We start from the raw sequence: 132,589 nt of genomic DNA, 5'->3' as shown, positions 1-132,589 counted from the left end.
TGTCATTTAATCTTTCTGGAGTTTTCTTCTCTGTAAAGTGAGAGAGCTCAACTGAAGGGTCAGATGGGCTGGTCCCTCCTGAGATGTGTTCTGTAAGCTGTCATGATTATTATAGCTGAATAAGCTATATCTAACTAACATAGTGTGCTGTATATTTCACTCACACTCATTAATGTGAAAAATGATTATATAAACCATTTGAATGCCAGAGAGGAAATCCTACTTGTTTAAGTATTTTGAATACATCTGTATTCCCAAAACACACAAGTAGGATTTCCTATATGCCATTTACATGGTTTTCCTGCCTTTACTCTGTACCCAGTGGTGGGTTCTACTTGGCTTGTGGAATTTAAAGAGGAACAAAACAACTTCTGTCCTAGCTGGTTTAGGAAGACAGGCCAGCAAAGAGGCAATGATGCTACATTGTGACAAGGGCTCCTAAAATTGAAAAGTGAGCTTAGATGACCATAAGAGAAACCAGTGGCAATGTGTATGCTGAGCCCTGGAAAGAGGGAAAGAAAGCAAATTCCGGGCAGAGGACACACCACGGCTCAGCAGAGAGCAGGATCAGCATCTGTTGGGGCAGAGACTGCTCAGGATGGCAGTGCATAGTGGGGAGCCCAAGCCCCCCGGGGGGGTGTGCCTATGGGGTATTCAGTGGATACCTCCAGTACCTGGCCATGTCTGTCTTCAGAGATGGGCTTTGACTTCACAAGGCCCCTGCAGTCTGTCCCGAGTCACTATGATGTCCCTTTGTCATATATACTACTTCTCATCTTGCGCTTTGCCTCTGAACCACTTGGACGGCATTGAGTGGTCTCAGCAGAACTCACTATTTGCTAAGAGGGACTCTGAAACTCTCCTGCTTTAGTCAGCTTTTTTGCTGCTGTGACTAGAAGACCTGACCCAAACAATTGTAGAGGAGGAAAAGTTTCTTCAAGGGCTCACAGTTTCAGAGGTCTCAAATCTATAGACAGCTGACTTTATTCCTCAGGGATCCAGGTGAGGCAGGACATCATGGCAGGAGAGTGTGACAGAGGGAAGCTGCTCACGTGGTGATCAGAAAGCAGAGAGGAAAGAGAGATCCATTCTCCAGATTAAAATATACACCCCTATAACCCTGCCACCAATGAACCACTTCCTCCAGCCACACCCCACCCGCCTCCAGTCACCATTCAGTTAATCCCATCAGGGATTGATCCACTCATTTTCCTCCAAACCTTCTTGCATTGTCTCACATTTGAGCTTTTGGGAAACATCACATCTAAACCATAACACCTCCAGAAATGAAAGGGTTAGGATGTGAGAACTGGGGTGGGAAATAAGAGATTTTAATTACCTCTCTCAGGCTAAAGTTGAATAGTTAAATTGTTTTCTGTTCCATTGCCCAATTCCAGGTTTTTCTTCTGGCATGAACCCAAGGTGACAACCATCGTGGTTTGCCTTGGGTGCCTGATTGTGCCTCAGGATACTCAGGCCCAGGGAACCCCTGAGGCCTGGTCACCCTACCCACTCCTGTCCTGTTTAAATCTGGAAAAGAGTGAACCCTCTTCCAGCTTCTCCTCCATATTGTGGAAGTAGATTTTTTTCCAGTTTCATTTTTCCTGTCTTCCAAACCATAAAGGTCTGTTGAGGACCTGTGACCATACTTTCTCTCTCTACTTCTATCACTCATTCTGGATGTTCTTCTGTGTCTTACAATTTTTCAAAAAAAAATTTTTTTTGGTACCTCAGAGGCACTCGACCACTGAGCCCCATCCCCAGCCCTATTTTGTATTTTGTTTAGAGACAGGGTCTCACTGAGTTTCTCAGTGCGTCACCATTACTGAGGCTGGTTTAAATTTGAAATCCTCCTGCCTCAGCCTCCCAGGCCGCTGGGATTACAGGCATGTGCCACTGTGCCCAGCCCTACAATGATCTTTTAACATAGTTTGACTCACAAACTCTTGGCATCTCACATAAATACAATCACCATTTCCTCTTTTATCTAATATCATATGTAAATTCACTGGAAGCTTATCTGCAGCTTGGCCACACAGTTCTGGTCACACACAGTTCTTTTGCTGTGAGATGTTCTCCTGCTTCACTGTGGGGGTTGTTGGTGGTGTTTTACAGACAGTGGAGCTGCGCCTGATTCTCAGGGAGAGCTTCAGTTCATAGTCCAGACCATATCCGCTCAAGCCAGAAATGCAAGCTACTCTAATGCTCACAGGGGTGTAAATGTCATGTGTAAACTGATGACTTTCACAGTTGTGCCTGCAGCCTGTACCTCTTCTCTGATCTCCAGACTCAAATCCAGCTGCCTGTTGAGATCTTCACTTTGATGTCCAAAAGGGAATGTTTTAAAAATACCCCAAATCAGCTGGATGCGGTGGTACATGCCCATAAACCCAGCTCCCAGGGAGGCTAAGACTGGAGGATCACAAGTTCAAGGCCAGTCTCAGCAATTTAGGGAGGCCGTCTCAAAAAAGACTGGGAATGAAGTTCAATCGCCCCCCCCCCTCAAAAAAAAGCCCCCAAATAAACCTTTGATATCTCTCCCCACACTGCCAGACTGCTTCTTCCCCTAGGATTTTCTACCTCTGTAAATGGCAAATGCATAATTCTAGTTTCTTAGGTCACAAATATCAGCCCTGTCAGAAAATCCTGCTGACTTGACCTTTAAAATACAGTCACAAGCCAGGCACAGTGGCTCAGGGCTGTTATCCCAGCAGTTTGGGAGACTGAGGCAGGAGGATTGCAGGGTTCAAAGTCAGTCTCAGCAATGGTGAGGCACTAAGCAACTCAGTGAGACCCTGTCTCTAAATAAAATACAAAATAGGGCTGGGATGTGGCTCAGTGGTCGGGTGCCACTCAATCCCCGGTACCCACCCCCCTAAAAAAATAAACAAAATTCAGTTGCACACTGCACAATGACACTGTGGTAAACAATGGATCACACAATGGTGGCATATACCATACAGGTTAGGTGTGTAGTAGACTGCACCTGCTATAGCTTGGGTAAGCACCCTCTGATGTTCACAAAATCACCCACAGTGCATTTTTCAGAATGTGACCCTGTTGTTTAGTGACGCACAACTGCACGTCCAGTCCGACTCCTCCCCTGGTTCACTGCTACCTCCTCTCAAAGTCATTTCTCTCCTGGATTAGCACCATGGCCACCTAACAGCTCCTCCTCTTGCTCATCTTTTCTCTTCTAGCTTATTCTCCATGTAGCAGCCAGAACAATCCTTCAGAAATATTCTTTCATTCAGGGGCTTTGATGCTATTTCCTTTGTCTGACATGCTTTTTCCCCAGTGGGTCATTTTTCAGGTGTCATCTTCTCGGAATGCCTCCACTCATCATCCTACATTGCATCCGCCACCACTTACACAGCCCTCTCTTGTCCTCTTCCTTGCTTTGTCTCCATGTCATTATCCCCATAAGACATGATACACTTATTAATTATATCTACCTCCTGCCATAGAATGCAAATGCCAAAGGAAGAGATCCGGGTCTGTATTTTTCCTTGCTGTATCATCAGTAACTATTTTCACAGTTCCTGACACATAGTAGGTGTTCAATATTTGTTGAATAAACGAAAGAATGAATATACTAAGACTCAGGTTGATAGAGTGACTGTACCATGTGGTAGTTGGAAAGTTGGGTTAGAACCAGACAAACTTCAGTTCAAATACTGTTCTTGTCACTTTCTAATTAGATAGCCCTGGAAAAGTGACATTATGTCTCCTCTGGAAAATGTGGATCATAATCCTTGCCCTGCAGGGTTGTGGTAAGGATTAGAGAAAATGCATTCAATCAGGTTGGATAATGGGCATTTAACAAGGAGGAGTTCACATGATTTTTGTAATCAAGGTAGGGACATAATTTCTGTTGAATCGGAGCCTAGGAAACCCCCCCCCCCCAACAGTGGCCCAGCATACTATCACCAGAGGACATTCTTGGTCTATCTCACATACTATCACAGGCATAATAACTTTTTTTTTTTTTTTTGGTACCAGGGATTGAACCTAGGGACGCTTAACTACTGAGCCACAAACCCAGCCCTTTTTATGTTTTATTTTGAGATGGAGTCTTGATAAGTTGCTTAGGGCCTTACTAAGTTTGAGGCTGGCCTCAAACTTTCAATCTTCCTGCCTCAGCCTCCTGAGTTGCTGGATTTAGAGCTGTGAGTCGCTAGATTTATAGACATGAGTCACTGCACCTGGCCCCAGAGTTCCAAATTCTAATCTTTAAAACACTGTTAGAAGTTAATATGCTCCAGGTGCAGAGGTGAATACCTTTAATTCCAGCAACTCAGGAGGTTGAGGTAGGAGGATTGCAAGTTTCCTGACATAATTATTTATAGCCTTGGGAACTGGCAAAGATCTAAGGAATTTAGTGAGAAGACCTAGTCTCAAAATAAAAAATAAAAAGAAGTGGGGATGTGCTTCCATAGTTAAGGGAACCTGGGTCCAATCTCAGTGTGAAAAACACAACAAGAACAACAACAAAAAAATAAAATAACTCAACAATTTTCCTGCCACTGGATATATCAGAGGATATCATGTCCCCTTTTATAGATCCTTTACAAATCTTCCCCATGAACTTAGATTCAGCACTTAAATTCCACAATGAAATTTGTTTTCAAATGATTTTTACAAGAACTCATTCTTTGTGTTTTGAACAGATTAAGCTCAGAGTTGGAGTCTCTAATGTGCACACACAGTAAACACATGCCTTAAGTAACTATTTTGTTTTAAACAGAGATCCCAGTGGTCACTGTCACAATCTCAGGGACCCTGCCAGCATCTTGTCCTATTACCTGCAGGCAATAACATCCTCATGGAAGTATGTAATGTCAGCGAAAATGCCACATCACGGGGGAAGAAAAGGTTATTTTCAAGCTAAGAAGTTATTCAAAATAAAAGGCAATTTTCCTGACATAATTATATTGAAAAGCACTCCCCTCTCCCTATTTTCAAAAATACATCATTTTCAGTGTTTGAAAAGTTCATGAAAATACAATTCCTTCATCTTTTCTGCTATTGATTCATGAAAGACAAAGCTCTCTGAGACATTTTGGAACTTCATCCATTTTTTTAATCCAAACCCAGGGAGGTTTTCAGGTACCAAGGGAATTATCTTCCCCTGACCCATGCAAGGTCGTGTCTTGGCCCAGTCACATCCAGATAGCAAACTCGTGTAAATTATCATTTACCCTTTTCTCTAACAAACATTGTTTAGGAACCATAATGACCGCCTCTGCATTGCTGTTTATCTGGTAATCATATTCAGAATTAAATAAGAAACAACTATTATTACCCTTCTAGCCTGAAGAATTTGTAAATGAACTATTTGCTACAAAGGTCATCCTTGGGTCCGATGGAAATCCCTACAGAAGTCCCACGGTTGTTCTGCCCAGGGCTTCTAACCCCAGCACCTTTGATATTTTTAGACAGGATAGTTCTTGGGGTGGGAGAGGCCTGTCCTGTTCACTGTAAAGTGTTTACAACAGCATCCCTGGCCTCTCCACCTCCCCAATAACAGCTGTGACAATCCAAAGCACCACCAGACATGCCAAATATTCTCTGGAAGCAAAATGACTCCTGGTTGACAACTACTGTCCTGGGTTTATACCTGAGGTCAGACAGTTCCCACCAGTGGATAGATGACTTCCTGGTCTTTGCACAGGGGTATTTATGTTGGTGTGCTGGTCCAGGAGGCCAGAAGTTTCCCTAGCCAATGAGGGAATGGAGTTCACACATAAACACCCTGGCTCCCTTACCCCTTGGTGCACTGAGGCTGCTGTGTGCCTATACTCTCTGCATCCCTAGGAGTAAGCCTGCCCCCCCACCCCCCCACCCCCCCCACCCCCGCCACCCACCACTCAGTTACCCATACTTGATGGGCTTTCCTTCTTTCCTGGTAAGTTCTGACCTCCCTCACCCATCTGTTTGGGAACTGCTCCAACCACAGACTACCTACTTGCACTCAAATTCCTATCAGCTGCACTGATTTAGGGGGAACCTAAATCAGACAGTGATCTGGCGAGTTTGGGAAAGTAGCCTTAGGAGTCAGGTCTGGGTTTGACTCTTGCTCTTCAATTCATCGAGGGTGGTCCTGGCAGTGAATTGTTTCTCTAAGACTTCGTTTTCTCATATTTAATATAATACAGCTATAACACTTACCATATTCTATGGATTAAATAAGATAATATAAAGAGTTCTTAGGGCTGGGATTGTAGCTCAGTGGCAGAGAGATTACCTAGCGTATGTAAGGCACTGGGTTCAATTCTTAGCACCGCATAAAAAACCAAATGAATAAATAAAAAATAAAATAATTTTAAAAAAAGAATTCTTGGTTATAAGTATTCAATAAATATATTCTTCTTCTTTTTTTTTTTTTTTTTTTTTTTTACTGGGGATTGGACCTAGGAACATTTTATCACCTAGCTGTATATCCTCAGTCCTTTGTTTTTTTTTTCATTTTGAGACAGGGTCTTGCTAAGTTGCTTAGGACCTCACTGAGTTGCTGAGGCTGGCCTTGAACTTGAGTCCTGCTTCAGCCTTTCAAACTGATGGTATTATAGGTGTGTGCCACCATGCTCAGCCTAAATATTAGCTTCTGCTCTAGGAATCATGAGATTTGTGTCGTGGCTTTATCAATTTCTGCTTTGAGGCAAGTAAACTGGATACATATGAGACAGAAAGATAATTCTGACACTTCTCCTTGCTAGTCCCCATGAACTTTCCACCTGATGTCACTTTTGCTGGCCTACACCACCCCTTGTAGGAATTCAGAGGCTTTCTTTGTCATTAAACTCTCACCTTGGGGTGTGTGTGTGTGTGTGTGTGTGTGTGTGTGTGTGTGTGTTTATCTTCTAGTGTTTCAATATTTCTGCCAAGAATTATATAGCTCAGCCCAAGGACGTTCAACCTAATAATTTATTCAATAAATATTCCTAAGCAGCATCTTCGTCATGGGAGTGATTGTTTTCTGTCAGGATATGATAATTAACAAGACACAGAGTTTCTGTCTTGAAGGTTAAAGTCTGGTGCTGCTCTCATCATTGGTTCTTAAGAATTAATTCAGAACCACAAAGTGGATAAGGGGTTTACCACTTAAGGATGTTGCAAACCTGCTTCCAGGATGGCTGGTAAAAGCCTGGAGAAAGAGAGGTTCCCTACAGAACAGACTGGCAAGGCCTGAATAAACCTGGGGAGTGAGCCTGCTGGGTGGACACATACATCACAGGAAGCCAGGAGGCCCAGCACAGCTTTAAGCTGCATAGAGACCCAACACTCAACAAAGCCATCAGGAAATCCCTGGTGAGAGGGGACGTATGTCATTAAGTTTAGTGGTAGCTTAGGGTCCATGGTAGGAAAGGTGGTCAGGTCACAGTTCTAGCGGAGGTTGGCAATGGGGTTGAGCATTTCCCAGTGCTCCTTCCCTTTCGCAGACGTGAGGTCTACACCCATGGGCTTTCCCTGACAATGCTACTTCCACCTCCTTTTACCTTTCGCAGGCATGACCCCCAAACTCGCTTTCATGGGTGCCTGTCACTCAGCATCTGCTTCCTGGAGAATACAGTGACGAGTTTCTGAACATGGTTTACATTCCAATCCTAAATTCTTTGCTCTACTGAAGAGCTGTTTTCCCTCTTTCCTGCAGGGCTTATAAAGGCTTTTCAAAGGTCACCAAGTAGCTGCAGCAGAGGGAAAACGCAACATTACACTCCAGGGAAGATGTCCAAAGTCAGACGACAAAGGATGCCAAAGCTAGCTGTCTTCATTCAGGGTGGGAAAAAGTGGCTTTGATCAACGTGTTTTCAGGGTCTTTGACTACTTCCTTTGAGATCTACAACCACCTTCCTGCACAAATATCTGATATCCGTAATCAACTGGAAGGCAGGAAAACAAGATGCAAGGTTTGCTGCCAAGGGAACAGAGCCCTGAGGAGTCTGAGATAGTTATACCCCACCATTGTTTTTTTCTTCTCTCCACTAGCCTTTCTTCGCTTGCTTTCTTCCTTCCTCCCTCTTTTCTTTCTTTTTTGCCAAGGTGAGTCTTGGGCATAGGCCAAACAGATCTGTCAGAATTGTTTATTTTAGTTGGATTTAAAATACTTTATCATGAATACTCTGCAGGAGACTCAATGGAGAAGCCTCCTCTACCCAAGGCAGCTTGAAGCAGAACTGTGGGATGAATTAGAGCACAAAACGGGATTGTTTCCTGCTGCTAGAGGCTTTCCCATCCCTCAGTCTGCAGTGATCTTCCTGAGAACTCCCCTGTCACTTTACCTGACTCTCTGACACCTTGCAGCTGGGTTGGCAGGTATCTGTGTGTCGGCCTCTTCTCCTTCAATAGAAGCTAAAAGAAGCTAAGTTATGTGAGGGCAGGATCTCTATCACTTATCTTTGTCAACTCCAAAGCACTCAGTGTGGTGGCTGCACAGTGTATGTTAAATGGTTGAGAGCCCAGGAGAGCGGTGCCAGCACATAGGAAGTGATCAGGGAGTCAAACAAAGCAAATTTAAGAGGGGAAACAGGATTGTGGGAGTTGATGAGCACACTGTGCAGCAGAAGTAAAGCTGAAAGCCAGTTCTCAGGGCTAATGAAGGAGCAATGGGCCAGTACGTGTGCATACCTTTTCAAGGAGCCTGGTGACATACGGAGGAGAGTGTAGCTTGATTGATGGAAGGATAAAGGCTTTTTTATTTGCTTGTGGTATGCGGGATTGAACCCAGGTTGCTTTCCCACTGAAACACATCCCCAGACCTTTTGATTCCTTATTTTGGGACAAGGTTCTTGCTTTTCCCAGCTTGATCTTGAACTTGCGATTCTCCTGCCCCAGCCTCCTGCATAGCTGGGATTACAGGTGTGCACCACCTCACCCAGCCAGCCTTTTTTGTTTTTTGAAGCAAAAGGGGTCTTGAATGAGACTATAGACTTGGAAGAACTCGGGAGAGCTGATGCCAGGTGGAAAGAAAATTATTGGTGTTTCTGTAAAAGCGGGCGGCTATGGAGTCAAGATTACAAGTGAGTCTGATCTTGGAAGGGAAGAAGAGGACTGCAATCACTTGGAAGTAGAAGGGAGACCGAAGCTGTCACATGGCCCCAATATTCTTGATAAAGTGGAAGCAAGATCCTCTCCTCACAATTCTAAGGGCAAGAACCTTGGGCTCATGCAGAGTAGCAAAACCATTGCAGTAAAACCTTCAGTCATTTATAGTTAAGCAGTGACTATTATTTTCCCTCTTACTGGTGATTGAACCCAGGGGTGCTTATCACTGAGCTATACCCCCAGACCCCCTCTTTTTTTGAGTAGTTGTAGATGGACAGAATGCCTTTGTTTATTTTTATGTGGTGCCAAGAAACGAATCCAGTGCTTCACATGTGCCAGGCAAGCGCTCTGCCACTGAGCTATAGCCTTGGTCCATCCCCAGCCTTTTTTGAGGCAGGATCTCATTAGGTTACTGAGGCTGACCTTGTTATCCTCCTGCCACAGCCTCCTGAGTTGCTGAGATTACAGGTATGTGGCATGATGCCTGGCACAGAGTGACTATTGAATTAAAGAGGACTTAATTTTGTAGAGAAATTGAATTATGACTTTGTATTATTGTATTCCCAAAAAGCTCATGTGTGAGACATGGAAGAAAGTTCAGAGATGAAATGATTAGGCCAAGAGGTTCAACCTAACCAGTGTTTTAATCTCCTGGTAGGGACTAACTTGGTTGTTAACTACAGGCAGGTGAAGCGTGCTGGGAGGTGGGTCCCTGGGGGTGTCTTTGGGATTTATATTTTGTCCTTGTTGAGCAGAGTTCTCTTTCTCTGCTTCCTGGTGCAGTGTCCTGAGCCACTTTCCTCTAGTATACTCTTTATAAATTCTGCCTTGTCTTGGGTCTAGAGAAATGGAGTCAGCCAACTAAACCTGAGACCATGAGTCCCCAAATAAACTTTTCTTCCTCTAATTGTTCTTGTCATGTATTTTGGTCACAGTAGGAAAAAGGTGACTAAAACAATTACCAGTTGTTAGTAGTCAGAAGCAAACAAAACAAATGGCGGTATTATCAGTTACTGACATGCTGAGGCGTGAGGTCTTAGGACCTCTTAAAGGCCCGGAAGAACAGAACAGCTCTGAAGGCTAAAAGTCCAGGAGTCGGCAGGGCTCTCTGCTCACCATGAAGGCCCGAGGGGAGCCCATCCTTGCCTCTTCTAGCTTCTGGTGTTTGCTGTCAGCCTGGGATCCCTTAGCTTGCAGATGCTCCACGCCAGACAGTTACCCATTTCCCAGTGTATTTTCACATTGATTTTCTTTTGTATTTCTGTCTCCACACAATTTCCCCTTTTAAATATCAAATAGGAATAGGGCTGACTCTACTGTTCTCATTTTGATTTGAGTACCTCAAGAAAACACCTATTTCCAACTAACATCGGCTTCTAAGATACTAGGGCTTTAACATATTTTCTTAGGGGACACAATTAGATCCCTATTGAGTAGAAGCAAGGATGTAGGTGGGATGGCTGACCACGGGGACTGGGCTGGGATGAGACAAGTAGGGTCTGAATTCTGGAGATCAAGGATTTGAGTGACAGGTAAAGGTTTATAGGTGGGAATAACAGGACAAGCTGGTTCAGCAGGAGTCATAGTATGAGACTGGAGAATGGGACTTCTGGGTCTAAGACTGTAAATCAGTGCTATGATGCCGAAGATCTGGTGGTGACTCTGGCAGGTCAGCTAGTGGGAAGGTAACAGGGTACTCAGTGCTGTTTCTCCATTTCATGGAAGAATACAGAGAGAATGTCAGAGAAAGCCTCAGAAGACAGTTGTACTTGGAAATCACAGTCATTAAGGAAGGTGGAAGAGTATCCACATCTTAGGAGATGGGGGCGTGAGGAGAGGGTAGATGAGTTGGAAGGGAAGGACTTCAAGAGGCCCTGGGAGAGAGAGTATGGAAGGACTCCTGAGGAGCAGGAGCATGTAAGAGCCTGCTGGGGGCAGAAGGGCCTCTCCTGGAGAAGACTGGAAGTGAAGTACAAATAGGGACAGAAGGGAAGGAAAAGTGAAGGCATAATTATGAGCCAAGTGTTAACCAGCTGCTTCACGCATAAAAATCACTCATGGAGCAAAAGTTAACTGTTGAGTATCTTGAATCTCCATCTTGAGATGAGGAATAGCTGAAAAACACTTGCCCTTGGCAAACCAATATTGTTGTGACCTTCTACTACGCAGAAGTCAGCACAGCTAGACTGTAGGGCCCGTGCTGGGTGACTACTGTACACATGGAGGATATGCTAGGAGGGGCAGCGGCAGTCCCACCTCAGGGGAGGGCTTAGTTTAATTTTTTTCTTCATGACATGGAGATGATGGTAACGCCTAGTAGGGTTGCTTGAGGTGTTGGCACATATTTAGTGACCGTGAATGAAGATTTTTTTAGAGATGTCACAGTTCTACATAGTAGGGCTGAGAATGTGTTGTTCAAAATCACATTAACAATACTGCTAAGACTTCTCCTCTCCCCAAAAGATAAATGTTCTGGAATTATTTCATTTTATTCTTTATTTTCATAGTTTCTTGATAAATGAGCACAATCCTCAAGAAAAATACACCATTGACCTTAAAGGCAACATTACGTAGCAAGCAAAAGCTGTCCCCTGACCCCTTCACAGAGGAGAAAACTTCAAAAAGGGATTTCCCATCTTCTGACAGTTTCACAATTCTGCATATCATCTGTGCACTTCAGGACCCAACCCATCTCTCATTTTCTCCAACTTCTTTAACCAAAAAATGTGTGTGTGTGTGTGTGTGTTGTGTGTGCATGCACACACAAAAGGCTCTTTCTACCTCCTTGAAAACGGAGCTAGACAATGCTTTGGAAAAATTACCCCAATGTGATGAAGCCATGCTGAGAAGGCTTCACAACTAGGGCTAGGTTTCTCCTCAAAGGCTTTTACATTCTCAAAATGTTACCATCAGTATCTAAAATTTAAATCCAGCGAGTCATGGTCCTGAGTACACTCCTGTCCTGAACTTTTCCCGGAGCAGAATCATATGGGCAAGACGGGGGAGAAGGAGGAGTGGAATAGTGAGCACCCATGGTCAGTTCACAGAGAGGGTAGTGAGGCCTGATGTGCCTGGGCAGAGGGCAGGGAGCCCTGGCTCTTTAGCCACAGTGCCCACCCCCAACTCCCTCACTATGTACTGCCAACCTTCCATACTCACAAAGGATCCCTGCACCATCAAGAGCCTCAAAAGTCCCTTTTAAGGTATTCAGCTGATGGCTTCAGCCCAACCATTTGCCACTTTCTGAGTTCTCAGCCCTTCTTGGTTTCTGGCTGGGCAGTCACAGTGTCTTGATACGTAGCACATCATGGTTTTTGGGCCACCTGAAACTTGATCTGAGAAGCCAGCTGGTGGAGGCTGGGGACCTGCTCTGTCGCTGGTGAGTGCTGAGGCAGCCTAGGGAGGTTCTTGTGCAGGGATAACCTGGGGCCTGTTAAGCTGCTTCCTTTGCGGCTTTCCGGGTATGGTGCTCCTGTTTCGCTCTCTCCCTCTGCTCCTGCTCCCTCTGAATCAACTGCATCATATCCCGATGCCACTGCTGCAGCTTCTGCTCATAGGTGGCAAGGTCCTCTGCCTCACAGGTGGGGAGCTCTTCCTTGACAAGCTGTGTGGTCAGAGTCAAAAGGCTTTTTGACTCTATTCGGCCCAGAGCCTGAAGCTTGGACTGTGAGGCCTGTTGGAAACAAGAGGGGTGGGGGTAGGTGGGAGAGGAAGAGAAGCCATTGAGTCACTTGTAAAGCCACACACTCTGCTTACAGGGAAGGGCCTTGGTTGGAAAGCTGTCTCTCTTTCATCCAGGCACTGCTAGCTTTCTGCCATTTTATTTTTTTAGCTCAGCAGTTTTGCTAAGATTCACCACATGTGATTTCTCCCCCTTGACTCCCACGAGGTAAAGCGGAACTCCACCTGCTGACTCCCTGTTGTTTCTTGTTATAAACCAGAAAGACAGCATGGATAGAACACATCTACATTTCCACTCTGACCTACTCCAAACCAAGCAGCAAACTCCAAGCACCAGGATTCTAGGATGCAAACAAAATGGCTGAGATAGCTGATAAACTAGAGCAAGTGCACCCATACATACAAGTCCGTTTTTGCCTTACTAGCGTTCCTTTTAACAGACTGAAATCATTTTGATGGCTTCTCACTAATGGCATACTAAACAGCCCCCATGAGGGCTTCCAAATGCTGTGCCCTCCTGCAGATCAGCCTCATATCCTTCCTGCCTGCTTATAGCTCCATCTGAAATGGCACTTGGTTTGATCAGTGCTGTGTTCCTGGAGAAGCACTGAAAACATTAGTTTACTTAAATGCTTCAAGATAAAGTTCATCAGACAGCACCACTTATGGCCCCAGCTGCAGCGTATACCACATATTCCCAAGTTCTGAAAACCAGTAAATGAAGTAAAGTGGTGCCTCAGAGCTAGTAGCTGACAAACATCTGTCTTTTGATTTGATTTTTGTAAAATACATCTGCAGAAGAGTAAAGGTTAAGAACTTTAAGTAGATAGAAGTTTCTACCCTCTAAGATGAAATATATACAAAACCAGAGTAAGAAGTTATAACAGGTGTGGTGGTAATCCCAGTGGCTCAGGAGGCTGAGGCAAGTTTGAGGCAAGCCTCTGCAATTCAGTGAGCCTCTAAGCAACTTAGTGAGACCCTGTTTCAAAATAAAAAATAAAAAGGGCTGGGGATGTGGCTCAGTGCTAAAAGTGTCCCTGGATTCAATCCCCAGTATCAATCGAGAGAGAGAGAGAGAGAGAGAGAGAGAGAGAAAGAGAGAGAGAGAGAAAACAGAAAGAGGTTATAATTTTTAATAGCATATCAACCTTGGTCAATGTGTATGCGGTGAATGAAAACTGGGGAGCCAAAGATGGGTATGTAAATTCTCAACCTAGTTCTCTGTATATCTTGGGAACATTAGTTAACCTTTCATTCTCAGTTTCAATTACAAAGAAGAAAAATTGTACAATGATCTTACTGAAGTATTGGGAGAAAGAATTGCTTAAAATACCATAGAATTCCCCTTCCAACACAAGAAAAGAGGTTTTCCATAGCTGATTTGATGTGATTATGAATATATTTAAATATAATAACCTAGCAAAGTTTACATCTATCTGCTACAAAATCACCAATAGGTCATCTGGCTTCAGATGGGCAGGTTATCTGTTCTGTGTATAGGTTTCCCATTCAGGCAGCACTTTTTCCTCTTTGCACTAAACGAATGAGAAACAAAGCAAGGAGTAGGCCAAGGGTTTTAACACTGAACATGGTTCTTTTTCTCCGATGCTGATCACAGAACAGTTACGGATGTACAGTTAAAAGCTACCAAAGACAGTTTGAGAGTTCGGGTTGTTTTGTAAAGAAACAGGGAAAACCTGTTTACCAGGCCACGTAGCATAGAAGAGCATTTCTAATGTTTTAGAGAACAGCATGAAGTTGCCAAAGCTGAGCAACAAAAGATGCCTACATCCTGCCACTTCTTGTTTAATGTGGCTTTGTGAGTTTCTGATCAGGCACACTCAGGGCAATATGGAGAAGTGACCCGATACTTTCCACCAGGGGCAGGAATCAGGATATTGTCAAGAGGAGATGAGCCATTATCCACCCACCAGGCACATATCAGGGGTGAGTGGGTAATGACATGCTGCCTTAGTGAACAAAACTATCACCGATTAGCTTAAGTACAAAAAAGAAGCATAAAAATTCCACTGGCTTCTTTTAAGACCACTTTCTGTGCAAAGCAATACAAATGCTATTTTTTAATGTCATTTTTTCATGCCTTTGTGTGTGACATTGATGCATGAAGATTACTTGTCCATCACCACAGCAGAGGAACATGCTTTATGCACAACAGAGAGAGACTCAATTTCTGCTCTGATTTACCTTAAATCGTTCCAGGTATCGGGGCAGCTTGGATTGTTCTGGTTCCTCTATGTCTAGCAGCTCCACCAGGTTTTCGGAGCCCTGGTTGTCGTCACTTTCTTGGGACTGTTTCTCAGAAGTTTCTTCAGCTGGGGAAGTCAGTGTGTGCAGCACTCCTTCTAGCACATTGAGCTGTGGAGCAGAGAGAGGGTCAGGGACTATAAGTGCATCATGTGGTCTTGGCAACAAACTGAAGAGAAGCTGAAGATGGTAGAAGAAAGGGAAAAGGGGATCTAAAAAGCTGCTAAGTTTTCTTTATGAAATTGTAGAAAATAGCAAGGGCTACAGCTCAGAGGTAGAGCACTTGCCTAGTATGCTTAGGATCTGGGTTTCACCCCCAGCACTGACAACAACAAAACAAAAGAAGGAATATAAATGATTGTATTTTTGCACATTAGAAACACCCTCTCGGATGGCATGGAAAACTCCGTACAAAGCAAATGGTACAAATAAGCAAGCTACAGATTATTTGTATAGGTGAATCAGCACCATGGCATTCAAGTCTGCTTTCAATTAGCAAGGTAGGAAACCGGGAATTATGCTTGATTGCCGTTAAAGTACCTCCCCTTCCCATGTCTTTCTTTGGAATCTGTTTAGAATTGGGACAAAGGGAAAGAAAGACCACCACAAACCACAGCCAACAAAAGGCCAGTGTGAATGCATGGTAAAGCTGCTGGGTATAGGCGAGGGCCTCTCTCAGAGAAAGACTTCGGCTCACAGAGTATCTATAAATTAGGGATCAGTCTGATCTACATAAGCTGCTGGCAAAGGCCAGAGATACATCCATGAAATTCATTTTAATGAGGTGATTTCTGTGACTTAAGTAGTAGGTTAATTAAAAAACAGAGTTTCTTTTTGTTTCGATCCCTCTCCCCTTTGCTTCCACTGTGGGGTTTAGTTCCCTTGACCCACAGAGGGCCTAGTCGTCAGAGATGGGATGGAAACAACAGCGAGGCGGGCATAAGCACCTACTTGCACACTGATTATTTTGTCCATATCACATTAGAACAAGACCCCCAAATGACTTCAAGTCCTTTTACTACTTGAAGCACAATGCCCAAGCTGGACATATAGCATATTCTTGCCAACATGTGAATCAGACTCCTTTTAAGTTAGAATATAAAGAATATAAATTTGATTCAGATAGGAAGGAATATTTCCCTGGCAAAGTTTTTATGTATAATTTTGTGTCTTCAAACACTAGTACTGACTATAGCAGGCTTAAAATGCATATTTAGAAATGTGTATCTTTTGTTATAAACACTGGTAAAGAACATATGATTTGCTACACATTAGTATAAGGTGACAGTAAAGGCACTAGACCTGTGTGTCTCATGACTGAAATGAAGTAGTGGGCCTTAGTGGACAGGGTAAGGACAAAATACCTGATACTTCACTCTGGTAATGAGGCCTCACTGGCTAGAAAGGCTGCTTGGAGAGAGTGGACACCATGGCTCCCTGTGGGGTGCAAGGCTTATCGTGCTTTCTAGAGTCTGAGCTAAGTCTAGTGACTTCATAGTGACAAGGGTGTTATGAGAGATGAGCTTTGGAGCTGGTGGGAGGACAGTGTTCAAGATTAGGCAATGCAAACAGCTTAGAACTTAAAAAAAAAAAAAAAATGTGACCCAGATCTCAGCAGTGCACACCTTGATCACACAATGGCTTAATGGAAGGAAAAGATCATGCCATCTCTGACACTCATTTCTTTTCTTCTTCTTTTTTTTTGTACTGGAGATTGAACCCAGGGCTCTATTTTCAGTCCTTTTCATTTTAAAACAGGGTCTTGGTAAGTTGCTGAGGTTGGCCTTGAACTTGCAATCTCCTGTCTCAGCCTCCTGAGTTGCTGGGATTATAGATGTGTGACCCAGATTCATTTCTTGAGGGCTCTTATAAGGGAAAAATGCCTCTGTAATTTCTCAGGACTACGTGAAGGTAAAGAAATGCTAGAAGTATTTAACACACGATCTTACCCTCTCTTACGCTCCCACTGAGATTTTTTTGGGGGGGTGGAGTTGAGGGAAGGTAGTAGGGTAGGCAATATTTTACTAAATTTAGCTTTAGTGTCAGGGAGGGGAATAGTTTTCCTCTGGGGCAATAAAAGCTATAAATCAACATTAATCTTATAATGTTTTTTGTTGGTAGCATTGAAAATATTTGTGTTTATTCTTTCCTTTTAACTGAATAAGTACACAAATATAAAAGTAGGGGTAGGGGAAAGACAAAACAAAAATCAAAGCTCAACTTATCATGAGTCACAAAGATGGCTGAATCTCAGTGAGTATGTTCTCAGGGCTGAAGAACATACCGCTTCTCGACACAGCTTTCTGTCTTCTGAGGAAGAGGCCACTTTCTCCATCACTTGAAGGGCTCTGTCAAGGTAGCCTGGTTTCCACATCAGAGGCATGTTGTAGTACACAGCTCGTAGCCCATGCTGCAATTCCACCTTCCCTGTGGCCAAGAAAGGACAAGGAAAAAGGCTCAGCATGTCTTCCCACTCTGAGACTGAAAACTTGGAGGTGCTAGTGAGTATTTGCCTTGCAGTTCTAGAAACACAGAAGGATCATTTCAAATCTGCACCGACAGCCTTACTTCATCCAGTGTCCCGGTGATATTTCAGATAGTTCTTTAGCAGAACTCACCTTCATAAATTTAATACAAAATTGTGTGAACCTGTTTTTCTTCTTTTTCTTTTGGGCTGGTGGAGTATGAGCTTGCATGAATTATTGGGCTGAGGGAAATCTTAATACTGAAATATCTGCCTCTGAGCAGGGCTACCCTTAAAACATAAGTCAACGGAAATGCTATTTTTATTTAAGACCAAAATCTTTATTAGAAAAAGAAATTTCCCCAACTTTCCTACAGTGACAACTTTGTCAACAGCTGACAACTTTCTCTTGCCAGGAAATGTGCGACATTTTTCAAAAAGTGCCAAAACACCCAATCGACTATCTATATGGAGGGGAAAAATCTAATTTTCCCCCTTACTTTAGGTGAGGGCCATCAATTCTGAAATCATAGAGTACTGGGGATCCTTTTGGATATTAGGACATAAAATTCCCCTTGGAACCTCACACCATCAAAACTGGGGCTGAAGATGTGGATGTGGACAACAGGGTCTTTAGCAGTGAGAGAGGCTGTCTGTACAGCGGAGCAGAAAACCTCTCTACACTAATGACCAGTCACCTTGAACTGCCAGGCCTTAAATCCACCTTCGTTTATCTTTCCCAGGAAGGAGGATTTGGGAAAGCTATAGTAGGATACAAATAGACAAAGCTTATCAGGTGACAGCTAATTTTAGATCTTTAAGGTGCTTGGGGCTAGAGGCAGCAACATTCTAGGCCACTGCTTCTTCCAGCAGGGTTGAGCAGGCTGCACTGCACACAATCAGTGAGAGCAAAGCGCTCTGATCTGATGGCTGCCAGTCACGATGCACCAGGGCATCTGCTCGTGAACAAAAGCAAAGTACATTTTCTTAGTTCTGCCAACTTCCTGAGAAATCCACACAGTGTAGTCATCCTGAATGCTAATCTGAACACAAAGGAAAACACAGGTAAATCAATACCAAAAGTAGGTGGCAAATAAGGGAAAAACTGTTTAAAAGAGTGGCCAACCCTTACTAATTTGATAGCCAGTCTGATAAATTATGAACTACCTCTTTCTCAGTTTATGTTAGAATCAGCATCCAAGAATGCCACACTATGTTTTGTTGGCAAAGATCAACTTCCAAAGCAGTCAAACTGGGGCTGGGGATGTGGCTCAGTGGCCCAGAGCTCGCCTAGCATCTCTGAGGCAGTGTGTTTGATCCTAAACACAACATAAAAATAAATAAATAAATAAAAAATAAAGTTATATAAAAAAAGTAGTCAAACTGCTATCAAGGGAAGGGGGTTTCCTGGAGGCCTAACTACTTAAGAGAGAACGGAAGGGTGATGAACTAACAAGCATTTAATAATCTCTATAAACCAGGACACATTTAAATTGAATGCTATTTGTCCAGATTCTATACAACCAGGACTGCTGAGGCCAATCCTCTCAACCTTCTGATTTTCAATGCAATCAGGGGTCCAAATGCCAGCTGCTATCTCACCACACTCTACAATCACACTGTACCAGTGGGCAGCTCTCTGCTTCTCCCAAAGGGCTAAGAGTTATACTTTCTGAGTTTCTCTTCCCTCATCTGAAAACAAAACCAAAGACAGTTTAACCCTAACTCTTAATTTCTTTCCTCCTGCACTTCATGGCTGAAGAGACAGGAAGAGTTCTTTTAATACGGGGGGGGGGGGGGGGGGGAGGGGGGAAGATTCGATTGGTTGGCTCTCCCTACAGGGTGCCAGAGCTTGTGCCCCTCAGTGGTAGAGGCCCTGGGTTTGATCCCAGTATTGCAAACAGAAAAGGAAAAAGAAAAATAGAATGAATAAGAACTTCCCTTTCTATTCCCCTCCCTCATGGTGATTAACCAAATATTACCTACAGCCTCCAGAACCAGTTCTGACCTTATGCCATACCTGAAGGCTATGGAGACCTTCTACTTTTATGTCTAAAAATGAAGGTTATGTTGGGCCCAGTGGTGCATACCTGTAATTCCAGTGGCTCAGGAGGCTGAAGCAGGAGGATCACAAGTTTGAGGCCAGCTTCAGCAACTTACTGGGGCCCTAATCAACTTAGTGAGACCCTGCCTTAACATAAAAAACAAAAAGGACTGGGAATGTAGCTCAGTGGTAAAGTACCTCTGGGTTCAATCCTTAGTACCAAAAAATAAAAATAAGTAAATAAATAAATAGATGAATTTTTAAAAATGAAGGTTATAGTAAGAATTCTACTAGTAAGTTCAAATCAAATTAAAATTTTACTATGAAATACAAGAATGTACCAAGTGTATCCATGAAGAATAATATACATAAGCTTACCAAGAAGTGCATAGCCATACAACTGGGAACTCAAACCCACTGAATTCTTTTGTTTTAGGCCTGGAAGTAATAGGGATGCACCAAAGTTCCTCTCTTCTTCCCACTGCAATAGAACATACCAGATCATGGTCCATGTAAGCACTGAACATTTTTTACAAAAATGTGACTTTTGATGAAATGGAGGAAAAACATGTTATCACATTAGATAAATATCACAAAATAAGAAAGTTATAAATATTATAACCCAATTTTGTAAATAAAAGCTATGTGTGTTTAAAGAAAACTACAGACCAGAAGTAACCTATACGTTGACAGATTTCTGAGCAGCAAAATTAATGAGTAACTTTGATTTTCTTCTTTGTATTCTTCATTATTCTCCAATTTTTTACAATGAATAAGAGTTCCTTTTACAACCAGAATAGCAAAACAAAACAAAAATAAAGAGTTCACTCTGGAGTTCACATTGCCTTGAGGCCATCAAGGAAGATTCCACAAGCTGTCACTCAAGGGGCTGTGGCATGATGAGCAAGCTTTTCACTTTTAAACAACTCAGCAATATGACTTCTCCTTCACAATGTTAAAATAAATAACACTCTTCAGTCGCCTTTAGATAGATTTGTGCCTCTTAAAAACAAATTAGGCAATCAGAAACACTTAGTTATTGTTTCTTTCAACCCAGGGTGCAAAATTATACTTCAATAAAACTGAAGCCTTTTGAGACATGGGGACATAAAGTGGGGGCAAAATCACAAGTGTTGCTATGCCTTTCAGACACTAATAATAGTAGTGATGGGGACTCCCTAGAAACACAGGCCAAGGAGAACCTTGGCAGCTCCTGAGACAACGGGAGATGTGACCTCAGTGCCATGAGCACACACTAGCTAGACCTGCAGCCTTCGCCCAGCTTTGAAACACACAGAGGTTCAGCTGCCCTGCGGGAGCATCTGAGCTCAGGGAGGAAGCAAAGAATGATCAAGGTCCACAGGCTGCAGCTACCACCAGGTATGAATGAGGCGGCTCAGGTGTTCACAGGTGCCCAAACTTCTGGACTGTAAACAGCCTTCATGCAACACAAATGCCAGTTCTTGAGGTTTCCTAAACCTTTGAAAACAGCAGAAACCTTGGGAGAAAAACACCACCATCCTCAGGTCCTTCAGCAGCAGAGAAGTAAAAGAGCTGATAATTAAGGATCAGGTCATTTTATTCCCCCAAACTATTCTAATTCAGGAAGTTTGATTATCCCCGCATGCCTGGCTTACTTGAACATCCCCCATCCCCAAGGGAAAAACAGGAGCTGCAGTATCAGTACAATAGGGTTGAAGCCAAAGGAGCACTGAAGCACATGACAGCTATCCTTGTTGGGCTAGGGATCAGGCAGGTGGGAACGGTGACTGGGACAGTGATATAGGTTGAGCATCCCTAATCTGAAAATCTGCAAAGCTCCAAAACTCAAAACATTTTGAGTGCCAACATGACACCACAGGTGGAAAATTCACCACCATGAAACTTTGTTTTATGCATAAAATTACTCAAAATATTGTATAAAATAGCCTTCAGGCTCTAAGTAAAGGTGTATATGAAATATAAATGAAGTCTGTGTTTACACTTGGGTCCCATCCCCAAAGTACCTTATTATGTATGTTCAAATATTCTAAATCTGAAAAAATGTGAAATTTTTCTAGGCTCAAGTATTTTGAATAAGGAATATCCAATCCATATGGTGGATTAATTCAGGTGCTATTTTACTAGCGGCCTCAAGGTTTTCCCATTTTATGCTTCTGTCTCTCCTATTAATACCAAGCAAATCCTCACTGCCCTCCTCCCACCCACTTCACAGTGAGACATCACAGAGGAGTTGCTTATACTTCTTGTCTCCTTTCCGTACCTCTAAATCACTTTCTAATCCATTTCAATTTGGATTCTTGCTCCATATCTGCATGAATACAAAGGTTATAATTTAATGTCTTTATGTCTCTAAATTCAATAATTTTTTTTTTTTCACTAGGAATTGAACTCAGTGTCTTCTTACCAACAGGCTACATCCCCAGTCCTTTTAATTTTATTTCAAGACAGGGTCTTGCTAAATTTTCCAGGCCTTGGATTCTTCTGTATCAACCTCCCAAGTCTATGGGATTACAGGTGTGCAACTGCAAGAATACTTCATATTTCAATGAAATATTTTTATTCCTCATCTTACTCTTCCCTCTCAGAAGCACTCTACATTGTAGATCACTCTCTTCCTATGGATTTTATGGTCTAATACATTCCTGATTTCTCCTCTTATTTTAATTTTTAATTTGCACATGGTATTATGGGGTAGAGCACAATAATCAGATAAATGCATACAACATTGATTTTCCTTCCTTTTGCGTGATAGATCATTTGAAAATATATGGATGTATAATTAATCATCAAAACTGTATCTACAGTTCACATCTTTCCATTAAGCCTCCAATTTCCCTCATGAAATCTCTTAACTGTTTCAAAAGCATCTCAAATTGCAAGATGTTCAGAGCCTCATAAAATCTGGTCTTGCCTGGTGCAGTGGTGCACGCCTGTAATTACAGTGGCGTGAGAGGCGGAGACAGGAGGATCGTAAGTTCAAAGCCAGCCCCAGCAAAAAAGTGGGGTGCTAAGCAACTCAGTGAGACCCTGTCTCTAAATAAATACAATATAAAATAGGGCTGGGATGTGGCTCAGTGGTTGAGTGTCCTTGAGTTCAATCCCTTGTATCCAAAGCCAAAAACAAACAAACAAAAACTTTTTCTAAAGTTCCCTTGGCAAACATGGTGTTCATTCTGTCCAGATGACTCAGAAACTGAAGAGAAAATAACTGACCTCTGCCTCCCCTTCCTCCACATCTAGCTCCTCTCCTGTTATTTACCTCCCAAATATGTCCAGTGGGCACTGACTCCATGGCCCTCTCATTGCTACATGACCATTGTCTGTTGTTCAGTCTGCATGGGAGTCTCTCAGCTGGCCTGACCATAGTCACCTTTGTCCTGCTCTTACTCACAGTATAGACAGAAGGATCTTTTCAAACACAAATTTGATTTGTTACTTCCTGTGCTCAAAATTTTTCAATGGCTCCTCACTATTTTTAGGATAAAAACAAAACGGCCCACCATTGGCCTCTGTCCTCCAACTTTATCTCACTGTATCCTCCCTCCATTCCTTCATCTTCCTTCAGCCGCTTTCTTCTCACCATGTTCTTCCTGCCACAGGTCCTTGGAACATGTTATTTCCTCTTTTTAGACTGTTCTTTCCCCTTTTTAGACTGTTCTTTCCCTCTTCAGTGTAAATTCCCACTTGTCCTTCACATGTTAACCCAAGAACTAACTCCTTAAGGAAACCCTTCCTAACCAATTTAAGTTTAAAATATAAAGAAAACTCCCTATATAAAGAAAACTCCCTACAAGATAGGCCTTTCATAGACTTCTTCATAGTGTTTATTATGGTCATATTTTTATATTTGCATGTTTGTTTTGTTTCATTTTGTTTTAAAATACTAGACTGGAAGCAGAAAATCTTTGCTCACCTTTGTATAACTGGTACTTGGTAATGTGTGGAAAGAATAGATGCTCAATATATATTTAATGAATTAATAATGAATGGGGTGCATGCCATATGCTGTGACACTCATCCTAATAAGATATAACATACCATAAATTCTTTAGAATAGGAGTTGGACTAGACCACCTTTTCAGTTCCCACCCCCAACAAGATGTTTTGATGTTACATCTTAACATTCGATGTTAAGAGCAGACAGTAGAGCCACAGTGCCTGGCTTCATACTGTGTGGCTGCATCACCTACCAGCTGGGTGGTTATTCTGTAACACCTCTATGGCCTAGTCTTCTTATCTGCATAGAGTGAAGATGAGAGGCACTAATACAGTTAAAACACCAAGCACACAGTCTGGTGTAAAATAAGTGCTACTTAAATACCAGTTATTGTTATTTCTATTGTTACTTAGGATAAGAACAAACAATGTCTAAACCCTAATTTAAGAGCAAAGACCAAAAGCTTGACATTCTGAACTTTCTAGAATACAACTGGCCTAGAACAACTTTAGAAAAATACTGACACAAATCAAGTGGCATTTAATTCCCTAGGTTATAGTCAAAGGTAGCTGCCCACCTGCTTCCTTGATAGTCCATGTCCAGCTCTTATCAATGACCCATTTCTGAATGTCTGAAGTCATTCTACATAGGTTAAGTTTCCTATTATTCACAAGGGGCTAGGGATGTAGTTAAGTGAAAGAGTGCTTGCCTGACATATAAGAGGCCCCAGGTTTGATCCCTAGCACTGCAAAAAGCAAAACAAAACAAAAAATAAAAACAAAAAAATTCTAAAACAAATTAAAAAACCAACCAAATCCTCCAAAACATTCAGTTCCATTTTGTTACAAACCAGTAACTAGAAGGTTCAGAAATAAACTCTTTTCTGATCGTGCAAGGTCACATCAGATACCTTTCCCTAGACTTCCTCTAAGTAAGCAACCACCACTTGCTCTTTCCTAAAGCTTTCAGTACCACTTTTTTAGTGCGGATTACTTACACTGAAGTCTGTCTTCTTTTCCAGACAGTGGTATAAAACATACAGGGAGAGAAGCTGGGTGGAAGGCACTTCAAAGGCTTCTTGCATCATGATCTCAAAAACCACAGATAAAGCATCTGGGTAAGAAGATAAAAGTGAAAATAAGTTGTAGTAACATCACCAAATCTCTTAACAATAAATACTTTTTTTAAAAGTGGAGAATAGAGCTGGGTGTGGGAGTGCATGCCTGTAATCCTAGCAACTGGGAAGGCTGAGGCAAGAAGGTTCTAAGTTGAAGGCCAGTGTTGGCAACATAGTGAGACTCTTAGCAAATCAGTGAGATCTTGTCTCAAAATTAAAATAATAAAAAAGGGCTGGGTATGTAGTGCCATGGCAAAGCACCCCTGGGAAAATAGGTCTTTCTCAAGCCTTTAACTTCTATTGTACTTACTGTACAATATGAAATCAGGTGCTACTGCATCAACATGTTCCAGGACACTGAATAAACCACTTCATTTCTCTTGGTAATGATAAAATGTTATTTGCCCTAAATGCTTTTAAGAGATCTGTTGACAATCTACCAAGATAGTACAAATGAAAATGCCTTGAAAATTGTGGGGCAGAATTAAGCACTGCGGCATACAGAAAGGAGATGCATCTATTTTCAAGGTCACCCCTGACAAGCAGGGCAGAGAAGCTGGGCTGCTAGCACCATTCTCTGCACTGGTACCTTTCCAGTGAGGCAGAAGTAGACAAATGCCAGAGGAAATCCCAAATCCCAAGTGTCATTTCAAAGACAATAGAAAACTGATCAGTATAAAAGGGGACAGTAAGATCCAGTTTTAAAAGACTTGAAAGAAGGAAAGGAAAATGCTCATTCATAAATTATAAGCCCCTGAGTATAACATACAACATATTTGTTTTCACATGCAAGCTGGTCATAGGAGAGCAGGCCTTGAGCAATTCTTATTTTCCCTTGATATTCTACAACAGATAGAAGCTAAGAAAACCAGTTTCAAGTAATTTCCATTCCTCAGTTATTTGTTGTTAAAATACAGAATGCTAATATTGGTTTAAAATATAACGTCTGCACACATCATAAGTATAGTAACTATTTTCAACTGAGTTAATCTGTTGCTTTTGTATATATTCATAATTATCAAAGTTAGCATGATTTGCAGCTGCTTCTGGCCAGCTGCACATTGTCAGGGTTCTAAAGGAGGCCATAGACATGAATATCTATATTCTTTTTGCAAATGGGGAAACTGAGATAGGCAGGCAAACCAGGAAGTCATCTAGTGTGAGCCTAGTAAAATAAGGACTTGGAAGAGATTTTCTTTTAAATAAACAAACTAATAATATTTTAGAACCCAAGGCCAAAAATCTGTTTAAAAAAAAAATCCAAGTTCTGCCAACTGTTCCTTACAGAATTCAAAATTACACATGCATATTAAATCAAATTTACTTTATCCTTTATTTATATTCTGCATTTCAAAAAGCTTAGGTAGTAAAATTAGATAAACCTGTATAATTAACATTTCCTCTGTAGTCATTTATGTATTTATATTTCCTATCCTAGATGAGTGAGGATCCCAGCTACTTGGAAAGCTGAGGCAGGAGAATAGCAAGTTCAAGGTTAGCCTAGGCAATTTAGCAAGCTCTGTCACAAAAACAAAATTAAAAAAGGTTTAGAAATGTAGCTCAGAGGTAGAATGCTCCTGGGTTCAATCTCCAGTACTGAAAAAATATATTTCCTATTCTAACAACCATTAAAAAAAGGGGACAATATTAAGCTTTTTTGCCTAAATGACAATATTTACATGAAAATTTTCTGACTAAAAGAGTGATGTAAAGAGATGTCATTAAGAAACTAAAAAGTGGAAAGTGCTTGCATTTATATATTTCCCTTTAGAAGCTGAAAGCCCTATAATAAATAACTGAATCTGGGTTTAGTTTCCTACCTTTGTAATTTTCTTTCTTTATGAAAGAATCCATCAGTAAATTGAATGTAAAGTTATCTGGAAAAATTCCGTATTGAACCTGTAATATAAATGAAAATAAAGGTGAAAAAAAGAAGAACACATCCCAATTTAATGCAGTCTGTAATAAATGCCTATGTATTATTCAGGATAAAATGTGTCACCATTAGCTTTAAACCCTATGACGATCATTTTACAGCATCTGCTGACAGTGAAACAGAAGCTGTGACTCATGAGGTTTGGTAATTAGAACTGTTGGTCAGGGTGAGAAAGTTGTGAGTGGGTGTCTGATGTAAGACAATTGATATGTGAGAAAGCTCAATTCTAACACCTTGCCATAGCTAAAAACAACATAAAAAGAAAAAATCAAATACCCCCCTAACTGGTTCAGTGATTTTTTTAAAGTATGAATAACAATGCAAAAAATAGATTCTCAAGAGAAATATACATTGTGCAGCATATTCTGGTTCTTGGCCTGGCTTTTAAAGACCCAAAAAAAAATGTTAGCAAATATTTGCTACTAACCAGCCTCCTGGGATATTGTACTTTTAAGCAGCTGAGTATTTGAGAATCAGATATACAGACACTTTAAGAATAAAATTCTAGGGATAAATGTGAACTCTTTGGCATCTACCTCAGAATTTTCTAGGAGTTCCTAAACCATACAGATTCCTAAGCCTCAGATCCACAGAATTTCTGGAACTAGGCATAGAAACCTGAAGCTTTAGTGAGCATCTTATATAATATTCATGCACACTCAAGTTTGACTACCACTAATCTAGATTGTAGTTGCACATTTATTTTACATTCTTACTTCAATAGGTTAACAATTCCCCCAACCCCCCTCTCCATTCTTCCCTACCAGAAACACCCGAGAAAGTTTTCCAACTACACTCACTGCCTTGGGAGGTACTGACCCCAGCCTTTTAAACCCTAACTGTGAAACACTGCGGAACTAACTTGCTGTCACTGGTGGGCTGCACAGGATGCCTCAGGTGTGCTAAATGGAGAAATGTTTAAAAGTCACTGTTTTAAAGGTTGTATCTCATGGGCAGGATCTGTATTTCTCAAAACACTCATCCAAATTAGCACTAATCCCTAGGCACAGAAAAAAACCAAACTATCTTAGGATGATAAATCATTAAAGCTGAAAAAGACCTTATAAATCAACTGATTTGTAATTCTCAACCCTCATTATAAATTAAAATCAGCTGGAAACTTAAAAAATAAAAATATTTATGAGGGATGAACAGGCAGAGCACAGTGGATTTTTTTTAGGGCAAATTATCCAGCATAATGCTATAATGGTGGATATATATCATTGAACACTTTGTTGATAACCAAAAATGCATACATTAAGAATAAACCTTAGTGACTTTGTGTGATAATGAGGTGTTTGTCAATGTAAGTTTGTCAATTCTAATAGATGTACTGCTCTGGGGCAGAATTTTTTTTTAATCTTTTTTTATCAAAGCCTGGGGCAGAATGTTAATTATGTGGGAAGCTAAGTATATATGGGGACAGGAGACATATGGAAAATTTCTGTACTTTCTGCTTAATTATCTGTAAACCTAAAATTGATCTAAACACTTATTTAAAAAACTAGAAACCATTAAAACAAACAAACAAACCCCACACCAATGCCCAGACCCCATTAAGAACAATTAAATTAAATTCTTGGGGGCAGAGATAAGAACCTATACTTTTTAAAGATTCGTGGATGACACTAATGGGAAGGCAGAATAGGAAACCACTGATTTAATACAACTCGCTCAAATTAGAGTTGAAAAAACAAAGACCTAGATCCTCATCTCAGGCTTGAGGTCAGTAGTCAGAGAATGCAAAGACACAGGATGAAATATCTAGGAGTACAGTCTTTAAAAATAGTATAAGATAAGTTTGAATACCTTTGAGATGACACACCAGCAAAACTGGTCATTTTCCCTTTATACTTTATCAAAAGGAGCTAGGCAAGAAATCCTAGGCTTAAGGGTAAAGAATGAAATGACCACCAGTACAGAGTTGTTCTGAGTGAACTATCTTTCAACCTTTACCTGTCCTTTCTTGAGTCATTATGCTTGGAAAAGTATCAGCTACAGAAAATTTATTTATAATTTGTTTTGTTGATTACACTCAGCCCCATTTTGAAAAAGCATCTGAGGGGAGATAATTTATAAAAGTTATTTCTGGTACTATTCCTTGCTGTACTATAACATGTACAAACTCCATATCCTCTTAACTCAGGAAATACTCCAGGAAACTACTCACCTTATTTACAAGGGTATACAAAGCTTTGTCTTCTGCACCATATTTTAGACACTGTCTAATCCAAGTGTGGATAGTCCAATCTCTTAGGTACCAGCAGTTGGGACTATGTCGAAATCTAAATAAAGCACAAGAAGAAAGAAAACTGATGTCACCTCTTAAATGTCAGTATCAAAATACATCTTTCATCAGCAGGTCTTCTCTTAGAAATTTACTCAGTGCACTCAATGTGACCAAAAGTTATAGGTCAAAAGATGATATAAATTTGAAGTTGAAACTCATTAATTATAAGTCTGAAGCAGGAAAGAGGAGGCAACATAATAAATAAGAATTTATAAAAAATTTCATTCCTGCCGGGCGCAATGGCGTACACCTGTAATTCGAGCAGCTCGGAAGGCTGAGGCAGGGGGATTGTGAGTTCAAAGCCAGCCTCAGCAAAATCGAGGCACTAATTAGACGCAGGGTCTCATTAAATACAAAATAGGGGTGGGGATGTGGCTTAGTGGGCAAGGCCCTGAGTTCAATACCTGGCATTAAAAAAAAAAATCCTTATTTAGTACCTCTGCTTCAACATTTTAATATGATATTTACAAGACATTATTTGGAGAACATACTCTATTAACCATGGCAGTATGTAAATACAAAGGAGATGTGAAGCTGATGCTCATATTTTTATAAGTTTTAAAGCAGATGAGCACAAAAAAAAGAAAAACAGAAATTTAGAGAAGAGGAGGAGGAAGAGGAAGAAGGAGAAGAAGGAGGAAAAGAAGGAGGAGAAGAAGGACAAGCCAATTTGAACTTTCATGTCCTTCATGATCCACAACCCACCATCTTCTTCACAACTCCATTCTAGCCCTTTGGTCTGTTTCTTCTTGCCTCCTCAGCTCCCTAGTGGTTCCACAAGTTCTAAACAGCTGAAGATGAGGTGTGCACCAGTCCAACAGTAAGATGGACTTACATGGAGCAATACCACAAAGGAATTGGGAATGCAGCCCTTGCCTCAGTGCACATACATTGCTAACACCTGGGTGGAAGCTGCTTCTTGCTCCTCAGGCTCTATGACAAAAAATCAAGCTGGAGTAGAGCAAGGAATGTGAGGAGGCTGTATCCAGGGCTTTGTACTCACTCTTTTTGTTAATCTGTTTTGATTAGGATGGATTTTCCTATCTCATATCATGTCTTAAGTTCCCACATGGGCTTTTAACCATCAGGAAGTAGGGTGATCTCTGGGTTCCACAAAAATTAAAATTCTTTTCGAGTACTGGGACTGAACCCAGGGGCACTCATACAGTGAACTTCTTTCTTAGCCTTTTTAAAATTCTGAGATAGAGTCTTACTACGTTGCCCACTTTGCCCTTGAGCTTGTGATCCTTTTGCCTCAGACTCCCAAGTAAGTAGGATTATGGTGTGTACCACCAGCCTGGCTCAAAATCTTTTTTAAAAAGAAGGAATGACCTAGCATTGAAGAGGCTCTAGGTTCAATTCTCAGTACAGACCAAAAAAAAAAAAAAAAAAAAAAAAAAAAAAAAAAAAAAAAAAAAAAAGAAAAGAAAAGAAAAAATAAACAAACTTGGAGTTAAAGTATTTTGTGCCATATTCAAGAGTTGAGGACACAGGCTAATACTAGCATTTTTAAGAGGCTGATTATTCAATCTGCCACACGCTCTTTCCTGCCATCTGCCACTGGGATAGTTTTGTTCTGAATAGGTGCCAAAGTAAAAGCTGAAAAAAGGAGAGGAAGTGAGAACTAGTATTTAATTTAGGCTATTTATTAGTTCTCTGGTAAGATGTTTGGCAAAATAAGATCTGAAGATGTTTTACAGAATTATGATCATGTAGCCCTCCCCAGTTTTTCTTATTTCTTTTTCTAATATCTTAGTTTTGGCTGGAAAATGTCTCTTTCATTATAATTTTTCTCTTTATAATTAGCTCTCTTAAAATCTGAGAGATAAAAATATGTCAAATTAAGTTCATGATTAAGAGTTCCCTGACCAGAGAAAAGCATTGTGTAGGTGCCCTAGATACAAGTTCTAATGAGATCTTCTGAATAGAAACCACAAAATACAACTTTCAGTATTTCATGTTTTCTCTTTCATTTTCAAATCAATAGCTGAACTGCTTGATTCCTTTTCCTTGTTACTCTTAAAATTTTGAAAGTGTAAGATGTACTGGCCAGTCGGGCTTGGTGGCACATGCTTTTAATTCCAGTGACTTGGGAGGCTGAGGCCAAGGCTTGAAAGTTTGAGGCTATCTGGGCAACTTAGTGAGACCTGTCTCAAAATAAAAAATAAAAGGGCTGAGTGGTAGACCACCCCTGGGTTCAATCCCTAGCACCACAAAAACAAACAAGTGCATTGGCCAATGTAGTTTCTTTCATTTATTCTTTAACATTTTTGTGGTTCTGAGGATTAAACCCTGGGCCGTGTGCATGCTAGGCAAATGTTCTACCACCTAGCTACATTAGAACCAACTTTTATATTTAAAGGAAAAATGTCAAGTGCAATATCAGGTGCATGGCCCCTATGATAGTGATACTCCCTTGGTAAACTCCCTTGGTAATTAGGGAATCAATTGACTTGCTCCATGTGACTTGGGCCTCACAATTCTTGGTCCATAGATTTTCAGTGAATAAAAAAACAGCTTCAATCAACATTAGTATTAAATGCTATTATGTACTGATGATTTTGCAAACATCTATAGTATGTATAAGGAATAGTAAATGCCCCATATGAGGCCTCATTACAAAAAGAATATACACATGCCAGGTGCAGTGGAACCCAGCTGTAATGCTAGCAACTCAGGAGGCCAAGGCAGAAGGATCAAGTTCAAGGTCACCCTCAGAAATTTAGTGAGACCCTCAGAAACTTAGCAAGACCCTGTCTTTAAAAAAATAAAAAGGGTTGCTGGTAAAGTTCAGTGGTACAGTGCCCTGGGGCTCAATCCTTGGTACCAAAACAAAACAAAACAAAAAAACCCATACACATGTATTTAACAATAATACAAGGTGGGGAGTAAAGTGCCAGAGACCAAGGGGACCACTAGATGCTAAAGGATTTTTGTTATAATGGTTTTTAGATTTAATCTATTTTTCATTTTAAAACAAACCAAAATTAAAAATGCCAATTTCCTCCTTTACCCAAGTACTTTAGAACTAATCCTCATTTTCAACCTAACCTTCTGCCTTAGGATGTCTCAGTGACCAACACTTTTTGTTGCTGAACTTTAACGCAGACCTATGACTATTCATGACTATATCCAACCAAAAACCTCTTATTCATGATCAGCAGGTTATTTTTAGACTTATAACAAAGATGACAGTGAGAACCTAGCTATAGACCTTTAAAGCTCAAATGAAAATTTATGTAAAGCCATTTGTTAACTTTCTAAGGCAAACTTCAACACATGGAAGAACAGAAAATAATTTTCTTCTCAAAAGTCTTTTCTTCTCACACTTTATTCTTAGAAGTCTAAAAAGAAAGATACTCATAATCATCTCTGTATAGTAGCCCTTGAAGAGGTTTATCAGGATAGTTCAGGCATGGCTACCTGTATGATCTCTGCTCTCTAAGACCTAACAACAATCCATATGACAGCAAATGTAGAGGACGTTTTCAAGCAACTGCCAACAGTATGTCAAATTAGGAAATGAGCGGGGCTGGGGATGCAGCGTAGTGGTTGAGCACTCGCCTAGCATGTGCCAGGTTTCATCCCCACTACCACAAAAACAAACTCACTTTAAATCAGGAATAAGAATCAACATACACGTATATGAAACATGCTGCCCAAAGTGCAATTCATGCATTTCCCAGTCAGGCAGCAAGTAAACTCTTCTCTAACCCCCAAGCAGTGTTAAAAAGAGAAATTAGGGAACTTATGTGAGTAGCTATATGGAACATAAACCAGAAAAACACTGGGCCAAGTAAGGGTTGAATTTTGGTTGGTGAGTGGGAAAAATTCCAGGGTCAATAACTTCATAAGCAGTTCACATGGATAAATGTGGGCCCTTTTCTAACTCTCAGTTCTGCAAGAGGCAGGTAGACTCTGGATGGGGACCTGGCCTGGATCAATCTCTGGACTGCTGGCTGAGCACTCTTACTTTCAGCCAGGAGAAAGGCAATGAGAGAAGAACACAACTAACACATTGAGTTTCCAATTTGCCTGCAAACAGACTAGCTTTTGTTCTTGCCTGCTCCGACCACCAGCCTGGCAGATTACAGACGGCCACTGTAGGAGTCCCCTCTGTGCCCCATGCCATCAGCTGTTGGCTCACCTCAACAAAAGCTTTATTATTGCCTAGGACAGCAGACTGCCAAGACAGGCAAACCGTGAGTGTGGAAAAGATAAACAAACGCAACCTAAATAACCCCAATGATGTGTTCATGAAGGCAAGAGCCACTCTGAGTTTCCAGCTTATAAAATGTGGGTAAACTTAGAACAATTCTAAAGACCTGTGTATTTCTTGGAGGAAGGAAGACAGATGGAAGAAGTGCACGCCCCAGCTCTAGCTCTGGTTCTTAAAAATTGGTATCCATGGGAGAAGAGATCTCTCCCCAGAGTGAAGTAGGGTTTCTAGGTGAAGCCAAAGCTTGCCTAGGAAGCCCAATCATGGCCAACCAATGCCAGGAACTGAGAAGCTTCATCTCTTCTCAAATCAGGTCATTTGTAGAGCTGTTCAGGGCATTGGCCTGCATTCTGTTTTTGACAACTGATGCCGCCAGAAAGGCAGAAGTGCAGAATCATTGCCTGCAAAATGGACATGGGAGTGGAAGCTTTGGATATTTTAACATTTTCTCAGAAGAGAAGGGAGGTCATTAGAGGTCAAGAATGAAAAGAGGGGATATAGCTTGGTGGTAGAGCACTTGCCTAGCATGTGTGAGGCCCTGGGATCACCACCACCACCACCACCACACACACACACACACACAACACTGTCTAAAGAGTGAAAAGAAAAAATACATTTATAGAAAGACCCTTACAGGGTGTGAATGTCACAGGGGATTTCTTATTTCAAATTCATCGTTTACTTTTTTTAAAGTAGGATATAGGGGCTGGGGATGTGGCTCAGTGGTAGAGCACTTGCTTAGCATGTGTGAGGCACTGGGTTCAATCCTTGACACGACATAAAATAAATAAAGGTATTGTGTTCACATATAACTAAAAATATATTTTTTTAAAAAAGTAGGTATAGCTATTCTACCATGGGGTTCAAATGAAGGTTTATTACTATTGAATGGCAAAAGTGGCAATGCTCATCTAGGATCACAAATAAAAATGCTCCAGGCTGAGCAGGCCTCATGTACAAATGCCAGACAGAGCCTGGAGCCCAGCAGCTTCACCACTTAGCTGCAACACTGCTTCTTCCACATGAGTGAGCAAGCTTTCCACACTGTTTATCTGATTATGACAGCCACCAAGCTTAGCCACACACATGCAGCTTTCCTTCTTCCCTAGTGAATTCTGTATCCTGTGGCAACAGGCTTTCCAGATGGGAACCTCAGCCACTGAGCTGGGTATATACGGGGAAAGGAGAGGGGGGTCAGGGTAGGAGGAAAGCAAGATTGCCAAGAAGAAAAGCAGCTGGCTCTAAAGCCTGTAGTGAGGACTGGGAACGCTATCAATGAAGCAAGTGTACAACTGTCAAAAGGGTTGAGTGCTTCTTTGAACCAAAGAGCGAGAGTCATGTGACTAAACCAGAATCTAATTCAATCATTGCTACCCACTTTCTCCTTCTAAAAAGATAATTAAAAAGATAATGACTTTCTTTCTTTTCATCCTGTCAGAAATTCTGGTTTCAGAATTGTTAGTTTCAAAAGTAATAATTATTAGTAAGCCCCAACTAACAATCAGTATTATTGACTAAAATCTTTTTGCTGCTTTAAATCCCAAATTTATTCTCTCCCTCCACCCACTCTCTGGGTACTGGTCATTGAACCTAAAAGTGCATTAATACTGAGTTACATCCCTAGTCCTTTTTATTTTGAGATAGGGTCTTATTAAGACGTTGAGGCTGGCCTTGAACTTGTGATCCTCCTGCCTCAGCTTCCTGAGTTGTTGGGATTATAGGTGCATCACCACACTTGGCTCCAGATTCTTAAAGAGGAATTTCAGTTAATTTCGATTTTCAACAAACATTTATTGAGCCTGCACTAAATAAATGCACCAAATGCCAGAACTACTCCCCCCATAATCCACCAAAGGTCAATCAGTCTGGCCTTGAATCTTTTCAATTAATTTACTATCTACCCCACAATTTAAAGAAATAACTGTCTTTCTTTAAAAATATAAGATACACCCACATATTAAAAATCCTTAAAATAAAACAAAAAAAATGATAATAGAAAAATTTTATATATATGCTTGTGCTTGGGGCTGAGGCAGGGCCTTGAACATCCTAAGCATACAACCTACTACTAAGTATACTCCAGTCACATATATTTGTAAGTGGTGAAAATGCAGTAAATGACCAAATTTCATCTTTATATTATAGAAATCTAATATTTTTCATTTTTAGGTCAGATTTACAGAAATACAATGGACATACAATGACATGCATACTTTTCAGTCTTGTAGTTCTACATGTTTTAGCAAATGCATCCAGCTGAATGGCCACCACTCTAATCAAGACATGAGAAGAGTTCCAGCATTCTAAAAATTCTGTTGGTAGGTTTACAATCTATATTCTGGCATTTTCCAAAAAAGAATTTGAAAAAAAATTAAAACCCGGTTTTCAAGTAGTTTTGAGTTCTATATACAGTCCCTAGACCTTCTGGTATCCCTGCTTGCCATTCTAAAAAGGGTGATAAGTAAGTGGATTTTAAGTAGAGAAGAACACAGGCATAATATCCTGCAAATGCGAAGTGCTAAATGAATGCAGCATAATAACACATTTTTTGAAATGAAGATGGATAAAAGAGGGACTTGTTAGATATCTGAATCTGAATTTGTCAGGCCCAGGGCTTAAAAATGAGGCCACTGGCATCTCACCTGGAAACACACTAGTGTACTATGACATAGTAGAAACTACTCCAGGAGAAATACACCTAGTCCCCATGTCCTCCCATAGTACAGAACTCAATCACAAATGGAACACACATGGTCAAATCATTCTCTCTTCTGTTTTGTCAGATCTACCTTTCTCAATCCAGGAGACATATACCTTATTCATGAAATGTGTACTTACCAAGTAGCCACCCTGTGGTAGGCACAGGGTTTTATATTCTATCCCTGGTGATCTATCAATTTCCTCTAACTCTAATCTAAAAAGACATCTCTCCTTTTCTGATACAGGAAAAAAAATTACCCATAGTTGGACCCTTAGTCGGTCTCAGTTGCTCTTTCTCACTTCCAAGGTATATGAAGGAGCCAGTCAGAATGAAGCTGGTTGCTTGTTGCCTGAGGCCTGGAACATGACTTTATTAGCCTTTAAAAGCCAAAGTATGTGGATAAACTGGGAAGAGTGTTTGTGGGGAGAATGGGAGAAGAAAGAAGTATTTACAGATTATTGAGGGGCCTTCCTTGTGATGGTACTAAAAGCAGAAATGGCTGTCTTTGTGGCCACCAACTGACAGTTAGTGAAAGTGCACCCAGAATCCCCTGCTGGGACTTCTTTGGTCACTCTGAAGATGCACACACACTGGCTCACGGTTAGGTTCTGGGCTAGGAACAGTCCCAGCAGGCTAAGGCTGGGCTAACAGGAGAGGGCCTTTGGCTAGGAACAGCAGGAAGTTGAGAAAAATTAGATCTTAGAACTAATCCTCTTTAGAAAAGCATATGAAGTTTTTGGATTGCCTGATTTAGGCAGAGATAGGGAAATATTTTTGGTTTTGAGTAGGAAATCTATGAGCCATGAATAAACTAATTTCAAAAAGATATAGATATTTCGTGATGTCTACAAAGGCTCAGGCTAAAAACTCAAAGAGTTTCTGTAAAATTATGAATCATGACTAAGACAGGAAAATAACATATATCCATTAATCATTAGTACATCTGACTAATTTTGAGGGAAGGGAAGTGAGAAAGGAAAACAAAGGAATAAAACAGAAATAAAATGCAGTATTTCTGAGGTATTCTAGGCTTAGTGAAGTTGTGAGGATTAGGTCTGCCACAAGAGAAATGAGCAGGAAAAGAGCCTGGCCCAGGAGATGCAGCACTCCCATATGAAGCAGAGAAGCAAGCCACTTTGAGAAGATTTATGTGTATTTGTGTGAGATTATGGATTTCTTTAGGGGTGTTTCTGAGGGAAGAGAGGCTCAGCACTAATCTGGATTTCTTAAGAATAAGATTTTTTTCTTTTAAATAAAAAGCATCTCAATGTTTTAAAGATTCTGATTCTTTTATATATTAAAAAGTCGAATCTCTAAGAATTTTTTGTTTATAGCAAAAGTAAGACTGGACATTGGACTTCCTTCCAGTTATACAACCCACAAGTTCAGAGCTAGTTTCTATTTCTGTAATGCTACTGACTCCCCTATTAAGCCTTTAAGCTCTTAAAAGGCAGGGGACATGTTTCCTATCATTTTGTGTCCTACATCTGTAAGTGCTTGATAATTTGGCAATGCTAAGATTTATAAATATCAATAATGTATATTGAAATTCATGAGTATTATTTATATTTGAAACAGTAATCCACTTCCAGTTTTGAAGTATCATCCTGACTATGATTCTAAAGAATAATGACCTTATATCCACTCATTTAAATACCAGCCAATAACAAGTTTCTATTAAACCAGCACAATGCAGCAATACAAATTAAGTGAATAACAACTTGAAGTCAAACAAGCTATCATTCATTTCATATCTGATTCTACTCTATTCCAGTAACCTCCATTCCCCCACCATGTGAATATCCTGCCACCTACTTCGGAAAGTAGATTATTATGGGGATAGCAGAGCCTGTAAGCTGGCATCTAAAATTTTAATATGCAATGATACAATCAAAAAAAGGTAAACTCAAAGTCCCTCAAGTACATTTAATTATTATTTTTGAGGTACTGGGGTGCTCTACCACTGTGCTATACCCCAGATCTTTTATTTTTTGAGACAAGGTCTCAAAAAGCAATGCCTCCACGTGATTTAGGACTATAAAAACTGTGAGTAAGAATAAACCCTTTTTCTTTATAAATTAATTACCTCAGGTATTTGTTATAGTAACAGAAAGTTGACTAACACCATGACCCAGTGACCTATGTTCTGCTCCCAGTCCCCATTTGCTTTCTTGTGTTGCCCAATGGTTAAAAAACAAACAAACAAACAAACAAAAACCAAAAACAAAAACAGAATGACTATATTTACTAGACAATTCCTCTAACTAACCAAACCCAAACTAGTATTTTAAAATGAAACTGACCAAATGTAAGCTTCAAGTTGTAAAAAGGCTAAGGGCGGTATTTAACAATCATAAGAAAGAATGGTTATAAATTTTGAATATGGGAGAGCTGTTTCTTTAGAAATAAGCCAATACAAAGGTCTGAGTTCATCTGTTCTGGCTGGTGAATTTTCCATAAAACACCATGCCTCAGCAAAACAAAAGCTCTTAGGTTGGCCCAGAAAAAGGGAATGAACAATTTGAAAAACATCTTTTATTGCCTGAGAAGATTAAAACAATGTCTAAAAGTGCCAGGAGAGTTGCCTCAATGTGACTACAGGCAGCTTTCCAAAGTCCCTCTGCTTTTCTAAGTATGAGTCATAGGGAAAGAAGAGAGAGCTCCTTGGCAAAAATACAGTCTTTCCCTCCCTTGTTCCAATCCTCCACCTTCACCCCTTTTATATTATAGGGGGGAGGGGGAAGAAAGAAAGAAAAAAAGAAAGAGACGAGGAGGAGGAAAAGGAGAAAAAAAGAAAAGGCTTTGGTGGGTAATGGTTAAACAGATTCCAGACAGGCTTAACTGAAGAAATTTGAACACCAGGGAGGCAAAATATCATTGCAGAAGTGTCTATTGTTTGCCATTGTGAGCCACAGACACAGGGAGGCATCTTCTGCATCCTAAAAAGGGCTGGGCTCATTGATCATATGTCAGATCATGGCTGCACTCTGTGGGAGGGGAAGAAGAAATAAGCTACGAAAATACCTCTGCTTCCCTTGCTTCCTAAACATCATTAGCTCACAATGCTGGACAATTACACCAAGCAGGAAGGGGTGGGGCTTGTCCCTTGCAAGTGCATGTTAAGTGGAATTTCAAGCATGGCAGCATGGAGGCCGTCTATCCTACAAGTCTGCTACAACCCATGCAGCCCCAGGAACAGGTACAAGTCTCTTCTCATTAATTTCAGACATAAATAAATAAATAAATAAGTAAAAAAAGTAGGGAAGCTTTTTTATTGTCTTTCTCTTTTTTAAAACATTGAATAACATCAAGGAAAAGCTGAATATTAAACTAGAGAAAGAATAGTTCTACCTGTGGACCTTATATGGAATGACTTCTTACAACAAAATGAAGCATCTGATGAGGGCAAAGCTGCTCTCCTCCACTTCCACTCATTTGTCAACCTACCAAATCAAGGCATCATTTATGCTGGGCACTAAGTGACAAAGATGAATAAATGTGTTCTTTGCCTGCTATGAAGCTGGATTTGCATTATTAAAAATCAAGCATTTTTTGGATCAGCTACAATCTTCAAAGATCGTTTTGCAAGAATCATAAGCAATTTTTAATTTATGCAACATTAAAAAAATCAGGTCAGTAGAAACATGAATCTAAATTCTTCTATCTATCTATCTATCTATCTATCTATCTATCTATCTATCTATCTATCTATCTATCTATCTATGTGTGGGGTGGCGCTATATTTAAAATAAAGCTGGACTCTCCTCCTTTCACTTTCCAGAGGAGGAAAGTTGATGTCTGCCATTTTCATGCAAGTTTTGAACCTGGGTTACTTTAAGGTACATGTGTTTTTGCTTTTGCATTCAAGGGCCTGACTGACGGAGCTGAGCCAAACCACATAACGTGTGCTTCTCCAGGGGCACGAGATCAGGGACAAAAGCAACAAAATGACTGTTGGCTCAGACATGAGGGAGGACTGACTCCACCTTTACAGTGGAAACTCAGAGGCACCACCACCACCAGGAGCTCTCTATTGAAGCAGAACCTGGCTCTGACTCACTTATTGACTTGGCTAAATAATTTATCCTAAGAAGTAGTTTTGTCATTCATAGTAACCCTAAATCACTGGGTTATTATGAAAATTAGGCAAACATTCTGACAACTTCTAATCCTTTTTGGAACTAAGGAGGGTAGAAATATTCACATATATTATTACAATAGTCTATTTGATTAAGTGCTCGATGGCATTATATCTGGATCTGGCATTATATCTGGATCGGTGTCCTTTCCAAGGCTAGGTGTATTAGTCAGCTTTCTCCTTACTACAATGAAATAGCTGAAGCAGGCTGCTTATGAAGTAAAGGGAGGTTCATTTTGGTTATAGCTCTGGAGGTTCAAGTCTAAGATGGGGTGACCTTATTGGTTTGGTGATGTCATAAAATTATGATGTGAACATGTGGTGAAGCAAACAGTTCACATATGGAACCAGGAAACAGAGAGAGGCAGAGCTAAACTGGATCCCATGATCTCTCTACCCAACTTTTTTCCTCCCCCCCCTTCCCTGTGCTAGTGGGGATTGAGCCCAGAGTCTTCCATATACTAAGCATGCACACTACCATGGGGCTATTACACCAGCAGCCCCAGAATGCCTTTTGAGGATGTTTCTCATGACCTAAGGACCTCTCACTATGCCCCACCTCTTAAAGGTGCCATGCTGGGGACCCACTGTTTTGGGTAATAAGAGAATTATTAAGGTACAAGAGTTGACATTAGATGGAACTTGTTCCTACATTATAACCTCAGGAAACTGACTATGGAGCCTGTTCTGTAAAATGAAAATAAAATGGTACCCACTTCTAGATTGATATGAGGATTAAGGAGATAAAGCATGTAAACTGCTGAGCACAATGCCTGGCACGTGGTGATTTCAGAAACACTGGACAGAGCAGCCGATGTAGTCACATGCATAGGGCCACGGAATTAAATGTGAGCTCTTAGGACTCTTCATCTATATGGTAGATGGCTTACTGAGTGCTGGGCACATATATACATCAAATGCCTGATTGCTATTAGGCACAAAGTAGGAAGAACAAAGTCAGAAAGAAGGTAAAGAGTCCCTTGTGCTCTCATTCTTCTGGAGACTGTCTCACAGGAGAAGCTGGAGGGCAAAGCCAAGGGGAGAACAAAAAGGCTTTTTACAATTACAAAGGCTCAAAACCAATCAGAGTAGGGCTGTGTTAGTCAGTCGATGACTGGTAGCAGGGTTCTGGATGTTATCTATGATAGAGAAAGGCTCGGAACAGAGAAGGATGTATGTGATCTAGTGAGGAATTAATTTACCCAATAGTGTTCTTCTGCCCTCAGACTAGCTTCCACAGCTCGGTAGGCAGTTATAATACAACAAAGCTTGTATCTGGAGCCATGTGGCAGCTCAGTGTACACCAGCCTCTGTTTAAAGTAGAAAACTAGGAATGTGAATGACAACAGAAGATAAATTGAACCACTCAAAAGAGAAGTGCCAAGCACTGCTCATGGCTCAGACCTGTGCTTCAGGAAGATCTCAGGAGGAACTAGGTACCCGTGTAGAACAGGTCTCCATCCAAAGCTGGGAAGTACAGGAAATGAGCAACAAAGGAAAGCCACTGCACAAGCCACTGCCTCAGCCTGGTATCTTTGCTCCCCCACAGGGGTCAAGAACTCTATTTCCATAGTTTAAGCACCCGTGGCAACCTGTAAAGAGTTTAGGGCTGAAAGCTCCTGTTTCTGCTCCCAACCCAGATGCAGCCATCAGCTCTTCCAGGCAATGTAGACAGAGCTGCTGACAGCAACCACATGACAACAAAAGGCCACTAAGTTAATGGAATATCTATGAAAAACAAACACCCAATAGGTTTTCTCATGTTGAAAAAGATTATGGATACAAACAACCACTAATAACTGTGCTTTAGGATGCTGTGTTACGAGGTTCAAAAATGAGAGACAGATTAGGCAGGCTGTTGCTATGGTGACCATAGAATCTGACTGTCTCTAGGGCTTTGTGCTATCCCATGCCACCATAAGACAGTCTAATTTATTAGCAATACTTGCACTCAATTTATTTCTGGAAATGAATGAATATTTATAAAATAAAAAATGTACGGAAGAATGGCTTCTTTTGCCCTGATCAGTTTGTCCAAAATATTAACTGTTACTGAGAATGATGATGGAGATGATGATAAATAACAATAACTCCAATGTACTGGGCACTTACTGTATCAGGCATTATCCTATGGCATTATATATACATTTTCCTTTTTACAGAGTAGGAAACTGAAATTGAAAGGATAAAAACCCAGCCTAAGAGCCCATAATGACTCCAACACAGGTGGCTTTTCCTTTGGTTTGAAATGGACTGCTGGTTGAACATCAGAAGTAGTGTGCTTGCATTTAGATAACCTGCTTTATTTTAAAAAAAAAAAAAAAAAAAAGAGTGTCACTCTGAACACTAGAATTGCACCTTATGCAGCAGAATGTTCATATGGGAGGAATGTAGAATAAAGACAAACATACTTAACTTTTCACCTCATGGCATTGCCAGGGTAGCCTAGTAGTGATACTTTGCTGGAGGACCACCCCCCAAACCCACTGGTCTTTTTTCTGGGCTGGTCACTTTCTCAGAAAGAACTCCTCCAATTCCTCACTGAGAGGCATACTTGTATCTCCAGGGCCACAGTCCTTCTGACTCAATTTCTACAGAAAGCAAACTTCCAAACTCAGTTCTAGCATTTGAGGACATTTACTACCTCTTAAAAGGCCTTCCATCAGTCCTTCTGCTCCAGCTCCACTGGCTGTCCATAAGAATCCTGCTATATTGATGAACTTTTCTGGGGTCCTAAGGTATATATAGACTGCTTTGTTTCTGGGCCTCCTCTCTTCCCAGTTTACATTGGTAACTTTCTTCTCCTGCTAAGTAAATCCTTAGCTTTTTGTCCACCTGTTTTCAAGCTTCCAACATTTTGCTACTATCTCCTTTCTCCTCTCTTTATTTTTTGGATATTTTTCCTTTTCTATCTTTTATTGTCATATTTATGTAGAGGTTTTGGTAGGGACTAGAGATAAGCACATTTCTTCAATCCACCATGTTTATTTAAGCAGGAGACTTCCACAAACTGTTTGATATGTCTATGAACTGGTCACCAGATTATATAATAATCTAAAAGTACTAATGACAAAGAATATAAAAATTCAAATATATTTCATCAGTAATAACCCTTTGTTAAAAATGGAAGGCAAAACTTCTTAAGATATTTAACTTATTGGATTTCAATTCCAATAGATTACAAAACAAAAGGCTAGATGAAATCTTTAACAACGCTTTCAACTCCAACATCTTTCAATGGAGGCCAAAAACAAATCCCTACAGTATGAATCCTTTGTTCAGTCTAAAATACTTTATGGACAACATGGCAAAAATTATGCAGGGCAAACTGAAGTTATTTTAAACCACAAAACACACATATATTAAAACACCCCCTCCCCCGCCCCAACCCTCAGTAGATGCATGGCATACTAAATGTTACCGAGAAATAAGATATATTTTCTAAACTGGGGGAAAAAGGATAACAATATATAACAACATGATTCAGGATCACTCTGAATAATGAAAGAGTTAAATCAAGCTTGGTAAATTCTCTTTTAAAAAGGTATGAAATTATGTAGTATTGTAACAACTTTTGAATTTAAAGGGTAAAACTTCAGCCATAGGATCTTTTCTGCTCTGATTTTTTTTTTTTAAACATAATGTTTTAAGGATGTGACTCTACTTTGTGTACAACCAGAGATAGGAAAAATTGTGCCCTATATGTGTAATATGAATTATAATGCATTCTATTGTCATATACAGCAAATCAAAATTTTAAAAAAGTTAAAAAAAGGGAACTTGACATATGTAAATTATACCAAAATTTAAAAATGTTAGAAATAGCGCATTTGTCACCTGACCCCAAAGTTATTCTATGCTGGATTAATCTGTGCTATAGTAACCAGTCAAGAACCACAGAAATAGAGCAATTGCCTCCTTATTATGTAAGTTTTCAACCTACAGGTCTCTGTGGCAGAAATAATACTGAGTTGTTAATGCAATTATAAATATTCAAGGCTTTTCAATGGTATTAATTCACTTCTGATATCAAATTATTAGACTTAATTCATAGTAAGGAATAACCCAAAAGGAGATCCTTTGCTGTGAAATAAGCAATTAATCTTAATGTTTCATAGCATAATTGTGCCTTCCAGTGGGAAAGAGGCACACATGATATGTCTAATGATGATAATAATTTACTTAACTTTGAAGAACATTTAATAGTTACAAAATATCTCACAAACGTTATCTCATCTGATTCTTCCAGTCATCTAGTGAGGTTAAATAAGTGATGAATTTTTATATTTCCTACCACATAAATGAAAAAATAGAGTTTCAGTAAGTTAGTATAGAGAGAGTCAAAAAATGAACCAAGATATTCTGACTCCAAATCTAATACTTCTCTCCATGTATCAGGCTCCAGTTAAACACAAAATACCTCAAAAATCTTCCCCAAATCTCTAGCTACAAAGCCAACTAAAATTGAAAGAAAGGTTAGGGAATTTAGCCCTATAGCGTCTTAAACAATTCTGTAAAATTAAAATTAGTATATAGCAGAGGTAGGATGTTCTGGAAGGAAAGCTCCTATTCAAATGAAAAGGAAGGTAGACATACATGAGTTCCTACAATGTGCCAGATACACTGTTTTATACCCACTCTCACAACAATCTCTAGGAGGAGGTGGTAATAACCCCTCATTATACATTTAGAGAAATCTGGATCAGGAGATGCTAACTAATTTGCCCCAAAGTCTCCTAGCTTAGCTGGAAACAGAATTCTAATCCCAAGCCTATTGAACTCTGAAGCCCCAAAGAAACATACTATAAGCCTGAACATCTATAAAGAACAAGTCAAAATTTCAGTTTTTCCCTAACTTTGAATCTGAACAGAAATACTTTTTTAAAAAGGCAAAAAAGAGTATAATATCCATTTAAAACTAAAAAAATAAAATAAAAGTAAAAAAATGGGAAGTCATCAATAAAATTTAAAAAAAATAAGTGAGTAGTACTTAGGAGCAAAATGTAATTTAATTTGAAATCTGAAATAAATACAAATTCAGATGCCATGAATAATTCTTGAAAGAGGTGAGTGATATAATAATCATCATTATAAAAACAAAAAAGGGAAAAGAAAAAACAAACAAAAACGTAGTGTTTTATAAGATGTTAAGAGCCCCAAAGCTTGGGGGTATAGTGACTGTAACATGAAATGAACACAACAGGAACACCTAACCTAATTTGAAGCCTAGCAGAGCACTGAGGCACTTCCGAAGCCAGTTTTTGAGGCTGGACTAGAGCACACGCAAGTGCCACAGCCTAGCTTCATGGTGCGGGCGTGCACATGTATGTATGTGTATGTATTTACAGAAGGGATGGAAGCCGGGAGGGACAAGAGGAAGAACCAAGAGGAAAAAAGGAAATAAAGTAACCACCCCCACTCATCCTCAGCATTGACATGAAGCCAATTCCCCTTTTGCCTTAAATGGAGGGGATGGTAATGGTCTAACAGAAAAAAGCAGAAAAATGTCAGGAGTTAGTGAATTTAGCATCACATGAGCACAGGCAACAAGGATCACTTTCTTGTTCCTGCAGTGATGCAGCACTTAATAGCGCTTGCTTACTCCAGGAAATACGATTAAATTTTTGCAAATGTCACATGGGATGTGACATTACACGAAAGCCATGTCATTAGGCACCTTTTATTTTGTACCCATTCAAGGCATAAAAAGATGCAAAGGATTGAGTTAAAAGTTCTACTTTAGTGAATTTAGGTCATTCAAAAATCAGGACTGCTGTTTGAAGTGTTTAACGCTTTTTTGCTGTCTGGTTACCATTCTTCTTTTCTTCAGACAAGTGTCTGCAGCCAAGAAATACGAATAACATTTTTATTCACCAAATTAAGGTAAAATTCAGGATTTAATAGCTCTATAAAGTAGAACTTACTTGCCACATCTAAAACGTAATTCATTTTTTGATATACATTCAACATACACAAACACCTCTTAAGTAAGAACAGAGTTAGACAAAGGGCTAAGATCCTAGCCACATGTGGTGCAGCAGGCTTACAGTGTGGGGTCCTAGAGCAGGAGGATCACTTGAGCCCAAGAGGTCGAGGCCAGCCTGGGCAACATAGTGGGCAACCTGGGCAACCTCCCCTTCCACCTCTTAAAAATGGGGGAGGAGCTAAGAGCATATTATTAAGTCAGTGTCAACACGCCCCTATGTAAATACTTCTCTATCACTGTTCCAGCCCCATGCCTCACACAATTCTTTTCTTTTCAGGCACTCAAATTGACAATACACAGATAATATATTCAATAATAAAATCAGTGTGCTGCCATTTTTAACTCTTACATCATTCTAGTCACTGTACTATCCACTCTCTAAATTTTTTTAAAATAAAGATTATTTCATTTACTTATCAAAATAACCTTAAAAAAACCCTTTATAAGGTGAGTACATTATCCCTATTTTATAGATGAGAAAACTGAACATCAAAAGGTTAAATAAGTTTTCCAAGGTCATACAATCAATATGAAATAAGAGAAGGATTTGAACCTAGGATCTGACTCTGGAACTCTAAACCATTAAACTATCCTGCCTCATACTGAAATTAGGTGATTTGGGGCAAATTTTTTTATCAACCTTCTACTAACAACTGGGGCTTCCTAGTGCCCTAATCAGGGTATCAACAGCAAATCAGGAGGGTTCTATTCCAATTAATATTACCCTTCAGGAAAAGGGGTGTTTGTCTAGAAATTTTGGACTTGTCATTTCAGAAGTTAAAAGATAAAATCAGTTGGTTTCAATCATACTGAATGAAAGCCATTATCTTCCTTCTCTCCTGATTCCAGAATGCAATATTATAAACAGATTTGGCTAGAATTTCCACTGACATTCACCAATGACAACCAAATGTCACCATTTTCTCTTACATCCCTTCAAATGAATATCTTAAAGATATCACAGATATGTTCATCTGGGCATCTGATAATTCCACAGATTATGAAACTGTTTTATCCCCTTCATGTTTTTATTAACTTATTTATTTATTTGAAGTACTGGGGATCAAACCTAGGCCACTGCACATGCTGGGAAAGCATTCTACCACTGAACTACATCCCCAGTCCTTCAAAAAAAAATTTTTTTTAAATTTTTTTAAAATTTTAAGACTGGGTCTCACTAATCGCCCAGACTAACCTTGAACTTGCAACCCTCCTGTCTCAGCCTCTGGAGTAGCGTGGATTATAGGTGTGCCCACTATGTTCAGCCTTTACGAGTTTATGCATAGACTCACAAATAAGAAACTGCTATCAAATGTAATAGTAAGTACCTTCTAATTAAGAAGAAAAGCTATGGCTATTCCAAATTTTTAAATTCTTACAGGTATTAGTAAAAGAATGAGTGAGGGGCTGGGGATGTGGCTCAAGCGGTAGCGTGCGGCCCGGGTTCGATCCTCAGCACCACATACAAACAAAGATGTTGTGTACGCCAAAAAAAAAAAAAAAAACTAAAAAATAAATATTGAAAAATTCTCTCTCTCTCTTAAAAAAACAAAAAGAATGAGTGAAATAAAATTTCAGGAGGGAGGCAGCTAGAAGAAAGGAACTGTGCTGACTCAGTGGCATGACATCCTATAATCAAACACTGTAGAGCTGGAAAGGGACTCTTCAAATTATCCATTCAACTTGTGCGCTTTCTTCATTTATAAACAAGTGAGCTTGGAATGATTATGCAAACTTAGCCAAGAGCTCTTTGACAATTTCATTGTGTAAATTATGTTAAGTGAGCCCTCGTTTTTTTTCATCCAGCTACCCAAAGTTGCTTAACACTGCAGTGGCTAGAGCTGCAGAAATAAATAGGTTAAGGCAGAGAGGAAGCACTTCAAAAGAAGACTCACTTAGATCAGGGAATTATTCTCTGTGATTTGATTTTAGGCATTTACCTAAATGGATTCTCAAAACAATGGGTTTGCTATTTTCTCAAAGCCTGAATGCTAAATCATGCTATGTTATCAGATCTTTAGAATAAGATGAATATCTAATGAGACTGGCCATCTAATGCATTTATCCACTAAATTTATGCATCATGGTGCTAAACATGATTCTTCACAAGACAACTAGCAACCACCTTCTTTGCTCAGGATTTAAGTCAGTCCCTCCTCAGATAATTACCTAGATAAGAACAAATATAAGAATAAGTACAATAGGTATGCAGTCCTATATTGTGTGGAAGGAGAATCAAAGGAGATATCCCGGGCACCTGAAACTTAGGCTTTGATTCCCCACTCCACATCCAATTGATTTGTGGGGCGAGGGGAGTATACTGGAGATCCAACCCAGAGCCTCATAAATTCTAAGAAAGTGCTCTACCACAAAGCTACATCCCCAGCTCTACACATCCAATTATTTTTCTTATAATCCTAGTGCTTTCGGTAGAATTTTCATACAACTATACATGCCAGCCCTATTACAAATAGCTTTGTGCCTTTGGGAAAATCTTTTATTCCTTCTCTGTTACAGTTTCCAGCTCTGTGAAATGAGGTTAAATTAGATGATCTTGAACAGCTGGAACAGACTAGAATGTGCACTAAAATACTGCCTGGGGAGGTCCACAAATGCTCAGATTATTTTTCCCCCCTCTACATTGAAGTGACTGCAGACATTTCTCCTTCTCATTTCTCCTTCTAGCTGGTAAATCTGCTGCCTCTCCTCTCACTGAGGGTTGCTAATGAGAAAATGATCATTATGCTTGCTACATTCACTCTGATCCTTTGACAGAGTTTAGTCTGGTAGTAATTCCATTGCTCCGATAGATTCATGTGCATGGGTTTTATGGAAAATCTGTTTCAGAAGATCAGAACTACATATTCTAGCTTGTAAATTATTTTGAAATGAAAATTATTTTTTATGACACTCCAAATTTTGTTGTTTTTTTCCCAGGTGGATTAGAGAATGGTGGTAAAGAGAACAGATTTTAGAGGTGGTTTTCTCAACTGAGATGGATTATGTGATTATTCAGAGTAGCAGAATTCACTGCTTATCTATGCCTGAACTTGGTCTACAAGAAGTCAAAGACTAGGAGAGTGACTGGGAGGTTAGACTCCCTGGCTCCAGAGCATTGCCTATAGAAGCTGTTAGGAAAGTCCACGCATCTAAGACAGTGGGCCTGCTGCTCCAACATGCACTAAACATCTAATTTGAAGCAGAAAGAAGCCTATTGTGCTGATTTTCATTTTTAGAGGCTATCAAGCAAAGGGAGGCAGCAAATTTTGTGCTTTGTATGAGCTGGACTGAACATGAACCCTCTTCATGATTTCAATGACCAAAGACCTTGGGAAAATGTAGGTCTATGATTTGAATGTTTTTCTTACCTCTAAAACTTAAATTTACATTCAATATCCAAAGCAAAAGTGTTGGAAAGTGGTGCCAATTGGGAGGTCAGGAGAGCAGAGCCCTCACAAATAGACTATACACTAAAAAGGCTTGCCGGTGGATTTGCTCTTGTGCTATGTGAGGAACAGCCCTCTGGAGGACACAGCATTCCAGGCACCACCCTGGAAGCAGAGACAGGGCCCTTACCAGACACTAAAACCTTAGGGGCCTTGGTCTTCTACTTCCCAGCATCTTGCCTGTGAGGAATAAATTTCGGAAATTTACAGATTACTTAGTCTCAGGGATTACAGGATAGCAGCACAATATAGACTTAAGACAGGTAATAAAATAGCTTAGCTGCAGATGACTCCCTGGCTCCAGAGCATTGCCTATCTGGACACCTCCATCTGGACCTCACGAGGGTCTTCACCACAGCCCAACTGAGTCTGTCATATCTACTCTATCTCCCTCCCTCATCAACATGACTCTTATTTCTGTATTCTTGATCCCCATTGGTCTAACTGCTTAAGATCATCCAATTCATAAAACTCCCATGTTCTGAATTCTACAACTAGACCTTCTGACTCCATTAGTCTCTGCTCTACACATTCTACAATATTAAATGCCTGGAAATTTAACCCAGGGGCACTTTACCACTGAGCTGCATACCCAGGTCTTTTTAAAAATTGTATTTTGCTATATGTTGGAGAAAAGACAGCCTTTTAAACAAATGATACTCAGAAAACTGGATATCCATATGGAGAAAAATGAAACTAGATATTGATCTCTTACCCTGCACAAAAGCCAAATCAAAGTGGCTCAAAGACCTAGGAATCATACCAGAAACTTTGCAACTGTTAGAAGAAAACATAGGGTTAATACATACCGACACAGGCACCAACTCCCTTAACAAGATGCTAAAAGTTCAAGAAATAAAACCAAGAATCAATAAGTGGGATAGCATCAAACTAAAAAGCTTTTGCACAGCAGAGGAAATGATAAAGAGCATGAAGAGAGCCTAAAAGAATGGAAGAAAATCTTTGCTAGCTACTCTTTGAACACGATTAGTATACAGAATATATAAAGAACTCAAAAAGCTCAACACTAAAAACAACCCAATTAATAAATGGACAAAAGAAGTAAACAGACATTTCTCAAAAGAAGAAACACAAATGATCAACTAATAACAACAACAACAACAAAAAAATGTTCAACATTCTAGCAATCAGAGAAATGCAAAATAAAACTAGAGATTTCATCTCTCTGTAGTCAGAATGGCAATTATCATAAATATAGATAATAATAAATGCTGGTGAAGATGACGGGGGAAAGGTACACTCATAATTGTTGATGGGACTGCAAATTAATAAAACTACATGGAAAAGCACTATGGAGAGTCCTCAAAAACCTGGAACCACCAAATGACTCAGCTATCTTGCTCCACAGAATTTACCCAAAAGAACTAAAATCAGCATACTACAGTGATACAGCAACATCAAGTGTAAGTAGTGCAACTCACAATAGCCAAGATATGGAACCAGTCCAGGTGTTTGTCAATAGATGAAGGGATTAAGAAAATGCAGTTTATATACACAATAGAGTTTTACTCAGCCGTAAAGAAGAATGAAATTATGGCATTTGGCAGTAAGTGAATGGAACTTAAGAATGAAGAGCATCATGCTAAGTGAAACAAACTAAATCCAGAAGGTCAAGGGTTGATTGTTTTCTCTTATATGCCAAATCTGGAACAAAGTAAAGGAAAAAAAATGGGATGATATCTGGGAGCATCAGATATCATAAAGATATAGGCAAGATCAGTGGAATAGAAAAAGATTGAATGGGAGGGAGGAGAGATGGGAAAGGGGAGAAAATACAGAATAAATTTGACAAAATTATGCTATGTGCATATATAAATATGTAACAGTAAATTTCATCTTTATGTATTATATATAAGGCACCAATTAAAAATAAATAAATCAGTAGAAGGTAGACCAGCAGAGTAGAGGAAGGGAGAGAGTAGGAACAAAGAGGAAAGGAGTGCAGGGTACCAGGGACAGAAATGAAATAAATTAAATTCCATGCAAGTATCATTATGTCAAAATGAACCCAACTATTATGTACAACTATAATTCACTAAAAAGTAAAAAATATTTTTCTTAAAATTTGATCTCATTAAGTTACTAAGTTGCTGAAGCTGGCTTGATCCTTCTGCCTCAACCTCCCGAGTTGCTGGGATTACAGGTGTGCACCACTGTGCCCAGTAAAAATTTTTTATCTTTTCTGACATAAATGTAGCAATTTTCCTGTAAATTTAACTATCATAGGAAAGTACAGTGAAGTAAACATCATTTGGATTCTCATCATCCGGTTGATATTACATTGCTCACTTAATCTCTTAAAGATGGACATTTAAGATATTTCTACTTCTTCACTAATATAAATGGAGCTACACAGTTAATTTTCTTAGGTATAAATTTTTCCTTAGGATAAATTTTTACAAAAAAAATTATCAATTTAAGTTCCTACCAGTGTTTTCCCAGAATGCTTGTTTCCTAAGAATAGGTGTTTTTAAAATTTTAATCTTTTGCTAATATGACAGGCTAAAGTATCTCATTATGTATTACTTGCATATTCATGTTTATTGCCTTTTCTGGTCTTTTTTTGGGTCTACTGCAATATTTATATTTCTATTATTGATAGTTAGAACTCACTGTTTATTAAGTTTAACAAACAACTAATGTTATAATCACTGCTTCTCATTTTATACATCATTTTACTTAGATTAAGGTATTCTGCTACATTTGACTTTTAATTTTTTTGTACAGACAAATCTGTTCTTATTAAAATGATTTTTGACATTCATGCCATGCTTAAAAAGCTCCATGCTTCAAGATTACAAAAACATTTCCCGATTGTATTTTCACATACTTAGGTGGTAACACTTTTTAAACCTAAATTTTTGGTCCACATGAAATTTATTCTGCTTTAAAGATACAAGACCACTTTAAATATTCTTTCCTATTATATATTTCTTAAATTACATTTTGTATCTTCCGGGCGTTTATCTTTGTTTATTCTTTTAGTTCTTTCTATCTACAGACTCATAATTTCAATCACATTACTTTTCAGCTACTGTGGTCTGAGTGAAACAAGACTACATTTACAACATAAATCAAGAAGAGAAAACAATATAATCAAAAGGAAGAAGACATCACTGGTTTCTTATCCTATAAACATTAAATCTATTTTTCTCTTTGTGCTTAGAATAGTATACTGATACAGAATATATACTAAGAAAGAAGATAAAATCAACACAAAATATGTATCAGGTACAAAAGAATCTAGTCAATGATGAGATGGTTAAATAGTCAAAATGTTCTGACAAGTAATTATGTGGTTCAAAATATATATGGAACGCTGGGCTGTGTTTCCAGGGCAACAAAATGCTAGGTTTCATATTACTTTCTGCAATAATTAACCAAGTCATTTATATTTGCCTTCCAAATATTTCTGAAAATCGTTTCATTGGTGTGAATAATAATGCTGATCAGAAACTGTTTTTTAAAAAAACAGCTACTTGGGCTGGGGATGTGGTTCAAGCAGTAGCACGCTTGCCTGGCATGCGTGGGGCGCTGGGTTCAATCATCAGCACCACATTAGTTTTTGTCCACCGAAAACTGAAAAATAAATATTAAAAAATTCTCTCTCTCTCTCTCTTTAAAAAAAAGAAAAAAAAACCCAGCTACTATAGATTTGTGGGGGGAAAATCCCTGAAAACTGAATTTGGATGCTGTATTGCACTTTTGTACTATAAGAGTACATTAAAAATAGGACATGAAAACTAAAATAAATATTTTTTAGCAGCACCAGCTCTGATAATCATACAATATTTCTGAGTATAGTGAGCTAATTACTGATGTAATGTTTGTACCATGAAGGAGAACAAGGATTAGTCATCATTGTCCATCAATTCTTTCTTCTCAACTGTTCATTATCCAACTTTGAGCCACTAGCTGAAGACAAGTACAAAACAGAACTTTCATTTGTAGGCCAACTATAGTTTGCTGATAGTGGTGGCTATATTGCTATATTAAGCAGGGTTCTGATGCTGAGTTATCACTGCTGAATGAGTCTGAGGATCAAAGAGTAATGTCTGTCAAGCATATAGAGATCAACTGTGAAAGTACAAATGCAAGTTATAATCTCCTCTTTGCTTAAACCCTTTCCAGACAGTAAAGTCTAGCACATATATTTACATACGCACTACACTTTCTAACCTGAGAGGTATGTCATAATGATTAAAATGGTCTTGAACCCCCAGCTATGTATTTCCTAGCTTGCTACGTGTGTTTTTAGGCAAATAACTTATTTTTTCCCTGATTCTTGGTTTTTCTACCTATAAAATCAGGAGAATAGAAAAGGCTGTGTGGCTACTCAATCAGTAACATATGTGTTCAGCACTAGATGACACTGCTGCTGTTGTTATGATCTCTGTTCAGTGAGGTTTTTTTTGTGTATGTGAAGTTTGTTATCTTGTTTACATCTCCTCCTTCTAGACTATGCCATCAACAAATAAACCCAGAAAAATCATTCCTAAGCTTAGTCATAACAGTTCAGCAAACAATAAATACTCAGTATTTTCTGTGTACCCTGAACGCTAGAGTTAGAAAAACATGAAGACACTACTTCTGGACCACTGCTGGACACCCTATTAGAGGATAACCAAGGGTTATATGAAACACTCACACTAGAATAAGCTGTGTTGAACCAGTCCTCCATAATGAATGGGAGTGACAGAAGCAAGGGAGGAGAGAGCTTCTTCTTGCAGATGGAAGGGAAAATTAACACTTTACAAGACTTTTCCCTAGAACAAAGTGGTGGGCCTTTACTCCTATTTTTGCTATCCTATAAGCACCGAATGGAATGTCTTTTTGGTTCAATTATTTTCATGACTGGTTAACTATATACCCAGAGGGGGTGATAAACCCAAGAAAGATATTTCAGGGATTGAAATATAGGCTCTGGTTTGTAATGCTTTGTTTAACAAAGCATCTCCCGATGATATATCTCCTTGGGTTTTCCTCTCAGTAACCAAGTCAACTTTAAAAAAAAAACACTGGGCCACACAATCTTTGGAGGGCAGGTACTTTTCAGTATTTGAGAATTTCAGTAATGTTCATAGCAGTAATATCAACTCATAATGGGTCAATGACTAATTATAACACCTAAAAGCCATAAAACTCTTGGAAGAAAAAAATGGGGAAAATCTCCACAACATGAGATTTAGCAATCGATTTGTAGCTATGACATCAAAAACATGAGGAAAAACAAAAACAGATAAATTGAAATTCATCAAAATTAAAAATGTTCATGTGCTAAAAGACATTATCAAAAAAGCACAGGACAACCTATAGGGTAAATGCAGGTTGAAAATATTCACATATTGTGGATCTGATAAGTGTCTAGTATGTAGAATTTATAAAGAATTCTTACAACAACAACAACAAAAAGATAAACAACACAATTGGAAAATGCCAACAGACTTTAATAGACACTTCTTAAAAGAAGATATAAAAATGGCCATCGAACACCTGAAAAGATTCTCAACATCGTTAGTCATCAGGGAAATGCAAATCAAAACTACAATAAAATACTACTTCACACCAACAAGGTAGGACAAGTGTTATTAAAAAGCAGAAATGTTAGTAAGGATATGGAAAAACTGGAACACTTATATATTGCTAGTGTAAAAGTAATATGGTTCAGTTGCTATGTAGAAAAAAATTTGGTAGTTCCTAAAACAGCTAAACATAGAATCACCATATAATTCAGCAATTCTATTCCTAGGTATATGCCCCCTAAAATTAAAAACAGGTTATCAAATACATGTACGCATATGTTTATAGCAGCACTGTTCACAAAAGCCAAAGGTAGAAACAAGCCAAGTGTTCACCAGCAGATACAAATTGTAATATATACACACAATGGAATATTATTCAGCCAAAAAAGGGAATAAAGTACTGATATATGCTATAATGTGGATAAACTTTGAAAACATTATGCTAAAAGAAGCCATACACAAAAAGTCACATATTGTCTGATATAATTTATTTGAAAATCCAGAATAGCTAAATCCATAGAAACAGAGAGAAGACTAAAGTTGCCAAGGGCTAGTAAAGAATAATTCCTGTACTTGACTTTGGCCAAAAGGCAGAAATGCAATTAGAAATGATTGCTTAAGGTACAAGCTTTCCTTTTAGGGTGATGAAAATATGTTCAAACCAGACAGAGGTAGTTACTGCACTGTGATACTCAATAACAATGGACTGTTCGTTTAAAAATGATCAATTTTACTAAAAAAAGAAAAGAAAAGAAAGAAAGAAAGAAAAAAAGAACAGCATTATAGGTTGACTTGTGTTCTCCCAAAAGATGTGCTGCAATTCTAACCTTCAGTACATGTGAAAGTGACTTTATCTGGAAATAAGTTTTTTTGAGGACATTAGGCTGAGGTCGTTAGGGGATGTCCATTCAAATACAACTGGTGTCCTTAGAAGAAAATAAAGGACACTTGGCACACAAAAACACATACACACAGAGAGAATGTCACATGACAGGGACAGGGAAGAGGTGATGAATCTCCAAGCCAAGAAATGCTGAGGATGGTTGGTGATGCTAGACGCTGACTGGAAGGCATGGAACAGATTCTGCCCTAGACTCTGGGAGCACGGCCACACTGACACCTTGACTTCAGACTTTTGGCCCAAACTCAGAGAATGAATTCCTGTTATTTTAAGCTCCCCAGTTTGTGGTACTTTGTTTTGGCAGCTGTGGAAAATTAATACACAATGGAAAAAACACAGTAGGCAGTAGGCTTAGAGCAAGAAGTAAGCGTGAGAGGCCCATGAAGCAACGAGAGCATGGGGAATGCTCGGACAGGAAATTCAGAGAACATCTATGGGAGGAACTGGAGAAAATCATTCAATTTTGCAAAAATGGCAACAAGATTTCATGAAAGAGGAGTAGCAGATATTCTTTTGTTTATTTAACAGATAATCATGGGATTTTCTTTTGACTATAGGTATTTGAAGGCCCTATGTAAATGATGAGGTTTTATCAGACAAGGTTTCCTCCAAGTGCTGATAATCTCAGTTTGATAATATCACAAAGCAAGATCACATGTGACCAATGTAACCTGAGTGATGCAAATTAAATGCTACCATGGTGCAAATCAGGGTTCTTGCTGGCTAGCATGATCTAAAATGGTGTCATGGAGTCTGGGCACTTAAGATTTGGCAGACTTTAAAAAGGAAAGGAATGAATCGCCATAGGCAGAGCACTGCTAGTTATAGAGGAAATATAATTAATATCTGTCGAGCAATACTGAATGATCCAGGAAAGATAATTCCATAAATGTAGGGTTTATGTTAGGGATTAGTGATATCTGGCTAGAAAAGTAGGTTGGAACCAAATTATATAAACAGTCTGGGCTATTCCTGAAATATGTGGCATCAAGAATAGGACTGTGCCTTGGGGGCTGGGAAGATTAGATAATCATTTTATTCCTCTTATAACTTCTAATCTAGAAAATGACAATGGATCTACAGATGACTGTTATAACATGAGTCACACAGCTTTATCACCTCAATAAAGAAAGTTTACTTTGACAGATGTCTCCCAGAGTTATAAAATAAGTGAAGGATGATGTTCACATCTCTGTTTTACAATTGGGAACTGCAAATTCAAGAAGCTATGAATTTAGCTTGTAAAATACAAGCAATATCTTGGGTTTTAATTGCAACAGGAATCTGGTTCTGTTAGGAAAATCAAGAAGATGACTTCAAGGAGATCTATGACACTAAAAAATTTAACTAAAGTAGGACTTTAAACCAATGATTAATGTACTAAAATGAAAGCAAGACTCTTGATTTGAATTTTGTTAATGATTTTTTTCTCTTCTTTGAAGGTGATATAAACAAAATCTGAATACAGATGTTAGAAACAGAAATAGAAAATAGGTTAGAGTTTGACCTAGGTAAGCTACCCCATAGGACAGAGAAGGGGAAGGTACGAGTATGTGGAGGTACAACATGTCTTGGTGGAGCAGATAAGAAATGAACCAAAGATGGCAGAGTATTAACAGTACAGAAAAGGGTGAGAAATCAAGAGAGTATGCATATCCAGCTATGAAGCAGTTTGTTTTGGTAAAAAAATAAAAAATTGGATCTAAAAAGTGAAATACCCACACTGCCCGCTCCTCCTAACACACCTTCCTTGCCTGACTGATTCTAAATATGGTAAGGAAGTAGTACCCGTGTCTGTTTGCAAGGATCACTAGAAGAGAGTACACATGACTGCCTACCTTCTAACCCCAGGAAAGAAGGTAATGTAGTGCTGTGTGCTCTTCCACATTCTAGTATCTGTTGTTGGCCCAGTTCCTAGCTACAGGCAGAAAAATGACGAGGAAAGTGTTTTTAAACTACAGGGGGAGCAACAGATGGAGCCAGAAATGTGTTAACGCTAGGTTCATGAATCTTTTCTCACCATAGAAAACGTGCTGAATCGTATGGCTAAAGGGTCCCCAAGCCTTCCCAAAGTGAGGCTCAGGGCTTCAGAGAAAGCTATCCAGAGAGCAGTGCCCTTTATATCTGGAGCTCTCTTTAATCTTTCCAGAGTACTTCTACATGTAAGAGGCGAGTGGCTCTAACACCATTTTCTATATTTAGTTTAAAGATGAGAAAGAAATCAGGGGGCTAAGTAACCTGACAAGATAAGACTATGCCTAAAATATGTATCTTTATTTCCTCTTTAAATAGATTCAAAGACTGTATCAACAAAGGAAGACAATGTGTACACAGTCAGGATTTTGAATATTAATTTGCTTATAAACTTAATCCCACCATTTATTCAATAGATGTAAAAAAAGCAAAATTAAAAAAAGCCTGCAGTCAAAATCAAATTGACTGTTGCCAAAGATGCAGATACCAAAACAGATTAAAAAACAATCTGTACTATCTTACCATAATAAGATATGAAGATCCTAAAAAATAAAATGTGCTCCAACATTGCTTTCCAAATAAATATCCAGAGAACGAAAATCTCTACAAAATACTTAGTTCCAAAGATCTGAAAGTAGAGCAGAAATGATCATTATCTGCAGAGAAAGGTAATACATAGAAATGGAAAAAAGAGAGAGGAAAAAAATTTTTAGAGACCAAAACTACTCTCATGCTGGACACGGTGGCACACGCTTGTAATCCCAGCGGCTCAGGAGGCTGGGACAGGAGAATCTTAAGTTCAAAGCCAGCCTCAGCAATAGCAAAGCACTAAGCAACTGAGTGAGACCCTATATGACCCTGTGGCTCAGTGGTTGAGTGCCCCTAGGTCCTATCACTGGTACCCCCGAGATCCCCCAAAAAACTACTCTCACCATGTGTGAGGCACTGGGTTCAATTCTCATAAAGAAACAAATAAATGAATATACACACACAAAATTATTCTCACCATGACTCCCAACTGCTACAAATGTGTGTCAAGACCAGCTTCAATAACTTCCCTACTTTGTTTCAAACCTATATTCTGTCCAGAGTTGAAAGCTAACTTTGCTTGTATGGTGGGGAAAGAGTATCCTTAAAAAAAAAAAAAAAAAAAAAAAAAAAAAAATCACAAAATAATATGGTTTGTGTATTATTATATTGTATTATAGTTAAGTGTTCTGATTTGAATCATTATATAGTTGTTAGGAAAGCAAATGTCTAAATAAAAGGTCAAACAATGAGTATTAACAACTAATACTCATTCAAGTTGAATGTTTATCAGTAACAAGGTCATCTTTCTGTGTCTGGAACCTGTCAAAAAGCAGCATGTGCCAGCCATCTGCTGCTCTCCATCATTTGTTGCAGGACTGGAGAACATTATATACAGGCTCATACTAGGAGACAAAATGGCCATCCAAGGGATTACTCCCCCTCTAGCTCCGAGCTGAAAAATCAAATAGTTGAGGAGATAGTTTAAGCTTTAGTCTTTTACTTTTTTCCTTCTAAAACAAACAAAAGAGTAAGGTTGGATAAAATGATACACTGGGATTCCTACCCTTCTCCCTGCCCACATTTCAAGGACAGGGAAAAGTTGGCAATCTGGGGCTTATGGGCTACTTTAGGTTCATGGTCTTTTTGAACAGCCCATGGGCTAAGTTTTACATTTTAAAGAGTTTTATAGAGAAAAGACTCCTAAGAGGCTTGAGAAAACTATCCTTAGAAAAGCCTACCTGCAAGGCTGGCTTTTGACTAGTGTCTAGAAATTTGGATTTCAGGAGGGTTTTCACTATTCTTTAAAACTAAGAGTGATTCATTGTACATAAACTGTGTGAGCAATGTGGTTTAGGCCCAACACTATCTCCTTCTGGGAGTCGGGAGAGAGAACTCCTAGAAGCTCTCGGTTGGTTTCCTTCATCTTTTGCTTTTGCTGATTCTGCTTTGTATCCTTATGCTTAGCCTTGAGTACAAGCACAGGCCATGACCTGTGAGTCCACTGAGCAAATTACTGAACCTGAGGATGATACTGGGGACTCTGGACGCAGACTAGGGGAAAAGATAGTAATAACTGCAACATAAACTGGGTGTGGCCTGCAAAGCCCAAATTATTGACTACCTGGCCCTTTATAGAAAAAGCTGGTCAACGCTGGCATAAATGAAAATGGATGGGCAAGGGTTTGTGGGAAGTTGTTGAGGCAGGCAATGAGTACATGAGTGGACATATTATTTTGTCTCCTATTTTTTAAAAAATGTTTCAAATTTTCTATAATTAAATATTTTAAGTAAAGATAAATCATAAAAATCATTTGAAACTGAATATCTGGTGATGATCATTCACCTGGAAGGTACCCTGTCCTTAACTGACTATCTCACAGTAGAACAGTTTTGGGGTAGTTTTCTATTCCAAGCATACTACCTGTTGTTCTTGCCAAGGGGACTCTAACCCAAGTCATTGGTCTCACCTCAGGACTTTTTCAAGGAAGTGAGAAAGAATTAGCCTCTAGTATGTTCAAGTAAAAAATTTTAAACAAATGTGAAAAGTGGTTTTGCCCCTTGTGGTAAGAAAAGAGATTAATCACTATAAAGCATTATAGGTAGGCATTCAGATACTATACAAAAAGGAACAGCCATGCAGCTGACCACTTGAATTCATTGTATTCTAAAAGCTGTCACACCTATTTCAGATCTTTCATTTTTTAAAAAGATTTAAAACATAGATACAGCAATGCCTCTTTCTCTGTCTCTCCATATATATATCTTGATTCTACTCTTACTCCAGCCCCCATCTTCATATCTAAATACTATCCTGAATTTGTGGTTTACCATTTTTGAGTAGGCTTTTATACTCTTCATATTCCACACATAACCATAAAACTGCAATATTTTGGCATATTTTTAAACTATATAAATGGTATTAAACATTTGAAAGATACCTCATCATGCTTTCTTTACTTACCCTGTTTCTGAGTTAATCATTCTTGTTCATGCTACATGGTATTCCACTGTACAAGACTATAGCAGTCTTTTTCTATTGAAGGAAGTTTAAGGTGTTCCAATTTTTTCACTATGATGAACCACACCACAATGAATATTTATATAATTTAATCCTTACTCATGCCCAAGTTGTTTTAAGGCAGAACCTTTTGGGAGAAGAATGCTGTAGAGGACCATGCCCATCCTCACTTTTAATTCACACTGCCAAATGACTCTTCAAGGTGGTTTTACAACTTAAAACTGCTACTAGTAGCAAGTCAGAATACCTGTTGCTTCTTTTTGCCACAATTATTGCTGTTAAATCTTTCATTTTTATATTTCATAATATAAAAATAGTTATCACTTTAATCTGTGACTTATCTGATTACTAATTAGAGTGAAGATCTTTTTGTATGTTTGTAGATATTTTGGGTTTTTAATATGTGAACTGCTATTTATGAACCCTATCCATTTTCTAATGGATTATCCTCTTAGAGATCTATAGATGTGTTCTGAATACTAATCTTTGCCAGGTATATGTGTTATAAATCTTTTCATTATCTTTCAATTTTGTTAATGGTATAGATTGTGGTATAGAACTTTTATATTTTAATGTATTAAAATTCATCAATCTTTGATTTATTTTGCATAATGTTCAAAAAAATCTTTCACTGCCACAACATCATACCACTATTACTATTCTCCTACATTTTCCTTCTAAAAGTTTAAGTTTTGCTTTTCCCACTTAGGATTTTTAATCTACTTTTAAAAGTGTACATGTTTTGAGGTAGGAATGAATACTTTTTTTTGGCATATAAATATAATCAATTGTCCAAGTAGCATTCATTAAGTAACCCATTCTTTCTACTTTGATGTATAAAACATCTCAAGCTTCTACATCTGAATAGATCTATTTCTGGAGTCTCTCCATTTCTGTTCCACTGATTTGTTTTTCTACATCTAAGTCAATATCTCATTTTTTATTCATAATAGCATTGTAGTAAGTCTTGCCATCTATCTGGTGGACCAATATATTTTTACTTAGTCTACTGAGTCTTAGTTATTCTTGGCCCTCTATTTTTTCATTTGAATTCTAGGACCATCTTCCCAGCCCCCCCCCAAAAAAAGTGTCAAAATTTTGGGTAAAACTGCATTGAAATTATAGGTGAAATCTGAAAGTTACTGTCAAATAGTTTTAAACAAATAAAATGGAAAGATACAGAAAAAGTCTGGCAGGAAACATACTAAGAGCCAATTTCTCTCTTATAAGATTAAAAAGCAAGTAATTATGTTTTTCATAAGAAGTCATTTTTAAAATGTGGAAAAATTTATATTTCTCCTTAGCGGGTAAGGCCATTGTAGCCCAGTTTTCCATATAGCAGTGGGCTCCACAAATAGACTCTTACTCAGTTTCTAAAACTGGGGGAAAAATACAATAAGTAGTCAGAAAGACTGACAACATTAAACATCATCAACCATTTTGAGCTGTTCTTGTGCACTTGATATATCAAAGCTAAAATCACAGGAAGTCCCTCAATTTCCATTTCAACTCTTAAAATGCTCCAAGACCTAAAAATTCACCTTTAAAAAAATCTAATCTGTACTTGGATTACCCACTCAATAAAATCTTATCAGAGATCAATTTTGGTGCAGGTTTTTCCTAATTGAGAATCACTTCAGGCTTTTCTTCCTTTTTCCAGACAGTAGGCAGACGACTCTCTGCTGCCCCCTTCTGGTGTGTGGCTGTTGTAAGCCTAGCAATATGGGCAGCCATTTGTGTGAGCTTTGCATGGATGTCTCTCAGGGTTAGGAAGCTTCCCCACAAACCTGTTGAACTACCAGTGTTCACAGGCATCTTTTCCCCCCAATTTCTGAGCCCTGATGACTCTTGAACCTTGATGCCCGTATAGTGGGAATGGTGAAGATGGTTGGGGATAAAAACCTAAATTCAGGGGTGGGGTCATGGCTCAGCTGTAGAACACTTGCCTACATTTGTGAGGCACTGGGTTCGATTCTCAGCACCACATAAAAAATAAACAAATAAAATAAAGGCATTGTGCCTATCTATAACTAATATAAACATTAAAAAAAACCTTAAATTCAAATTTAAATATATTTTCTTTAAACAGAAAAGTAAAGAAATGTCAAAATCTAGCACAGCCAGAATTAAAGCCAAAATTTACTGAGCACTAAACTTTTTTGTCCCAAGACTGTTCTAAAAAACTTTAAAAGATATCCTCTAAGTCTCCCAACTACCCTAAGGAACAAGTTTTTTTTTCTTTTTCTTTAAAAAAAAATTTTGTTTTTTTTAATTGTAGACGGACACAATGCCTTTTTTTACTTTTATGTGGTGCTGAGGATGGAACCCAGTGCCCTCCACATGCAAGGCAAGCACTCTACCACTGAGCTATAGCCCCAGCCCAGCCCCAGCAGGAACAGTTTAAATTTCCATTTTATGAGTGAGGGAACAAGGAGAGACGCTGTTAAGTAACTAAATCATACAGCCAATGGACAGCAGGTCGGATACTCAGATCCAGAGACTAATTCCAGAGTCCATGTTCTTATCTACTCTACTGCGTTCAAGTAAGGAAAGTGAAAAACTATCTTTTTGGTTATTGAGAAGACAAAACTGAGCAAACATCCCAAATAACTAAAATAAAATTTCAAAAAGGTCAAAGATTTCATTCAAATGCTGAAAATCAGGGTAAATTTATAGATACTGCAGACTTTGGACAGACCTTAAAACACAGGTAGTATTCCGCCAGCAAGAGACGGGAGTGAAGACCACTGGCCAAGAAAAGAAAGCACAGGGCACATTCAGAGAATAGCGGGCCATCTTGGCTGAGTCTGACAGCACAGTAAGAATGCCACCCAGAACTCTTATTACCTGAGATCAATGCAGTAAATAGAAAACTACAGTAACCTACATGGGTGAGATCCACAGAGTTCTCATTTTAACAAATAATTCTAGCATTCTGCCTATTAAGACTCTGCCAGGGCTTTTACCAATGATGACTACCTTCTGATCTGAGTTTCACCTTTTGGCAGCATCCACCCCTGAGCTGTGGAACAGTCAGTGCATAATAAATGTGCTTTTCGTGTGCTAAAATGGTCTGCAGTTGGAAGACCTGGTTTTAAGTCCCAGCCCTGCCTATTACTAGCTATAAAATGGTGCCACCATTTGTCTTAAGAAATCAGCATTGCTATTAAAAAGAACAGAATAGACCTCAAGATATAAAATCTGCCTGGTCAAAACAAATATAACTGGAAATCTATCATGAAAATAATGATAGCAGCCAAGATCGCTAAAGAGAATTCATATCAAACATGTCTAGCTCCTCAAATGTTTTCTTGCCCAGACACACAGCATCTGGAAACACTCAGGAATAGATTTGCCGTTGGCCTCAAAAATCATGATGCAATCAACTGAAACTTCCATTCCCACAAATCCCTCCTTGAAGCTTCTGTTTATCTACTCAGCTCGCCCTTAAACATTGCCCCAGCTCCTGCAGAGATCTCTTTAATATCTTCAAATCAAACTGCCTTACATGCAAAACACTATTGGAGTGTGGTTTATAGAATAAACAGAAGACTATATTTCAATCATGCCTTTCTATCTGCCCTATAGCTATAACTCCTGGTACTCTAATTATGACTTTATAATTATGAAAATCGATGATAATTTTTTTCACTGAGGGACTTTATGCTGTGGAACAGGAAGTAACTTTTTATATAAAATGTTAGTGTTTTTTTTAAAGGTTGAATCCTCAAAGGCTTCTGTAATTATTAGAACAGACTTCAGCCCTTTCCTTTAAATCCCATGTACATGCAAGCATCAAAATCACGTCCTTTGTGGGTCTTTTGGAGACACACAACAGGAAAATCTCAAGTACATACAGTATAAAAATTAGTTTCCTGGAAAATAAGTGTGAGAACCCAATTTTACATATCACAAAACTTACCAAAGATGTTTACAAATAAGATAGAAAGTGAAGGCTACTGCTAAAATTCAGAAAAGGTTAAGAAGTTTCCCTATTTTTTTCTATTGTCCAATTTTATATCTTTTAGTTTTTCTTTTGATATTCACAGTTAAAGAAGCTGAAACTTCAATCCCACTGTTTACATGAATAAAGTTCATGAGAAACTAAACAAACCAGAACCTCATGTGTTTCAATTTGAGGCTTCTGATGATAAAATCTGAGTTTTATTTCACTCAGTGGCACTGAGAAACAGAATTTTAGATAAGGAATGTGCCTTGGGAGGCATCTCAGATCATTCATCTAGGAAACTGATGTCCAGAGAGTCAGCTTAACCAGTTCCAAGTTATAAGACAAAAGTGGGTACTAACTTGGTCCTAAAATCCAGGTCACTTCTTTCCTACCATTCTAACTACAAAGCAGTCTTTTCAGTGCTTTTCTTCCTCCCAGGAAAATGCATTTTTATTGCTAGTTCTTTATGTTAAATTTAATTAATTCTATATCACTTTGTTATGAAGTACTAGAGACTTATCCAGTCTCTACCTTCTGGTTTATTACTAAGACTGCCTTAGTACAAGTCTGGGGCAGTGGCGCATTCCTATAATCCCAGAGATTCAGGCGGCTGAAACAGGAGGATTTCGGCTTCAAGGTCAGCCTCAGCAATTTAGCAAGGCCCTAAGCAACTTAGGAAGACCCTGTTTCTAAATAACTATAAAAAAGGCTGGGGATGTGGCTCAGTGGCTAAGCACCCCTGGGTTCAATCCCTAGTACAACAAAGAAAGAAATAAAACAACAAAACAACCAAAAACAAGCAAACAAACAAACAAAAAACTAGCATAAAAGAGACACCAGTCTAGCTGATGAGCCTTGAAGTTAGATCTTCATTTACAGCTGTTAGGACTCGTCACATGGCTTTAAGGAAATCTCTTAGTCTATCCAAGCCTCAATTTCACAGATTCTGAAAGCTGGCAGGACTTCAGAAGTCACTTAGTCTAAAATTGTCCAGCTGGTGCCAGCACACCAGGAAGACCTAATGGGTACGTTTTTGCAGTTGTTCTTTCTCCAAAGGTCTTTGGCCAGTTCCTCTCAAATAGTCCAATATGGTCAGTAGGCATAAAATATGTTTTATCAAATTTAGAAACAAGTATATGTACATTGAAAAGGCAAGTAAAACCCCAGCCTTTTGCTGCCTTCTAAATCTGTTTCCAATTCAATACTTCTAGCAATGTACTAGTTATTTTCCCATTAAATGAGGGTTAATTTTTCAGTTCAGTGTTGACCCTCCTTGTTTTCTATTTTTACACTCAATCTGTCATTAATCCTACTGATTGATTTTTCTCCCCTTCCATGTACAATACTAGTCTTTCTTCATCTCCACTGCCAACTACCACAAGACAGGTCTTTTATCACTATATGCATAGGCAATTAATTTCCTTCCACGTTTCTATCTTTCAGTAAAAAATTTTACTCTGCTATTAGTCTTCCTGGAATACCTTTATTATAACATTTACTTCTCAAGAATTTAGTGATGACTAATTATATCAACGATCTTTAAAGAGCATTTCTTGAATAAGTTATAGATACCAATAATATAAAATTCAAAGGGTACAAGAGAGAATTCAGGAAAAAGCCACCCAGGTCTCTTCCCCAAAAGAGATCGATGTTACAAGTTTTATGTGAATGTGTGTATTACTCCAAAACATTCTATGTACACACACACACACACACACACACACACACACACACACACACACACCCCCATCAAAGCACACATATTACACATACAAACAAACCTACAGTGGTTATATAACACACAAAATCCTTCGCTGTTGCTTTTCACTTAATACATTTTACAACTTATTCCATATGAAATACAAATACAAATTCTTCATTCTTTTCAATCACTCAGTTTTATACCATATAGCTATAGAACAATTAATTTAACGTTAACAGGCCTCTATTGATCAACATACAGTTTTACTTTTCAAAACAGGTATTATTTCACATATATGAATGTATATCAGTAGGTTAGATATCTGGAAGTAGAATTATTCAGTCAAAGGGCATAAGTATTTGCAACTTTAAAAATGTTGCCTAAGTCCTCTCTACACATACAATAGCAGTTGATATATCTCCTAGCCACAAGTGATGATGACAGATTTGAAACTCTCCCTGCTCTCTTCCAGCATTCTATTCCTCCCACAATTTGTCTACCTTATTTCTCATTACACCCTAAAAGGCCTTACTCCTCCTAATTAAGACAGTCCCCACAAGGCCAGTTCTCATCTCCTCTTCTAACTTCACCTATCCTGCTTGCTTCATTTTGATCACCTGCTCCTATTTCCTCTGTGCATCACTCTTCAAGGCCATCTCAAGTTCTACCTCTTTCATGTCTGCTTGCTGAGAACACTGATCCCTCTTCTGGCCTGTCCAAAGCACGTTTTCTTCTAAATATAAATCCTGTTACATAAATACAGTCAATTTACCTACTTAGTATATCCTGGACTTAAGTTGATTTTGAATTGTCCCACATTTGTAGTTATCCCCACTTTCGATTGCAATGTAATCTTTCGATTACAATGAGTATAACATACACTTTCTTTGAATATAACACCATTTAGTGAATGAAAAAAATAATCTTAAACGTTCCATTGGCTTTGGAACTTCCATTATAAACAGAACCAAGTATCACTTCTCTTCTAGACATGGTATCTCTCCTTGTATACGTCTATATCAAATCCTATCAGAGAGCAGCTTAAATTTGCTTTCCACAGAAAAAGAATGCCTAGTGATTCTCAAAATCAATCTCTCCTTTCATATTCCCTATAATCTTCCTTTTTGTCCATTCTTAATTCAAAACATATATAAGACATTTGATACATATTTCTTGAATTGATATAGTTTCTGCCATCTCTACATTTAACAATGCATGTGTGTATATATATAAGTATGCATGTGTACATATGTACACATACACTTGTATACAAAAGGAATGGAAAGGACCTAAATTATCCAAAACAACTTGAAAAAGAGCCAAGCTGGAGGACTGCTTGATTTTAAGAAATTTAAAAATTATGGCCATTAAGACATGTTGTATTTGCATCAAGACAAAGAACAGAATAGACATCAACGGAACAAAAGAGTCCAGAAACAGACTCTGTCATATATGAACAAGTGATTACCAACAAGGTACAAAGGCAATTTAAAAAGTCTTAATAAATGGCCTTGACACAATTAGGCATCCTTATGCCAAAAAATTAATTTTGATCCTTACCTCAAACCATACACAAAAAAATAACTCATAATGGATCATAGATTTTACTATACAATGTAAAACTACAAAACTTCTAAAAAAATACAGAAGAAAAATATCTGTGGTGTTGGTTTGTGAAAAGTTCTTAGATAATACCAAATGCACAATCCATAAAATGAAAAAATGATGAGTTGGACTTCCACCAAAAATAAAAACCACTCTTTGAAAAACACTGCTCAGTGAATGAAAACACGAGACCATGAGAAAAAGAACTCCCAAAACTCAATAACAAGAAACAAGCATCTTAATCTAAAAAATGGGCAAAAGATTTGAATACTCTGCCAAAGGAGATAGCATTAGTCATTAGACAAATACAAATTAAAACCAAAATGAGATACAAATAAATACACACTGATATGGCTAAATATATTGGCAAAAATGTTGAGAAATTGGAACTGCTTCTGGGATTGAAAATTGAAACCATTTTGGAAAACAATTCAGTAGATTCTTTAAAAGTTAAACATATCTACCACATACTCCAACCATTCCACTCCTACATATTTATCCCACAGAAACAAAAGCATACATCTATACAAAGATGTAAACAAGGGTGTTCTCAGCAGCACGGACTACTACGGACTGTTAATACAGAAGACTCCAGAGGTACCTAGGGGTCACACCAGAAAAATAAAAAAGGAGTAATCACTCTGGAAAAATCAGTGGGTATGTCTGAACCAGAGCTAGGAAAACCACTTGAAGGTTCACCCCTACACCCCTCCTATAAGCAGACTCCAGACTGAAATAAATGACAAGTACAGGGTCTGAAGTAGTAGAGGCAGAGGGTTCTCATTTTTCTACCAACTCCCCTGGGTTTTTGGCAATGCATGAGCTATGCCCCTGACAATCTGCTGTTGTCTAATCAGAGCCATTAACAATAACTTTCTATCTCCCAGGCTGTGGTAAGGATCAGCAAACAAGAACTAACCAAAGCACTTATAAAAAAGGGTTGTTTTCCTTCCTTTAGGCTTCTACTCTTTTCTTAAACAAAATGCTTAAGCAAAATGAGACTGGATATATTCTAATAGAAAATTTTAATGTTGTCTTTTAATACTGTAAAGCACAATCTCTGTGCCCTCAAAGGAAAATTAGTACTGTACAAACTTGTACGCGTTCCTTCTTCTCTCTTACAGGCAGAAATAGATTCTTACAGCACAGGCCTGGGGTGGTACCCTTGCCTTCCAAGGAACCAAGGGTATTTTTGCTTATTGAAAAATGAAGCTATTTTGATCCTTCCTTTGCAGGCTGGCTGCCAACCCAGGACCTGGAGACACGCAGGCTGCCATCTGCCTCACCCCAGCTGTTCCTGACCTGCCATCCGTCTCCAACCAGGGACGCCTGGTATCTGCCAGGTCAGCTAAGCAACTGATGAAAGATGCTTGAGGCCAAAGTACAGTGTGGATGAATGTGTTGGCAGCACACAGCCTGCCACGCAACTGAGACTTCTTCTCATTACTGGGTGGCATGCCACTCTCCGTGACAACATAGGGAACTGCACTCTGAGAAAAGCACAGCTTCCCCTGGAGCGCTGCAACAATCTTTTCTTATTGTATGACAAGTAAATCAACAATCTCCACATCTTTGCTGAAAAACAAAAGGCTACTTCAAAGAGTATTAAGTTCTCAATAAAGAGAGAATGTTATATTCATCGGAAATTTCTATCACTTATCTTTCAGGAATGACTATTATGTTGCAGATTAAATGATCAAATCTGATTACTGATGCTCTAATAGTAACAGGAAAAAGTTTAATTTCATGCCTCCGTAAACTACCATTGTCCCAAAATGATTCAAAAGCCTAAATAAACCTTTAAAAAGGCAATTTGCAAACATTCTCAGTGAAGAGGATAGCAAATGTAAAGGAGGAATTTTTATGGCTTGAGTTTGCATTCCATTAGTGTGGTAATCAAATCCTAAATTAGGAATTGTTACAGTTTGTTATAACCATAAAAATAATGGCTTTTACTGATGGCACAATATTCCCAATGACATGCAGTTTTACCTTCTGAAAATGGAGGCCAGAGCCTGCCTCCCACTCACTTGTCACTATGTAGACAACTACAGGGATGGAGCTGAGCTCAGAACTACAAACTAGTGGTCCATAAAAGATGTTCTCCACAAAATGGTAAAAGAAGTTCCCATTATATGAAATTCTACATATAAGCTCACTGTAAAATAACATTGACCCCTACATAGATAGGCACCCAAAGGAGGAAAAGCTAAGACTATGGTTCTCGAGGAACAAACAATAATACCACACAGACTACAAGAAATACAAGGGATTTCTTTTATCCTGTAATTCTGATTTCTTCTTGCTCCACACTTTATGTTAAGGTCTCTCTGGAATCCCTTCTGCCTCGGTTTTCTTTAAAGAAATTATAGCTCCACCTAGATTCCTTCATGATAAAACCTTGCACTAGGAAAACACTGCAATGTTTTCACAGAATTGCCCCACTAATTGTACATGGTCCCCTTCTTTGCTCAGGGCAGGCAGTGGCTGACTGACATTCACAGCCTCTACAGATGGCATATGCAATCTATATGTCTCAGATATGTGCAATCCAAGATTGCACATATGTAATACGTGAAACAAATGTAATAAGCGATATTAAAAAAATGATTTTTATTGGTGAGAAAGGTTTGTCTTGGTAAATAAAGATGCTGATCTAATTCTTAAGAATGCTATAAATTACAGTAAAGCAAAGGTAGGAAGCCCTATTTTCTTTCAGATGCCAATGAGAAGGCAAGTGGGTAGAAAATAAAAATCCTTCACCTAGAAAGAAAATGTTTTACTTGACTGTTTTTAAAATCAACATAAGACATTTTTAAACAAATCTCTTATTAAATAAAACAAATGCAATCAACTTCTTATATCCCACCAATCAGATGACCAGTCAGTTCTGTCAGTGACCTGTCGTCTTAGCTTTCTCATGACCCAGAACCTTCTCTACTGCTGCTTTTGCTGCTGGGAAGCAGCCTGGTTTCTTACATCATCCCCACACTGCAATAAAGCAGACCCGTTTTTGCCCCTGCCTAGCCCAGCCCTGATCTCCTGAAGACAGTGTCTCTTGGGCCTTCTTCTCCCACCCCACACCTTCCTCCCACTCCTTTGGGGAAGCTCAGGTGACTGGCTGTATCTAAATTTTCATTTGGAAGATAGATCTTCTCAGTCACATGCTTGTCTTCCTCTATAAGGTCCAGATGAAAATATACAAAAAAATCTTTGTATGAAAAGAAAACAAAGACCTACAATACCTTAAAAGGCCTGGGGAAAGAAGTAGGAATAGGCAAAGGAATCTGTTTTCAAATAGGAGCTCCCAGTAAGATCCTTGACATTTTTGTGTGTCTAAAACCCTCTGGCAATCTGGGAAGCCTAAGGATCCATTCTCAGAATTGGCTTCTCACAACTGAACCCAATTATATCGAGGTACAATCATCAAGATATTGAGAAATTCTCAAGATAAGGTAACATATGTGCTGCTTCATTAATGCATGAAACACTAGCCAGCAGCAGGTTTAATTACTAACATAATTTTGAAGCTGCGATGAGCATGGTTTAAGATATATGCAACAAATATAATAAGCGAAATGAAAAAAAAACGATTTTTATTGGTGAGAAAGGTACAGATGCTGCCAATAGTACAGTGATCTGTTATATATATTCTTAACTGAAGGGAATGCTAAATATTACCAAGAGGTTTGTGAAAACGAATATACAATTTTATTCTTATCCAAGTATGCAGACCTCTCTAAATTTTCTCGTTAGATCCCAAAACATAAAACAGCTGGAGGCACAGTTTCTCTGGCAGAAGCAAAGGGCATGCGGCAGCATGGCCTGGCTGAACCTCCCTCCAGGCCTCATTTAACCTGCTAAGAATACCTAGGCAAGAGTAGCTCCTTGCCTTCCTCCAACCTCCCAGCCTAAACCATCCATATTGTATAAGTATCTGGCTCAAGCGCTTTCTATTTTGTCTTATTTATTTTGTTCAATTTTATTGTCTTATTTTAATTAACATTTCTGTATTTGTTACAACCCAATCTAAACCATTCTTAGCCTGCCTTGTTTTCTTGGCGTTCATATTTTACTTCACTTCACTTGAACCTTTTCAGTGTTTGGATCTTGGTTTCTTTTCCTTTTTGATGTGTAGTATATTAGCAACTGTTTTTTTCCTTGTTTGGTCAACTTAGGTAGTTTCCTGCATTAATTGCCTCAATTATCTTTAATTCACGTTACTGTTGGTTTAGAGCTTCATCTCCCTTCCCTTGGTGTTGTCATTTTCTGTTCACAAATAGCAGGATATTGGCTGATCATAGGGTTGCTGGCCCCTAGAGAATAGGGCACACCCCACTAGAGTGTCTGGATGTTTGTTTTCTCTCTTGCTGTTTCCAAAGTAGCCTTTCTATCCCTCCTTTAAAATCCCTGGTGCTCTTTAATGTTCAAATCCCTAAACTTTCAAAATTGTGTACTTCTGGAGACTCAAACATGCAAATTCTTTCTGGGATAGGTGGCATGTACCAGCAGCACCATGAACTACTGCAACTTTGAACTGCTCACTTGCTGTTATGATTTCGATCTAGAAATGTCCACTTCAAAGTTCATGTTTTGAAAGTACAATCCCCACTGCAAAAGGCTCAGAAGTGAGGCTTTTAGGCAATAATGAGAACTGTAACCTATTTAGTGGTTAATTCATTTGACGGATTAAAATTTGGAATACTGGGTGGTTAACTATAGGCAGGTGGATTGTAGTTAGTTGAAGGAGGCCATAGGGGGCATGCCCTAAGGGATTCTATCATGTCCCTGACCTCCCCCTCCCGCGCCCCCCAGCTCTGCTTCCTGGCTACCATGATCTAAGCAGCTTTCCTCCACCATCCCCTTCTGCCATGATGTTCTGTCTCACCTTGGCCCCAGAGCAATGGAGTCAGTTAACCATGGATTGAGACCTCTGAAACTGTGAGCCAAAATAAACTTTCCCTCCTCTAAGTTGTTCTTATCAGGTATTTTGGTTGCAGCAACAAAAAGCTGGCTAATGCACTCATGCACCTGATATAACTCCAGAAGTTCAATCAGCTCTCCACTGATCAGTCAAGATTTTCAACTTCTTTGGGTCTAATACTCTCCATAATACTTGGGGAGATTTGACCATTAGAAGATGAGAAGATGTGGCAGTTATACTCTGTGAGAAGAGCCCGTGTCTACAGGCTGCTGTAGAGAAGCTGAGCCAATGCAAATGTCCTGCTACATTTACTGTAAATGATGGTACTGCCTGGAAAATGAGAAATTCTAAAGGTAGGCCAGCAAGAAGCCCTGAGTTGTCTAGGATCAGAAGTTGCTCTCTATTTCCTTACTCTAGACCCATGGTTTTAAGTTTACCTGAGATGTCTAAAGTTATACTATATAGGCCTGTTAGGCATCACAAACACTGGAGACCTAATTGGTGAAAGTACTACAGAACAATTGGTCCCTGGTGTCTTCAGAATCAACACCCCTGACTTTAACGAGAGAAGAAAGTTATGTAATTTATAATTTTTAATTTTTCTGAGACATAAGTATGTTGTATACATTCTCTAAGGCTGGGAAGCAGGAGTAAGGTACTTAGTGAGTAAACCTAGCCAACCTCCATTACACACAACTTTGTAGAGTTTTACCTATTCTCATACAAACACAACAGTACACATGAAGCCATGAAAACATTTACTTCTTTAAAAAAGGGAGTAGGAAAAACAGAGTGTATTTTCTTGGTAATGAAAGGGAAGGGAACAGAACTTTTTTTTTTTAAAAAAAGTAATGTCACAGCTAGAATGTTATTTCTGATTAAGCAACAGATGGGATGTTATATCAAATAATGGCTCAGATTTATGATAGATAAGAGTCCACTATATGAACTATATGGAAACAAGAAATAGTGATTTTATAAATCTTTCAGTAATATTATGAGTCACACAAAGCTGGACATCATGTGAAGAGTTAATCCTGAAAAGTCTTGGGGATATACTGTAGTATATGAAGATGGGTAGGGTCTAACTTATTCATCACCATATGCTCAGAAACTTGAACAGAGCTGGGTACAAAATAAGTGCTCAATAAATATACGATAAATGCTGAATTATTGAAATCAATTACATGTTACAGAAGTACCTGTAAATTTGAAAAATATTTCTTCCAAGACTATGGCACTATGTCTCATAGGACAGAATTCTAATAATTCTATTAAGAAACTAAAACCATTTTCTGCATTGTGTGGCAAACAAAGCAAAAGAATGAGAACTGCACAAATGGCAGTCCAAATATTCCCTTCATCATGGATAAAAGTAACTACAATACAGCACTACAGTCCCAAAGAGCCACTAAAGGAGGCAGGGCTCACTCACATCAAGGGATCCATATATATATATATATAAAATATTTATTTATTTATTTATTTTTGGAGGTGGGGGGGGGGCCCAGTATTGCTTAAACACTGAGCCACATCCTCTACCCATTCTTTTAATCTTATTTTGAGGCAAGGTCTCACTAAATTGCTTAGGATCATGGTAAGTTGCTGAGGCTGGGTTTGAAGTTGAAATCCTCCTGCCTCAATCTCCTGAGCTGCTGGTATTTCACCTCTATGCACTGGGCCTGGCTTCATGTATGTATGTTTACCTTAATGAAGGATACGAGAGCACTTGCAACTATGATGTTAGGACTTAAAATTTAAACTTAGGATATAGCTAAAGGTAATCTTAGATTTAAAATAAATGTTTCTTAATTTGTGGAATCTAGGACACTTGATTTAAACATAAAATATCAACTCATAAATAAAAAAGAAGGGGCTGGGATTGTGGCTCAGTGGTAGAGCACTCACCTAACACGTGCAAGGCCCTGGGTTCACTCCTCAGCACCACATAAAAATAAATAAATAAAATAAAGGTATTGTGTCCAACTACAATTCAAATTTAAATATTTTTTAGAAAAAGAAGTCTCATGATTATTTAGCAAAACTGAAAAAAGAAAATTGAATAAATTTTCACTAAAACAGTAAACTTTAAAAAATATACCTAGATACAAATAACAAAATTCTTTTAATCAAAACAAAACAAAACAAAAGGGAGCTGGGCACAGGGGTGAACACCTGTAATCCCAGCAGCTCAGAAGGATCACAAGTTCAAAACCAGCCTCAGCCAAAGTGAGGGGCTAAGCAACTCAGCAAGACCCTGTCTCCAAATAAAATACAAAATAGGGCTGGGGATGTAGCTCAGTGGCTGAGTTCAATCCCCAGTACAAAAAAAACCCCAAAACCAAAAAACCAGGGGGAAAAAAAGAAAACTAATCAAAAGCTTACTGGAAATATTTTAAATTTCAATCTGAGTCTATTTTTGGAATCTAAGAATTGAAACAAATAATAAATTAGATTTTAAAATAGGAATCACAATAAAAATCTAGTTGTAAGGTATCATTTTGACAGGTGGGAGCAATGTAGGAAATATCTAAGCATATACAGTTAATTAAAAACAGGTGACCAATAGCTATACAGAGTATATATTAATCTGTTAAAAAAAAAAAAGGAGAGATGATATATACAGGTTGAATATTTCTAATTCGAAAACCTGAAATCTGAAAATAGTTTTGGAGCACTTTAGATTTGGATATTCAAATTAGAGATTGCTCAGCCAGTAGAGTCTATGCATATATTTTGAAATCTGAAAAACTCAAAATTTGAAATACTTTTAGTCCACGAGCATTTCAGATAAGAAACAGTCAACCTGTTCATATAAATAAAAAATTTCACCAAGGAGATTGGCCAAAAACCAAGTGTGAAAATACTATTCTGTTGGCCAAGGTATAAATATAGACACCTCTCATACATTGCTGGTAGGACTGTAAACTGGTAAAACCTCAGTGAAATGCAATTTGGTAATAGCTACTGAAATTATAAATGAATTTGCTCATGAGAATTATGTGCAATATTATATGTGTGTGAGGTTATTAATTTCAGCACTACAAAAGAGAATAATCTCTTTTTTTATATGAAACTAGTTTAAATAATATATGTGATCCTAGTGACTAGGGAGTTAAGGCAGAAGGACTACAAGTTTGAGGCTAGCATCAATAACTTAGTGAGATCCTCAGCAACTTAGTGAGACTGCCTCAAAACATAAAATAAAAAGGGCTAGGAATGTAGCTCAGTGATAAAATGCCCCTGGATTCAATTTCATATATATATATATATATTTTTTTTTTTTTAAATATGACTATAATACAGATGCAAATAAAAAAAGAAAAAGAGAGAAAACTTTCTATTTACTGATAAGGTCTCTAAAACATATACCTAAATATCAAGAGGTCAAATATTATATATGAAACATATCATCTTTTTTTGTTAAAAGGGGGTATAGGGATTAGGAGTAGTTCAGTGGCAGAGGGCATGAGAACACACAGCGAAATGAAATGGAAAACTTACTTGTAAAGGTAATATTCTGCATGATCTATCTCTTCTCGAGATGAAATGTTGTCCACAAACTAAAAGAGAAAAAGAAATCCTTGGCTGAATACAAATTATGACATATATTCGTATTTCACACTGACCTTAAAAAGGACAGGACATCTGTTTTACTGAAACAATGCTCATTTGGCAGGGCTCCATCCTTGAAATCCTTTTATGTCAATATAGACAATATATATTAGCTTCTAATTTTCTATGTATAGAACAACCTTGGTGAGAAAAACTGATTGAAAGCTGGGGTTGTAGCTCAGTGGTAAAGTGCTTGACTAGCCCGTGTGAGGCACTGGGTTCAATCTTCTGCACCACATAAAAATAAATAAAATAAAAGTATCATGTCCATCTACAATTAAAAATATTGTTTAAAATTCGTTAAAAATTTAAAAAAATAACTGATTGAAAGTCAAAGCTGAACTTGTTCAGAACAAGGAGAGAGCTTGTTCCACTATCACCATAAGTAGTCATCACCTTTTATCTTCAAATCCTGATCTTATCTCTATGTCCTAAGTTCCCAATAAAGGGAACATTTGGCTAAAAGAATGAAGACACTAATGGCTGAAAGCAATATTGCCCAGAACATAAAAATCTTAGAGAACTTATTTTCTAAACATTCTTCTTACTCTGATTCAAATTCTGCTATAGGGTAGTCAACTTATGATTCCTCTAACAAAGTCTTTCTTCAAACCATAAAATGTTTGAGTATGCTCCTTAACTATAATACAAATAAACAAATAGAAAAAAATTATTGCAAGGATGGATTCCATTTTAGAAAATCAGAGGCATGTTGTGAATATAATTAAAACTTCATGAAGAGGAGGAGTAAAAGTGGGGAGACTTTCTAAAAATAAATGAGACTTGTGGATATGATTTAGAAATCCATTAAGGTACAGATGAAAAGTGGTACAAACACAGGCCCTGAGCCTGAAAATCAGCTCTCTGGTAGCTTTCTGTGTGGCATAAACAGATGGCACAGCCCCTCTGGGGCTTAGTTGCTCCATCTGTAGAAATAGGATAAAAGCTCTGGCCCTAAAGAGTATGAAGCTCCAATGAGAAAATGTATGTGAAATTCTCTAAATCTTAAAGTGTTATCTAAACTAATACCAGGTATAACAGTCCACAAAAGTTTTAAACATCACATCAGGAATGAACCAATAATCTTTCAGTTCTCCTCTAAAATGTCAATTATAAGTCCAAAAATTTTAAATTATGACAAGCTGAATTGAAAGCTTTCACAAGATCTCATTTTTGCATCATAGGATCCCTCCAAGGAAGATCCTACTATCCTCATACTGGAAACAATATTGAGAGGAACCCCATTGCCCAATATTACAAAGTGAATGTGTGATCTAGATAAGACCAGATGTATTTGAGAAAAGCAACAAAGAAAAACTTTGATATCACAGGTAGCTGGGTTTGAATCCCAACTTTTCACTATAAGCTATGTGAACTTGAAAAGGTTATTAAACCACTCTATCTTAAGTAAACATAATGCTGCAAGAATTAACAAAAAAATGTATTTTAAGAAACTAATACAAAACTTCCTTTTAAGGACCCCTAGAGTTCAGGAAATAAAGCCAAGAGTTAATAAATGAGATGGTATCAAAAAATTTTAAAAGCTTCTGCCCAGCAAAGGATACAAATAAAGAAATACAAATGGCTAATGTATGAAGAAATGTTCAACATCATTATCAATTAGGGAAATGCAAACCAAAACTACACTGAGATTTTCATCTTATTCCAGTGAGAATGGTAGCCATCAAGAATACAAATAGCAGGGAGCAGTGGAACACAACTGTAATCCAGTGACTCAGAAGGCTGAGGCAGGAGGACTTTGAGTTCAAAGCCAGCCTCAGTAACTCAGCAAGACCCTGTCTCAAAATTAAAAAAAAAAAAAAAAATAAAGGACTGGAGACTAAGTTCAGTGGTGAAGCGCCCCTGAGATCAATCCCTCATACCAAAGAACAAACAACAAACAATGATGCATGCTGAAGAGAATGTGGAGAAAAGGAACACATTCACACTGTTGGTGGAATTATAAATTAGCAACTATGGAGATTCCTCAAAGGACCAGGAATGGATCCTCAGAAAACTTAGGATGGAACCATCATTTGAACCAGTTATGCCACTTCTTATCATATACCCAAAGGACTTAAAATCAGCAAACTGCAGTGACGCAGCACATCAATTTTATAGCTACTCAATTCATAATAGCTAAGCTATGGGACCAATCTACAGATAAATGAATAAAGAAAATGTGGTGTATATACACAATGAAATATTACTCAGCCAGTGAGAAGAATAAAATCCTGGCATTTGCTGGTAAATGGATGAAACTGGAGACTGTCATGCTAAAGGAAGAATATATCTCTCCGATATATGAGGTGGGGGGAGGGAAGAATAGAAGTTCACTGGATTAAACAAAGGGGAATTAATGAAGGGAAGGGAGTGGGATGGAAATAAGAAAGGCAATAGAATGAATCAGACATAACTTTCCTATGTTCAGATATGAATACATGACCAGTGTAACTCCACATCATGCCCAAACACAAGAATGGGATCCTAATTAGAATAAGTTATACTCCATGTATGTAAAATATATCAAAATACATCCTATTGTCATGTATGTCTAAGAACAAAAAAAAAAAAAAAAAAAAAGAAAGAAAAAAAACCAGAATGAAACCACCACATGACCCAGCTATACCACTTTTTGGTACTTATCCTGAAGAATTAAGGTCATTATATTACAGTGATACCTATATACCCATGTTTATAGCAGCACAATTTACAATAGCCAAGCTATGAAATCAGCCTAGGTGTCCATCAATGCATGAATGGATAAAGAAAATGTGGCATATATACACAATGGATTTTTATTCAATCATAAATAAAAATGAAATTATGTCATGTGCAGGAAAATGGATGGAACTTAAAAACATTATATTGAGCAAAATAAGCCAAACTCAGAAGGTCAAGGTCATATGTTTTCTCTCACAGGTGGAAGTTAGAGAGGAGAAAGGAAAATAAAGATACGGATGGGGAGAATATCATGAAAATTGAAGGGAGATGAGTAGAGTAGAGGAAAAGGGCGAGGGGGAGGGAAGAAGGGAGGGAAAGGGAAATAGGCCAAATTATATCGTTATCCTTGTGTATGTATAAATATGTAATAACAAATTTCACCATCACATACAACTATAATGCACCAATTAAAAATGTGGAGGAAAAAAAAGAAACTAATAAATAACTGGCATAGAAGGTGCTCAGTAATGGTCACTATTAATTTCAATTACTATTTCTGATTCCTAGCCAGTAATATTCTATTATCCACTGCCTTGCAGCAGTTTAACATTGGTACTGGGGACTGAATACAGGGGCACTTAACCACTGAGCCATACCCCTAGTCTTTTTAATTTATATTTTATATTTTTTATATTTATTTATAGTTTGTATTTTATTTACAGACAGAGTCTTGCTGAGTTGCCCAAGGCCTCACTAAGGCTGAGTCTGGCTTTAAACTTACAATCCTTTTGCCTCAGCCTTTCAAGCCACTGAAATTACAGGTGTGCACCACTGCACCTGGCTAGTATTTATTCTTCTAAAGACTTTCTCAGCTACCAGAAATACTTCTAATACCAACAAGTGCATAGTATTATTTTGAAAAGCATATTGACTTAAAAAAATCATGGTATCAGACAGCTGAAAATTGTACCTTGAGAAAATTAAAATAAATAAGATACAAAATAGTGATTACTAACACTGGCAACTAGAAAATTTGTTACCTTTTATTTCAGCCCCAAACAAAATTGCTATTATACCATAAAATATCTATTAAGTCTATAAAAACACACCACACTACTGAAAAAGTGTGAAACTATGAGGCATATTCTTTCTTCACACAGCCTTATCTACCATAAAGAATATTTCTTACATTCTTCCTTCTTTTTTCTTTAGGGGGGAAAAAGAGTTTAAATGTTCTTACCCGTGAGATTGTTAAAGAACTAACAGGCAACTTTCTCTCATATGTTTGGTCCATTAAAGATGCGAGATCAGCTGTGAAGACAAAGATGGAAAAAGAACATTGTTAAACACACACGTTTCTTAAGAAAAATCTAACAAATAAGACTTCTGCCAGATGGCTGCCAACATTGTGAAGTTAGTATTAAAACAGATGCTTCTTCTTGCTCTTTTTTAGAAATGATTTTTATACAAATTAAAGAGGATAAATGCATATTAGTAATTTAAAATGTTTATTTCATTTCAGTAAGGATATAAAAAATTCTTAGCACATATTTAACCTTTAAAAAATGGATCAATAAAATATTTTTGGACATAGACACAAGGGTTATTTTAAACACACTCCAGGAAAAGAAATTAGATGGGAGGACAAGCAGGGAAGGAAATCTTTGTTGCTTACCCATATATTCCTTTTGTTTATTATTAGTTATTCCAAAAAATTAAAAATTAAGATTTATCAAGTGCCCTTTATGCATTTCCTGAACAAATCAGGAAGCTCCTTGACTATGCTTAGTGATTTTGGCTTGAACTATTCCTATTTTGGTTCTTTTTAGCAGAACATTCATAGGAATACTGGGTATTTCTGAGATTACACTTTTATATCATTCTAACAATATCTGAAATGCTAAGCATTTCCCTTTCTCCTACCACTCTCACTTTCAGCTCATGATTTTATCTAATTTCACCAAGAAAATAAGCAATCATAAGAGAACTTCCATTTCCTAGTGTCAAATCTGCCAGGCTACTCACATTTGTGCCCATATACTTTGCCTTCTATTGTTACAAAGCATGGATGGCATTAAAAACAACAGAAGACCCTCCCTTCTCATTAACTTCCACAGCTCCTTCTCCTTATCTCTGCTCCCCTTAACAGCAAGACTCCTTCAAGGAGACATTTTTGATCCAACTGTCACTACTTCCTTATTTCCCACTCTTCAACTCGCTCTAATCAGATTTGGGGTTCTACCCCTCCACCAACACAAATGACCACCTCCACCTTATTCAATTCAGTGGCTAATTCTCCATTCTCATCTTACTTTACCTATTTATCCCTATCAACAGTTGACCATTCTATCCTTCAAGAAATTTTTTTCCCTTTCCCTCTTTGGGTTCCTCTGCAGGCTCTCCTCCTCTTCCTGTGATCTAAATGTTGGAGTGTCTCAAGCCAAAGTAGCACAGCACACTTGCCTTCACCATTTATGCTCAGCTGCTAGGTGATCTCATTTTCTCCCTGACTTTTCTCCTTATTTACAGACTGTAGGCTCCACACACATACCTACCCTGACTTTTGACTAGAATTCCAACTGAATAAGTGAGTATCTCCATCTTGGTATCTAATAGGTCTTCCAAACATTACATGCCCTCTTAATTCTTCAACCTTCCACTCTAAACCTGCTTTTCCCATCTCAGTAAATGGGGTGGGAAAACACAGGCTGGCCTACTCAGGTCAAAAAGTGAGGATCATCCTTGACCCCATTTTTCACAACCTACAACTCATTGTCAGCAATTCCTACAAGTTCCAACCTGTATCTCATTTACTACCATGCTAAGCCACTAATATCTGTCACTTACTGATCTTGTCTTAATAATCACCTCACCCTTACAATCTAATCTTTACCTGGTAGGCTGTGAGGCTTTTATTTATTTATTTAAAATGTATTTAGTTGTCGATGAACCTTCATTTAATTTATTTATTTCTATGTGGTGCTAAAAATGGAATCCAGTGCCTTACACATGCCAGGCAATCACTCTACCACTACGCCACAACCCTAGCCCTGAGCAAGGCTTTTGAAAGACAAACCAGATTCTGTCATTGTCTTTTCCCAACCAGCCAATAACTTTTTATTATACTTAGAATAAAATTCAAAATATTTTCTAGGAACCATAAATACCTACATAATTTGGCCTATTATTTTGTTTTGCGTCTTAAACTAAAAAGTAAAATCCACAAAGGCAAGATTGAATTCACTGATATATTCTCAATCCTCAAAACAGTTCCATGAAAGGCACTTAGTAAACCCTTGAAGAAAAAATAAAAAGAACACGAGGAGAGAAAAATAAGTCACTAGATTTCTAACACATTTTTACTCCCTGCTGGGTAAAATTACCATCAAGTAATAAGGAGACATTCAGAGTTAATCAATAAACAGGTATTTGTTATTGATCTCTTTCTGTGCATTTAGCCATTTTCTCTTCTTTCCCTGGGGTAGGGATCATAATGACTAAGTAGTGATGAAAGGAAAAATAATTATTTTGTGGGTGGTACTGGGGATTGAATGCAAGACTTTGGTCATGTGAGGCAAGTACTCTGCCACTGAGCTACATGCACAGACCATTTTTTTTTTTTTAAGAGAGTGAGAGAAAGAACTTTTTTAATATTTATTTTTTAGTTTTCGGTGGACACAACATCTTTGTTTGTATGTGGTGCTGAGGATCGAACCCGGGCCGCATGCATGCCAGGCGAGCGCGCTACCGCTTGAGCCACATCCCCAGCTCCAAAAGATTTGCTTTATTTATTTTTATTTTTTTAAAGAGAGAGAGAGAGAGAGAGAGAGAGAGAGAGAGAGAGAGAGAGAATTTTAATATTTTTAGTTTTCAGCGGACACAACATCTTTGTTTGTATGGCACAGACCTTTTTAATATGTTATTTTGAGACCGGGTCTCGTGAAGTTGCTCAGACTTTAAAACTGCAATCCTCTGTCTCACTCTCTGGAGTTGCTGGATTATAGGCAAGCACCTCTGCATTCAGTCTGAAAACAATTTTGTAAAATCCCTAAAACCCAGTATGATGTAAAACTAAATAGATGTTCTTATGACTATCTTAAAGGACTTGAAGCCAGGTGATTAAAGAAAATATAAAAATAACAAATAAATCCTTAAAAACCCTTCACACCAAGGCAAATTAATATTGTTAAATCTACTTGCTCATGGACTAGATGTCAAACAGCTCTCTCATGATGCCAGATCTTTATGATCACTTTGTAGTCAATGCTCTTGTGCTGCTGCGATGACAGGCAACATAAGGAATCACCTCTGTTTACTTGTTGAATTAAAAAAGCAGGATCAGGAGCCACTGGCTTAATTAAAATGGCCCACAGGCCTCTTTCACACAGTGCCCTGTGCCTAATAAACACTGGATCAAGGCGACTTCATCGATGACCTCTTAGTGCTGTAACTGAAGATTCCACCTAAGGCCTTCACACCCAGGCAGCTTCAGACAAGTGCAATTGGACAGGCCCTCAAAAAAGGCAACAGCTGCAGAGCTGGCATCTGATGAATAACATTAGCATACTGCAAGTCAGAGAAAGGTCTGATGCTAAATATACTATGTGAACAATCACCTCACATTATAGTGTTGGTGTGATGAATGAGGCAGAAAACCGCATAGAGTGGGGAGGGCCAGGAAAGCGGGGACAGCTGCAGCTTGCAGAGGGCCACCGCCACAGGCTTCTGGACCGTGGGCTTCCACAGTCAAAATCACACTTCATGTTTCAGCGAGGGGCCAGCAGATGCGCAGGTTCTGTTCGAGGGGGTGTGCCAAAGAGGATGGTTTTTTGCTTGTTATTCAGCTCCTCAGGAATACACACTGCAGCTAATGGTTTTGGACAACAAAGACTACATGGGAAAATGAATCTGAAATTTAAATTCTGCATTTAACAAACCTCAAAACTGTCCATACAATGTGGAAATGTTGAACTGTAGGCAAGTATAAGTTGTCTCTCTAGTTGAAGACATCAATATCACTGATGATCTGAGGGTGTAGAAGATTTTATTGAGGACTCTGTACTATTACAAGTGTAATGGCACACAAGGAGGATATAAACTGCATGAGGGGCTTTAAACCTTCAGGTTGCTGGGCCTCACACCCAAAGGAAGATTCTAATTCTATAGGTTTGAGGTAAAACAGGGCCATCCAATTTTTTAATGAATAGCCCCCTAAAACTGTGATGCAGCCAGTCAAGCACTAGTTTCTTTTGTCTTGGATGCTGTTCCTAAGCTAAGGAATTCAACTTCTGAAATAAGATGGACTATACATTATTTTAAAATTTCCTCCCGCCATAAAACAAAACAAATAAAATATTAAAAAATGTTTTTTAAAGATACATGACTGAAATTTCAATAAGGTACATGTAATTATTTTGCCAGAAGTCAAAGATAATAGGGAACACAAACTTGGAGGGCCTGAGGGATTAATAATGGTGGCAGTTCTCCTGAGAACATCTGTGGATAATGACACAGAGCTTTCGTTTTAATGACTTAGGGGGAATAAAATCAAGAATTCTGTAAAACGAGAAGCTCCTGAGGTAAAGCCATGACCAAGTAGGGCTACACCTGTGTGAAAAGATAAACTAGAAAACAATGTATCCTACAAAGCAAACAGTAAGGATTACTGTCCCCTAAGGATTCTAAATTACCAAGGCAGCCCTCGCGCATCTTTGGGGATATAATTCATGCTTTTTATGTAATCCAAATTATAACAAGCTTAGTGTTTTGTTTAAAGAGCTGATTTTACTATATAAAATTCTATTCTAAACATGGACAAAAAGCATTATCAGTAGTTACCTAAGGATATAGGCATAGGGCTCAAAGAGGAAGGAGGAAAGAATTACAAAGCAGTAGGAAGAGAACTGGAAGGGAGACAGATATGCCCATTAGCTGGATTGTGGTGATTATTTCTGGGTCCTGTATACCCATACAGATGTCAAAACGTATTAAATTTTAAACTGTAAATATGTATGGTTCATTTTATGTAAATAATACATCAACATGTTCTAAAAACGAACTGAAGAATAAATTAAAGAGCAGGTTAGGCATGGGTGAGGTGACAATTAGTGAACTGAAAAGTAGATCAGGAATAAAATAGAGCTGAGCGCAGTGGCACACACCTACAGACCCAGTGACTTGGGCAGCTGAGTCAGGAAGATCTCAGCTTTGAGGCCAGCCTCAGTTACTCAATGAGACCCTCTAAAAACAAACAAAAAGAGCTGGGAATGTAGTACAGTCGTAAAGCACTCGTGGGTTCAATCATTGGTACCTAAATAAATAAATGAATATTATATAAAAATGAGACCTATCAAAGGAATTATAAGATATAGAAAATAGAATAAGAAGGTCTAAAATACATCTAATTAAATTTCCAAAAGAAGTAAATTTAAGGAAATGGGGAGAGATAATATATGATGATGGCTGAGAATTTTTTAAAAACTGATAAAATATGCACATTTTTAGACTCACTTCAAGTCAAATAACTAAAATTAAACCCAAACCATGGTATGTTATTGTAAGACTAAAAAATGAAGATATCTCAAAAAAGTGGCCAGATGAAAAAGAACATAACTTACAAAGGAAGAACAAAAAACAAAACAAAAACCCCAACAAACCAACAGGTGTTTTTTCAATAAGAACACTGGAAGACAGAAAATAAAGGAAAGTAAGCAAAATGCTGGGAATAAGCTCTCAACTTAGACTTCTACATTTGGCAAAACTCCCTCTCAAGAAAAAGGGCAAAAAAAGACATTTATTGACAAACAAAAACTGAGAATTTATTAGCAAGGAACACACACTAAGCATTTAGATGTTTTAGGAAAAGAAAGAATGGTGAGCAAATACAGTTGGCTAAATCTGGGGGGAAACTGTTTCAATAAAATGGTTGTGTGTGTATTTTAAAGGACAGAACTTTAATGTTGGAAAACTGCACATGGTTGGGTATGTGTGCATGTGTATGTGTAACTTGACTTAAAGTATTTTAAAGGATAATAAAGTCGATGAATATTAGAATTAAATTTCAATATGCACGTTAGAAGATATGGGCAACAATTTCAAAAGAGTAGAAATTAAGGGTGTAATTTCCATGTCAGTAGAAGGGAAAAAATGTAAAAAACAAGAACACTGCTAATCAATCCAGAGATTAGAGACATGAAACTAATTAGGAAAATAAATTCAAATGTATCAATAATCATGAAATAACAGTAAGTAGACTAAACCTTCTAGTTAAAAAATAGTAATTATCAGATTGGTTAAAATAAAAACACAAAATCTAGCTACATAAACCACATGAACACAGAAAAGCTGACAATAAATGTATGAGAAATTGACTAGATAAACACAGCCCAAAGAAAACTAGGGAAACTATAATAATTCCAGACCCAACAGTCTTACAAGCAAAAAGCAGTATTTTTTTTTTAACAGATTAGATGGGTTATCAGATAATGATTTTGTGAGAAGATAATTTTAACCAGGCGAGGACCATAGTACCATAGTTTCCTAGCTCATAAAATTCTCAGTAAGGAAATGACAATCTACTTATTGATCATAAAATCTGTAGCAGACACACCCTGGAAAAGAAGTCTATTCTAAAAGAGGGTGGTCTCAAGGTTAAAGTTGCTGTGAAGAAGGTCACCAAAGAAAAGATGGATGGATCCTGGATTGGAGGCTGGTAGCTGGAGTGGGAAATAGTTTCAATTCTTCACTTTTTGAAAATAAGTGTATATTATTGTTATTCATTCAAGTAATACTAAGCTCTTTCTGGGCTTTGGGCAATAAGTGAACCTTATCTAATTTATATAATAAACAGATTCAGGTTGTTACTGTTCTTTTTAGAAGAAATGACCTTGGAAAACTATAGCTGAAACTGAGTTTTTAATTCTACATTTCAAAGAAAAACAAGGACAGATAACATCATGCATAGAAGTAACAGAAGGAAGTATGGAAAACCAACCTAGGAACCAGCTTGGATACGGATTTTTAGATTTCCTTTTGTTTGTTTCTCTGTCACTAGAATCTTTAAAACAAGTCCAATAAAGAACAAGAATGAAAACAAGCTATGTACACATATATGCTAAGAAAATAGGAAGGATAACATATACAAGGCAGGCTCATCTCTACAACTGTCAGCAGATGGTAAATATGAGACTTAGTAATGAATAGATGCCACAGAGATACAAATACAGAGCTGAGAAAAATGAGAAAGGCAGACTTCAGAAAATCCCCATTCGGGCTCAAAAGCAGGATTTGAAAAATTACAAGTCAAAGGCCTCCATAAATGAAGTGACACAGCAAAAGTAAACCTCACAAATTAATGGTATAATACATTTTGGATTAAAAAAGAGAGTTCTCAAAAAACAAAAATAGGAACACAGAAAAATAGTAACCAAAACCAAAAAGTGTTCCTTATTCTGTGATTACTTATAAATTGAAAAATCAGAAATAGAATATTTAATTCATGGTCTAGGGTTGTGGCTCAGTGGCAGAACATTTTCCTCTCACATATGAGGCACTGGGTTCGATCCTCAGCACCATATAAAAATAAATAAATAAAATAAAGATACTATGTCCATCTACAGGTAAATATATATATACACACACACATATATATATATATATATTTTTTTTTTACAATTATTTAATCCATAAGGCTCATGAATCCAATTCAGCTCCAGTCACCTGGGCCCTTGCCCCCTGGCAGGCTGCCTCCAGAAAACTTCCTCTTAAGGAAACCAGGGAGCTTCCCCACCTGTCCTTCAACCTGCATCCCACCTAGTTCTCAAATAGTTTTCTCTGGAGTCCTAGTCACTGGGGGCCCTATTCTGTAATTCACCAGCTGTTCACTGGTTAAGGTTGACAACTTCACCTGGTACTTTGCCCATCAGATCTACAAGTTAGTAGAGGAATTTGAGAGATGATGCTTTAATTTAGTGTTTATTTTAGCCTAAGGGAAACCCAGTACAAAAAATAGTAAAAAGCTGAAATCATCTGACTGAAGTAGGAAAGCCCAAGAACTCCTAGGGCTTTATAGAACACAAATGAAGAACTGAGGACCTATCGATAAAAATATTAACTGTACCTTAACTGTTTAAATCTGAGTTCATAATGACATTAAAAGAAATACCCTCACTAATCATCTTTGAAGGATATTTTGAAAATTGCCTCTTGTATACAAACTGTTGCAGGATAACTAAAATGATAAGGAGAATTGATGAATGAAGCAAAGATAAGAATTATAACAGCAAATTTATAGCTGTTTATGAAAATAATAGAGCCAACCAATGAGCATGCATAGTTTTTAACATGTAAAGGAACAGCCCTATGCCATGTACTTCCTGACAAAAGAAAATATCTCCTACGACACAGTCATGCCAAAAGAAAAAAGTAAAAACAATCAAACAAAAATCTTCAATCAAATCAAGCCTTTTTCTCCAAGGGCCATTACACAGGACACATGGAAGTTAGGAGGAGCATGTTAAACATCACCAGAGATGAAATCAGCAAATCTATAATGTGGAAACCTCTAATGAAGATCTGTTTTCTTCAACAAATAAATTATGGGGTGGGGCCTATAAATGTAAATGGAAAAGTTTAAGACATTTGGGGAAATGTAAACACTGAGGGACTTTTAAATTATTTTTTTAAATGACTAGTTTTTAGATATATGAATGGTATTGTGGTTATCTTTAAAAATCCTTATCTTTTAGAGGTATATATCAAAACACATAGAGTGAATAATTAAGATTTGTTAAAAAGTAATTGGATAAGGAGGTGAATTACCAATGAAAGGGCATGAGCAGGTAATCGTTGAAGCTGGTGATAGTACATGGGGGTTTCAACTACTCTCTCTATGCTTCTATAAAGTTTTAAAAGAGGTAAGAGAAGGGGACATATCTACTAACCACAATGTATGGACCTTATTTGGATCCTGATTTAATCAAACCGCTAAAAAATACATACCCAGAAGAATATCAGGGAAATGGAAAACTGGATATTTGATAATATTTAAACAACCACTAATTTAGGTGTGATAATAGTAGTAAAAAGTGTCCTTAACTTTTAGAAACAGGTATCAGTATATTTATGGCACAATTATTATTATTTTTTTGCCTGGGATTTGCCTCAAAATAATCCAAAGTATCAGGATGGGGAAACCCAAGTAGAGAGAAAAATAAAAGATTATGAGCTGATAATTGTTGAAGCCAAGTGATGGATAAAGGGGGTTCCTGACCATCATTCTCTCTACTTTCATGTTTCTATTTCCCTTTATAAAACATTAAAAAAAAAAAAAAGTAAACTATGATGTCGTAAGTCAGGACAATGGTTACCTTTGAAAAGCAGGGGCTATAAGGGCCCCTGGAGGGGTAAGAACCTTCTATTTTTTACACAGGTTTGCTCACTTTGTGAGAATCTATATGTTACGATTTGTGTACATTTAAGTATGCATATAGAACACTGTAATAAAGAAGCATTTTTTAAAAACCAAATTCCACATTAATGCAAAAGTAAGACTCTACTGTAGAATCTCAGGTAGTATAGCAATCACCGCAAAAGAAAAATTTTTGGAAGGACAGCAGAGGTAAAATCACCCAGTGGAGGGAACCACGCCCTGGCACCCGCTCTGCCCTCAGGGACACATGCTTCCCAATAGGAACTGCAGGAACTAATGCCTCATATCGGCCCTCCTCACTCCTCCAATCAGCGAGCCCGCCTAGAGCACCTCACGGCCCTTCGGCTTACGGCGACCAATCACCGCGCTCCACATGCCGCGCATGGCCCTGCGCTTTCGCGCACGTTTCTCATCTAGCGTGCACCGGAAGTCCAACGCTGGGCTCTCAATGAGCAATGCAGGTTTCCCGTAAGGCGCCACACTGCCATCTACTGACCAATTTGCAGGGATGCACCCCCAGGCACAACACCGGCAGTGCTCACAGCCCCCATCCAGACACGGAAATAAAAAGTTGGGAGAAGCATGTACTAATGGCACGTATAAGTGAAAAGCGTGTCTGTTTTAACAGAGGTAATAACAATTACATTGTTATACAGTGATAAAAAAAAAATACTGTCTCCAAAGGTCTCTTTTTTTTTTTTTTCCAAGCAGCTTGAGTTCCAAAACTGCTTCACACATTTTATCTAGGGGTAAAGCGAGGGAACTAAGGGGTCTCATTCATTCCACGTACTTCTGGAGCATCTTCTATGTGCCAGGCACTCAAGCAGGAATTACCATCATCCCAAATTTAGAGGTTCAGACATGGAGGGTGAGAGCTGAAAGCTGCAGAAGTGGGCTACAAAGCCAGAGCGATGTCTGCCTCATAAGTAAGTGCAAACTCTTCACATCACACTAGGTAAGGAAGGGACAAAGCACTGTTAAGAGTGGGAAAAATAGGCTCTGACTGGATAGGAATTTAGGGTGTAAAGGGGGGTATTCTAGGCAGACCAACAACTACCACAGTGGCAAGAAGTATTCAGTATATGGTAGCTTGTACCTCTTTTCCAAGAATACTAGTTTTAACAGAGAGGAGACAAAGTTACCTCCATGTGATATTTATGCACCTCCATGTGATATTTATGCATTGCAGATTATGCTCATTCTTTGGTAAACAGCTTCTATTTACTAAGGTATCTGCAATAAAGTCCCCTGGATTTGTATCCAAATAACAGAACAAACAAGATGTCAAAATATAGTGGCCTTGTCTCCTAATCTTTCCTTTAAACCTGGGAAAATGTTTGAAAAAAAAAAAAGGCTGGGGATGTGGCTCAGTGGTTAAGTGGTTCAATTCTTGGTACCAAAAAAACAAAACAAAAAAAAAAACTTTCCTGGTATTTTTCATTCCCTCATATATACTCATAGCACTTTCCTTATAATTCATATGACACATCAGAACAATCTTTGCTATATAATTATGTAAAGCTATATTGGTGTTGTCACTAGAATAGTATAGGCCCTTTAGGGCACTTCAGTATAAGTGGGGGTATTTTTTTTTTTTTTTTTACTGTCACAATGATTGGAAGGAATTGCTGGCAATTTCTGGACAGAAGACAGGGAAAGCAGGTGACTTGCTGTGACTGTGCCACACATCAGAACATTGTCTCTGGTAGGAACCAGGACTCAGTATAGAAGAGATACAAATTTAGACTAGAGCAAGGCAAGGAAAAATCATACAGAGATGAAATGGTACTGGCACAAGCTCTGTTTCTAAAAATATATATATATGTATGTGTATCTGCACAGATACATGTATGTATGTAGATACAGAATACATGTATGTATATAAATACATGCATGTATATAGATACAGATGTGCACACAGGCAGGTTTATGTGTGTATGCATCCATATTTTCCAATCCCTGTCCACTACTTTGGATGAGAAGTAAAAAATTACATTAAATCCTGGTTTCTAATGCCGTTCCTCACCAAAAGGAACCAGAGTTCCTCAAACAAAAGGTTGAGTCCAGGCCTAGGGCAGGAAAGGTACAAGATGAACCTGGAACATCTTGTTAAATGAGAAAGAAATTTTGAGAGATAAAAAGAGAATACAGAAGTCAGCTTGAGAGGACTTAAACTTTTATTGGCCAATTCTGGGACAACTGGACCACCAAAATAATTAAGGATGGCAATAATCATTTTTTTAAAATCCCACTAATTAATGAGAAAGAAATGGGACAGAAGGAAGGAAGGAAAGAATATTGCTTATAGTAGAATACCAAGTGCTAACAAGTAAGTATGAAGGAACTGATGGATTTGGAAAATCATCACTTTGCAACCATTGTAGTATAGACTGATCCAGGGCAGAAGCATAAACGGATGCCAAATGTAAGGGGAAACTTGATAAGCAGCAGGATGTTTGCTCCTCACTGATAGTTAACTTTACAGTGGAAAAAAATCAGACACTTCACTAAGTGATTAAAGTTAACATAGCCTAGTAAAGGCATTAGGATATCTGGTGTGTCCAGATGTGATGCTCTGATAGAGATACATCACTAAGAGTATTCTGGATGAAGAAACATAACTGGAATCTAATGAGTAAAGCACAGAGAAACCCCAAAAGAGAATATGTTATTTAAAGAAGAAATGAGAATTTTACAAAAATGACAATGTCATCAGAAACAAAGAAAGGATATGAAACCATTTCAGCTTAAAGACTAAAAAAATTTGACAATGTAATGCAATGTAAACCTATAATGGATCCTATGATAATATGGAAAAATATGATAAAGAACATTTTGAGGTCAATTAACAAAATAGTGATATAAAAAGGTTAAATTATTATATTAATATTAAAATTACTGAAGTTGATAACAGTGCTATGGTATATAACAACATCCTTATGTCAGATGATGTATGCTAAAGTATTCAGGCTAAAGGGCTGTAATGTATGAAACAAACTCTCAAATTATTTTAAAAATGTGTGTTATATGTCTACAGAGTGAGAAAGCAAAAGCAAATGGATCAAAGTGGTAACAGGTGAAGGTGGTAAAAGGTAGAGAGGAGCTCTTTGCAATTATTTTTAAGTTCGAAATTTTTCCAAATAAAAGATTAAAAAATTTTGCCCCACATACCATGATGTCTGTGGTAAGGCAGGTAGTCATAACTACTGAAAAAAAAATCTGTTTATAATTAACAGAACCAATTTCATTTTACATAGAAGCACAAAATGCTTTTTTTTCATTATTGAAAATAAGTTATATTTTCTATAAATGCAACTTCAACATAAATTGTATGAAGACAGACCTTTGAAGTTACTCATTTTGTAAATAAAATTATGTCATTATGATAATGCCACCCTGGTATTTGAATTCTCCAGCATACCACATTTGTACCCATCTGTTTCTGTCTATCATTGTTCACAGTGACTCTACATTTAAGTGCAGGTATGTAGCTACTTCATTGTCTTTTTAGTGTAGTTTTGCCTAGGCATTTATTTATATTTTGAAATACACATCATTTGTTGCAAGTTACTTCCCTTTTATTTCTTCTTTGGATCATAGTAATGATATAGATTTTAAGAATATTATTAATAGGTAGATTATATTATTTTTTAACTTAACTTCAAGATAATAAAAGAGGAGTATTAAAAGTGCTTGTTATGCTGGGCTTGGTGGTGCACGCCTGTAAACCCAGCAGCCTGGGAGGCTGAGGCAGGAGAATGGTGAGTTTAAAGACAGCCTCAGCAAAAGAGAGATTCTAAGCAACTCAGTGAGACCCTGTCTCTAAATAAAATACAAAATAGGGCTAGGGATGTGGCTCAGTGGTCAAGTACCCCTGAGTTCAAGCCCCAGTACTCCCCCAGAGAAAAAGTACTTGTTATAAAAAAGGCTATGCTGGGTCTCTTACAGCCAGAACCGGACTGTAAGTTCCTTGAGGAGAGGTTAGGATTACTTATCCTCAGATCTTTCTAGTTCTGCTTTGGCTAACCCATCCCCATACACCCATTCCAGGGCTCACATCTAACTCTGCTTGTGCAATCACATCATCAAGGAATAAAATTATTTTGGAACACCCAATAAGGTCATCAATACTGACACCTGTGTCCCCCACACTTAATGGGAAAAATCCATAAACAAAAGAAGACTTTATTCTTATCTGACATAACTCCCCCCAAATAGTGGAAGAAGTCTGAGAGAAAATATTAGATCAGCACTGGAACTGATTAAAAAATTACATCAGTCTTATAAAATTATGATCCATCTATTGATTTTGCCAATGTCTTGATGATGTTATATGTACCAAAGGACAAGCAGAACCAAAAGGCTCAAGTGTGAACATTTTTAAAATGTGCACACAGTCAGTGATTTCTTTTAGGCTTTGGCATTTTATACAAGAAAGGTTGCTTTCTGTACAATATTTCACAGGAAACAAGGGAAGTATAATTAGGAACTTATTTTCTGAGAAGATGTTGGTCAATGATCTTCCCTAAATGATTCCAACTTTGTTTTCAAACCTGTTACCTGGTAACAAAAAGAGTCAAAAACAGCTCTGAAGACCATAAGAAGAGTTAAGAAAAATGAAGAGACTGAAAATAAAAAGGGAAGAAATGTGAAATTCTATAAAATAGAGACAGGCTGCATAAAAACTGCATGATAAAAATGAACAAGTTAGAAAGAAAATAATCATTTTATCACTTCAGGAGACTAATCATCAGGCAAACATGAAATATTAGAAATGTACAGGTCTTTTAGGACTTAAAATATGCATCATAAAGCATCATTTCATATACACATCAAATGAGTAAATGAAGGTAGACATGTGGAGTGACTGCAGATGACACGCAGAACAGCCACAAGCTAGGTACTTACCGAGGTGACAATGTTCTTTTTGTCTTGCTTCCCATTTGTGGCTGTCCACATATGCTGCAGAAAGCAGACATCTTTTTCCTGAGGAAATAAAGGCAATGATCTCAACAGGTATGGTTTCTCAATGATTTCATCTAATATAGCCATACTATGAAACACTATCTTTGCCATATCTTCAAACACTAGGTCATATATTTTAATATTAACTTTAAAAAAAAACAACTACTGCAGTTTACAAAATGCATTCATCTTCTAACAAGTAAAGATGCAGAAAAATTGAAATCATCTACAATAATCTTATGGATCAAAATGTTGACAGGGCAAGGAAAACTTCTTATCATTAAAAATTATGGCCCAGGTGAGCCCTAGAACTCCTTTTGAATTCAAAACACTGCTGAACTGTGTTTAATTCCTAAATTATTAGTCTTGAAAATATTTCCGACTTGGATTAGCAAATTTACCCAAATTTTGCATAAGTGACCCAGCACCCTCGTGATAAATAAGAGAAACTCAAAAAGCCAAATTTAAGGAAACACACAAGATGGCATAGTTGTATTTCCAGTACCTGGCACAATGCCTGGCATTGCTCAATAAACATGAGCTTAAGGAATGAATGAGAAAGAATGAATGGTGGTTTCATCAAAATTAAAAACTTTTGTGTTTCAACGGACAGTTTCAAGAAAGTGAAAGAAAAATCCAAAGAATGGGAAAAAATATTTACAAATCATTTATCTGACAAGGGACTTATACCCAGAATATATAATAGCTCTTACAACTCAAAACAAAACAAGACAAAGTCAACTGAAAGATTGGCAAAGGATTTAAATAGACATGCTCAAAAATAAAACAACCCCATAAAATGTATACAGAGTCATCCCTGGATGTCTTTGGAGGATTAATTCCAAGATCCCCTGTGGATATAAAAATTCTTCAATGCTCAAATCTTTGGGACAAAATGGCTAAGAATTTGCATATAACCTAGGTATACTCCTGCCCCATATACGTTAAATCAGCTCTAAATTACTTATTATACTTAATTCAATGTAAATGCTATATAAATAGTTGTTTTACTATATTATTTCAGGAATAATGACAAGAAAAAAAGAACAATTACATGTTTAGTGCAGATGAAAATTCTAAAACATATTTTCAATTTGCAGTTGGTTGAATCCACAGATGCAGAACCTGTGAGTCTGGAGGGCTGAATGTGTGTGCACAAATAAATATGCACATATAAATAGCTAATAAACACATGGAAAGATGCTTAACATCATTTGCCAGTAGGGAAATACCAACCCAAACCACCTGGAGATGCCATTTCACATGGAGAATGATGACTATAATCAAACAGCAGACAATGATGGCTTTTTGATACTCATGAAGATGCAGAGAAACTAGAACCTCATATATTGCCAGTGAGAATGTAAAGTAGAGGAGCTGCTTTGGAAAACAGTTTGGCAGTTCCTCAAACTGTTAACATGGAGTTACCATATGACCTATCACTTCCACTCCCAGGTAGATATAACGAAGAAAAATGAACACTTGGGTCTACACAAAATTTGTACATATAAGCAGTACATGAATAATGGACAACAAATGGGAAACAGCCGAAATATCCATCAGTTAATAAATGAACATAAAAATGTGGTATATCTTTACAATGGAATATTTGGCAATTAGAAATGAACGACCTCCAAAACATTATGCTAAGTAAAAAAGATGTCAGCCTCAAAAAACCACATATGATAATTCAATTTTTATGAAATCCCCAAATGGACAAAACTATAGAGATAGAAAATAGATTATTGGTTGTAGAAGGCTGGGAGTGGAGACTGGGAAATCATGGGAGGAAAATGAAAAATGGCTGATAATGAACTTGGGATTTCTTTCTGAGATGATAAAAATTGTCCTAAAATTGATTGTAATGGCTGCACAACTGTGTGCATATATTAAAAACCATTGAATTTTATAGTTCAAATGGATGAATTGTATATCATATGTATTATATCTTAATAACCTATTTTTAAAAAGGAAAAACAAAATAGAACGAATGGCTGATGATTACCTGTAGGTCATAGCAGACAATAAGCCAAACGTTAACTAGATGGGATGGGCCAATTAAACATAATAATAGATATTCTCTATCCATCCTCCAACTAAAATAACCAGATCCATCCATGTGTACACAATCCAATACTTCTCTTATCTAAAGCAAAGATCAGATCTTTATTAGAATATCTAAATTTGAGTCCTAAAACTTAAACAATGATATATACAGTAAGAAAAAGTTTCTTAAGACTGTTTCAAAAGGGGCACAAAGACATTCTAAAAAAAATAACAACTATTTAAGTGATCACATTTCAAATGGATTTTATGAAAGTATTAGATATTTATAACTTTGAGTCACGTCTCATAAACAATATTATAAATTATTAGTTATATTCCTAAATTTAGGAATCATCCCAAGAAGGATGATTAAAAGCTGTTTGCATTATGTTAGGTGTAGAGTTGTACACCAATTAAGGAGAAAGGAGATCTGAGTTCTAGTTTGAGTTTTACCAGCTATTAGAAAATTTCAGATTCTATCATTGCAAATCAAGCAAGACTAGGTGATACCTAAGGTCACTATATGCTCTAACAGTCATGACACAGAACCAAAAGCATCATTTCAGATATTCATTTATTACTTATAACAGCATTTTTATGTAAACTGAATGCCAATTTCTAAAACCAGTAAGGGCTCTCTCAATTCTGTGGGGAACAATGGCAGCCCTTCTCTATGTGAACATGAACTGAGGGAGCTGTTAAGCTACTTACTCAAGATACCAGTAGTTTACCCTTTACTTTTATTATTATTATCTCTTATTTGTTCTCTACATCTTCATTCTAGCATAAGAAACCACCCTTCTATGGAAGGCTCCTTTTCTGGAGACAGAAAAGACAATTATTTAGACCACTGCTCAAGTGTTTTCTGTATTGGGAAATACAAAGCTGGAGAGGTAATGGAAAGAAGACTTGAGAACTGCCAGAACACCCTCTGTGTGCAATTGTTCAAGAGAAATGAACAAACTAGAACAAAAATGAATTAGGACTAATAACTTTACAAAAGATAAACCCAGGCTCCCCCCAAGGTATGTGTGTATGTTTATATGTTTTTGTATGTTTGTGTGTGTGTGTGTGTGTGTGTGTGTGTGTGTGTGTGAGAGAGAGAGAGAGAGAGAGAGAGAGAGAGAGAGAGAGAGAGAGAGAGACTAAGGATTAAGCCCGGGACACTGTACCACTAAGCTACATTCCCTGCACACACACCCTCCCCCAACTTTTTTTTTTTTTTTTTTGAGACAGGATCTCACTAAATTGTAGAGGCTGATTTCAAACATTTCAAAAATAAATGAATACAAGGATAAAGAACTTAATTTTGGCAAATAGACAATTTCTATAGTTGCTCTATACAAACCAATGACAAACATGGGAATAAGTTACCAAGTATGGTTGGCAGAATAGCCCTCAAAGATGTCCATGCCCCATTACTAGAACCTATAAATATGTTACATGGTAGAGGGGAATTAAGATTGCTAATCAGATAGGAGAGTGTCCTAGATTATACAGATAGGCTCAATGTAATCACAAGAGTCTGTTGGTAAATGTGATATGTGAAGGATGGTTAAGTGAGGACCTTACAATGATTGGCCATTGCTCACGTTGAAAATGTAGAAAGAGGATTGTAACCCAAGGAATGTGAGTGGTCTTGTTCAATATAACTTTCTCAATGATGAAAAGGTCTCTAGAATATGGAAAAAGCAAAGAAAAAGATTCTCCCCTAAAGACTCCAAAAGGGAACATATCCAGTCCAATCTCCTAATTTTAGTATGATAAGACCCCAGGTCAGACAGTTGACCCAAAGAATACTAAGATAAATCTGTGCTATTTTAAGCCACCAAATTTGTGTTAATTTGCTACAGAAGCAATAGAACACGTTTTCTGTTAAGATTTTAAAAGCAAGATTTTCATCTTTCTGAAATACTTTGTAAATGACAGCATTTGTAATTCTTTCCATTTCTGTGCATGAATTGAAGGTCTATATATTAATGTTACAACCAAAGCATTTCTACAAAATCAGGGAAAGAACATTGATCAGAGTGGACAACAGCCAAGTGGACTATCTAGATCAGATTCTCAAATCTTAGTATGCATATCAATTTTTGTTAAAATGCAGGTTCAGAGCAGGAACAGATTCCACATTTCTAAATAAGTTCCTAGGTAATGATGATGAAGGTATTCCTCAGATCACAGTTGAATTAGCAAAGGGACAGATACCAGCCTTATAGTTCTAGGTTTGTAAACCTATTCGATCCTACTCTGAATATACCATCTAAAAGTATATACAAAGTTTTCTTAAACCTGCTTACCTTCAGATAATATTGCTTGGACAATAATAGTCTCACCACTACTAAAAGAAATGTTTTCTCCATTTAATTCTGAAACACTTTCAAGGACCAAAATGTCAAAGTTTGATGAAAACTGACTGGCTCCAAAAATAATCAAATGTCTCCAAACATTTCTCCCTATTTAGTGGGAAGTAGTGTGATTATGGGAACAGATGAGCCTTAGAGTCAAAGGTAACTCTAAATCCTTGCCTTGTTAATAATAAATGCTATGAAAAACTGGGCAAAGTACATGTTATCTCTGAGCCTCTTTCCCTCTTTCTATGCAGGGTGGGAAAACAATGCCTCTCTCAGTAGTTTGAGTGCATTATTAATGTTTTAATGTCAACTATGTAATGATGCCCAGTAGGTTTCTTTCCTCTAGGCTCTTGATAAATGTCATTTTCTTTTTGGGTTTCATGTCAGTTAAATTTCTTTTCATTCTCTTGATCATTTTAGTTGTACTCCTCCATATGATTGTAAGAAAAACAGATAGAAGTGTCAGTGTTGCAAATCTGTGTCATGAATTTGTTCAAAATATTTTTCCTCTCTTCTTCTGTAATGGAGCAAATGCTTCAATTTTGCCATAAATCTAGCTCCTTATCAGAATTTCCAAATTCCAAGTGGTCTGTGTTGAACTACTCTATTATATCACCTCCCTTATAGCTTTCAGTTCTTGACTTCGAGACTACTTTCATCTATGTCCAACCCAGTGCTTGTTCAATATAACTTTCTCAATGATGAAAAGGTTCAATTCTAAGTTATCCAAAATAGTAGCCAAGAGCCACATCCGTTCTCTGAGCACTTAAAATAACAAGTAGTGTCACGCAGGATACAACTGAAATTTTCATTCTATTTATGTTTATTTCAAATTTAAATAGCGACCCATGCTAATAACTACCATGTTGGAATAGCACAAGTATAACTTGCCAGAAGCTCAACAGTTTACACTAAATCCAAAATGCCATCTGGAAAGTCTCTCAATTCACCCTAATTTCCATTTCTTTGTTAGAATGGCTAATACTTATGCATACCAATTTTGCCAAATGTATGGCATTAAATTGTGTTGATATTTAATGGTTGTTCCTTAAGAGTGAGCCAGAGTGCGCTAAAATGTTTCCTCTTTTTTAATAGGGGCTAAGGGAATTGGTTGAAAAGAAGATAAAAGCCTCTGGAAACACTAAGTATGATTATTGCATTTTAATCAAGTAATCATGCACATCTATCAAGATTATTTGGTTGAAATCATTGTAAACTTGACTTCTGTAAATCCTTAAAAACTTTCCCCCAGTTTTCCTCATCAGATTCAAAGTATTTTACAAATAATTGTTAGCATTTGTTATCTGCACCTAGAAAACTATAGCAAAGAAAGGTTCAAGAATTGTGTCCAAGGGTCATTAGGTTAAAGTGAGATAAATACTGCAAAAATCTTATGCAAAGTGAAGACCAGGGGTCTGGAAAGGCGAGATGGTAAGGAAAACATTTACCTGATGCCTCTCCTGGGAAACCTCAGTGGGAGAAAACTGTCTTGAACCTGCTTACTCTCAGATAATATTGCTTGGGCAATAATAGTCTCTAAAATAACTATCCACTACAAAAAAGAAATGTTTTCTCCATTTAATTTTGAAACACTTTCAAGGACCAAAATTTCAAAACCGATCAGGGGGGTGGACGTATTACACCTTTTCACGGTGGGCAAAAAGACGACCACCCTAACACACAAATCTGACAATCATACGCAAAATCTCTCATGCCATAACGTTCCTCTGCTTCTCACACCTTTGACCTGGCAGATACTACTATTTTAAGGAAGGAGATGGGTCAGAGACTACCTCTCCTTTCTGCGCTAACACACACCCCGAATGGCTTCTCTAGCAACCAGCTCCCCAAAGCATTTGCCCTCTTCTGGAAAGCTTGTCGCTTCTTTCATTCAAGGAATGGAATAATCAGGGGCCTAATGAAGAAGCCCCACCAGGGCAGCAGTCACCAACCTGCAGGGGAGAGGTGAGGCAGAGGAACTTTCCGAGCCAGAAGCAGCCAGCGCCGCACCATGGGGGCCGCCATCTTGGAGCGTACCATGAGGAGGGCCGGCCGGGGGCTGTAGGCAGGGAAGGGGCGGGACACAGTCCTCCCTGTGGGCTCAGAGATTGGATGAATCCCGTTCTGAGCTTTCTGGCGATCCGTCCCCCGCCCCCAGCTCTCACAGGTGGTGCGGCCCGGGACAATATGGCTGCATTTCGGTCCTTGGAACGAGCTCTGCAGCAAACGACACGGACTTCTTTTTATCCCGGGGTGGAAGCCGCAGGCTCCAACTGCTGCCGGTGCCCACTCGGAGGTATCCGCGGCATCAGGCCTTGGAAGGAGGGGAGGGGATGGAAAGGAAGGGAGTGTTAAGCCTTGGCAGGCTTCTCGTTGGAGAATCGCTCATCGGTCTGGGAGCGCGCCCTTGCCCTCCAGTCGCACGTGGGTATGACAGTGACCCCTGAGGGTCGTGAAAGCCCCCAGTGCGTGGAAACGGAAGGAGGACTGCAGGGGGCGACTTGCTCTCCCGGGACACTCCTCACCCTTTGGGCAGGGTTTAGGAGGGAAGATCTTAGTTTGGACTCTGAGCTCTGCTGCTACAAATAAAAAGACCTTGAAAGGGTTTCCTCGTTCTCAAGACTATCCTTACCACCTTACCAATGATTAAACCTGAGAATGCTAGTGAGTGATGATAAATATACTTAGCACTTTTTCTAATGCATTTTACATGTAATAACTCCTTTCCTCCAAACACCCAATGGGAGAGGTTTACCTCCTCAGAGTGGGAGAAAACCTCTGTTTACAGAGGAGGGAACACTACAATGTTAAAGTCATTTGCCCAAGGTCACAGGGAACTGGTAGAGGCAAGATTTGAACTAGGTTAACAGTGGAGACCTCCCAATCATGCCATGGACTGCCTTTTCATAAATATTAGCAGTACACAGAATTCTTTTATTGGGTACTTTGCCATTCTTCATCCATTTTATATCATGCACAGCCGAGAATTCCAAAGTATGGATATTTCTCAGATTATTAAGCTGTTATGATGATTTATCTTGAGGATAGAGTCCAGATCTGAAAGGCCATAATCCTTTTATTTCACAAAGGACAAAACTAGAAGTTTCAGTGGTTGTATAATAGCTTTTTCCACTCTACTATATGCTCCCAGATAAACAAAACACAATATGCTTGTTTTACATTTAAATGACAGCTTAAAAAAAAATGTCTGTTACCCTTAAACCACATGGCAAACAACTATTTTGTCCTTCAAATCTCAGCTTCCTGTCAACCAGTCCTCATACACAGTTAATAACTAGCTCCTTTCACACACAAAATTTATTTTACTGAGTACTGTCGTTTGCTGGTTGTTTCGAGATATTTTTCCCTACCAAGTTTATGTCGTATTATAATAGATAACAATAAGATCAGATCATTAGATCAGACTCTACTTATGTTATTTGCTAAGTGTAAAGCAGTAAAAATGATGTAACTTTTTTCCCCCTAATTTTTTAGCTAAAAGATATCTACTTACAGATAATATCATGAAATTAAAAGAATTTCAACATAAGAAGTTGGCTATTGCATATAATCTTCCTGACACCAAAGGTAAATAGAATTTATTTTGTTAATTCTTTTATCTGTCATTTCAGTTTCCTCTTTGTCTCTATTCATTCTTTGCTTTGGTGACCTTCAATCTCATAGAAAAAGTTGATAACATTTCTTCTTAGCTTCCTAGACTACCCTTAGATTCACCTTTCATTTCACACTCTACTACTACAAAGTCTACGGCTTTCCTCTTATCTCTTGTCCCAGAATCCAAGAAGAGATGCAAATAGAAAGGCGCCACATGCATATACACACATATATATAAGAACTCCAGATGACCGGCTGTCAAACTTTTATGTAGCTTTCAGTGAAAAATATATTTAATCACATAGACATGTGAATGAAATAAAACAGTGCTATTTGATACTGGGAATTGAAATCAGGGATGCTTAAGCACTGAGCCACATCCCCAACCCTTTTTACTTTTTATTTTGAGACGGGGTCTCACTAAGTTGCTTAGGGCCTTGCCAGTTTGCTGAGGCTGGCCTTGAACTTGTGATCCTCCTGCCTCAGCCTTCCAGGTTACTGGGTTTACAGGTATGCACCATTCATTGAGTCTAGCTCATTTTGATATTTTTTAAGTCAGTAGGATCAAGGGTTTTTTAAAGAACAGGAGGAATTTGTATAAAACCTGGAGTTTTAAAAGTCCAGTGTGTTTGGGGGCAGTGTAGAGGGAAAAAATTTGTAGCATATTGATAATTGTTGAGGTTGGATGATGGTAATTTTTCTCTACTTTTGGGTGAGCTTAAAATTTTTTTATTAAAAAGCTAAAAACATGCTGGGCGTGGTGGCACATGCCTGTAATCCCAGCAGTTTGGGAGGATGAAGCAGGACAATTCTGAGTTCAAAGCCAGCCTCAGCAATAGTGAGGCACTAAGCAACTCAGTGAGACCTGTTTCTAAATAAAATAAAAAGAAAGGGCTGGGAATGTGACTCAGTGGTTAAGCACTGAGTTCAATTGCTGGTAACAAAAGCTAAAAACACAAGAATACCACTATCTTAGGTTTATTTCCTTTCAACATTTGAGAAATTTTGTTCTTCCCTCCAACAGAGAGTTTATCCTGGTACTTCAAACTCCTTTATGAATATTTCCAAGACATTCCTCTTTTGTAATAACTCTAATTTGTCTCTATTGACTTTTCCAGCTATAATCCCAGCTCTCCTTCTCACTGGGAAATGATTGTGAGCACCCAAGTAACACTTCTTGCTTTCATTCCTTCCCAGCTGTTCCTTTAGAAATCAGTCATCCCCCACTGCTTCACTAGTGATACTGCTATGTAACACCACCCAATTTTGTATGTAATACAAAAATAAGACTTAAAAAGTGCGATATAATGTGTTTATCTCCAGTTCATTATACTGAATAATCTAGACTTCTTTTTGCCCCAGGTATTTTTGACCTATTGAGGTTTATAGTCAGGGCCCCATATCATTATCTAGTTGTTGTTTCCAATTGTTATAGACTTATAAAACTGACAGTGGTTCACATGTCCTGAAAGATAATCTAATTAGTGCCAACATACTCCATTGTCAAATTGGCATTTTTAAACTCCTGTCAGCAGTTCTTCCATTTTGAGAACCCACAACTGCACTATGTTGTATACCATATCATATGCCTCCTTACCCGACGGCTTCTATCCCTGCCATAATGGACCTGACCCTCTCTGGTGTCCAGTGTAGCTTCTTATTCATCTGGTCACTGCTCTTCTTCCCATAATGCTTTTACCCCCAATTCTGTGCTGTTACTCTTGCTGATTCCCGTACCCAGAATGACCCCCTGCTTTGTTTCTCCAGCTCTACTCAGTCCCTACTGGTATCTGTCCAATTCCACCAAATCTGGTCTGTCCTGCCACACTGAGTCATTATAGCTCTCGTGATAGGACTCTTCTGTCCTATTGTGTTTATAGTCCTTCACATGTCCCTCTTCCATCATTGTTTTCAGATAGCTTTGTATAAATATATTTTGCCTTCCTGAATAGGCTTTAAGCTCTTTGAGTGCAGGAACCATTCTCAAAGGATGACTCTGAATATAAATATATGATAAGCCATTAAATGCTGATTGATTTGTTTTTAATATACAACATACATCTTTTGACATTGTGGATTCTTAAGATTTGTTAAGAGGGATTAGGAGGTTCAACATGTAAAACTATCCTTTTGAGATGTTTCATATTGGAAATTGCTTAGAAATATTTAATAGACTAAATCCTCTTAGATCTAACAGGAGGCAGAGTGAAAATGAGGTCAGTAATATTACTACTTACTAGCAGCTATTATATGGTGTTAAGTGTTTTCAGACATACCATGTAGCCCATGAGATCTCACTTTATACACAAATAATATAGTCTCTGTACAAAGGTCTCCTCCAGAGCATGCAAATGGCAGAGCCCAGGTTCTGGGCTCTAAAACCTTTAACCACTGTATGGCTCTACAAATAGATTAGAAGATCCTTTGCATTATGTCAAACCAAGTGTGTCTTCTTATAAATCAACTTCTAGTTTTTGTATTTTAATATATATTGTGCCACTTCCAGCAGCATTCCTTCAAAGCTCTGGGCCTTGGAACAAATTGTAGATATTTCTTGGCAGCTTCCAATGTGAGAACAGCCCTGGAAAGCAGATGCTTGCTTGGTTCCTGCCTTGCATCCCACCGCACATTTAGTGATAATGTAGTCCCTTCCTAATGCCAAGAAGCAGTGCTTCCTTTTGGTGTTTGTTCCTATAGTTGAGTAGACACAAAGATAGGGAACAAAGCTAGACTGTGATGACCTTGAAGTGCTTCTGTCACTAAATGCTCACTAGTGGAATTTTTAAAAAAGTTATATAGTACTGTGGCATGCTTTCTAAGAACTGAGTAAAGAGAAACCAAGAGGAATGAAAGAAAAGTGAAAATGAGCCAGATAAAAGAAACATGAAGTCAACATCATGGATAAACCCATGTTCAGATCACATTTTCATTTTCCTGTTTGGTGCCCTGCTAATTGATGATTTGGGTATCTGATTATGTTTTCTTCTTGTAAGCTTCCTGTAGATTAGGTTATTTGGGTAAGACTCTGGGACAGTTGTTCTCAAAAGTTGGCATACCTGAGGATCTCCCAGGGAATCAAAAATGCCTTTCTGTGTACTCCCACTCGTAGAAGTTCTGTTGTAGAAAGTTTTGAGTGGGGCGTGGGCCAGTAACCCTATGTCACAGGTTTGCTTTAGGGACACATGACACTTGGTGCTCTAGAGGAATCAGTGAGGGGAGCTGTATGCCCAGCAACCCCTTTCAGTGCCCCTTTGCAGTGAGCTTCCCCTTTTCCCTGAGGTCAACCCCCTTACAGTCTTAGCCTGAGTGATGGCCACATCCTGTGCTTTCTTCCAGAAACCTATTTTAGAAACTTGGAAGAGAAATTGACCCAGAACAAACTCATCTTGAAGGACGAGTTGAGAACTTTGCTTCATTTGTGTCAGACCCGGGATGATGTGGAGCTGGCTAAAAATGTCATGTACAGGTGAGGCATTTCTTTAGAATTCCTTCAGCCTTTCTTTCTTCTTATTCTGTTCCTTTCCCAGAGCAACTTCACCCACCTCTACATTGATTTCAACTATCACCTCTACATTGATTCTTTCCAAATCTTGTCCAAATGCCTTGCCTTAAACCCCAGACACTGTCATTTATTCATTGAATGAACACTTACTGGGTTTGTACTACATGCCAGGGGCTGAGACAGGCTACAGTAATTCATGGACAAAGAAATCATCAATCTAATCACTGATTCCACTTCCCTACCCTCTTAACGTACACAAACTTATTTCTCTTCCTGTGTCTTCTATCTAATTGACCTGTCATACAGGACAAATATTTTGGAGCATTTTTCCCTTAGTCTGATTTCCCTCATTTCCCGGATGGAATAAGAAATCCCAGTTCTTGCTCACTCTGTAGTACTGATATCAGTGCAGGCTTCAGTGTTTCTTTCTTCGATCAGTTCAGTGGACTCCTAGCTGTTCTGCTTCCTCCTTAGACCTGTTTGACTTTTCTGATTTATTAGTAGAGCTTCCCATATTAGAAGGTGCTGGAGGGTTCAAGAAGGCTTCACTTGAATTTCTGCTACCTCCATGTGGCCACATGTGCTCTCCTGAAATGCCTCACCAATCTTTAATCTAATTTGAGTGGCACTGGCTCACAAAGTCAAAGTGAGGGGAAATGGATCCCCCCTCTGGATGGATGGAGCAGCATGCACATACAGGGAGGGAAGAAACTGATGACCACCATCTATTAATCTAAGAAGCTACTGGGAGTATTTTTATACAGATTTTTTTTCTATACAAAGAGTTATGTTTTGGTAAGTTTTATTTTATATAGATATAATTATTATTATATATGTAATGATATTTTATTTTCTAAATAATGTTATAGCATAATTTTCCTTTATTAACATATATTCAGAAAGCATCTTTTATATATATATATATATATATATATATATATATATATATATATATATATATATGTATATGTATATTTTTTGGTGGTGGTACTAGGGATTGAACCCAGGGGTGCTTTGCCATTGAGTACATTCTCAGCTGCTGCCACCACCTATACTTTTTTGTGAAGACTGGATCTTTCTTGCTAGGATGCTGAGGTTGGCTTTGAACTTGGAATCCTCCTGCCTCACCCTCCCAAGTTGCTGGGATTGTGGTTGTGTGCCATATTGCCCAGCACCCAGGAAACCTTATACCTTTTGATGACAATATAATACTCCATTACAAATTAACTACCTTAAATAACTATGTCCCCTCTATATATTGAACATATAAATTGTTTCTAGTTTTTCACTAGTATACATAAAGCCCTGATGAGCAATTCTGCATAAAACTAATTCTTTGTTTCTTTTTTGGGGTGAGGGAGATCAGAGAGTGTATTAGGCAGCTTTCCATCACTATAATAAAACACTAGAGACAGGTTACTTATGAAAAAAGTGTTTTATTTAGCTCATGGCACTGGCATTACCTCATTTCTCTTGATGGTGCCATGTAGTTGATGGCAGCATTGGGAGAATATGAGAACCATGTGATCACATCTGCATGTGGGAAGTCAGAGAATAGGTGGAGCCACTTTTGGCTTTTTGTAACAACTATCTCTCAAGAACTACCAACAGGTCAAGACCCACCTTAATTCCTTGCAGCATTCTCAGTTGACTTAAGGACCTTCCATTAGGCCCCCACCTCTAAAATAATACATATACCTCATTGTTGTCGCCCTGAGAGCAAGCTTCCACCACACAGACCCCTGGGGAACAAACCAAATCCAAACCACAGCAGACAGTAGGGACTTGTTAAAGTTTGTCAATATAAAATGTCATAATGTTTTTACGAAAAGATTAGGCTGATTTACAGTTGCATACTCAAATTTCATGGTGTTTAATGATTGGAGACCTTCTGGCAATTTCCCATCTCACTCCTCCTTTTACTACCTAAAGCCAACAGATGTTCGTAAGAGTAGCAAAATGGGTTAAAAATTCTAAACACTCTTTCCACTCTTATTTTCATCATAAACATTCAATATATGACTCTCAATTCTTTATTGATGCAAATAGTTCTACCCAGTTGGCCTTTCCCTCTGTAGATAGCTGGACAAGTGGGAAGATGGGAAAGGGGGTCATGAGCTGAAACATAAATAAATATTATGTTTTTTATCTTTTAATAAAGCCACAAATGGGGAGTAACTTAATCCCCTTATAGTCTTGACCAAATGCTGAAATTTGGTTTGTGGAGGGATTTTACATCCTCTTACTTGAAAATTTCTTGTCAAGTGGCAGTTCATTATCTCAGTGACTTTCTAGCACTTTTATTGTCTTGAATTTCATTTTGAATGTAAATGTCAACTCAGGAAAACATTTGTTTTTGCTTTCTGTTGTTTTTAATCTGGCACAAGTTTCATATGAGACTGTACTGAAGTACAGATTTTAGAGGTGTTTCTCAGCATGCAGTGTGTTGTATAAAAGCTAACATACTAAGGACTTCCTGTGTCCTATAAGCAAGTCTTATCTCATTTAATCTTCACAGAATATTTTGAGTTGAGTTCTCTTCTCTCCATTTTATAGATGAGGAAACTGAGGCACTGAAGGGTTTTGTTAATTTGCTCATGGTTACATAATTTGTAAGTAGAAGAGCTGGAATTTGAATCAGCATTTTGGAATTGGAGTCTAAATTCCTTAACCACTACTTGCTCTTGTTTTTTCATAATTTAATTCAAAAGAGTTATAATGAAGCAGTGAATAATTTATAACTTCTGAAGTTGGATTATAAAGTGTATCTTCAAAAGTACATAGTCCCTGGGCAGTACATAAGTTTAGAATAGACCAGCCATAATGTCTCTCTTACTTGCCTCAGTTATTTCAGCATAGGGTAAAAAATATTCTCTTTTGTAAAGTCAGAGCTTTCCTCCATATTTTAAAATCATTCACATCATGAAAATCATTGACATGTTCACCAGATTATCCTCACAGTGTCTACAGCAGGAAGGGTGGGTTATTGTAAGTAACTTGTACTATTGATTCACAGTTTCAGTGAGCTTATAAAAGCAGAGATCGCCATAAATTGTGAAATGTGTCAGTTGTCTGCTGTCCTGTATGGGCATGAAGCCAGCTTGGAGGAGCCCAGACCATCAACCCTGCTCCTTACCTTTCTTTTCTTGTAGGTGGGGCCAGTTCTGAGGAGACAGATCCCTGCTGTTTCCTAATTTAGCCTTATTCTCAGATCAGTTCCATTGATGCTTAATTTAGAGAATGATCGCAGTGTACATTTTCTCCTCTTGCTTTTATTGCACAGTGTTTGTTGGCCTCCAGTAGAGTCTGTTTAAAATGCCTGACATATTTCTGCACTCCAGGATTCTCTGATTTTGTTCAAATCTCCACTTTTCTCTTTCCAGATTGGAGTATCTCATTCCTTATTGTGTCCTTAGCACCTAGCAGAGTGCATACCATGCTGTTATCTGTCCTTTTTACTGTGTCCCACCTTTTGACTTATTGAATCATTTTGATTACCAGGTACCATACAGAGAACAGAAATGTCACTTTGGGGGAATATAAGTTTGGACCTGTTTTCATGAGGCTGTGTTATGAGTTGGATCTTGAGGAGTCTGCAGTGGAGCTCATCAAAGACCAGGTTATTTTTTCCTGATTAATTTGCCTGCCAATATGATTTCCTCAAGGGGTATATTTTGTCATTATCAGAAAAGACATCTTTTCAATACACATTATTCCTGGGTTAGATTTTCAGACAAAGGCCACTACACTGAATGAATAATTCAGTTCTTTGCATTTTAAAAGTTTCCTTGGGGTTGGTTTATACCAAGTAGGATAAGTCTCTATGCCTTTGCAGCAGTATCTGCCACATTTTGAGAATATGCTGACTTCTTTTTTTCAGAAACTTCCAGGGGAGGATGGCTTAAGACAAGGTGCCATTATATGATCCCTTTCTTATTTTTTACCTGTGCTCTGTTTTTCTTTCTTTTTTTTTTTTGAAAGAGAGAGAGAGAGAGAATTTTTTAATATTTATTTTTTTTTAGTTCTCGGCGGACACAACATCTTTGTTGGTATGTGGTGCTGAGGATCGAACCCGGGGCCGCACGCATGCCAGGCGAGCGCGCTACCGCTTTAGCCACATCCACAGCCCTCTGTTTTTATTTCTGATGGAAGACTACATTTATAAAGTTCTTGTCCACTTGGGTTTTTTTTTTTTTTTTTGGTACTGAGAATTGAACCCAGAGATCCCTTTACCACTGAGCCACGTCCCCAACCGTTTTTTATTTTGAGGCAAAGTCTCTCTAAGTTGCTTTGGGCCTCACTGAGTTGCTGAGGCTGGTCTTGAACTTGGCGATCCTCCTGCCTGAGCCTCCCTAGTTGCTGGGATTATAGGTGTGGTCCTCTGGGCCCTATTCTTGTCCCATTTCAAAATGTTTTCACATATTATGATATTCTTTTCCTAAAAATAAAAATAATAGTTATTTTTTGCAATTATTTATTTAATATTTGCTGCATCCTCAACATTGTACTTTTGCACTTTACACATTTCATTTCATTGTTTTCCACAGTAAATCTGATAAGGTGATGAGGAGACTGAAGCTTGGAGACATTATAAATTCATCCTTGGTCAGAAATATTTGTTGAATTTGGGGGCTGGGACTGGCCACTGTGTACATTTTAGTATATTTAGTAACCTCTATAACAAATTACTTTGTCCTTTTGCCTCTTTCTTTTTTTCATATAAAGTGTTCTGTATGTGGTAGAACTCTTAACCCTAGGCTTGTCCTGCCTTAAGGACACCTGTATGTTGGACAGATGATCATAAAATACGAGTAAGCAGACAAAAGGTAGATTCAGAACAGTACAATAGTTTGATCTTATTTTTTTTTCTTAAAAGAAGAAAAAATATATATACATATATGTATATTTTACTATGTGGCTGTTGAAACTCAGGAAACTATACTGTATATTTTTGATATTAGAATTTTTAAAAATTCTCACTTCATATTTTATATAATTTTGTATTGTTTGACTTTTTAAATAAGCATGTTTTATTGTTGTAATTACTGGAAGACAAATGTTTCATTATAATTAAGTTGTGAATATGATGGTGAAAAAGAAAAAGGTTTTTTTTAAACTCATTTATGAAAAATTCCTGTGTAAGTAGGTTTTTTGGAGTAGAACGAACAGAATTAAGAATAAGTGAGGGCTGCGGTTGTGGCTCCATGGTCGAGTGCTTGCCTAGCATGTGTGAAGCACTGGGATCGATTCTCAGCACCACATATAAATAAATAAAGGTCCATCAACAACTAATAAAATATTAAAAAAAAAAAGAAGAAGTGTGTAAGACCTAATTTTCCACTGTGCTGTCTTCTCAGAGGTCGTCCCTCTCTGGTTTTTACGCCTCTCCTATCTCTTTTATCCTGCATCATTGTTCTTCAGAGCCTTTATTGATGCCTGAAATTATAGTTTTCTAATTCTTTTGTATTCACTTGTTCATTTTCTCCTTCACCAGAATTGAGCTTTAGTAAATTATAAACCCAAGTAGAGTTTAGGACAGGGTATGCATATTATTTAGCATTTGTCTTTTCTCAGCATCTAGAACAGGGTAGGTTCTCAAAAAAGAACAAACTTAAGCAATGCATTTAATGACATAATGTGAATATCACCTGTCACATTATCATGGCATTCATTTGGGGAAAATGTCAGGGAGGTATTGGTTCAAGGATAATGCACAGTTTCAGTCAGAAGGAATAGATCTATATTGTATAACATGATTACAATAGTTAATAACAGTATATTATAGTCTTACAGATTGCAAAGAGAATAGATTTTAAGTGTTCTCACCACAGAAAATTTTAAGTATGTGAAGCAAGGCACATGTTATTTAGCTTGACTTGGCCGTTCCACAATGTATACATATTTCAAAGCCACATGTCCACAGGAATATATGCAAAAATATATGCAATTTTAGTCAATTACAATAAACAGATACAAGATGAAAAAGTGTTGAGAAATAAATGTTGAGAACCACTAGTTTAGTGAATTGTTTTCGAAAAGTTATCCATTTGTGAACTGAGGACAATGACTGTGTGAGACTCTTCTGTCTTACTTCCCATGTATATTCATAGCTGTTGTATTGTATTAATAGTTGGTACCTAGGTTCCAAGGCCACCCTACTGGGGTTAACTGGTTTGTTTCTTCAGAGCCACATTTCATACAGATGTTCTTCACTGTATTTATGAAGCCCAGAGAGCTCTTGCCTCTTGTTCAGTGTGCATATTCCCAAAGGCAACACAGTGGGCAGCAGCTTAACTTCTTTCAAAAAATAAATATTTGGTATTTCAGATTATTAGAGATCTCAGGAGGCCAGATGCAGCAAGAATAAGACTTGGATAGAGAAGATACAGTATAAATGCCTCTTTAATAGTTTTAACTTTTTATCAAACTGTATTGTTTTTCTTCATTAGCATTTACATGGTTTCTTCTCAGACTCCACATCATTCAATATTTTGATGGATATGTTATTTATCAAAGGCAAATATAAAAGTAAGTACTACCACCTGTTGCTGAAATATTCTGTTGTCTTTGGTAATGTAGCAATGGGGGGGGGGGAATGGCCCATGCAAAAACGACCCTTATGAGGGGCTAAATTATGGAGACCTCATTATTTAAGTTTGAAAACATTACATTGCATGTTATTCCTTGAATGAAACATTTCAGATTTTGCTGATGCTAAAATTGTGGCAGCTTTTAAAATTTTAGTTCTTCCTACATGACCTGATCATTTGACATTTAGCTAATTGCTGAATGACTTTAGAACAGCTTTTATTCTACTGAATTCAGTAGATGGTGCTGAACAAGTTAGAGCTTTGGGCACCACCAGTAGATGGATTTAACACTGCTGGCCACTCCTCACTTTTGGCAGATGCCTTGGAAGTGTTGATAGAGATGAAAAACCAAGATGTGAAGTTCACCAAAGACACCTATGTCCTTGCGTTTGCAATTTGCTACAGACTGGTAAGACTATTTCCTTTTAACTTTCAGGGCATTGTGGGTAGTGTTTGAAAGGGGGTTTATTTTTATTCTCTACAAATAAAGTTCAGTTTCTCTGAAGTCTGTTTTCCATCTGGTGAGAATATTTCAATTTTAAATGTATTCATTTTTAGAAAACTCAAGTTAGTCTTGTCTGACAGTTTGATCATGGGAAAAGCAATTAATTATCTTTTTCTCTTCTCTGAAGATTGTGTAGATTGTGAGGACAAGAGACTGTGTCAGGGTCAAGCTCTGCTCTAGAGTTGTCTCATATGCTGGACTCTACTAGATCTGTTTTTCCTGTTGCCATTTTCTCTGAAATCAGAGCATCCTTCTGTGTCAAACTCCAGAACTACCTTGCTCTCATCTGTGAAGTTTTTGTGATCGCCAGTACTAAAGTGACATCTCCTCCAAACATCCCCTAATTGTGCTTTATTTATATCACATACTTGTACTTAATTTTGCCCAGATTTCTTTCTCCTCGCTAGAGCAGGAGATCCCTGAGGCTTCTTTGTATCCCAGCATCTGACACTGTACCTAATATCTGACATGTCTTTAATAAATGTTTATGGCATTCAAAAGGCTTTCTAAGGATGGGGGCCCTGGCTTACAAGTCCTTATGTCATTACTGTACCAGGATTGTTTCTTATACATAAAAACTATTCCTTTAGTATTTGTTCAGTGATTGATAACTGAAATAGTGAAATGACCAAGCCTCAGTACATTACTTTAGTCATTCATGCCATTTAATCTTTGGATATTTGGATAACAGAATCATTTTATACTGAAAACAAAAGAACACCAAGCAAGGCTGAAGAACATGGGCCTTTGAAAAGCTCCCTAGTATAGCAGTACCAGCTTTCCAAAACAGAGAGGCAGGTGGGTTAACAGTGGAAATGAGACCAAATGGGAAATTGAGAAACTTGGAGTCTAGTCTCAGTTTTTTATCAACTGACTTATGTCTTTGAACTGAGCATGCATGTACCTCACTTATAAAATGAGAGCGGGTTGGATTCAGCAGTCAGCAAGCTTTTTCTGTAAAAGGCCAAATAGTAAGTATTTGAGGCTTTGAGGAACATACAGTTTCTGCCACATATAATTTCTGTCACATATTCTTTGTTTTTTATTTTTATAAGCCTTTAACAATATAAAGACCATTCTTTGCCGTAGACTGGATATAGCCCAAGGGCTATCATTTGCTTACACCTGGGTTAGATCACATTCTTCCCAACCACACCATCCTATGATCCTTCTGGAGCAGAAGGCCAACAAAACACACAACACTGGAGCATCAGTTAGTCAATTTTCTGGCCAATTTAAAGACACTTTCCTGTGTGCATGCTGAGGTAGAATTCAATTCTTATGCATAAGAAGAGCAAGAAGACTTTTCTCTTGCATTGTGTCCAAGAATAACTTGTTTCACTTAGTAGAGATAAGTTGGAAAACCTAGCTGGTCAGGTAGTGCAGATTCCAGGTCAGTTCTGAGAACTGCCCTCTCATCAAATGCAGACTTGTTTGAGGATTGGAAGGTAAGTCCTGGCATGACAGAGGACACACGCACAGCTGGTGCTATTCTCGAAAGCTTCATCCACCTGCAGCGTGACACGGGGTGGAAAGGGATTTGGTTCACCATTGTTGTCTTGCTGGTTTGTGGGTCACTCACATTCTTGAATTTTTTTAAGGTTTCTGTTTTCAGGAGATTCTTTTACAATTTATCTTCATATTAGTGTTGATGTTTTTAAATATTTAAGCTTATATAGATATTTTCAGATTGGAAATCCTTTCAGAAAAGTTTCCTAGTGTTACTGAACATTACTATACTATTTAGTAGAGTAGCAGGCTGTCTGGAAACTAGCTTGTCCAGATACAAAGAGACCTGGATGCCTCAAGTCAGAAGTTGACAAACAGCTTGAAAAGTAAAGTTAAGCTAGATTTGAGAGGCGAACATGTAGGTAACCTGTTCTGTTTGCAAAGACCATTATTTGCTGTATGAGGAGCTTAGCTTTTTAATTGACTTGAGGTAGGCTCTGGGAAATACTTACAAAAGAATATCTGAAATGCTAAGCACATTAATTAGTTTTAAAGTTAAAAGTTCATGACATTTATTAAGCAATCCTGTCTCCTCACAGAATAGCCCAGAGTCTTTTAAAATCTGTACTACATTAAGAGAAGAAGCCCTAATCAAAGGAGATGTTCTTTCCAGGAGAGCCTCCTGCTTTGCAGTGGCGTTAGCTCTGAACCAGGTAAGATTTGGGGTGCACATAAGTAAATTGGGAGTGGGCAAGACTTCCCTACTTTCATTTATTTTTTATTTTAATTAATTTTTTACCCTTCTGACTGTGAAGTAAAGAAAAAGTTCCTGTAAAGAAAACAATGCCTTTGTTGCCATGGCAATCTATACATATGCCTGTAAAGTATGTTTTTATTTATAGTTGAGGACCTAACATGCATTTCTATTTAGAATGTGTTGGCCAAGATCCTGTGGAGAACCAGAGAGGAATGCCAGACTCTGGAGATAATTTTCTTAGTTAATTAAAATAAAGATTGCAAATGGTCAGTTTATTATGTAATGCTCTCAGAGAGCAGTTTAATTTAATGCTCTCCAAAGCTGAATTCACCTTAGATGAATGAGGACTCCTGTCACAGCCCATTGCTAGAATGGGATTTCATAGTTAGACCCAATTACTATTATTAATTTGAGGCTTAGCATCCATTCTCAACCCCCCATTCCCCCTACATCAGATAAATGAATGCATCTGAAACCCAGAGAGGACACCTCCCTGAGTCATACCTCAGAGTCAATGAAGGACAAAGAGCTGGAACCTTGGAATATCCACTCCTTTTTTTAGGAGAAAACCATTTTTAATTGAAAAATAAAGCAACACATCTCAAATAAGACTCTGAACAACATAAACTGTAATTTGTTTAAAAAAAAAAGGCTTTCCTAAGTGGTATTGTGAAATTTGGGTATCAATATTAATACAGTTATCCTGACAAATTATTTAAAATATTTGTACAGGTTTTATCCCTATTTCCAACCCAGTGATAAAAGAAGGGGCAATTTTAAACAATTATTTTTATACTTGAGCTCCCAGAGAAAAGCAAATCCCAAAGTCAATATTTTCCTTATGAAAAAGCTTATTTGTAAAACACGTGAGACTATTAATATTTAACTCATTCACAAAACTTCAGAATACAATTTCATCAAGATGACCTCTACAACAATTTTCCTTTAAAGAAATCTGCAAATTTCAGAATGATTTAAGATGACATATTGGGCATGTTAAACTTTGAAAGAAACTACTAAAGTTATTGCTTTAAACTGGAAAAAAAACTGTGGTCCAAAGTATCTTTTTAAAAAGAACTCATCCTGCTGTTCTTAAAATTACATTCATGTTAACGGCAGAAAAAATGTAAAAACATACAGTAAACATTACTCTTAGAATATCAGAACACAGGCATTAAGATGTATGGCTTTTTGTGTAATTGTTATTACTGTCTATAAATAAAGTCATTGCTGTTTGACTGAAAAAAGTTTTTACAAAACTTCACTTCCAAAATTAACATTTTTATTAAATCAAGTTTATAAAAATGTTCACTGTAGAAAAGACAACAAGGCTTTTAAGAAAACCAGAATATACATTTTTATACAATATATGTATATATTAGCAGCAAACTACTTCTGAGATTTTGATCTTTTAGTAATTTTAAAGAAAGCATAAACATTGTATATTAGGAATGTTGGCGAATTCACTTTATCCTTTATTCTGTGATTTGGCCCTTCTACAAAATACTTTATGCTTCCCAATATTAAGAACAAACTTAGTTGACTATAAAGTAGTGAAACCGTGGCTGGTAAAATCTATTTTCACTACATCATAGTCACACATTATTTTTGAGAATAACAAATGAGCACATATAAATAGGTAATTGTGTGTATACTCAATTTTTAAAGTATAATAACAATCAACTTTATGTTATTTAGCATTTGACTTACTTTTTAAAAAATCTGGTGATATACAAAATTTTAATCAAATCAGATACTTCAATCCTATATGGTGTGTTCATTTTTAAATCCTTAATAAAAAAATCTATACAACCTGACAAATTGCATGCAAAGATATATATGTATATGTTATGTATATACATACAAAAGTATATGTACATATATATCTTTAGCTTTGATTTCTTTTTTTAAATATATATATATATTTTTTTTTAGTTGTAGATGTGCACAATACCTTTATTTTATTTGTTTTTATTTTTTATGTGGTGCTGGGGAATGAACCCAGTGCCTCAAGCATGCTAGGTAAGTGCTCTACCACTGAGCCATAACCCCGGCCCAGCTTTGAATTTCTTTAAATTGAAAGTTTCTAGTAACTTTCATCCTAGCTAATGAGAAACACTAGTGGACTAGCCACTCTTAAAGAGCCCCGCCTATTCCAAGACCTTAAAAATACAAAATATTTTGTATGTTTACTATGTAGTTAAGGATATTTTATGGCAGAGAAATACTACCCAAACCAGGTTATTTATCCAGCTGGTACAATACGGCTGAGAACTCTTGTTTACTTCTAATTAGAAATCAGAATATCTTGTGCTCCATTTCCATATGCTGCTGGAAACAAATCACTGAAGGACAAAGACTTGTCCTTCACTTAATCGGCATCCACTTGTTCCCTCTTTGTTCACGGGAATTGTTTAAGGCACATGATTTCATCTCTTTTTTAGCTCTTTTTTTCCTTTATGTCTGTGTAGGTTACATTGTTTAGAGTACAGATGAACACCACTGTCATGTCATATTTTTGAATCGCTCACTTTCATATAGTGCCTTTCTTGGTTGTATTTAATGCTTTTGCCCTGAATTCAACTTTGTACAATATTAATAGCTCTTTCCTTGTTTGGATTTCTCTTTATTTTGAATAGGTTTACATATGCCTGATATACACATTTTCCCATTATTTGATTTCCACTCTTTCTGAATTGTTTTAAGTATAATCTCTTGTACATTGCATAAATTTCAACTTTATAATATGTACTGGTCTTTCCTAACCCATTTATATTTATATGACATATAGATGATCTTAGGTGCTTTATTTGGTGCTTTAAATTTTTTTAACTTAAAATATCCCATATGGTTGTTTCTGTGTTTTTTATATTTTTGCTCTAGTGATTACTTAAAGCTATAACTTTATTGAATTTTCTTAATTCTCTAGTTCCTTTGATAATACCTATTAATTCCCCACTATAAGTGATGGTGACATTAGCATATTTTCTTTTTCTCCTTATTTTCGTCCTTCACTACCATCTAATTTTAGTTGATACATTGTCTTTCATGGTGTTCACTTTTCTCTTAAATATTTATCAGCTTTAAATTATATTTTTGATCCACAGGTAATAAAAGAGAAGAAAATGGCATACTTTACTTTTTAATCTTCATTTTCCCTTTTCTTCTTTTTATTGGTATTGCCATTGCCCTGTTGTCCTGGTGTATGACATTTGCTGTCTGTTCTGTAACCATATTCCCTACATTTGCCTTGGCCCTCTATATGTAGTTAAATAACTTCCTTGCTAGTTGCTTTGCTATTATTCTTCCAGTCTTCTTTTTGTTGGCTCAAGTGTTTTCTTCTATATTTTCAGAGGAGCAATATTCTCTTGAGCTCTTTCCTTAAAATTATTTTATTTGCCTTTTATTTTTGTACTTTACAGTTTGGCCAGGTTTAAATTTTTGAGATGACACTTGCTTTTTCTTGAGATTATTTTAGGCATTGCTCTTTTGTCTTCTGGTTTGGAATATTGCCATGGAGAAATCTGAGGTCTGCCTGATTTCTTTCCACTTATGATTGATGTGATCTTGTTCATTTTCTCATTTGTGTCCTTGATATCCCTGGGAATATTCTTGTATTGGAATTTCCTCATCTACCAGTTATTTTCTTATCTTTGTTTTACTGTGTTCCTTTCTTCCTTTAAGGAAAACACAGTGTGGGCTGGGGTTGTGGCTCAGTGGTGGAGCGCTTGCCTCACACATAAACAAAATAAAGGTATTGTGTCCATCTACAACTAAAAACATTTTTAAAAAATGTCTCTGTGGAGTTCACGTGCTACATCTTTTTTGATTATTCATCACTGAAAAATACAAATTTCTCTTAGAACAGCCATTTGCAGGAAGTTCATTTAAGAGAGAGGCAAAGAAACAGGCACTGAACCCTATTCTAGACTAGCAGGCTTTTTGTTTAGGTAAAGTAATTAATAACATGTATGTTATTAATGTTATATAACATGTAAAGTTCTGCCTATAAGTATGTATAGGTTTACTTCTCCCTGGCCAATGAGAATAGGCACTGTGGTGGTTTTCAATGACAGTCTCTTTTGTGCTGCTGTCATAGTCACACACTGCTTCCTGCAAACATGGCTTATCTGTGGAAATCCTTGACTTGGCTCACCTGCCACTACAAGGACCCAGGAAGTTTCCCTCATTAGTTTAGAACTGTGTTGACTTTACTGTAAACATGATTTTAGGTTGTGCACTTCAGGTTGGCCTTGTGAGATCCTTTAAAAACCTTCCCAGGCTCCCTCTCCAGGGTTCTCGAAGTGTTTCCACCTCTTCTCTGGTTTGAAGTTTATATGTCAGAGATAGGATTTGTGTTTGTGTTTCTCATTCTTGTTTTATTTAAAAGCTAACTCTAGTGGGACAAGAGAAAATTCTAACCTAATGTTGCTATCTTAAAAAATTTGACTTAAGCAGGTTGTTAAAGCATAGAATTATATGCTATTGGATGAAATAGTTTATACAGTATTTATTTTTGATTACAGAATACTCTGGGGCTTTGTGAATAGTCATATTCTGCCTTCCATTAATGATCTTTGTGATAGAGTAATACTCATGATTTGGGGTAATAACTTACTTTGTTTGTTTGTTTGTTTTCCTTCAGAACCAGGTAGCAAAAGCTGCATCCATTTTTTCTCAAATCATGAATCCAGAGAACATAACTTGCACAAATTTAAATGTAAGTGACTTCTTTATGGTTAAAGATAAGACTTGAAATATAGTAAAATGTTTGCATTTTTAGTCTTTGTACAACAACTTGATCTCCTAAAGTCTTCATTCAGTTCAAAAGAGCTCTTTTTTTGTTTTATTGAGCTCTTCTGTGTGTAAGTTACAGAATCACCCCATGAGAAGAGTCAATAGCTGTTGCTTCCAGGAGTTTATAAATATGTGGGAAGGTTAGATATACTCAGATGTAAGACAGGGCTAAATGCTGAAGGCAGAAGGCATAGCTAGGACTCCTGTAGATGCGGAAAGAGGGAGGGAATGGTGACAAAATCACCAGTCTCTTTACTGGACCTTAAGAGAAACCTGCATGCTAATTGCATTCCAGCTGTGGCAGCTAACTCATATGTCTTTGTGATTAATGAGCTCATTACCTATGGTGCATTAACTATGCCTGATGCATGGTAAGCATTCAGTAGATATCAACTGTTTTCATTCTTATTATATTGCCAGTCTGCCAAGGTCCATTGGCTCCATTGACTTATCTGGACTACTGTGTCACTTGTTTGGAGTCTTATTGCTTGGGTCAGCAAGGGCTGTACTCATTCCACCAAGACATGTATGACTTTAACCCCTAAAACCAAAACAAAGACAAAATATTTCTCCCAAAAGCATATTCTGTCACCGCTCCCAGTTTTTGAACAGTGAGTCACCTAAACCTTCCTGTTCCAATAAAAAATTAAAAAATACCATATTATCATTAAAGGCACCGTAGTCTCCATGCAGCCAGCTCCTTTCAAGGCCCTGCTTGTGTGCTGAGTGCATTTGTGTTGTGAGGAGTTGGACAAGAAAAGTCCCCAGCTTTCAAGGGCTTCCCATCTCCTGAAACAGTCAAGGGGCTGAGAAGAAAAAAATATTTCCATGGAACTGAACCATGTGAAGAGCGGTGTGAGATGAACTAGGATAACAGATCCCAGATGCATTGGAGTATTCCAAGAAGAGGGAATGAAGGACAAGACCGGGTTAACTGAGGTCTGGGAGAGGAGGTCATGTCGAGCAGAGTTCTGAAGGAAGACAGGTCTGTGTGATTGAAGGGATGGAGGTAGAAGGACGTTCTTTGCTAACAGATTGCTTTTAGTGAGGCTTTTGTTTAAAAGAATACAAGCTCTTAATTCTAAGCACCTCTTACCATCTGAATTTTAGGTAAGTTACTTCATTTCTGTAGATCCTGATTTCCTTTGATCTGAAACCATAATGATACTTGTTCTTTTATTTGGGGCATTGAAAGAAGTAAGTGTATGAGGTAGTTTGCATAGTGCCAGGCACTTAATCAATTAATATTTGCCAATACTAGTAGTATTTGTTTCACATAAGATCAGTTAAATAAAAAGGAAAAAATTTCAGAATGGGAATTAGACAAAATTCCCAAGCTTCTCAGAAAAAAAATAGTAACACTTAACAGTAATGATGATTTTCATTTCTAGACTTTAGTGGTTATTATCAAAAGTCACCTCCACTCCACTGCCCATTGACTTCGGGAGAATGACTAGGTCAACATTTATGGTCAATTTCAGAGAATAAGGTTAGGCCAGAAGTCATAGATAAGGATACTGGAGTCTACACTTAACTTTTCAAAGTGATTTCTCATGAGGGAAAGATGGAGCCAATGACAACAGAGAATCTGAGAAGGAGATGGTCTTGGAAGAGAAGAGACTTCTAGGAAAATGCCCATAAAATACTTTGCATAGGGCATAAGCTGGGAGGGGAAGAGTGTGAAAGCTGTCAACTCAATCAATCTGCAGACACCTGGTGATGGGTCTGCTGTAAACTGACATATGCCACAAGAAAGGGATATAAGAGACTCACAAATGAGTTTATAAGGCGTTCATGGTGAGGCAGAGGAAGCATCAGAAAAGTCAGGGAACAATAACAGCTGTGTAGAGATCCAGCAGGGCTCAGCACCCCACCTGAATAGCAGATCCCCACTGTCCAAAGAGAAGCTTTGGGGGCATCAACCTGAAAATTCAGAGGCTAAGGGCAGGTCTGGGAGGCTGAGGCTGGAAACCCTGATAGATATACTAATGACGTCATTTTGGCAAAGCTCCAAAGTCCCAAAGGTCCTGTCATTTGAGCCACCAGAGGACTAGGAACCCTGGTCTTCTAGCAGATACCATATGTAATTTTTATTCTTCTCCACTTCCTACTGGTTATGGGCAACTCTGGTGTCCAAGTGTGTGACTGATTCTGAGGGGAGTGGCCTGCAGATGTGCTAATTTTATGATGGGACAGGAGTAGAATTGCTGGAATTAACAAGAAACTCTTCCCCTAAAGCCAAAGCCATCCAATAGTTCAGAGCATCAGGAAGGAAAAAAATCCAGTAGAGTGTGGGAGAGGTGCTATAGGTGGATCATCGTTAGCTTCTCCTGGAGTTGAAATGAGGTTAGTAGAGAGAAATCAAAGATAGTGAGATGGGCAGGTTTTAATTTAATTTTAGCTAAGGTACAGTAGGCACTTTACCTTCATTAGCTCATTTTATAGAGGCCTATCAAAACAGTATTCCTCCATAGTATAGATAGGGAAATGAAGAGTCAAAGGGTAAGTTCAGTTACCCAAGTTCTCACAGCAGATTATATGAGTCAGGGTTTTAACTCAGACACCTGACAGTGAGGCCCCAGGTTTCTCCTCTCCAGACCTACAAAGATGAGGAGGGTTGTGCCTCTCCCATCCAGGACTGGAGCTGGCCACTCCTCCTGAGTGGTAATGAACAGAACATAGGATTAGATGTCAAAAAACATGATCCACTGCCAGTGCATGTAGCCCACTTCGCAGATTTAGACTCTTCAGCTCTCTGTCCTTCCCTGTCTCTCACAGCTGTTAATCAACTCTAGTAATATCGTTTGTTTGTTTTGTTTTTACTTCTCCACTTCCTACTAGTTGTGGACAACAGTGGTGTCCAAAAAAGATACCAGAGGCTGTCTACGCCCAGTAGGAGGAGAAATGCAGAGCATGGTAGGCAGAGCATGTGCTCTGTGCCAGGGTAGGAGGATGGGCTCCTTTTCTCTGAACTGGAAAGTCAGCTAGTGCATGTGGTGGGAGGGTTATCCTTTAGGCAAGGACCATGTAAGGAACCTTGAATTGATGCTGAATATGAATCATCCTCTTCATGAACTGGGTCACTGACTTAAAGATAGTTTTTTTGTTCAAAAATTATAACCCAGAAATCTCTTCTAAATGTCCAGTCTCAATTTCTCATGTTACAACATAAGCACTGTTTTGAACCTGCACAAGTGATTGAATGTATTAGGAATTAGCATCAAAACATGGCGTGTGCCTATTGATGCAAACTTATGTAGCTAGGTGCGTTTCCCACCATTGAAATACTGGCTCATGCTTGTTTTTGCCTGCTTGTTTCTTTTTTTATTCAGATTATTATCCATATCCAGTCAAATATGGTGGAAACCCTGATAGATATACTAACGAATGCTGCAGAAGGAAATTTATCAATATTTGTGAAAAAACGTGTGTTCTCAGAGGAAGTGGTGAGTGTGCAAGTGCTGCAAAAATCATTTAAAAGTGAAAACGCACTCTTAAAAATATTCACCTGATTTCTTAATTCTTTAACTCATCTCCTTAAAGAGATGTCAAACATGGAAGCTCCGTCATTCCTCTTGTAAAGCTTTTGTTTGCATACGAAGATTTGTTTTCTTCCGACAGAATATGTCTTCTAATAGTCTAGGAAAACATCTTTGTTTATGTTTCTCTTTTCTGTGCACAGTTTTCATGAGCTTTGTTTCTTTTACACATGGATGACAATTTTACACCTTTTTCCTTTCCCCTAAAGCTTCCAATACTTTTCTCCTCTTGTCTTATGCTCAGTTAATGACCTTGCTTCCTGTTTTATGGAGAAAATAGAAATCATCAGAAAAGAATGACTGCCCCATAGACAGCCTCTGGCTCCTTTCTCTATATTCCCATGGTGACTGCACGCATTTCTTAATCCAGCCTTGCATGGTGTACTCTCTGCCCCCTCCCCAGGGTATCAGCCTAGAAATTGTCTTATTCTTTTGAGCTTCACAACATCTCCTTTCCCACGGTCATTCCTAATAGCAAACAATAGGGTATAGTATCTTTCATCCTAAAAATTTGTCCTACCATGTAGGTAGGAAGATTCAGCCTCATAAAGTCAGTTCTCCCCAAGTTAATGTGATGAGATAATATGATCCCAATAAAGATTTCACTGTGTTTCTTTCTGTAGTTTTAGATGCAATTACAACCAAGAAAGAATAGCTAAGAAAACCCTATGAAAAAGAGCAATAATAAATACAAGGCTGAGCAGATACTCAAGCATATTAAAGCTTCTATAATGCAAACCATGGCAATAGCACATGAATGGGTGAGCTAATGAGATAGCATTGCAAGTCCAGGGATACTTAGATGAAGACAAAAGCCAGTGCTCATATAAATGAGAATAGATAGACATTTCTAAGAAGTGGTACTAGAAAAAGTAGAGAGCCAGTGGAATACAAAAATTTTATTTGTTCTTGTACCGCAAGCCAAGATAAATTCCAAATGGATAAGATATGAAAATTTCAAAATGAAATAATGCAGTCACTAAGTATAACCATTAGTGAATTACTTTATATCCTGACAGTGGAAAATTTTCTTTCTTAGTCAAAATCCAAATCAATAAAAGAAATGATTGAGCTGGGTATGGTGGCGCATGCCTGTAATCCCAGCACTCCAGAGTCTGAGACAGGAGGAGTTCAAGGTCAGCTTCAGCAACTTAGGAAGAACCTTATCTCAAAACAAAACAAAACAAACTCGGGGGATATAGCTCAGTGGTTAAGTGTCCCTACACCCTGGGTTCAATCCTTAGTATCAAAAAAGAAAAGATTGATAAATTTGACTGCATAAAATTTTTTTTGTTTTGCTTTTCGGTATGGCAGAGACACCGTAACAAAGTCAAAAGGTAAACAAGTTGGAAGGAAAAGCTTTCAAACTTTAATTATACAGAGAGCTAACTAACCTTAATATATAAAGAACACATTTTAAACATTGTAAGAAAAGGACCAACAACCCTAAAGAAAAATGGGTAAGAGATAGGCACAGAATTCACTTAAAAGAATTATGAATGACCTTTAAATATTTGGAAAGATTCTTAACCTTACTCATATTAAAGGAAATGCAAAATAAAACTTACCTGTGGTTTTACTTATACCTTAGATGAGTAGAAATCTGAAAGTTTGACATCTTATTCTTTGAATGTCCATTTTCCATTACTGTAATGAAATACCTCAGGCTGCTATTTCTTTGCTTACAAAGAAAAAGGGTTTACTTAGTTTACAATTTTGGAGGTTGAAAGTTCAAATACTGTGGCACAGGCTCTGACAAGGGCCTCCTTGGCTGTGTTACCTCATGGTAGATGGCATCATGGTGGAAACTCCTACTGGAGGAGAAGTCACATGCTATGATGAGAAACCAGAGTAGGAGAGGGGCATGCTTACTCTTTTATACCAATCCTCTTACAAGAACCAACTCAGGGTCCCATAGAATCTCTTCCAAGGGCAGAGACCACAGTGACCTCCCACTAAGCTTCACCTCTTAAAGGTCCACTACTTCTTAACCACGCCACACAGGGGACCAAGCTTTTAACAAATGATCTTTTGGGGGATAAACCACATCAAACCATAGCAATAAGGCTCTGAGGAAACAGGAATCATCATCTCATGAGGGTGGAGGGAATGCAATTGGTATAGTCCTTGTGGAGAGACATTCAGCAATATGTAGTAGAATTATAAGTGAATTTACCCTTCGACTCGAGCCTCCCACTTCTTAGAATACATAAACTGACAAAAATGTAAGAAGCTGTATGTAGAAGGCTATTTGTTGCTCTTTGTAATAACGAGACTGGAAATAACCCAGTTTCTGTCTTAGAGAACTAATTGAACAAATTAGGTTGTATTTATATGAAGCACTGCTATGCAACTCTAAAAGAAATGAGGAATAACTACAACATGTAATTCTGTGGATCACTACATATATGGACCACTTGGATATATATTACTAAGTAAAAAAAGCAAGATACAAATCAGTGTGGTGTGCTCTAAGAAGGGAGTGTGTGTGTGTGTGTGTGTGTGTGTGTGTGTGTGTGTGTGTGTGTTCATACAGGCAGGCAGTACGTAATGACATTTTGATCAGTGACTGACTGCTTATGTGATGGCACTCTCGTAAGATTATATTGCTTAGACAAGTGCAGTGGTACATACCTGTAATCCTAGCTACCTGGAAGGCTGAGGCAGGAGAATTGGAAGTTCAGGGCCAACCTCAGCAACTTAGACCATTTTTCAAAATAAAAAGGGCTGAGGATGTAGCTCAGTGGTTAAGCTCTTGGCCAGCACATGCGAGGCCCTGGATTTAACTGCCAATACAGGGGTGGGAGCATGGAGGGCTCTCTATTGCCTAGTAACATACATGGTAATCTTTGTTTGTCTGAGTACACTTATGTTCACATAAGTTGCCTGACAACACATTTCTCAGAACATATTCCCATCATTAAGTGACACATAACTGTATATTTATATAGGTTGAGAGTTTTGAAAAACAACAGATGGAAAAACCAAAGCTTAATCAAAACAGTTGTGAAAAAGTGAGAGAACTGTGACTTTTCTGAATGTACCTTGTTTGTATATTTGACTTTTTAAAAACTAGTTGTAGATGGACACCATACCTTCATTTTATTTATTTATTTTTATGTGGTGCTAAGGATCAAACCCAGTGCCTCATACAAAGCTCTCTAGCTCTACCACTGAGCTACAACCAGAGCCTTGTATGTTTGATTTTGGAACAAAGTAAGTGCTTTGCAAAATTCAGAAACAAAGTTAAATAAAAATGAAGAGGAAAAGAAATTCCTAGGAATTGAAAGCAAAATGAAACCAACCCCTGTGCCATATTGTAGGCTTAAGTATGCAAAGAGGAATTATTGCTGGTCATTTGAAATGTAGTCATTTGTACATCTCTAATGCCATGTAACATAAGGGAGAGGAGAACTATAAAGAGAACATGAATTATTGACAATGGTTGTATTGTCAGTAATAATACTGGCATTATTATTTTGACTAACAGCGTGGTCTATTAGTTGGTCTGCCCTATTCCCTGTTTCTTCCTCCTTCCTCTGCCTGAATAGTCCTGGCCCAGGCTGATGACCAAAGTGGCAGGTGGCTGCTTTCTCCCTTGTCAAACTGTTGCCCTCCCAGCCCTTTTCCACTTATTCCTCACTTCTGCCCAAAGACTTCTTCCTGCCGGCAAAGGAAGTGTCAGGAAACTAACTGGATATGGTTAACTTAAAGCTTCTTTGTATTTGAGGTCCCAGCTCTGTAGGTTGTGGCCCACCCGAGCCATTCTGGAATAAATTTTAAAAATAGAGGAACTGGAAATATGAACAAATTTTGTGTACCATCATGTGTGTATGTATGTAAGTGTACATACATGCATTCACAAGCACATATGCATACATGATTGCATAACACTGATACAAATCAGTTTTCTCAACAGCATTGATGTTAGTCCTTCCTTAGACCTACAGTCACCCATTTACATGACTGGAGCATCCAAACAAACCCTACATGGAAAAATATATGATATAAGACTTTTTTACTTTGAAAACTAATCTCTAGTTCAGTGTATTACCTCTGGTTACTATGAGACCGCTCAGGGATCTGCTTGATGAGAAATGAATTGATTTATAACAAGTCCAGTAGATTTTGAGTTAGTTCTAAACACATGTATGAGGGATTGTATATGGAGTGTAATATTGTCAATTGTATTTTTAAAATGCTGTATTTAATATTTATACACATTAAAAATGTGTGAAGGGGCTGGGGATATAGCTCAGTTGGTAGAGTACTTGCCTGGCATGCACAAGGCCCTGGGTTCAGTCCCCAGCACCATCGGGGGGGAAAAAATGTGGCAATAAGACTAAACTTAAGTTGCTATTATTGCACCAGAAGTATTAAAAAGAATTGTTGATTTTCTGCAGTGCTGTTACGAAAAGACTCAAGCATTAGCTATTTTTTTTTTGTTGATTTCTTTTTTTAAATGAAATTAATAAAATCTCTTTTCTGCGTAAATTTTAGCATGGGACTCATGATGCCATTTAATATTTCTGTGGTGATACAACCGATGTAGTGTATGCAGTTAACACACAGTTCCCTCCAGCTTGGCGTGTTTGCTCCTTTTAGAAGCCATATGCTGCACATTAAATCAGTTCACCTTGAACGTGAGGACTAAACAAGCTATTCTTTTCAAGAACCATTATGAAGACCTTAGGCTGCTTGTCTGAAGGTTTGGCTGGAGAAATGTGCAGCTGGCAAATAAAATGCTTTATTTAGAAGATGACCAAAGGATTTGTTAGGAATCTTGAACTCACTTAGATTTGTTAGGAATCTTGAACTTACTGAGAAATGTACCTAAGCTGTATCTTGATAAGAATTAAACTAGGCACAATGTTGATTTTGTTCAGAAAGTAGCTTCAGGTACTAACCTTGAGCTCACTATTATTTATAAAATTAAATGCTATATACTTGTTGTTTATACCTCTGGCCTAGACCTCTCCTCTACACCCCAGACCTGTATATTAACTGCCTCTCCCCAAGTCCACATGGGTGTATCACATGTGTCTCAGTCATATCCAAAACAGACCTTGATTTTCCCCTCCAAAATTCACTCTCCAAAATATATTTTACATATATCGACTTCTTCATCTTTTCTCTATTCTAAACCACCATCCTTTCTTCTCTGGACTGCTGTAGTGGCCTCCACTATTATCTTCATGTTCCTGTACCCTCCCATTCATTCTCTGAACAGCTTTTTAAACCTAAATCAGATCATGTCCCATTTAGACCGTCTGATGTGCTTTTAAGCTAAATTCAAACAGTTACTATGGACTGTATGTAAAGCCTGATGTGGTGTGACCCTTCATCCCACTCTAATCATTACACTGAACAAAGTTAATTCCATTGATATTTGATGTCCTTCCCTGATGTGTAACACTGTTTAATACATGCCATTTGAACACTCTTTTATAGGAAACTGTGGTTTTCAAGTATGAATTCTGAATTTTGCATGTAGCTGGTGAACTCTCTTACAGTCAGTCATGCCTCTTTGTGCCCCAGAACCCTGGTTTTTATCACTTTAATTGTGCACTTTACATTTTTACTCAGGTCTGTTTCTTGTTTCTTAGAGAATAAAAAGAATAAGGAAGAAATCTTGTAGAGATGTAATGATGTGCTCTTTCTTCCAGTTGGTCAAGGTGAGGGAAAAAGTGAAGGATGATGCACCCAACCTTCTGGCCAAATTTGACGAGATCTATGGGAAATTGCACATAAATGGCCAGATCACCACTTATTCACTGGATACTCTGCTCTGCCGTACCCCCAGGGACAAGAAGTCCCATACATTGCTATTAAACAAGAGGACAATCAGCCGTCGGACCTTCCAGCCCCTCAGCCAGTCCCTGTTGGCTGAGTAACCTCATTTTCAGACTTCTTCAGGTCTAAGGGGCCTGCTTCAAGTGAACGGTTGGCTTTTCTGAGATGTCAGGCATCTAACTTTGGTTGACGCTGTGCTAACACCAAGTCTTCTCCCTAAGTCCTGAGTTCATTGAGTGCTGACATGATGATCAGAGAAATTATTATGTTGTGCCACTGTGAAGACCCAGATCAGACAGAGAAAGCTCCACAACCTCAGAAAGGAGACTTCCCCTGTGCGAGCTGCTGAGGGAAGAACGTGGCCATACTCACCGGGGACCCCGACAAGCACCCTAAAAATTGGCCTTCACTAAATGTGGTCAATTCGGACTAATTTTTTTCAGGGAATAGTTGCTTGCAAATTATACCCTTGCTGAATTTAAGAGATCTAAACCCCTATCCTACCATATTGGAAAACATGGATTTTCATAGTGTCCTGCCATCATTTTAGCTCTTTGACCCTGAAAAGGTACGTGAGGCTCATTTTAGCATCTCCAAATAGTCCTTACATGTGGTTGTATAATAATTTGAAATTTTCATTTAAGTTCAGTAGAGTCATATTTTCTCAAAATTAAGAGAAATAAAAACACACCTAAGTAAACTTCTTGTGATTGTGTTCATTTTGTCAGCAGCACAAACAAGACCAGAATTTAGTTTCAGGACAGATAAGCCAAATTTAAATGGTTACTGTTTTGGTCAGGGGTGAGCCACATACTTTTCAAAATCAATGCCAGTGTAAATGATAATGAGTTTTCTTTGTGGATCATAAATATTTGGTCCTCTAGTTTATCTCATTTGTTAATGATCTCTTTCTTTCCTTGGAAGCCTTTGCTTGCCCCCTATTTAAAAAAAAAAAAATGTGTGGTGAGAGCAGTTCAGCATTTTTACATACTTAGGATGAATTTTACATACTGGCCACTGATGTGCAGGATACACAGCAGCCCCGCATCAGTCGTGCCTTTTGTTTCTGAAGGTCCACAGAAAGGGTGGGCCCAGCAGCGGACTCTAAGAGTACTGCAGACTTTCTTTCCTGCTACTTCCAAAACACTGCTTTAGTGTTATTCTCAGGCAAGAATTGACCATTGAATCAGACATTTTAGAGAAGGAGGAATCTTCTGAGTCTCCTAATTAAACTCCTTCATTTTTTAGGTTGATGACTTGTCAAATTTGGCATTACTAGTTTGTGGTGTAGCTGAGAATCAAAGCTAGATTTATAGTCTAGAATCCTTCCCACCATACCACATTGTAAGTCTTCAAAGAGGAGAGTCCTTTAAGGGATAGGATGCTAAGGGCTCCTGTGACTTACTGCATGGCCAGGAGCTTGCCTCTGGTAAACTGCAATAACGCCAAGCTCCTCGGGTTTTTGAGGATGAACCGGGATGCTGAATATGAAGCCTGCAGACAGTGCCAGACACAGTAAGTGCTCCACAAATAGCCACTGTTGATACCACCTTCTTAAGCAGCATGCACAACGCTTGCCCCTAGTTGAAGAATTACATAAACAAATTTAGTTGTTTCTCCTCAGAACTATCCAAAGAATCCCTTTTACTTGTGCTCTATGAAACATTAGGCAGCCCCATATAAGGGATTAATTATCTTCATAGATGCTTAATGGCTTCTGTGTGTGTGTGGTGTTTAAAAGGAAAAAAAAAAAGCATTTGAATTTCTTGAAGTCTGAGGGAACAACAAGGCATATTTCCTGTTCCCCCAACTTATCTTGGATCTTGTCTAACATTCACAAAGAACCTTTAGACAGCTGTAAGCCCTGGGTGAGTGTGGCACTGGTCATTAGCTAATGACCATTCATTAGCAAAAAGAAGAAAAAAGCTATTTTGTGAGCAAAAAATAGCAACCTTCCCAATCCCTGCTATTCCCCTTGAAGAGGGTAGCTGGTGCTTCGCTGTCTGCAGAAATTGGACCATTTCACCTGTTCCCAGAAGTTTAGTACAGAGCTAAGTATGTTATAATGTTCACCTCAAGATAAAAGGTGAACCATCAAAGAAAAAGTGTTCAATATAAGTTATGATGGGTACTTCATTTTTTAAAATTTGTTCATTTCTTTGAAAACAAAAACGATGTTTCTTTGCAATCACTAATTTTCCTCAATCATCCACTTCTGTTCATGAGAATATTTGATTGGACAGAACATCTTATTCCTCAACTCGGATACCTGTGTAGACTGTTTTACTTCCTGTTGATGTCTTGCCCCAGAATCCAAACCTCAGGATGGTAACCAGTAGAGAGATGAGAAAGAAACAAAAAGATATCTCCTAGTTTTAGTTGTGATCAAAACATCCAATAAGAATAGCTTAGAGGAGGCTTATGATTTCAGATGTCTCAGTCCATAGACAGCCAACTCCATTGCTCTGAGACCAAGGTAAGGCAGCCCATCTCCGGGAAGGGCCCAGCTGAGAAAAGCTGCTCAGCTGATGTCAGCAAGGAGGAGGAAAGGTCTGCAAGAAGATATACCTCTCCAGGGCACACCCATGGTGACCTACCTCCTGCAGCCACAACTCACCTGCCTACAGTTATCTCCAGTCCATTCAAACTAAGACGAATTAAATCATAGCTCCCATAATCCAATCATCTCACCCCTGAACATTCCTGCACTAACACAGGAGCTTAATTGGAGTGATATTAGGGATAGTGTTCTGGGTATCACTGTCAGAAGCACTCCAAAACTGTGGCTTTGAACACCAATCACTTTAGTATTCTCATTATCCTAGGAATTAACTGGGGTCAACCAGGTGCTTCTTGCTCAGGGTTTTATGTGAGTAAAGTCATCATCAGATTATGACTGAGACTGGAGTCAGCTTGAAGATTCCTCACTCTGTACTTGTGGCAGTTGATGTTGGGACCTCACCTGGGGCTGGGGCTAGAACTCCTACGCATAGCTTTCTTAGAGCATGGTGGCCAGGTTCCAGGAATGAGTGTCCCCAGAGGATCAGGCA

General features: G+C 38.0%; 2 protein-coding genes across 5 annotated transcripts; one reads left to right on the top strand and one right to left on the bottom strand.

Annotated features, from left to right (window-relative positions):
- Nucleotides 1-11,523: 11,523 nt before the first annotated feature.
- Nucleotides 11,524-101,104, bottom strand: Mrps27 (mitochondrial ribosomal protein S27). Its single transcript, XM_005328964.5, has 11 exons — nucleotides 100,945-101,104; nucleotides 94,536-94,613; nucleotides 80,439-80,509; nucleotides 76,424-76,482; nucleotides 28,663-28,777; nucleotides 26,377-26,455; nucleotides 24,437-24,552; nucleotides 19,878-19,980; nucleotides 17,276-17,418; nucleotides 14,932-15,102; nucleotides 11,524-12,718 (listed from the first exon to the last, which is right to left on the bottom strand). Exons 1-11 carry the CDS (start codon nucleotides 101,030-101,032, stop codon nucleotides 12,479-12,481), a joined length of 1,263 nt encoding a protein of 420 aa, XP_005329021.3. The 5' UTR covers nucleotides 101,033-101,104; the 3' UTR covers nucleotides 11,524-12,478.
- Nucleotides 101,105-130,239, top strand: Ptcd2 (pentatricopeptide repeat domain 2). Of its 4 annotated transcripts, none has more exons than XM_005328963.5 (10): nucleotides 101,105-101,288; nucleotides 102,488-102,580; nucleotides 105,944-106,073; nucleotides 109,611-109,728; nucleotides 112,559-112,637; nucleotides 113,017-113,108; nucleotides 115,253-115,366; nucleotides 120,056-120,130; nucleotides 123,540-123,653; nucleotides 129,413-130,239. In XM_005328963.5, the coding sequence occupies exons 1-10, from the start codon at nucleotides 101,105-101,107 to the stop codon at nucleotides 129,638-129,640; spliced, it is 1,227 nt and encodes a 408-aa protein (XP_005329020.2). In that variant the 3' UTR covers nucleotides 129,641-130,239. The 4 variants fall into 4 exon arrangements, with proteins under 4 accessions (XP_005329020.2, XP_040127711.1, XP_013215659.1 ...); XM_040271777.2 differs by having other exon boundaries at nucleotides 101,143-101,288; nucleotides 102,509-102,580; XM_013360205.4 differs by lacking the exon at nucleotides 101,105-101,288 and adding an exon at nucleotides 101,297-101,656.
- Nucleotides 130,240-132,589: the final 2,350 nt, after the last annotated feature.

This window comes from Ictidomys tridecemlineatus, chromosome 1, assembly GCF_052094955.1.
Source record: "Ictidomys tridecemlineatus isolate mIctTri1 chromosome 1, mIctTri1.hap1, whole genome shotgun sequence".
Taxonomy (NCBI): Eukaryota; Metazoa; Chordata; class Mammalia; order Rodentia; family Sciuridae; genus Ictidomys; species Ictidomys tridecemlineatus.
The sequence above is the reverse complement of the archived record's forward strand: the minus strand, read 5'-3'. Positions and strand labels throughout refer to the sequence as shown.

Bases quoted from the DNA above. Each gene is read 5' to 3' on its own strand.
- Mrps27 (XM_005328964.5), bottom strand. From the start codon at position 101,032: ATGGTACGCTCCAAGATGGCGGCCCCCATGGTGCGGCGCTGGCTGCTT. The intron at 26,456-28,662 runs GTGAGTAGTTTC...TTTATATTACAG, and splicing joins TGTATACCCTTGTAAATAAG to GTTCAATACGGAATTTTTCC. The intron at 24,553-26,376 runs GTAGGAAACTAA...CTTCTTACCCAG, and splicing joins AAAGAAAGAAAATTACAAAG to ATGCTTTATCTGTGGTTTTT.
- Ptcd2 (XM_005328963.5), top strand. From the start codon at position 101,105: ATGAATCCCGTTCTGAGCTTTCTGGCGATCCGTCCCCCGCCCCCAGCT. The intron at 120,131-123,539 runs GTAAGTGACTTC...TTTTTTATTCAG, and splicing joins TAACTTGCACAAATTTAAAT to ATTATTATCCATATCCAGTC. The intron at 123,654-129,412 runs GTGAGTGTGCAA...TCTTTCTTCCAG, and splicing joins GTGTGTTCTCAGAGGAAGTG to TTGGTCAAGGTGAGGGAAAA.